Raw genomic sequence first — 144179 nt, forward strand, 5'->3', positions numbered from 1 at the left:
ATTTAGAGTTACATTATAGGATTATTCAACAACAAGTCAAAATGTGCTCGTGAAAGGCAGAAAACAACACTTTGATAGTTTGATATAACTTGAGAACGAATGCAAAAAACAGTCCACTCTAAGAACTGGCCGCTTGGACACTTTCAGAACAGCTCTGTTAATGACTGAAAACAGCTCTCGAAGAGATTGTCAAAAGAGACTCTGAAAACGAAACGTTGATCACTTTTGAGCAAAAGGCTGCACACACGCAATTCAAGTTGCTCTGATTGTCATTTAGAGTTACATTATAGGATTATTCAACAACAAGTCAAAATGTGCTCGTGAAAGGCAGAAAACAACACTTTGATAGTTTGATATAACTTGAGAACGAATGCAAAAAACAGTCCACTCTAAGAACAGGCCGCTAGGACACTTTCAGAACAGCTCTGTTAATGACTGAAAACAGCTCTCGAAGAGATTGTCAAAAGAGACTCCGAAAACGAAACGTTGATCACTTTTCAGCAAAAGGCTGCACACACGCAATTCAAGTTGCTCTGATTGTCATTTAGAGTTACATTATAGGATTATTCAACAACAAGTCAAAATGTGCTCGTGAAAGGCAGAAAACAACACTTTGATAGTTTGATATAACTTGAGAACGAATGCAAAAAACAGTCCACTCTAAGAACAGGCCGCTTGGACACTTTCAGAACAGCTCTGTTAATGACTGAAAACAGCTCTCGAAGAGATTGTCAAAAGAGACTCCGAAAACGAAACGTTGATCACTTTTGAGCAAAAGGCTGCACACACGCAATTCAAGTTGCTCTGATTGTCATTTAGAGTTACATTATAGGATTATTCAACAACAAGTCAAAATGTGCTCGTGAAAGGCAGAAAACAACACTTTGATAGTTTGATATAACTTGAGAACGAATGCAAAAAACAGTCCACTCTAAGAACAGGCCGCTTGGACACTTTCAGAACAGCTCTGTTAATGACTGAAAACAGCTCTCGAAGAGATTGTCAAAAGAGACTCCGAAAGCGAAACGTTGATCACTTTTGAGCAAAAGGCTGCACACACGCAATTCAAGTTGCTCTGATTGTCATTTAGAGTTACATTATAGGATTATTCAACAACAAGTCAAAATGTGCTCGTGAAAGGCAGAAAACAACACTTTGATAGTTTGATATAACTTGAGAACGAATGCAAAAAACAGTCCACTCTAAGAACAGGCCGCTTGGACACTTTCAGAACAGCTCTGTTAATGACTGAAAACAGCTCTCGAAGAGATTGTCAAAAGAGACTCCGAAAGCGAAACGTTGATCACTTTTGAGCAAAAGGCTGCACACACGCAATTCAAGTTGCTCTGATTGTCATTTAGAGTTACATTATAGGATTATTCAACAACAAGTCAAAATGTGCTCGTGAAAGGCAGAAAACAACACTTTGATAGTTTGATATAACTTGAGAACGAATGCAAAAAACAGTCCACTCTAAGAACAGGCCGCTTGGACACTTTCAGAACAGCTCTGTTAATGACTGAAAACAGCTCTCGAAGAGATTGTCAAAAGAGACTCCGAAAACGAAACGTTGATCACTTTTGAGCAAAAGGCTGCACACACGTAATTCAAGTTGCTCTGATTGTCATTTAGAGTTACATTATAGGAGCATTCAGCAACAAGTCAAAATGTGCTCCAGAAAAGCAGAAAACAACACTGATAGAACTTGAGAACGAATGCAAAAACAGTCCACTCTCAGAACAGGCCGCTTGGACACTTTCAGAACAGCTCTGTTAATGACTGAAAACAGCTCTCGAAGAGATTGTCAAAAGAGACTCTGAAAACGAAACGTTGATTACTTTTGAGCAAAAGGCTGCACACACGCAATTCAAGTTGCTCTGATTGTCATTTAGAGTAACATTATAGGATTATTCAACAACAAGTCAAAATGTGCTCGTGAAAGGCAGAAAACAACACTTTGATAGTTTGATATAACTTGAGAACGAATGCAAAAAACAGTCCACTCTAAGAACAGGCCGCTTGGACACTTTCAGAACAGCTCTGTTAATGACTGAAAACAGCTCTCGAAGAGATTGTCAAAAGAGACTCCGAATGCGAAACGTTGATCACTTTTGAGCAAAAGGCTGCACACACGCAATTCAAGTTGCTCTGATTGTCATTTAGAGTTACATTATAGGATTATTCAACAACAAGTCAAAATGTGCTCGTGAAAGGCAGAAAACAACACTTTGATAGTTTGATATAACTTGAGAACGAATGCAAAAAACAGTCCACTCTAAGAACAGGCCGCTTGGACACTTTCAGAACAGCTCTGTTAATGACTGAAAACAGCTCTCGAAGAGATTGTCAAAAGAGACTCCGAAAACGAAACGTTGATCACTTTTGAGCAAAAGGCTGCACACACGTAATTCAAGTTGCTCTGATTGTCATTTAGAGTTACATTATAGGAGCATTCAGCAACAAGTCAAAATGTGCTCCAGAAAAGCAGAAAACAACACTGATAGAACTTGAGAACGAATGCAAAAACAGTCCACTCTCAGAACAGGCCGCTTGGACACTTTCAGAACAGCTCTGTTAATGACTGAAAACAGCTCTCGAAGAGATTGTCAAAAGAGACTCTGAAAACGAAACGTTGATTACTTTTGAGCAAAAGGCTGCACACACGCAATTCAAGTTGCTCTGATTGTCATTTAGAGTAACATTATAGGATTATTCAACAACAAGTCAAAATGTGCTCGTGAAAGGCAGAAAACAACACTTTGATAGTTTGATATAACTTGAGAACGAATGCAAAAAACAGTCCACTCTAAGAACAGGCCGCTTGGACACTTTCAGAACAGCTCTGTTAATGACTGAAAACAGCTCTCGAAGAGATTGTCAAAAGAGACTCTGAAAACGAAACGTTGATTACTTTTGAGCAAAAGGCTGCACACACGCAATTCAAGTTGCTCTGATTGTCATTTAGAGTAACATTATAGGATTATTCAACAACAAGTCAAAATGTGCTCGTGAAAGGCAGAAAACAACACTTTGATAGTTTGATATAACTTGAGAACGAATGCAAAAAACAGTCCACTCTAAGAACAGGCCGCTTGGACACTTTCAGAACAGCTCTGTTAATGACTGAAAACAGCTCTCGAAGAGATTGTCAAAAGAGACTCCGAAAACGAAACGTTGATCACTTTTGAGCAAAAGGCTGCACACACGCAATTCAAGTTGCTCTGATTGTCATTTAGAGTTACATTATAGGAGCATTCAGCAACAAGTCAAAATGTGCTCCAGAAAAGCAGAAAACAACACTGATAGAACTTGAGAACGAATGCAAAAACAGTCCACTCTCAGAACAGGCCGCTTGGACACTTTCAGAACAGCTCTGTTAATGACTGAAAACAGCTCTCGAAGAGATTGTCAAAAGAGACTCTGAAAACGAAACGTTGATTACTTTTGAGCAAAAGGCTGCACACACGCAATTCAAGTTGCTCTGATTGTCATTTAGAGTAACATTATAGGATTATTCAACAACAAGTCAAAATGTGCTCGTGAAAGGCAGAAAACAACACTTTGATAGTTTGATATAACTTGAGAACGAATGCAAAAAACAGTCCACTCTAAGAACAGGCCGCTTGGACACTTTCAGAACAGCTCTGTTAATGACTGAAAACAGCTCTCGAAGAGATTGTCAAAAGAGACTCTGAAAACGAAACGTTGATTACTTTTGAGCAAAAGGCTGCACACACGCAATTCAAGTTGCTCTGATTGTCATTTAGAGTAACATTATAGGATTATTCAACAACAAGTCAAAATGTGCTCGTGAAAGGCAGAAAACAACACTTTGATAGTTTGATATAACTTGAGAACGAATGCAAAAAACAGTCCACTCTAAGAACAGGCCGCTTGGACACTTTCAGAACAGCTCTGTTAATGACTGAAAACAGCTCTCGAAGAGATTGTCAAAAGAGACTCCGAAAACGAAACGTTGATCACTTTTGAGCAAAAGGCTGCACACACGCAATTCAAGTTGCTCTGATTGTCATTTAGAGTTACATTATAGGAGCATTCAGCAACAAGTCAAAATGTGCTCCAGAAAAGCAGAAAACAACACTGATAGAACTTGAGAACGAATGCAAAAACAGTCCACTCTCAGAACAGGCCGCTTGGACACTTTCAGAACAGCTCTGTTAATGACTGAAAACAGCTCTCGAAGAGATTGTCAAAAGAGACTCTGAAAACGAAACGTTGATTACTTTTGAGCAAAAGGCTGCACACACGCAATTCAAGTTGCTCTGATTGTCATTTAGAGTAACATTATAGGATTATTCAACAACAAGTCAAAATGTGCTCGTGAAAGGCAGAAAACAACACTTTGATAGTTTGATATAACTTGAGAACGAATGCAAAAAACAGTCCACTCTAAGAACAGGCCGCTTGGACACTTTCAGAACAGCTCTGTTAATGACTGAAAACAGCTCTCGAAGAGATTGTCAAAAGAGACTCTGAAAACGAAACGTTGATTACTTTTGAGCAAAAGGCTGCACACACGCAATTCAAGTTGCTCTGATTGTCATTTAGAGTAACATTATAGGATTATTCAACAACAAGTCAAAATGTGCTCGTGAAAGGCAGAAAACAACACTTTGATAGTTTGATATAACTTGAGAACGAATGCAAAAAACAGTCCACTCTAAGAACAGGCCGCTTGGACACTTTCAGAACAGCTCTGTTAATGACTGAAAACAGCTCTCGAAGAGATTGTCAAAAGAGACTCCGAAAACGAAACGTTGATCACTTTTGAGCAAAAGGCTGCACACACGCAATTCAAGTTGCTCTGATTGTCATTTAGAGTTACATTATAGGATTATTCAACAACAAGCCAAAATGTGCTCGTGAAAGGCAGAAAACAACACTTTGATAGTTTGATATAACTTGAGAACGAATGCAAAAAACACTCCACTCTAAGAACAGGCCGCTTGGACACTTTCAGAACAGCTCTGTTAATGACTGAAAACAGCTCTCGAAGAGATTGTCAAAAGAGACTCCGAAAACGAAACGTTGATCACTTTTGAGCAAAAGGCTGCACACACGCAATTCAAGTTGCTCTGATTGTCATTTAGAGTTACATTATAGGATTATTCAACAACAAGTCAAAATGTGCTCGTGAACGGCAGAAAACAACACTTTGATAGTTTGATATAACTTGAGAACGAATGCAAAAAACAGTCCACTCTAAGAACAGGCCGCTTGGACACTTTCAGAACAGCTCTGTTAATGACTGAAAACAGCTCTCGAAGAGATTGTCAAAAGAGACTCCGAAAACGAAACGTTGATCACTTTTGAGCAAAAGGCTGCACACACGCAATTCAAGTTGCTCTGATTGTCATTTAGAGTTACATTATAGGAGCATTCAGCAACAAGTCAAAATGTGCTCCAGAAAAGCAGAAAACAACACTGATAGAACTTGAGAACGAATGCAAAAAACAGTCCACTCTCAGAACAGGCCGCTTGGACACTTTCAGAACAGCTCTGTTAATGACTGAAAACAGCTCTCGAAGAGATTGTCAAAAGAGACTCCGAAAACGAAACGTTGATCACTTTTGAGCAAAAGGCTGCACACACGCAATTCAAGTTGCTCTGATTGTCATTTAGAGTTACATTATAGGATTATTCAACAACAAGTCAAAATGTGCTCGTGAACGGCAGAAAACAACACTTTGATAGTTTGATATAACTTGAGAACGAATGCAAAAAACAGTCCACTCTAAGAACAGGCCGCTTGGACACTTTCAGAACAGCTCTGTTAATGACTGAAAACAGCTCTCGAAGAGATTGTCAAAAGAGACTCCGAAAACGAAACGTTGATCACTTTTGAGCAAAAGGCTGCACACACGCAATTCAAGTTGCTCTGATTGTCATTTAGAGTTACATTATAGGAGCATTCAGCAACAAGTCAAAATGTGCTCCAGAAAAGCAGAAAACAACACTGATAGAACTTGAGAACGAATGCAAAAACAGTCCACTCTCAGAACAGGCCGCTTGGACACTTTCAGAACAGCTCTGTTAATGACTGAAAACAGCTCTCGAAGAGATTGTCAAAAGAGACTCTGAAAACGAAACGTTGATTACTTTTGAGCAAAAGGCTGCACACACGCAATTCAAGTTGCTCTGATTGTCATTTAGAGTAACATTATAGGATTATTCAACAACAAGTCAAAATGTGCTCGTGAAAGGCAGAAAACAACACTTTGATAGTTTGATATAACTTGAGAACGAATGCAAAAAACAGTCCACTCTAAGAACAGGCCGCTTGGACACTTTCAGAACAGCTCTGTTAATGACTGAAAACAGCTCTCGAAGAGATTGTCAAAAGAGACTCCGAAAACGAAACGTTGATCACTTTTGAGCAAAAGGCTGCACACACGCAATTCAAGTTGCTCTGATTGTCATTTAGAGTTACATTATAGGATTATTCAACAACAAGTCAAAATGTGCTCGTGAAAGGCAGAAAACAACACTTTGATAGTTTGATATAACTTGAGAACGAATGCAAAAAACAGTCCACTCTAAGAACAGGCCGCTTGGACACTTTCAGAACAGCTCTGTTAATGACTGAAAACAGCTCTCGAAGAGATTGTCAAAAGAGACTCTGAAAACGAAACGTTGATCACTTTTGAGCAAAAGGCTGCACACACGCAATTCAAGTTGCTCTGATTGTCATTTAGAGTTACATTATAGGATTATTCAACAACAAGTCAAAATGTGCTCGTGAATGGCAGAAAACAACACTTTGATAGTTTGATATAACTTGAGAACGAATGCAAAAAACACTCCACTCTAAGAACAGGCCGCTTGGACACTTTCAGAACAGCTCTGTTAATGACTGAAAACAGCTCTCGAAGAGATTGTCAAAAGAGACTCCGAAAACGAAACGTTGATCACTTTTGAGCAAAAGGCTGCACACACGCAATTCAAGTTGCTCTGATTGTCATTTAAAGTTACATTATAGGATTATTCAACAACAAGTTAAAATGTGCTCGTGAAAGGCAGAAAACAACACTTTGATAGTTTGATATAACTTGAGAACGAATGCAAAAAACAGTCCACTCTAAGAACAGGCCGCTTGGACACTTTCAGAACAGCTCTGTTAATGACTGAAAACAGCTCTCGAAGAGATTGTCAAAAGAGACTCCGAAAACGAAACGTTGATCACTTTTGAGCAAAAGGCTGCACACACGCAATTCAAGTTGCTCTGATTGTCATTTAGAGTTACATTATAGGATTATTCAACAACAAGTCAAAATGTGCTCGTGAAAGGCAGAAAACAACACTTTGATAGTTTGATATAACTTGAGAACGAATGCAAAAAACAGTCCACTCTAAGAACAGGCCGCTTGGACACTTTCAGAACAGCTCTGTTAATGACTGAAAACAGCTCTCGAAGAGATTGTCAAAAGAGACTCTGAAAACGAAACGTTGATCACTTTTGAGCAAAAGGCTGCACACACGCAATTCAAGTTGCTCTGATTGTCATTTAGAGTTACATTATAGGATTATTCAACAACAAGTCAAAATGTGCTCGTGAATGGCAGAAAACAACACTTTGATAGTTTGATATAACTTGAGAACGAATGCAAAAAACACTCCACTCTAAGAACAGGCCGCTTGGACACTTTCAGAACAGCTCTGTTAATGACTGAAAACAGCTCTCGAAGAGATTGTCAAAAGAGACTCCGAAAACGAAACGTTGATCACTTTTGAGCAAAAGGCTGCACACACGCAATTCAAGTTGCTCTGATTGTCATTTAAAGTTACATTATAGGATTATTCAACAACAAGTTAAAAAGTGCTCGTGAAAGGCAGAAAACAACACTTTGATAGTTTGATATAACTTGAGAACGAATGCAAAAAACAGTCCACTCTAAGAACAGGCCGCTTGGACACTTTCAGAACAGCTCTGTTAATGACTGAAAACAGCTCTCGAAGAGATTGTCAAAAGAGACTCCGAAAACGAAACGTTGATCACTTTTGAGCAAAATGCTGCACACACGCAATTCAAGTTGCTCTGATTGTCATTTAGAGTTACATTATAGGATTATTCAACAACAAGTCAAAATGTGCTCGTGAAAGGCAGAAAACAACACTTTGATAGTTTGATATAACTTGAGAACGAATGCAAAAAACAGTCCACTCTAAGAATAGGCCGCTTGGACACTTTCAGAACAGCTCTGTTAATGACTGAAAACAGCTCTCGAAGAGATTGTCAAAAGAGACTCCGAAAACGAAACGTTGATCACTTTTGAGCAAAAGGCTGCACACACGCAATTCAAGTTGCTCTGATTGTCATTTAGAGTTACATTATAGGATTATTCAACAACAAGTCAAAATGTGCTCGTGAAAGGCAGAAAACAACACTTTGATAGTTTGATATAACTTGAGAACGAATGCAAAAAACAGTCCACTCTAAGAACAGGCCGCTTGGACACTTTCAGAACAGCTCTGTTAATGACTGAAAACAGCTCTCGAAGAGATTGTCAAAAGAGACTCTGAAAACGAAACGTTGATCACTTTTGAGCAAAAGGCTGCACACACGCAATTCAAGTTGCTCTGATTGTCATTTAGAGTTACATTATAGGATTATTCAACAACAATTCAAAATGTGCTCGTGAAAGGCAGAAAACAACACTTTGATAGTTTGATATAACTTGAGAACGAATGCAAAAAACAGTCCACTCTAAGAACAGGCCGCTTGGACACTTTCAGAACAGCTCTGTTAATGACTGAAAACAGCTCTCGGAGAGATTGTCAAAAGAGACTCCGAAAACGAAACGTTGATCACTTTTGAGCAAAAGGCTGCACACACGCAATTCAAGTTGCTCTGATTGTCATTTAGAGTTACATTATAGGAGCATTCAGCAACAAGTCAAAATGTGCTCCAGAAAAGCAGAAAACAACACTGATAGAACTTGAGAACGAATGCAAAAAACAGTCCACTCTCAGAACAGGCCGCTTGGACACTTTCAGAACAGCTCTGTTAATGACTGAAAACAGCTCTCGAAGAGATTGTCAAAAGAGACTCTGAAAACGAAACGTTGATCACTTTTGAGCAAAAGGCTGCACACACGCAATTCAAGTTGCTCTGATTGTCATTTAGAGTTACATTATAGGATTATTCAACAACAAGTCAAAATGTGCTCGTGAAAGGCAGAAAACAACACTTTGATAGTTTGATATAACTTGAGAACGAATGCAAAAAACACTCCACTCTAAGAACAGGCCGCTTGGACACTTTCAGAACAGCTCTGTTAATGACTGAAAACAGCTCTCGAAGAGATTGTCAAAAGAGACTCCGAAAACGAAACGTTGATCACTTTTGAGCAAAAGGCTGCACACACGCAATTCAAGTTGCTCTGATTGTCATTTAGAGTTACATTATAGGAGCATTCAGCAACAAGTCAAAATGTGCTCCAGAAAAGCAGAAAACAACACTGATAGAACTTGAGAACGAATGCAAAAAACAGTCCACTCTAAGAACAGGCCGCTTGGACACTTTCAGAACAGCTCTGTTAATGACTGAAAACAGCTCTCGAAGAGATTGTCAAAAGAGACTCTGAAAACGAAACGTTGATCACTTTTGAGCAAAAGGCTGCACACACGCAATTCAAGTTGCACTGATTGTCATTTAGAGTTACATTATAGGATTATTCAACAACAAGTCAAAATCTGCTCGTGAAAGGCAGAAAACAACACTTTGATAGTTTGATATAACTTGAGAACGAATGCAAAAAACAGTCCACTCTAAGAACAGGCCGCTTGGACACTTTCAGAACAGCTCTGTTAATGACTGAAAACAGCTCTCGAAGAGATTGTCAAAAGAGACTCCGAAAACGAAACGTTGACCACTTTTGAGCAAAAGGCTGCACACACGCAATTCAAGTTGCTCTGATTGTCATTTAGAGTTACATTATAGGATTATTCAACAACAAGTCAAAATGTGCTCGTGAAAGGCAGAAAACAACACTTTGATAGTTTGATATAACTTGAGAACGAATGCAAAAAACAGTCCACTCTAAGAACAGGCCGCTTGGACACTTTCAGAACAGCTCTGTTAATGACTGAAAACAGCTCTCGAAGAGATTGTCAAAAGAGACTCCGAAAACGAAACGTTGATCACTTTTGAGCAAAAGGCTGCACACACGCAATTCAAGTTGCTCTGATTGTCATTTAGAGTTACATTATAGGATTATTCAACAACAAGTCAAAATGTGCTCGTGAAAGGCAGAAAACAACACTTTGATAGTTTGATATAACTTGAGAACGAATGCAAAAAACAGTCCACTCTAAGAACAGGCCGCTTGGACACTTTCAGAACAGCTCTGTTAATGACTGAAAACAGCTCTCGAAGAGATTGTCAAAAGAGACTCTGAAAACGAAACGTTGATCACTTTTGAGCAAAAGGCTGCACACACGCAATTCAAGTTGCTCTGATTGTCATTTAGAGTTACATTATAGGATTATTCAACAACAAGTCAAAATGTGCTCGTGAAAGGCAGAAAACAACACTTTGATAGTTTGATATAACTTGAGAACGAATGCAAAAAACAGTCCACTCTAAGAACAGGCCGCTTGGACACTTTCAGAACAGCTCTGTTAATGACTGAAAACAGCTCTCGAAGAGATTGTCAAAAGAGACTCCGAAAACGAAGCGTTGATCACTTTTGAGCAAAAGGCTGCACACACGCAATTCAAGTTGCTCTGATTGTCATTTAGAGTTACATTATAGGATTATTCAACAACAAGTCAAAATGTGCTCCAGAAAAGCAGAAAACAACACTGATAGAACTTGAGAACGAATGCAAAAAACAGTCCACTCTCAGAACAGGCCGCTTGGACACTTTCAGAACAGCTCTGTTAATGACTGAAAACAGCTCTCGAAGAGATTGTCAAAAGAGACTCCGAAAACGAAACGTTGATCACTTTTGAGCAAAAGGCTGCACACACGCAATTCAAGTTGCTCTGATTGTCATTTAGAGTTACATTATAGGATTATTCAACAACAAGTCAAAATGTGCTCGTGAAAGGCAGAAAACAACACTTTGATAGTTTGATATAACTTGAGAACGAATGCAAAAAACTGTCCACTCTAAGAACAGGCCGCTTGGACACTTTCAGAACAGCTCTGTTAATGACTGAAAACAGCTCTCGAAGAGATTGTCAAAAGAGACTCTGAAAACGAAACGTTGATTACTTTTGAGCAAAAGGCTGCACACACGCAATTCAAGTTGCTCTGATTGTCATTTAGAGTAACATTATAGGATTATTCAACAACAAGTCAAAATGTGCTCGTGAAAGGCAGAAAACAACACTTTGATAGTTTGATATACCTTGAGAACGAATGCAAAAAACAGTCCACTCTAAGAACAGGCCGCTTGGACACTTTCAGAACAGCTCTGTTAATGACTGAAAACAGCTCTCGAAGAGATTGTCAAAAGAGACTCTGAAAACGAAACGTTGATCACTTTTGAGCAAAAGGCTGCACACACGCAATTCAAGTTGCTCTGATTGTCATTTAGAGTTACATTATAGGATTATTCAACAACAAGTCAAAATGTGCTCGTGAAAGGCAGAAAACAACACTTTGATAGTTTGATATAACTTGAGAACGAATGCAAAAAACAGTCCACTCTAAGAACAGGCCGCTTGGACACTTTCAGAACAGCTCTGTTAATGACTGAAAACAGCTCTCGAAGAGATTGTCAAAAGAGACTCCGAAAACGAAACGTTGATCACTTTTGAGCAAAAGGCTGCACACACGCAATTCAAGTTGCTCTGATTGTCATTTAGAGTTACATTATAGGAGCATTCAGCAACAAGTCAAAATGTGCTCCAGAAAAGCAGAAAACAACACTGATAGAACTTGAGAACGAATGCAAAAAACAGTCCACTCTCAGAATAGGCCGCTTGGACACTTTCAGAACAGCTCTGTTAATGACTGAAAACAGCTCTCGAAGAGATTGTCAAAAGAGACTCTGAAAACGAAACGTTGATCACTTTTGAGCAAAAGGCTGCACACACGCAATTCAAGTTGCTCTGATTGTCATTTAGAGTTACATTATAGGATTATTCAACAACAAGTCAAAATGTGCTCGTGAAAGGCAGAAAACAACACTTTGATAGTTTGATATAACTTGAGAACGAATGCAAAAAACACTCCACTCTAAGAACAGGCCGCTTGGACACTTTCAGAACAGCTCTGTTAATGACTGAAAACAGCTCTCGAAGAGATTGTCAAAAGAGACTCCGAAAACGAAACGTTGATCACTTTTGAGCAAAAGGCTGCACACACGCAATTCAAGTTGCTCTGATTGTCATTTAAAGTTACATTATAGGATTATTCAACAACAAGTTAAAATGTGCTCGTGAAAGGCAGAAAACAACACTTTGATAGTTTGATATAACTTGAGAACGAATGCAAAAAACAGTCCACTCTAAGAACAGGCCGCTTGGACACTTTCAGAACAGCGCTGTTAATGACTGAAAACAGCTCTCGAAGAGATTGTCAAAAGAGACTCCGAAAACGAAACTTTGATCACTTTTGAGCAAAAGGCTGCACACACGCAATTCAAGTTGCTCTGATTGTCATTTAGAGTTACATTATAGGATTATTCAACAACAAGTCAAAATGTGCTCGTGAAAGGCAGAAAACAACACTTTGATAGTTTGATATAACTTGAGAACGAATGCAAAAAACAGTCCACTCTAAGAACAGGCCGCTTGGACACTTTCAGAACAGCTCTGTTAATGACTGAAAACAGCTCTCGAAGAGATTGTCAAAAGAGACTCCGAAAACGAAACGTTGATCACTTTTGAGCAAAAGGCTGCACACACGTAATTCAAGTTGCTCTGATTGTCATTTAGAGTTACATTATAGGAGCATTCAGCAACAAGTCAAAATGTGCTCCAGAAAAGCAGAAAACAACACTGATAGAACTTGAGAACGAATGCAAAAACAGTCCACTCTCAGAACAGGCCGCTTGGACACTTTCAGAACAGCTCTGTTAATGACTGAAAACAGCTCTCGAAGAGATTGTCAAAAGAGACTCTGAAAACGAAACGTTGATTACTTTTGAGCAAAAGGCTGCACACACGCAATTCAAGTTGCTCTGATTGTCATTTAGAGTAACATTATAGGATTATTCAACAACAAGTCAAAATGTGCTCGTGAAAGGCAGAAAACAACACTTTGATAGTTTGATATAACTTGAGAACGAATGCAAAAAACAGTCCACTCTAAGAACAGGCCGCTTGGACACTTTCAGAACAGCTCTGTTAATGACTGAAAACAGCTCTCGAAGAGATTGTCAAAAGAGACTCCGAAAACGAAACGTTGATCACTTTTGAGCAAAAGGCTGCACACACGCAATTCAAGTTGCTCTGATTGTCATTTAGAGTTACATTATAGGATTATTCAACAACAAGTCAAAATGTGCTCGTGAAAGGCAGAAAACAACACTTTGATAGTTTGATATAACTTGAGAACGAATGCAAAAAACAGTCCACTCTAAGAATAGGCCGCTTGGACACTTTCAGAACAGCTCTGTTAATGACTGAAAACAGCTCTCGAAGAGATTGTCAAAAGAGACTCCGAAAACGAAACGTTGATCACTTTTGAGCAAAAGGCTGCACACACGCAATTCAAGTTGCTCTGATTGTCATTTAGAGTTACATTATAGGATTATTCAACAACAAGTCAAAATGTGCTCGTGAAAGGCAGAAAACAACACTTTGATAGTTTGATATAACTTGAGAACGAATGCAAAAAACTGTCCACTCTAAGAACAGGCCGCTTGGACACTTTCAGAACAGCTCTGTTAATGACTGAAAACAGCTCTCGAAGAGATTGTCAAAAGAGACTCTGAAAACGAAACGTTGATTACTTTTGAGCAAAAGGCTGCACACACGCAATTCAAGTTGCTCTGATTGTCATTTAGAGTAACATTATAGGATTATTCAACAACAAGTCAAAATGTGCTCGTGAAAGGCAGAAAACAACACTTTGATAGTTTGATATACCTTGAGAACGAATGCAAAAAACAGTCCACTCTAAGAACAGGCCGCTTGGACACTTTCAGAACAGCTCTGTTAATGACTGAAAACAGCTCTCGAAGAGATTGTCAAAAGAGACTCTGAAAACGAAACGTTGATCACTTTTGAGCAAAAGGCTGCACACACGCAATTCAAGTTGCTCTGATTGTCATTTAGAGTTACATTATAGGATTATTCAACAACAAGTCAAAATGTGCTCGTGAAAGGCAGAAAACAACACTTTGATAGTTTGATATAACTTGAGAACGAATGCAAAAAACTGTCCACTCTAAGAACAGGCCGCTTGGACACTTTCAGAACAGCTCTGTTAATGACTGAAAACAGCTCTCGAAGAGATTGTCAAAAGAGACTCTGAAAACGAAACGTTGATTACTTTTGAGCAAAAGGCTGCACACACGCAATTCAAGTTGCTCTGATTGTCATTTAGAGTAACATTATAGGATTATTCAACAACAAGTCAAAATGTGCTCGTGAAAGGCAGAAAACAACACTTTGATAGTTTGATATACCTTGAGAACGAATGCAAAAAACAGTCCACTCTAAGAACAGGCCGCTTGGACACTTTCAGAACAGCTCTGTTAATGACTGAAAACAGCTCTCGAAGAGATTGTCAAAAGAGACTCTGAAAACGAAACGTTGATCACTTTTGAGCAAAAGGCTGCACACACGCAATTCAAGTTGCTCTGATTGTCATTTAGAGTTACATTATAGGATTATTCAACAACAAGTCAAAATGTGCTCGTGAAAGGCAGAAAACAACACTTTGATAGTTTGATATAACTTGAGAACGAATGCAAAAAACAGTCCACTCTAAGAACAGGCCGCTTGGACACTTTCAGAACAGCTCTGTTAATGACTGAAAACAGCTCTCGAAGAGATTGTCAAAAGAGACTCCGAAAACGAAACGTTGATCACTTTTGAGCAAAAGGCTGCACACACGCAATTCAAGTTGCTCTGATTGTCATTTAGAGTTACATTATAGGAGCATTCAGCAACAAGTCAAAATGTGCTCCAGAAAAGCAGAAAACAACACTGATAGAACTTGAGAACGAATGCAAAAAACAGTCCACTCTCAGAATAGGCCGCTTGGACACTTTCAGAACAGCTCTGTTAATGACTGAAAACAGCTCTCGAAGAGATTGTCAAAAGAGACTCTGAAAACGAAACGTTGATCACTTTTGAGCAAAAGGCTGCACACACGCAATTCAAGTTGCTCTGATTGTCATTTAGAGTTACATTATAGGATTATTCAACAACAAGTCAAAATGTGCTCGTGAAAGGCAGAAAACAACACTTTGATAGTTTGATATAACTTGAGAACGAATGCAAAAAACACTCCACTCTAAGAACAGGCCGCTTGGACACTTTCAGAACAGCTCTGTTAATGACTGAAAACAGCTCTCGAAGAGATTGTCAAAAGAGACTCCGAAAACGAAACGTTGATCACTTTTGAGCAAAAGGCTGCACACACGCAATTCAAGTTGCTCTGATTGTCATTTAAAGTTACATTATAGGATTATTCAACAACAAGTTAAAATGTGCTCGTGAAAGGCAGAAAACAACACTTTGATAGTTTGATATAACTTGAGAACGAATGCAAAAAACAGTCCACTCTAAGAACAGGCCGCTTGGACACTTTCAGAACAGCGCTGTTAATGACTGAAAACAGCTCTCGAAGAGATTGTCAAAAGAGACTCCGAAAACGAAACTTTGATCACTTTTGAGCAAAAGGCTGCACACACGCAATTCAAGTTGCTCTGATTGTCATTTAGAGTTACATTATAGGATTATTCAACAACAAGTCAAAATGTGCTCGTGAAAGGCAGAAAACAACACTTTGATAGTTTGATATAACTTGAGAACGAATGCAAAAAACAGTCCACTCTAAGAACAGGCCGCTTGGACACTTTCAGAACAGCTCTGTTAATGACTGAAAACAGCTCTCGAAGAGATTGTCAAAAGAGACTCCGAAAACGAAACGTTGATCACTTTTGAGCAAAAGGCTGCACACACGTAATTCAAGTTGCTCTGATTGTCATTTAGAGTTACATTATAGGAGCATTCAGCAACAAGTCAAAATGTGCTCCAGAAAAGCAGAAAACAACACTGATAGAACTTGAGAACGAATGCAAAAACAGTCCACTCTCAGAACAGGCCGCTTGGACACTTTCAGAACAGCTCTGTTAATGACTGAAAACAGCTCTCGAAGAGATTGTCAAAAGAGACTCTGAAAACGAAACGTTGATTACTTTTGAGCAAAAGGCTGCACACACGCAATTCAAGTTGCTCTGATTGTCATTTAGAGTAACATTATAGGATTATTCAACAACAAGTCAAAATGTGCTCGTGAAAGGCAGAAAACAACACTTTGATAGTTTGATATAACTTGAGAACGAATGCAAAAAACAGTCCACTCTAAGAACAGGCCGCTTGGACACTTTCAGAACAGCTCTGTTAATGACTGAAAACAGCTCTCGAAGAGATTGTCAAAAGAGACTCCGAAAACGAAACGTTGATCACTTTTGAGCAAAAGGCTGCACACACGCAATTCAAGTTGCTCTGATTGTCATTTAGAGTTACATTATAGGATTATTCAACAACAAGTCAAAATGTGCTCGTGAAAGGCAGAAAACAACACTTTGATAGTTTGATATAACTTTGGAACGAATGCAAAAAACAGTCCACTCTAAGAACAGGCCGCTTGGACACTTTCAGAACAGCGCTGTTAATGACTGAAAACAGCTCTCGAAGAGATTGTCAAAAGAGACTCCGAAAACGAAACTTTGATCACTTTTGAGCAAAAGGCTGCACACACGCAATTCAAGTTGCTCTGATTGTCATTTAGAGTTACATTATAGGATTATTCAACAACAAGTCAAAATGTGCTCGTGAAAGGCAGAAAACAACACTTTGATAGTTTGATATAACTTGAGAACGAATGCAAAAAACAGTCCACTCTAAGAACAGGCCGCTTGGACACTTTCAGAACAGCTCTGTTAATGACTGAAAACAGCTCTCGAAGAGATTGTCAAAAGAGACTCCGAAAACGAAACGTTGATCACTTTTGAGCAAAAGGCTGCACACACGTAATTAAAGTTGCTCTGATTGTCATTTAGAGTTACATTATAGGAGCATTCAGCAACAAGTCAAAATGTGCTCCAGAAAAGCAGAAAACAACACTGATAGAACTTGAGAACGAATGCAAAAACAGTCCACTCTCAGAACAGGCCGCTTGGACACTTTCAGAACAGCTCTGTTAATGACTGAAAACAGCTCTCGAAGAGATTGTCAAAAGAGACTCTGAAAACGAAACGTTGATTACTTTTGAGCAAAAGGCTGCACACACGCAATTCAAGTTGCTCTGATTGTCATTTAGAGTAACATTATAGGATTATTCAACAACAAGTCAAAATGTGCTCGTGAAAGGCAGAAAACAACACTTTGATAGTTTGATATAACTTGAGAACGAATGCAAAAAACAGTCCACTCTAAGAACAGGCCGCTTGGACACTTTCAGAACAGCTCTGTTAATGACTGAAAACAGCTCTCGAAGAGATTGTCAAAAGAGACTCCGAAAACGAAACGTTGATCACTTTTGAGCAAAAGGCTGCACACACGCAATTCAAGTTGCTCTGATTGTCATTTAGAGTTACATTATAGGATTATTCAACAACAAGTCAAAATGTGCTCGTGAAAGGCAGAAAACAACACTTTGATAGTTTGATATAACTTGAGAACGAATGCAAAAAACAGTCCACTCTAAGAACAGGCCGCTTGGACACTTTCAGAACAGCGCTGTTAATGACTGAAAACAGCTCTCGAAGAGATTGTCAAAAGAGACTCCGAAAAAGAAACTTTGATCACTTTTGAGCAAAAGGCTGCACACACGCAATTCAAGTTGCTCTGATTGTCATTTAGAGTTACATTATAGGATTATTCAACAACAAGTCAAAATGTGCTCGTGAAAGGCAGAAAACAACACTTTGATAGTTTGATATAACTTGAGAACGAATGCAAAAAACAGTCCACTCTAAGAACAGGCCGCTTGGACACTTTCAGAACAGCTCTGTTAATGACTGAAAACAGCTCTCGAAGAGATTGTCAAAAGAGACTCCGAAAACGAAACGTTGATCACTTTTGAGCAAAAGGCTGCACACACGTAATTCAAGTTGCTCTGATTGTCATTTAGAGTTACATTATAGGAGCATTCAGCAACAAGTCAAAATGTGCTCCAGAAAAGCAGAAAACAACACTGATAGAACTTGAGAACGAATGCAAAAACAGTCCACTCTCAGAACAGGCCGCTTGGACACTTTCAGAACAGCTCTGTTAATGACTGAAAACAGCTCTCGAAGAGATTGTCAAAAGAGACTCTGAAAACGAAACGTTGATTACTTTTGAGCAAAAGGCTGCACACACGCAATTCAAGTTGCTCTGATTGTCATTTAGAGTAACATTATAGGATTATTCAACAACAAGTCAAAATGTGCTCGTGAAAGGCAGAAAACAACACTTTGATAGTTTGATATAACTTGAGAACGAATGCAAAAAACAGTCCACTCTAAGAACAGGCCGCTTGGACACTTTCAGAACAGCTCTGTTAATGACTGAAAACAGCTCTCGAAGAGATTGTCAAAAGAGACTCCGAAAACGAAACGTTGATCACTTTTGAGCAAAAGGCTGCACACACGTAATTCAAGTTGCTCTGATTGTCATTTAGAGTTACATTATAGGAGCATTCAGCAACAAGTCAAAATGTGCTCCAGAAAAGCAGAAAACAACACTGATAGAACTTGAGAACGAATGCAAAAACAGTCCACTCTCAGAACAGGCCGCTTGGACACTTTCAGAACAGCTCTGTTAATGACTGAAAACAGCTCTCGAAGAGATTGTCAAAAGAGACTCCGAAAACGAAACGTTGATCACTTTTGAGCAAAAGGCTGCACACACGCAATTCAAGTTGCTCTGATTGTCATTTAGAGTTACATTATAGGATTATTCAACAACAAGTCAAAATGTGCTCGTGAAAGGCAGAAAACAACACTTTGATAGTTTGATATAACTTGAGAACGAATGCAAAAAACAGTCCACTCTAAGAACAGGCCGCTTGGACACTTTCAGAACAGCGCTGTTAATGACTGAAAACAGCTCTCGAAGAGATTGTCAAAAGAGACTCCGAAAAAGAAACTTTGATCACTTTTGAGCAAAAGGCTGCACACACGCAATTCAAGTTGCTCTGATTGTCATTTAGAGTTACATTATAGGATTATTCAACAACAAGTCAAAATGTGCTCGTGAAAGGCAGAAAACAACACTTTGATAGTTTGATATAACTTGAGAACGAATGCAAAAGACAGTCCACTCTAAGAACAGGCCGCTTGGACACTTTCGGAACAGCTCTGTTAATGACTGAAAACAGCTCTCGAAGAGATTGTCAAAAGAGACTCCGAAAACGAAACGTTGATCACTTTTGAGCAAAAGGCTGCACACACGTAATTCAAGTTGCTCTGATTGTCATTTAGAGTTACATTATAGGAGCATTCAGCAACAAGTCAAAATGTGCTCCAGAAAAGCAGAAAACAACACTGATAGAACTTGAGAACATATGCAAAAACAGTCCACTCTCAGAACAGGCCGCTTGGACACTTTCAGAACAGCTCTGTTAATGACTGAAAACAGCTCTCGAAGAGATTGTCAAAAGAGACTCTGAAAACGAAACGTTGATTACTTTTGAGCAAAAGGCTGCACACACGCAATTCAAGTTGCTCTGATTGTCATTTAGAGTAACATTATAGGATTATTCAACAACAAGTCAAAATGTGCTCGTGAAAGGCAGAAAACAACACTTTGATAGTTTGATATAACTTGAGAACGAATGCAAAAGACAGTCCACTCTAAGAACAGGCCGCTTGGACACTTTCAGAACAGCGCTGTTAATGACTGAAAACAGCTCTCGAAGAGATTGTCAAAAGAGACTCCGAAAAAGAAACTTTGATCACTTTTGAGCAAAAGGCTGCACACACGCAATTCAAGTTGCTCTGACTGTCATTTAGAGTAACATTATAGGATTATTCAACAACAAGTCAAAATGTGCTCGTGAAAGGCAGAAAACAACACTTTGATAGTTTGATATAACTTGAGAACGAATGCAAAAAACAGTCCACTCTAAGAACAGGCCGCTTGGACACTTTCAGAACAGCTCTGTTAATGACTGAAAACAGCTCTCGAAGAGATTGTCAAAAGAGACTCCGAAAACGAAACGTTGATCACTTTTGAGCAAAAGGCTGCACACACGTAATTCAAGTTGCTCTGATTGTCATTTAGAGTTACATTATAGGAGCATTCAGCAACAAGTCAAAATGTGCTCCAGAAAAGCAGAAAACAACACTGATAGAACTTGAGAACGAATGCAAAAACAGTCCACTCTCAGAACAGGCCGCTTGGACACTTTCAGAACAGCTCTGTTAATGACTGAAAACAGCTCTCGAAGAGATTGTCAAAAGAGACTCTGAAAACGAAACGTTGATTACTTTTGAGCAAAAGGCTGCACACACGCAATTCAAGTTGCTCTGATTGTCATTTAGAGTTACATTATAGGATTATTCAACAACAAGTCAAAATGTGCTTGTGAAAGGCAGAAAACAACACTTTGATAGTTTGATATAACTTGAGAACGAATGCAAAAAACAGTCCACTCTAAGAACAGGCCGCTTGGACACTTTCAGAACAGCTCTGTTAATGACTGAAAACAGCTCTCGAAGAGATTGTCAAAAGAGACTCCGAAAACGAAACGTTGATCACTTTTGAGCAAAAGGCTGCACACACGCAATTCAAGTTGCTCTGATTGTCATTTAGAGTTACATTATAGGATTATTCAACAACAAGTCAAAATGTGCTCGTGAAAGGCAGAAAACAACACTTTGATAGTTTGATATAACTTGAGAACGAATGCAAAAAACAGTCCACTCTAAGAACAGGCCGCTTGGACACTTTCAGAACAGCGCTGTTAATGACTGAAAACAGCTCTCGAAGAGATTGTCAAAAGAGACTCCGAAAAAGAAACTTTGATCACTTTTGAGCAAAAGGCTGCACACACGCAATTCAAGTTGCTCTGATTGTCATTTAGAGTTACATTATAGGATTATTCAACAACAAGTCAAAATGTGCTCGTGAAAGGCAGAAAACAACACTTTGATAGTTTGATATAACTTGAGAACGAATGCAAAAGACAGTCCACTCTAAGAACAGGCCGCTTGGACACTTTCAGAACAGCTCTGTTAATGACTGAAAACAGCTCTCGAAGAGATTGTCAAAAGAGACTCCGAAAACGAAACGTTGATCACTTTTGAGCAAAAGGCTGCACACACGTAATTCAAGTTGCTCTGATTGTCATTTAGAGTTACATTATAGGAGCATTCAACAACAAGTCAAAATGTGCTCCAGAAAAGCAGAAAACAACACTGATAGAACTTGAGAACGAATGCAAAAACAGTCCACTCTCAGAACAGGCCGCTTGGACACTTTCAGAACAGCTCTGTTAATGACTGAAAACAGCTCTCGAAGAGATTGTCAAAAGAGACTCTGAAAAAGAAACGTTGATTACTTTTGAGCAAAAGGCTGCACACACGCAATTCAAGTTGCTCTGACTGTCATTTAGAGTAACATTATAGGATTATTCAACAACAAGTCAAAATGTGCTCGTGAAAGGCAGAAAACAACACTTTGATAGTTTGATATAACTTGAGAACGAATGCAAAAAACAGTCCACTCTAAGAACAGGCCGCTTGGACACTTTCAGAACAGCTCTGTTAATGACTGAAAACAGCTCTCGAAGAGATTGTCAAAAGAGACTCCGAAAACGAAACGTTGATCACTTTTGAGCAAAAGGCTGCACACACGTAATTCAAGTTGCTCTGATTGTCATTTAGAGTTACATTATAGGAGCATTCAGCAACAAGTCAAAATGTGCTCCAGAAAAGCAGAAAACAACACTGATAGAACTTGAGAACGAATGCAAAAACAGTCCACTCTCAGAACAGGCCGCTTGGACACTTTCAGAACAGCTCTGTTAATGACTGAAAACAGCTCTCGAAGAGATTGTCAAAAGAGACTCTGAAAACGAAACGTTGATTACTTTTGAGCAAAAGGCTGCACACACGCAATTCAAGTTGCTCTGATTGTCATTTAGAGTAACATTATAGGATTATTCAACAACAAGTCAAAATGTGCTCGTGAAAGGCAGAAAACAACACTTTGATAGTTTGATATAACTTGAGAACGAATGCAAAAAACAGTCCACTCTAAGAACAGGCCGCTTGGACACTTTCAGAACAGCTCTGTTAATGACTGAAAACAGCTCTCGAAGAGATTGTCAAAAGAGACTCCGAAAAAGAAACGTTGATCACTTTTGAGCAAAAGGCTGCACACACGCAATTCAAGTTGCTCTGATTGTCATTTAGAGTTACATTATAGGATTATTCAACAACAAGTCAAAATGTGCTCGTGAAAGGCAGAAAACAACACTTTGATAGTTTGATATAACTTGAGAACGAATGCAAAAAACAGTCCACTCTAAGAACAGGCCGCTTGGACACTTTCAGAACAGCGCTGTTAATGACTGAAAACAGCTCTCGAAGAGATTGTCAAAAGAGACTCCGAAAAAGAAACTTTGATCACTTTTGAGCAAAAGGCTGCACACACGCAATTCAAGTTGCTCTGATTGTCATTTAGAGTTACATTATAGGATTATTCAACAACAAGTCAAAATGTGCTCGTGAAAGGCAGAAAACAACACTTTGATAGTTTGATATAACTTGAGAACGAATGCAAAAGACAGTCCACTCTAAGAACAGGCCGCTTGGACACTTTCAGAACAGCTCTGTTAATGACTGAAAACAGCTCTCGAAGAGATTGTCAAAAGAGACTCCGAAAACGAAACGTTGATCACTTTTGAGCAAAAGGCTGCACACACGTAATTCAAGTTGCTCTGATTGTCATTTAGAGTTACATTATAGGAGCATTCAGCAACAAGTCAAAATGTGCTCCAGAAAAGCAGAAAACAACACTGATAGAACTTGAGAACGAATGCAAAAACAGTCCACTCTCAGAACAGGCCGCTTGGACACTTTCAGAACAGCTCTGTTAATGACTGAAAACAGCTCTCGAAGAGATTGTCAAAAGAGACTCTGAAAATGAAACGTTGATTACTTTTGAGCAAAAGGCTGCACACACGCAATTCAAGTTGCTCTGACTGTCATTTAGAGTAACATTATAGGATTATTCAACAACAAGTCAAAATGTGCTCGTGAAAGGCAGAAAACAACACTTTGATAGTTTGATATAACTTGAGAACGAATGCAAAAAACAGTCCACTCTAAGAACAGGCCGCTTGGACACTTTCAGAACAGCTCTGTTAATGACTGAAAACAGCTCTCGAAGAGATTGTCAAAAGAGACTCCGAAAACGAAACGTTGATCACTTTTGAGCAAAAGGCTGCACACACGTAATTCAAGTTGCTCTGATTGTCATTTAGAGTTACATTATAGGAGCATTCAGCAACAAGTCAAAATGTGCTCCAGAAAAGCAGAAAACAACACTGATAGAACTTGAGAACGAATGCAAAAACAGTCCACTCTCAGAACAGGCCGCTTGGACACTTTCAGAACAGCTCTGTTAATGACTGAAAACAGCTCTCGAAGAGATTGTCAAAAGAGACTCTGAAAACGAAACGTTGATTACTTTTGAGCAAAAGGCTGCACACACGCAATTCAAGTTGCTCTGATTGTCATTTAGAGTAACATTATAGGATTATTCAACAACAAGTCAAAATGTGCTCGTGAAAGGCAGAAAACAACACTTTGATAGTTTGATATAACTTGAGAACGAATGCAAAAAACAGTCCACTCTAAGAACAGGCCGCTTGGACACTTTCAGAACAGCTCTGTTAATGACTGAAAACAGCTCTCGAAGAGATTGTCAAAAGAGACTCCGAAAACGAAACGTTGATCACTTTTGAGCAAAAGGCTGCACACACGCAATTCAAGTTGCTCTGATTGTCATTTAAAGTTACATTATAGGATTATTCAACAACAAGTTAAAATGTGCTCGTGAAAGGCAGAAAACAACACTTTGATAGTTTGATATAACTTGAGAACGAATGCAAAAAACAGTCCACTCTAAGAACAGGCCGCTTGGACACTTTCAGAACAGCGCTGTTAATGACTGAAAACAGCTCTCGAAGAGATTGTCAAAAGAGACTCCGAAAACGAAACTTTGATCACTTTTGAGCAAAAGGCTGCACACACGCAATTCAAGTTGCTCTGATTGTCATTTAGAGTTACATTATAGGATTATTCAACAACAAGTCAAAATGTGCTCGTGAAAGGCAGAAAACAACACTTTGATAGTTTGATATAACTTGAGAACGAATGCAAAAAACAGTCCACTCTAAGAACAGGCCGCTTGGACACTTTCAGAACAGCTCTGTTAATGACTGAAAACAGCTCTCGAAGAGATTGTCAAAAGAGACTCCGAAAACGAAACGTTGATCACTTTTGAGCAAAAGGCTGCACACACGCAATTCAAGTTGCTCTGATTGTCATTTAGAGTTACATTATAGGAGCATTCAGCAACAAGTCAAAATGTGCTCCAGAAAAGCAGAAAACAACACTGATAGAACTTGAGAACGAATACAAAAACAGTCCACTCTCAGAACAGGCCGCTTGGACACTTTCAGAACAGCTCTGTTAATGACTGAAAACAGCTCTCGAAGAGATTGTCAAAAGAGACTCTGAAAACGAAACGTTGATTACTTTTGAGCAAAAGGCTGCACACACGCAATTCAAGTTGCTCTGATTGTCATTTAGAGTAACATTATAGGATTATTCAACAACAAGTCAAAATGTGCTCGTGAAAGGCAGAAAACAACACTTTGATAGTTTGATATAACTTGAGAACGAATGCAAAAAACAGTCCACTCTAAGAACAGGCCGCTTGGACACTTTCAGAACAGCTCTGTTAATGACTGAAAACAGCTCTCGAAGAGATTGTCAAAAGAGACTCCGAAAACGAAACGTTGATCACTTTTGAGCAAAAGGCTGCACACACGCAATTCAAGTTGCTCTGATTGTCATTTAGAGTTACATTATAGGATTATTCAACAACAAGTCAAAATGTGCTCGTGAAAGGCAGAAAACAACACTTTGATAGTTTGATATAACTTGAGAACGAATGCAAAAAACAGTCCACTCTAAGAATAGGCCGCTTGGACACTTTCAGAACAGCTCTGTTAATGACTGAAAACAGCTCTCGAAGAGATTGTCAAAAGAGACTCCGAAAACGAAACGTTGATCACTTTTGAGCAAAAGGCTGCACACACGCAATTCAAGTTGCTCTGATTGTCATTTAGAGTTACATTATAGGATTATTCAACAACAAGTCAAAATGTGCTCGTGAAAGGCAGAAAACAACACTTTGATAGTTTGATATAACTTGAGAACGAATGCAAAAAACAGTCCACTCTAAGAACAGGCCGCTTGGACACTTTCAGAACAGCTCTGTTAATGACTGAAAACAGCTCTCGAAGAGATTGTCAAAAGAGACTCTGAAAACGAAACGTTGATCACTTTTGAGCAAAAGGCTGCACACACGCAATTCAAGTTGCTCTGATTGTCATTTAGAGTTACATTATAGGATTATTCAACAACAAGTCAAAATGTGCTCGTGAAAGGCAGAAAACAACACTTTGATAGTTTGATATAACTTGAGAACGAATGCAAAAAACAGTCCACTCTAAGAACAGGCCGCTTGGACACTTTCAGAACAGCTCTGTTAATGACTGAAAACAGCTCTCGAAGAGATTGTCAAAAGAGACTCCGAAAACGAAACGTTGATCACTTTTGAGCAAAAGGCTGCACACACGCAATTCAAGTTGCTCTGATTGTCATTTAGAGTTACATTATAGGATTATTCAACAACAAGTCAAAATGTGCTCGTGAAAGGCAGAAAACAACACTTTGATAGTTTGATATAACTTGAGAACGAATGCAAAAAACAGTCCACTCTAAGAACAGGCCGCTTGGACACTTTCAGAACAGCTCTGTTAATGACTGAAAACAGCTCTCGAAGAGATTGTCAAAAGAGACTCCGAAAACGAAACGTTGATCACTTTTGAGCAAAAGGCTGCACACACGCAATTCAAGCTGCTCTGATTGTCATTTAGAGTTACATTATAGGAGCATTCAGCAACAAGTCCAAATGTGCTCCAGAAAAGCAGAAAACAACACTGATAGAACTTGAGAACGAATGCAAAAAACAGTCCACTCTCAGAACAGGCTGCTTGGACACTTTCAGAACAGCTCTGTTAATGACTGAAAACAGCTCTCGAAGAGATTGTCAAAAGAGACTCTGAAAACGAAACGTTGATCACTTTTGAGCAAAAGGCTGCACACACGCAATTCAAGTTGCTCTGATTGTCATTTAGAGTTACCTTATAGGAGCATTCAGCAACAAGTCAAAATGTGCTCCAGAAAAGCAGAAAACAACACTGATAGAACTTGAGAACGAATGCAAAAAACACTCCACTCTAAGAACAGGCCGCTTGGACACTTTCAGAACAGCTCTGTTAATGACTGAAAACAGCTCTCGAAGAGATTGTCAAAAGAGACTGAAAACGAAACGTTGATCACTTTTGAGCAAAAGGCTGCACACACGCAATTCAAGTTGCTCTGATTGTCCATTTAGAGTTACATTATAGGATTATTCAACAACAAGTCAAAATGTGCTCGTGAAAGGCAGAAAACAACACTTTGATAGTTTGATATAACTTGAGAACGAATGCAAAAAACAGTCCACTCTAAGAACAGGCCGCTTGGACACTTTCAGAACAGCTCTGTTAATGACTGAAAACAGCTCTCGAAGAGATTGTCAAAAGAGACTCTGAAAACGAAACGTTGATCACTTTTGAGCAAAAGGCTGCACACACGCAATTCAAGTTGCTCTGATTGTCATTTAGAGTTACATTATAGGATTATTCAACAACAAGTCAAAATGTGCTTGTGAAAGGCAGAAAACAACACTTTGATAGTTTGATATAACTTGAGAACGAATGCAAAAAACACAGTCCACTCTAAGAACAGGCCGCTTGGACACTTTCAGAACAGCTCTGTTAATGACTGAAAACAGCTCTCGAAGAGATTGTCAAAAGAGACTCCGAAAACGAAACGTTGATCACTTTTGAGCAAAAGGCTGCACACACGCAATTCAAGTTGCTCTGATTGTCATTTAGAGTTACATTATAGGATTATTCAACAACAAGTCAAAATGTGCTCGTGAAAGGCAGAAAACAACACTTTGATAGTTTGATATAACTTGAGAACGAATGCAAAAAACAGTCCACTCTAAGAACAGGCCGCTTGGACACTTTCAGAACAGCTCTGTTAATGACTGAAAACAGCTCTCGAAGAGATTGTCAAAAGAGACTCCGAAAACGAAACGTTGATCACTTTTGAGCAAAAGGCTGCACACACGCAATTCAAGTTGCTCTGATTGTCATTTAGAGTTACATTATAGGATTATTCAACAACAAGTCAAAATGTGCTCGTGAAAGGCAGAAAACAACACTTTGATAGTTTGATATAACTTGAGAACGAATGCAAAAAACAGTCCACTCTAAGAACTGGCCGCTTGGACACTTTCAGAACAGCTCTGTTAATGACTGAAAACAGCTCTCGAAGAGATTGTCAAAAGAGACTCTGAAAACGAAACGTTGATCACTTTTGAGCAAAAGGCTGAACACACGCAATTCAAATTGCTCTGATTGTCATTTAGAGTTACATTATAGGATTATTCAACAACAAGTCAAAATGTGCTCGTGAAAGGCAGAAAACAACACTTTGATAGTTTGATATAACTTGAGAACGAATGCAAAAAACAGTCCACTCTAAGAACAGGCCGCTTGGACACTTTCAGAACAGCTCTGTTAATGACTGAAAACAGCTCTCGAAGAGATTGTCAAAAGAGACTCCGAAAACGAAACGTTGATCACTTTTGAGCAAAAGGCTGCACACACGCAATTCAAGTTGCTCTGATTGTCATTTAGAGTTACATTATAGGAGCATTCAACAACAAGTCAAAATGTGCTCGAGAAAGGCAGAAAACAACACTTTGATAGTTTGATATAACTTGAGAACGAATGCAAAAAACACAGTCCACTCTAAGAACAGGCCGCTTGGACACTTTCAGAACAGCTCTGTTAATGACTGAAAACAGCTCTCGAAGAGATTGTCAAAAGAGACTCTGAAAACGAAACGTTGATCACTTTTGAGCAAAAGGCTGCACACACGCAATTCAAGTTGCTCTGATTGTCATTTAGAGTTACATTATAGGATTATTCAACAACAAGTCAAAATGTGCTCGTGAAAGGCAGAAAACAACACTTTGATAGTTTGATATAACTTGAGAACGAATGCAAAAAACAGTCCACTCTAAGAACAGGCCGCTTGGACACTTTCAGAACAGCTCTGTTAATGACTGAAAACAGCTCTCGAAGAGATTGTCAAAAGAGACTCCGAAAACGAAACGTTGATCACTTTTGAGCAAAAGGCTGCACACACGCAATTCAAGTTGCTCTGATTGTCATTTAGAGTTACCTTATAGGAGCATTCAGCAACAAGTCAAAATGTGCTCCAGAAAAGCAGAAAACAACACTGATAGAACTTGAGAACGAATGCAAAAAACAGTCCACTCTCAGAACAGGCCGCTTGGACACTTTCAGAACAGCTCTGTTAATGACTGAAAACAGCTCTCGAAGAGATTGTCAAAAGAGACTCTGAAAACGAAACGTTGATTACTTTTGAGCAAAAGGCTGCACACACGCAATTCAAGTTGCTCTGATTGTCATTTAGAGTTACATTATAGGATTATTCAACAACAAGTCAAAATGTGCTCGTGAAAGGCAGAAAACAACACTTTGATAGTTTGATATAACTTGAGAACGAATGCAAAAAACACTCCACTCTAAGAACAGGCCGCTTGGACACTTTCAGAACAGCTCTGTTAATGACTGAAAACAGCTCTCGAAGAGATTGTCAAAAGAGACTGAAAACGAAACGTTGATCACTTTTGAGCAAAAGGCTGCACACACGCAATTCAAGTTGCTCTGATTGTCCATTTAGAGTTACATTATAGGATTATTCAACAACAAGTCAAAATGTGCTTGTGAAAGGCAGAAAACAACACTTTGATAGTTTGATATAACTTGAGAACGAATGCAAAAAACACAGTCCACTCTAAGAACAGGCCGCTTGGACACTTTCAGAACAGCTCTGTTAATGACTGAAAACAGCTCTCGAAGAGATTGTCAAAAGAGACTCCGAAAACGAAACGTTGATCACTTTTGAGCAAAAGGCTGCACACACGCAATTCAAGTTGCTCTGATTGTCATTTAGAGTTACATTATAGGATTATTCAACAACAAGTCAAAATGTGCTCGTGAAAGGCAGAAAACAACACTTTGATAGTTTGATATAACTTGAGAACGAATGCAAAAAACAGTCCACTCTAAGAACAGGCCGCTTGGACACTTTCAGAACAGCTCTGTTAATGACTGAAAACAGCTCTCGAAGAGATTGTCAAAAGAGACTCTGAAAACGAAACGTTGATCACTTTTGAGCAAAAGGCTGACACACGCAATTCAAGTTGCTCTGATTGTCATTTAGAGTTACATTATAGGATTATTCAACAACAAGTCAAAATGTGCTCGTGAAAGGCAGAAAACAACACTTTGATAGTTTGATATAACTTGAGAACGAATGCAAAAAACAGTCCACTCTAAGAACAGGCCGCTTGGACACTTTCAGAACAGCTCTGTTAATGACTGAAAACAGCTCTCGAAGAGATTGTCAAAAGAGACTCCGAAAACGAAACGTTGATCACTTTTGAGCAAAAGGCTGCACACACGCAATTCAAGTTGCTCTGATTGTCATTTAGAGTTACATTATAGGATTATTCAACAACAAGTCAAAATGTGCTCGTGAAAGGCAGAAAACAACACTTTGATAGTTTGATATAACTTGAGAACGAATGCAAAAAACAGTCCACTCTAAGAACTGGCCGCTTGGACACTTTCAGAACAGCTCTGTTAATGACTGAAAACAGCTCTCGAAGAGATTGTCAAAAGAGACTCTGAAAACGAAACGTTGATCACTTTTGAGCAAAAGGCTGAACACACGCAATTCAAATTGCTCTGATTGTCATTTAGAGTTACATTATAGGATTATTCAACAACAAGTCAAAATGTGCTCGTGAAAGGCAGAAAACAACACTTTGATAGTTTGATATAACTTGAGAACGAATGCAAAAAACAGTCCACTCTAAGAACAGGCCGCTTGGACACTTTCAGAACAGCTCTGTTAATGACTGAAAACAGCTCTCGAAGAGATTGTCAAAAGAGACTCCGAAAACGAAACGTTGATCACTTTTGAGCAAAAGGCTGCACACACGCAATTCAAGTTGCTCTGATTGTCATTTAGAGTTACATTATAGGAGCATTCAACAACAAGTCAACATGTGCTCGAGAAAGGCAGAAAACAACACTTTGATAGTTTGATATAACTTGAGAACGAATGCAAAAAACACAGTCCACTCTAAGAACAGGCCGCTTGGACACTTTCAGAACAGCTCTGTTAATGACTGAAAACAGCTCTCGAAGAGATTGTCAAAAGAGACTCTGAAAACGAAACGTTGATCACTTTTGAGCAAAAGGCTGCACACACGCAATTCAAGTTGCTCTGATTGTCATTTAGAGTTACATTATAGGATTATTCAACAACAAGTCAAAATGTGCTCGTGAAAGGCAGAAAACAACACTTTGATAGTTTGATATAACTTGAGAACGAATGCAAAAAACAGTCCACTCTAAGAACAGGCCGCTTGGACACTTTCAGAACAGCTCTGTTAATGACTGAAAACAGCTCTCGAAGAGATTGTCAAAAGAGACTCCGAAAACGAAACGTTGATCACTTTTGAGCAAAAGGCTGCACACACGCAATTCAAGTTGCTCTGATTGTCATTTAGAGTTACATTATAGGATTATTCAACAACAAGTCAAAATGTGCTCGTGAAAGGCAGAAAACAACACTTTGATAGTTTGATATAACTTGAGAACGAATGCAAAAAACAGTCCACTCTAAGAACAGGCCGCTTGGACACTTTCAGAACAGCTCTGTTAATGACTGAAAACAGCTCTCGAAGAGATTGTCAAAAGAGACTCTGAAAACGAAACGTTGATCACTTTTGAGCAAAAGGCTGCACACACGCAATTCAAGTTGCTCTGATTGTCATTTAGAGTTACATTATAGGATTATTCAACAACAAGTCAAAATGTGCTTGTGAAAGGCAGAAAACAACACTTTGATAGTTTGATATAACTTGAGAACGAATGCAAAAAACAGTCCACTCTAAGAACTGGCCGCTTGGACACTTTCAGAACAGCTCTGTTAATGACTGAAAACAGCTCTCGAAGAGATTGTCAAAAGAGACTCTGAAAACGAAACGTTGATCACTTTTGAGCAAAAGGCTGCACACACGCAATTCAAGTTGCTCTGATTGTCCATTTAGAGTTACATTATAGGATTATTCAACAACAAGTCAAAATGTGCTCGTGAAAGGCAGAAAACAACACTTTGATAGTTTGATATAACTTGAGAACGAATGCAAAAAACAGTCCACTCTAAGAACAGGCCGCTTGGACACTTTCAGAACAGCTCTGTTAATGACTGAAAACAGCTCTCGAAGAGATTGTCAAAAGAGACTCTGAAAACGAAACGTTGATCACTTTTGAGCAAAAGGCTGCACACACGCAATTCAAGTTGCTCTGATTGTCCATTAAGAGTTACATTATAGGATTATTCAACAAGTCAAAATGTGCTCGTGAAAGGCAGAAAACAACACTTTGATAGTTTGATATAACTTGAGAACGAATGCAAAAAACAGTCCACTCTAAGAACAGGCCGCTTGGACACTTTCAGAACAGCTCTGTTAATGACTGAAAACAGCTCTCGAAGAGATTGTCAAAAGAGACTCTGAAAACGAAACGTTGATCACTTTTGAGCAAAAGGCTGCACACACGCAATTCAAGTTGCTCTGATTGTCATTTAGAGTTACATTATAGGATTATTCAACAACAAGTCAAAATGTGCTCGTGAAAGGCAGAAAACAACACTTTGATAGTTTGATATAACTTGAGAACGAATGCAAAAAACACTCCACTCTAAGAACAGGCCGCTTGGACACTTTCAGAACAGCTCTGTTAATGACTGAAAACAGCTCTCGAAGAGATTGTCAAAAGAGACTGAAAACGAAACGTTGATCACTTTTGAGCAAAAGGCTGCACACACGCAATTCAAGTTGCTCTGATTGTCCATTTAGAGTTACATTATAGGATTATTCAACAACAAGTCAAAATGTGCTCGTGAAAGGCAGAAAACAACACTTTGATAGTTTGATATAACTTGAGAACGAATGCAAAAAACAGTCCACTCTAAGAACAGGCCGCTTGGACACTTTCAGAACAGCTCTGTTAATGACTGAAAACAGCTCTCGAAGAGATTGTCAAAAGAGACTCTGAAAACGAAACGTTGATCACTTTTGAGCAAAAGGCTGCACACACGCAATTCAAGTTGCTCTGATTGTCATTTAGAGTTACATTATAGGATTATTCAACAACAAGTCAAAATGTGCTTGTGAAAGGCAGAAAACAACACTTTGATAGTTTGATATAACTTGAGAACGAATGCAAAAAACACAGTCCACTCTAAGAACAGGCCGCTTGGACACTTTCAGAACAGCTCTGTTAATGACTGAAAACAGCTCTCGAAGAGATTGTCAAAAGAGACTCCGAAAACGAAACGTTGATCACTTTTGAGCAAAAGGCTGCACACACGCAATTCAAGTTGCTCTGATTGTCATTTAGAGTTACATTATAGGATTATTCAACAACAAGTCAAAATGTGCTCGTGAAAGGCAGAAAACAACACTTTGATAGTTTGATATAACTTGAGAACGAATGCAAAAAACAGTCCACTCTAAGAACAGGCCGCTTGGACACTTTCAGAACAGCTCTGTTAATGACTGAAAACAGCTCTCGAAGAGATTGTCAAAAGAGACTCTGAAAACGAAACGTTGATCACTTTTGAGCAAAAGGCTGACACACGCAATTCAAGTTGCTCTGATTGTCATTTAGAGTTACATTATAGGATTATTCAACAACAAGTCAAAATGTGCTCGTGAAAGGCAGAAAACAACACTTTGATAGTTTGATATAACTTGAGAACGAATGCAAAAAACAGTCCACTCTAAGAACAGGCCGCTTGGACACTTTCAGAACAGCTCTGTTAATGACTGAAAACAGCTCTCGAAGAGATTGTCAAAAGAGACTCCGAAAACGAAACGTTGATCACTTTTGAGCAAAAGGCTGCACACACGCAATTCAAGTTGCTCTGATTGTCATTTAGAGTTACATTATAGGATTATTCAACAACAAGTCAAAATGTGCTCGTGAAAGGCAGAAAACAACACTTTGATAGTTTGATATAACTTGAGAACGAATGCAAAAAACAGTCCACTCTAAGAACTGGCCGCTTGGACACTTTCAGAACAGCTCTGTTAATGACTGAAAACAGCTCTCGAAGAGATTGTCAAAAGAGACTCTGAAAACGAAACGTTGATCACTTTTGAGCAAAAGGCTGAACACACGCAATTCAAATTGCTCTGATTGTCATTTAGAGTTACATTATAGGATTATTCAACAACAAGTCAAAATGTGCTCGTGAAAGGCAGAAAACAACACTTTGATAGTTTGATATAACTTGAGAACGAATGCAAAAAACAGTCCACTCTAAGAACAGGCCGCTTGGACACTTTCAGAACAGCTCTGTTAATGACTGAAAACAGCTCTCGAAGAGATTGTCAAAAGAGACTCCGAAAACGAAACGTTGATCACTTTTGAGCAAAAGGCTGCACACACGCAATTCAAGTTGCTCTGATTGTCATTTAGAGTTACATTATAGGAGCATTCAACAACAAGTCAAAATGTGCTCGAGAAAGGCAGAAAACAACACTTTGATAGTTTGATATAACTTGAGAACGAATGCAAAAAACACAGTCCACTCTAAGAACAGGCCGCTTGGACACTTTCAGAACAGCTCTGTTAATGACTGAAAACAGCTCTCGAAGAGATTGTCAAAAGAGACTCTGAAAACGAAACGTTGATCACTTTTGAGCAAAAGGCTGCACACACGCAATTCAAGTTGCTCTGATTGTCATTTAGAGTTACATTATAGGATTATTCAACAACAAGTCAAAATGTGCTCGTGAAAGGCAGAAAACAACACTTTGATAGTTTGATATAACTTGAGAACGAATGCAAAAAACAGTCCACTCTAAGAACAGGCCGCTTGGACACTTTCAGAACAGCTCTGTTAATGACTGAAAACAGCTCTCGAAGAGATTGTCAAAAGAGACTCCGAAAACGAAACGTTGATCACTTTTGAGCAAAAGGCTGCACACACGCAATTCAAGTTGCTCTGATTGTCATTTAGAGTTACATTATAGGATTATTCAACAACAAGTCAAAATGTGCTCGTGAAAGGCAGAAAACAACACTTTGATAGTTTGATATAACTTGAGAACGAATGCAAAAAACAGTCCACTCTAAGAACAGGCCGCTTGGACACTTTCAGAACAGCTCTGTTAATGACTGAAAACAGCTCTCGAAGAGATTGTCAAAAGAGACTCTGAAAACGAAACGGTGATCACTTTTGAGCAAAAGGCTGCACACACGCAATTCAAGTTGCTCTGATTGTCATTTAGAGTTACATTATAGGATTATTCAACAACAAGTCAAAATGTGCTTGTGAAAGGCAGAAAACAACACTTTGATAGTTTGATATAACTTGAGAACGAATGCAAAAAACAGTCCACTCTAAGAACTGGCCGCTTGGACACTTTCAGAACAGCTCTGTTAATGACTGAAAACAGCTCTCGAAGAGATTGTCAAAAGAGACTCTGAAAACGAAACGTTGATCACTTTTGAGCAAAAGGCTGCACACACGCAATTCAAGTTGCTCTGATTGTCCATTTAGAGTTACATTATAGGATTATTCAACAACAAGTCAAAATGTGCTCGTGAAAGGCAGAAAACAACACTTTGATAGTTTGATATAACTTGAGAACGAATGCAAAAAACAGTCCACTCTAAGAACAGGCCGCTTGGACACTTTCAGAACAGCTCTGTTAATGACTGAAAACAGCTCTCGAAGAGATTGTCAAAAGAGACTCTGAAAACGAAACGTTGATCACTTTTGAGCAAAAGGCTGCACACACGCAATTCAAGTTGCTCTGATTGTCCATTAAGAGTTACATTATAGGATTATTCAACAACAAGTCAAAATGTGCTCGTGAAAGGCAGAAAACAACACTTTGATAGTTTGATATAACTTGAGAACGAATGCAAAAAACAGTCCACTCTAAGAACAGGCCGCTTGGACACTTTCAGAACAGCTCTGTTAATGACTGAAAACAGCTCTCGAAGAGATTGTCAAAAGAGACTCTGAAAACGAAACGTTGATCACTTTTGAGCAAAAGGCTGCACACACGCAATTCAAGTTGCTCTGATTGTCATTTAGAGTTACATTATAGGATTATTCAACAACAAGTCAAAATGTGCTCTTGAAAGGCAGAAAACAACACTTTGATAGTTTGATATAACTTGAGAACGAATGCAAAAAACACAGTCCACTCTAAGAACAGGCCGCTTGGACACTTTCAGAACAGCTCTGTTAATGACTGAAAACAGCTCTCGAAGAGATTGTCAAAAGAGACTCCGAAAACGAAACGTTGATCACTTTTGAGCAAAAGGCTGCACACACGCAATTCAAGTTGCTCTGATTGTCATTTAGAGTTACATTATAGGATTATTCAACAACAAGTCAAAATGTGCTCGTGAAAGGCAGAAAACAACACTTTGATAGTTTGATATAACTTGAGAACGAATGCAAAAAACAGTCCACTCTAAGAACTGGCCGCTTGGACACTTTCAGAACAGCTCTGTTAATGACTGAAAACAGCTCTCGAAGAGATTGTCAAAAGAGACTCTGAAAACGAAACGTTGATCACTTTTGAGCAAAAGGCTGAACACACGCAATTCAAATTGCTCTGATTGTCATTTAGAGTTACATTATAGGATTATTCAACAACAAGTCAAAATGTGCTCGTGAAAGGCAGAAAACAACACTTTGATAGTTTGATATAACTTGAGAACGAATGCAAAAAACAGTCCACTCTAAGAACAGGCCGCTTGGACACTTTCAGAACAGCTCTGTTAATGACTGAAAACAGCTCTCGAAGAGATTGTCAAAAGAGACTCCGAAAACGAAACGTTGATCACTTTTGAGCAAAAGGCTGCACACACGCAATTCAAGTTGCTCTGATTGTCATTTAGAGTTACATTATAGGAGCATTCAACAACAAGTCAAAATGTGCTCGAGAAAGGCAGAAAACAACACTTTGATAGTTTGATATAACTTGAGAACGAATGCAAAAAACACAGTCCACTCTAAGAACAGGCCGCTTGGACACTTTCAGAACAGCTCTGTTAATGACTGAAAACAGCTCTCGAAGAGATTGTCAAAAGAGACTCTGAAAACGAAACGTTGATCACTTTTGAGCAAAAGGCTGCACACACGCAATTCAAGTTGCTCTGATTGTCATTTAGAGTTACATTATAGGATTATTCAACAACAAGTCAAAATGTGCTCGTGAAAGGCAGAAAACAACACTTTGATAGTTTGATATAACTTGAGAACGAATGCAAAAAACAGTCCACTCTAAGAACAGGCCGCTTGGACACTTTCAGAACAGCTCTGTTAATGACTGAAAACAGCTCTCGAAGAGATTGTCAAAAGAGACTCCTAAAACGAAACGTTGATCACTTTTGAGCAAAAGGCTGCACACACGCAATTCAAGTTGCTCTGATTGTCATTTAGAGTTACATTATAGGATTATTCAACAACAAGTCAAAATGTGCTCGTGAAAGGCAGAAAACAACACTTTGATAGTTTGATATAACTTGAGAACGAATGCAAAAAACAGTCCACTCTAAGAACAGGCCGCTTGGACACTTTCAGAACAGCTCTGTTAATGACTGAAAACAGCTCTCGAAGAGATTGTCAAAAGAGACTCTGAAAACGAAACGTTGATCACTTTTGAGCAAAAGGCTGCACACACGCAATTCAAGTTGCTCTGATTGTCCATTTAGAGTTACATTATAGGATTATTCAACAACAAGTCAAAATGTGCTCGTGAAAGGCAGAAAACAACACTTTGATAGTTTGATATAACTTGAGAACGAATGCAAAAAACAGTCCACTCTAAGAACAGGCCGCTTGGACACTTTCAGAACAGCTCTGTTAATGACTGAAAACAGCTCTCGAAGAGATTGTCAAAAGAGACTCTGAAAACGAAACGTTGATCACTTTTGAGCAAAAGGCTGCACACACGCAATTCAAGTTGCTCTGATTGTCCATTTAGAGTTACATTATAGGATTATTCAACAACAAGTCAAAATGTGCTCGTGAAAGGCAGAAAACAACACTTTGATAGTTTGATATAACTTGAGAACGAATGCAAAAAACAGTCCACTCTAAGAACAGGCCGCTTGGACACTTTCAGAACAGCTCTGTTAATGACTGAAAACAGCTCTCGAAGAGATTGTCAAAAGAGACTCTGAAAACGAAACGTTGATCACTTTTGAGCAAAAGGCTGCACACACGCAATTCAAGTTGCTCTGATTGTCATTTAGAGTTACATTATAGGATTATTCAACAACAAGTCAAAATGTGCTCGTGAAAGGCAGAAAACAACACTTTGATAGTTTGATATAACTTGAGAACGAATGCAAAAAACACAGTCCACTCTAAGAACAGGCCGCTTGGACACTTTCAGAACAGCTCTGTTAATGACTGAAAACAGCTCTCGAAGAGATTGTCAAAAGAGACTCCGAAAACGAAACGTTGATCACTTTTGAGCAAAAGGCTGCACACACGCAATTCAAGTTGCTCTGATTGTCATTTAGAGTTACATTATAGGATTATTCAACAACAAGTCAAAATGTGCTCGTGAAAGGCAGAAAACAACACTTTGATAGTTTGATATAACTTGAGAACGAATGCAAAAAACAGTCCACTCTAAGAACAGGCCGCTTGGACACTTTCAGAACAGCTCTGTTAATGACTGAAAACAGCTCTCGAAGAGATTGTCAAAAGAGACTCTGAAAACGAAACGTTGATCACTTTTGAGCAAAAGGCTGCACACACGCAATTCAAGTTGCTCTGATTGTCATTTAGAGTTACATTATAGGATTATTCAACAACAAGTCAAAATGTGCTCGTGAAAGGCAGAAAACAACACTTTGATAGTTTGATATAACTTGAGAACGAATGCAAAAAACAGTCCACTCTAAGAACTGGCCGCTTGGACACTTTCAGAACAGCTCTGTTAATGACTGAAAACAGCTCTCGAAGAGATTGTCAAAAGAGACTCTGAAAACGAAAAGTTGATCACTTTTGAGCAAAAGGCTGAACACACGCAATTCAAATTGCTCTGATTGTCATTTAGAGTTACATTATAGGATTATTCAACAACAAGTCAAAATGTGCTCGTGAAAGGCAGAAAACAACACTTTGATAGTTTGATATAACTTGAGAACGAATGCAAAAAACAGTCCACTCTAAGAACAGGCCGCTTGGACACTTTCAGAACAGCTCTGTTAATGACTGAAAACAGCTCTCGAAGAGATTGTCAAAAGAGACTCCGAAAACGAAACGTTGATCACTTTTGAGCAAAAGGCTGCACACACGCAATTCAAGTTGCTCTGATTGTCATTTAGAGTTACATTATAGGAGCATTCAACAACAAGTCAAAATGTGCTCGAGAAAGGCAGAAAACAACACTTTGATAGTTTGATATAACTTGAGAACGAATGCAAAAAACACAGTCCACTCTAAGAACAGGCCGCTTGGACACTTTCAGAACAGCTCTGTTAATGACTGAAAACAGCTCTCGAAGAGATTGTCAAAAGAGACTCTGAAAACGAAACGTTGATCACTTTTGAGCAAAAGGCTGCACACACGCAATTCAAGTTGCTCTGATTGTCATTTAGAGTTACATTATAGGATTATTCAACAACAAGTCAAAATGTGCTCGTGAAAGGCAGAAAACAACACTTTGATAGTTTGATATAACTTGAGAACGAATGCAAAAAACAGTCCACTCTAAGAACAGGCCGCTTGGACACTTTCAGAACAGCTCTGTTAATGACTGAAAACAGCTCTCGAAGAGATTGTCAAAAGAGACTCCGAAAACGAAACGTTGATCACTTTTGAGCAAAAGGCTGCACACACGCAATTCAAGTTGCTCTGATTGTCATTTAGAGTTACATTATAGGATTATTCAACAACAAGTCAAAATGTGCTCGTGAAAGGCAGAAAACAACACTTTGATAGTTTGATATAACTTGAGAACGAATGCAAAAAACAGTCCACTCTAAGAACAGGCCGCTTGGACACTTTCAGAACAGCTCTGTTAATGACTGAAAACAGCTCTCGAAGAGATTGTCAAAAGAGACTCTGAAAACGAAACGTTGATCACTTTTGAGCAAAAGGCTGCACACACGCAATTCAAGTTGCTCTGATTGTCCATTTAGAGTTACATTATAGGATTATTCAACAACAAGTCAAAATGTGCTCGTGAAAGGCAGAAAACAACACTTTGATAGTTTGATATAACTTGAGAACGAATGCAAAAAACAGTCCACTCTAAGAACAGGCCGCTTGGACACTTTCAGAACAGCTCTGTTAATGACTGAAAACAGCTCTCGAAGAGATTGTCAAAAGAGACTCTGAAAACGAAACGTTGATCACTTTTGAGCAAAAGGCTGCACACACGCAATTCAAGTTGCTCTGATTGTCATTTAGAGTTACATTATAGGATTATTCAACAACAAGTCAAAATGTGCTCGTGAAAGGCAGAAAACAACACTTTGATAGTTTGATATAACTTGAGAACGAATGCAAAAAACACAGTCCACTCTAAGAACAGGCCGCTTGGACACTTTCAGAACAGCTCTGTTAATGACTGAAAACAGCTCTCGAAGAGATTGTCAAAAGAGACTCCGAAAACGAAACGTTGATCACTTTTGAGCAAAAGGCTGCACACACGCAATTCAAGTTGCTCTGATTGTCATTTAGAGTTACATTATAGGATTATTCAACAACAAGTCAAAATGTGCTCGTGAAAGGCAGAAAACAACACTTTGATAGTTTGATATAACTTGAGAACGAATGCAAAAAACAGTCCACTCTAAGAACAGGCCGCTTGGACACTTTCAGAACAGCTCTGTTAATGACTGAAAACAGCTCTCGAAGAGATTGTCAAAAGAGACTCTGAAAACGAAACGTTGATCACTTTTGAGCAAAAGGCTGCACACACGCAATTCAAGTTGCTCTGATTGTCATTTAGAGTTACATTATAGGATTATTCAACAACAAGTCAAAATGTGCTCGTGAAAGGCAGAAAACAACACTTTGATAGTTTGATATAACTTGAGAACGAATGCAAAAAACAGTCCACTCTAAGAACAGGCCGCTTGGACACTTTCAGAACAGCTCTGTTAATGACTGAAAACAGCTCTCGAAGAGATTGTCAAAAGAGACTCCGAAAATGAAACGTTGATCACTTTTGAGCAAAAGGCTGCACACACGCAATTCAAGTTGCTCTGATTGTCATTTAGAGTTACATTATAGGAGCATTCAACAACAAGTCAAAATGTGCTCGAGAAAGGCAGAAAACAACACTTTGATAGTTTGATATAACTTGAGAACGAATGCAAAAAACACAGTCCACTCTAAGAACAGGCCGCTTGGACACTTTCAGAACAGCTCTGTTAATGACTGAAAACAGCTCTCGAAGAGATTGTCAAAAGAGACTCTGAAAACGAAACGTTGATCACTTTTGAGCAAAAGGCTGCACACACGCAATTCAAGTTGCTCTGATTGTCATTTAGAGTTACATTATAGGATTATTCAACAACAAGTCAAAATGTGCTCGTGAAAGGCAGAAAACAACACTTTGATAGTTTGATATAACTTGAGAACGAATGCAAAAAACAGTCCACTCTAAGAACAGGCCGCTTGGACACTTTCAGAACAGCTCTGTTAATGACTGAAAACAGCTCTCGAAGAGATTGTCAAAAGAGACTCCGAAAACGAAACGTTGATCACTTTTGAGCAAAAGGCTGCACACACGCAATTCAAGTTGCTCTGATTGTCATTTAGAGTTACATTATAGGATTATTCAACAACAAGTCAAAATGTGCTCGTGAAAGGCAGAAAACAACACTTTGATAGTTTGATATAACTTGAGAACGAATGCAAAAAACAGTCCACTCTAAGAACAGGCCGCTTGGACACTTTCAGAACAGCTCTGTTAATGACTGAAAACAGCTCTCGAAGAGATTGTCAAAAGAGACTCTGAAAACGAAACGTTGATCACTTTTGAGCAAAAGGCTGCACACACGCAATTCAAGTTGCTCTGATTGTCCATTTAGAGTTACATTATAGGATTATTCAACAACAAGTCAAAATGTGCTCGTGAAAGGCAGAAAACAACACTTTGATAGTTTGATATAACTTGAGAACGAATGCAAAAAACAGTCCACTCTAAGAACAGGCCGCTTGGACACTTTCAGAACAGCTCTGTTAATGACTGAAAACAGCTCTCGAAGAGATTGTCAAAAGAGACTCTGAAAACGAAACGTTGATCACTTTTGAGCAAAAGGCTGCACACACGCAATTCAAGTTGCTCTGATTGTCATTTAGAGTTACATTATAGGATTATTCAACAACAAGTCAAAATGTGCTCGTGAAAGGCAGAAAACAACACTTTGATAGTTTGATATAACTTGAGAACGAATGCAAAAAACACAGTCCACTCTAAGAACAGGCCGCTTGGACACTTTCAGAACAGCTCTGTTAATGACTGAAAACAGCTCTCGAAGAGATTGTCAAAAGAGACTCCGAAAACGAAACGTTGATCACTTTTGAGCAAAAGGCTGCACACACGCAATTCAAGTTGCTCTGATTGTCATTTAGAGTTACATTATAGGATTATTCAACAACAAGTCAAAATGTGCTCGTGAAAGGCAGAAAACAACACTTTGATAGTTTGATATAACTTGAGAACGAATGCAAAAAACAGTCCACTCTAAGAACAGGCCGCTTGGACACTTTCAGAACAGCTCTGTTAATGACTGAAAACAGCTCTCGAAGAGATTGTCAAAAGAGACTCTGAAAACGAAACGTTGATCACTTTTGAGCAAAAGGCTGCACACACGCAATTCAAGTTGCTCTGATTGTCATTTAGAGTTACATTATAGGATTATTCAACAACAAGTCAAAATGTGCTCGTGAAAGGCAGAAAACAACACTTTGATAGTTTGATATAACTTGAGAACGAATGCAAAAAACAGTCCACTCTAAGAACTGGCCGCTTGGACACTTTCAGAACAGCTCTGTTAATGACTGAAAACAGCTCTCGAAGAGATTGTCAAAAGAGACTCTGAAAACGAAAAGTTGATCACTTTTGAGCAAAAGGCTGAACACACGCAATTCAAATTGCTCTGATTGTCATTTAGAGTTACATTATAGGATTATTCAACAACAAGTCAAAATGTGCTCGTGAAAGGCAGAAAACAACACTTTGATAGTTTGATATAACTTGAGAACGAATGCAAAAAACAGTCCACTCTAAGAACAGGCCGCTTGGACACTTTCAGAACAGCTCTGTTAATGACTGAAAACAGCTCTCGAAGAGATTGTCAAAAGAGACTCCGAAAACGAAACGTTGATCACTTTTGAGCAAAAGGCTGCACACACGCAATTCAAGTTGCTCTGATTGTCATTTAGAGTTACATTATAGGAGCATTCAACAACAAGTCAAAATGTGCTCGAGAAAGGCAGAAAACAACACTTTGATAGTTTGATATAACTTGAGAACGAATGCAAAAAACACAGTCCACTCTAAGAACAGGCCGCTTGGACACTTTCAGAACAGCTCTGTTAATGACTGAAAACAGCTCTCGAAGAGATTGTCAAAAGAGACTCTGAAAACGAAACGTTGATCACTTTTGAGCAAAAGGCTGCACACACGCAATTCAAGTTGCTCTGATTGTCATTTAGAGTTACATTATAGGATTATTCAACAACAAGTCAAAATGTGCTCGTGAAAGGCAGAAAACAACACTTTGATAGTTTGATATAACTTGAGAACGAATGCAAAAAACAGTCCACTCTAAGAACAGGCCGCTTGGACACTTTCAGAACAGCTCTGTTAATGACTGAAAACAGCTCTCGAAGAGATTGTCAAAAGAGACTCCGAAAACGAAACGTTGATCACTTTTGAGCAAAAGGCTGCACATACGCAATTCAAGTTGCTCTGATTGTCATTTAGAGTTACATTATAGGATTATTCAACAACAAGTCAAAATGTGCTCGTGAAAGGCAGAAAACAACACTTTGATAGTTTGATATAACTTGAGAACGAATGCCAAAAAACAGTCCACTCTAAGAACTGGCCGCTTGGACACTTTCAGAACAGCTCTGTTAATGACTGAAAACAGCTCTCGAAGAGATTGTCAAAAGAGACTCTGAAAACGAAACGTTGATCACTTTTGAGCAAAAGGCTGCACACACGCAATTCAAATTGCTCTGATTGTCATTTAGAGTTACATTATAGGATTATTCAACAACAAGTCAAAATGTGCTCGTGAAAGGCAGAAAACAACACTTTGATAGTTTGATATAACTTGAGAACGAATGCAAAAAACAGTCCACTCTAAGAACAGGCCGCTTGGACACTTTCAGAACAGCTCTGTTAATGACTGAAAACAGCTCTCGAAGAGATTGTCAAAAGAGACTCCGAAAACGAAACGTTGATCACTTTTGAGCAAAAGGATGCACACACGCAATTCAAGTTGCTCTGATTGTCATTTAGAGTTACATTATAGGAGCATTCAACAACAAGTCAAAATGTGCTCGAGAAAGGCAGAAAACAACACTTTGATAGTTTGATATAACTTGAGAACGAATGCAAAAAACACAGTCCACTCTAAGAACAGGCCGCTTGCACACTTTCAGAACAGCTCTGTTAATGACTGAAAACAGCTCTCGAAGAGATTGTCAAAAGAGACTCTGAAAACGAAACGTTGATCACTTTTGAGCAAAAGGCTGCACACACGCAATTCAAGTTGCTCTGATTGTCATTTAGAGTTACATTATAGGATTATTCAACAACAAGTCAAAATGTGCTCGTGAAAGGCAGAAAACAACACTTTGATAGTTTGATATAACTTGAGAACGAATGCAAAAAACAGTCCACTCTAAGAACAGGCCGCTTGGACACTTTCAGAACAGCTCTGTTAATGACTGAAAACAGCTCTCGAAGAGATTGTCAAAAGAGACTCCGAAAACGAAACGTTGATCACTTTTGAGCAAAAGGCTGCACACACGCAATTCAAGTTGCTCTGATTGTCATTTAGAGTTACATTATAGGATTATTCAACAACAAGTCAAAATGTGCTCGTGAAAGGCAGAAAACAACACTTTGATAGTTTGATATAACTTGAGAACGAATGCAAAAAACATTCCACTCTAAGAACAGGCCGCTTGGACACTTTCAGAACAGCTCTGTTAATGACTGAAAACAGCTCTCGAAGAGATTGTCAAAAGAGACTCTGAAAACGAAACGTTGATCACTTTTGAGCAAAAGGCTGCACACACGCAATTCAAGTTGCTCTGATTGTCCATTTAGAGTTACATTATAGGATTATTCAACAACAAGTCAAAATGTGCTCGTGAAAGGCAGAAAACAACACTTTGATAGTTTGATATAACTTGAGAACGAATGCAAAAAACAGTCCACTCTAAGAACAGGCCGCTTGGACACTTTCAGAACAGCTCTGTTAATGACTGAAAACAGCTCTCGAAGAGATTGTCAAAAGAGACTCTGAAAACGAAACGTTGATCACTTTTGAGCAAAAGGCTGCACACACGCAATTCAAGTTGCTCTGATTGTCCATTTAGAGTTACATTATAGGATTATTCAACAACAAGTCAAAATGTGCTCGTGAAAGGCAGAAAACAACACTTTGATAGTTTGATATAACTTGAGAACGAATGCAAAAAACAGTCCACTCTAAGAACAGGCCGCTTGGACACTTTCAGAACAGCTCTGTTAATGACTGAAAACAGCTCTCGAAGAGATTGTCAAAAGAGACTCTGAAAACGAAACGTTGATCACTTTTGAGCAAAAGGCTGCACACACGCAATTCAAGTTGCTCTGATTGTCATTTAGAGTTACATTATAGGATCATTCAACAACAAGTCAAAATGTGCTCGTGAAAGGCAGAAAACAACACTTTGATAGTTTGATATAACTTGAGAACGAATGCAAAAAACAGTCCACTCTAAGAACAGGCCGCTTGGACACTTTCAGAACAGCTCTGTTAATGACTGAAAACAGCTCTCGAAGAGATTGTCAAAAGAGACTCCGAAAACGAAACGTTGATCACTTTTGAGCAAAAGGATGCACACACGCAATTCAAGTTGCTCTGATTGTCATTTAGAGTTACATTATAGGAGCATTCAACAACAAGTCAAAATGTGCTCGAGAAAGGCAGAAAACAACACTTTGATAGTTTGATATAACTTGAGAACGAATGCAAAAAACACAGTCCGCTCTAAGAACAGGCCGCTTGGACACTTTCAGAACAGCTCTGTTAATGACTGAAAACAGCTCTCGAAGAGATTGTCAAAAGAGACTCTGAAAACGAAACGTTGATCACTTTTGAGCAAAAGGCTGCACACACGCAATTCAAGTTGCTCTGATTGTCATTTAGAGTTACATTATAGGATTATTCAACAACAAGTCAAAATGTGCTCGTGAAAGGCAGAAAACAACACTTTGATAGTTTGATATAACTTGAGAACGAATGCAAAAAACAGTCCACTCTAAGAACAGGCCGCTTGGACACTTTCAGAACAGCTCTGTTAATGACTGAAAACAGCTCTCGAAGAGATTGTCAAAAGAGACTCCGAAAACGAAACGTTGATCACTTTTGAGCAAAAGGCTGCACACACGCAATTCAAGTTGCTCTGATTGTCATTTAGAGTTACATTATAGGATTATTCAACAACAAGTCAAAATGTGCTCGTGAAAGGCAGAAAACAACACTTTGATAGTTTGATATAACTTGAGAACGAATGCAAAAAACAGTCCACTCTAAGAACAGGCCGCTTGGACACTTTCAGAACAGCTCTGTTAATGACTGAAAACAGCTCTCGAAGAGATTGTCAAAAGAGACTCTGAAAACGAAACGTTGATCACTTTTGAGCAAAAGGCTGCACACACGCAATTCAAGTTGCTCTGATTGTCCATTTAGAGTTACATTATAGGATTATTCAACAACAAGTCAAAATGTGCTCGTGAAAGGCAGAAAACAACACTTTGATAGTTTGATATAACTTGAGAACGAATGCAAAAAACAGTCCACTCTAAGAACAGGCCGCTTGGACACTTTCAGAACAGCTCTGTTAATGACTGAAAACAGCTCTCGAAGAGATTGTCAAAAGAGACTCTGAAAACGAAACGTTGATCACTTTTGAGCAAAAGGCTGCACACACGCAATTCAAGTTGCTCTGATTGTCCATTTAGAGTTACATTATAGGATTATTCAACAACAAGTCAAAATGTGCTCGTGAAAGGCAGAAAACAACACTTTGATAGTTTGATATAACTTGAGAACGAATGCAAAAAACAGTCCACTCTAAGAACAGGCCGCTTGGACACTTTCAGAACAGCTCTGTTAATGACTGAAAACAGCTCTCGAAGAGATTGTCAAAAGAGACTCTGAAAACGAAACGTTGATCACTTTTGAGCAAAAGGCTGCACACACGCAATTCAAGTTGCTCTGATTGTCATTTAGAGTTACATTATAGGATCATTCAACAACAAGTCAAAATGTGCTCGTGAAAGGCAGAAAACAACACTTTGATAGTTTGATATAACTTGAGAACGAATGCAAAAAACACAGTCCACTCTAAGAACAGGCCGCTTGGACACTTTCAGAACAGCTCTGTTAATGACTGAAAACAGCTCTCGAAGAGATTGTCAAAAGAGACTCCGAAAACGAAACGTTGATCACTTTTGAGCAAAAGGCTGCACACACGCAATTCAAGTTGCTCTGATTGTCATTTAGAGTTACATTATAGGATTATTCAACAACAAGTCAAAATGTGCTCGTGAAAGGCAGAAAACAACACTTTGATAGTTTGATATAACTTGAGAACGAATGCAAAAAACAGTCCACTCTAAGAACAGGCCGCTTGGACACTTTCAGAACAGCTCTGTTAATGACTGAAAACAGCTCTCGAAGAGATTGTCAAAAGAGACTCTGAAAACGAAACGTTGATCACTTTTGAGCAAAAGGCTGCACACACGCAATTCAAGTTGCTCTGATTGTCATTTAGAGTTACATTATAGGATTATTCAACAACAAGTCAAAATGTGCTCGTGAAAGGCAGAAAACAACACTTTGATAGTTTGATATAACTTGAGAACGAATGCAAAAAACAGTCCACTCTAAGAACTGGCCGCTTGGACACTTTCAGAACAGCTCTGTTAATGACTGAAAACAGCTCTCGAAGAGATTGTCAAAAGAGACTCTGAAAACGAAAAGTTGATCACTTTTGAGCAAAAGGCTGAACACACGCAATTCAAATTGCTCTGATTGTCATTTAGAGTTACATTATAGGATTATTCAACAACAAGTCAAAATGTGCTCGTGAAAGGCAGAAAACAACACTTTGATAGTTTGATATAACTTGAGAACGAATGCAAAAAACAGTCCACTCTAAGAACAGGCCGCTTGGACACTTTCAGAACAGCTCTGTTAATGACTGAAAACAGCTCTCGAAGAGATTGTCAAAAGAGACTCCGAAAACGAAACGTTGATCACTTTTGAGCAAAAGGCTGCACACACGCAATTCAAGTTGCTCTGATTGTCATTTAGAGTTACATTATAGGAGCATTCAACAACAAGTCAAAATGTGCTCGAGAAAGGCAGAAAACAACACTTTGATAGTTTGATATAACTTGAGAACGAATGCAAAAAACACAGTCCACTCTAAGAACAGGCCGCTTGGACACTTTCAGAACAGCTCTGTTAATGACTGAAAACAGCTCTCGAAGAGATTGTCAAAAGAGACTCTGAAAACGAAACGTTGATCACTTTTGAGCAAAAGGCTGCACACACGCAATTCAAGTTGCTCTGATTGTCATTTAGAGTTACATTATAGGATTATTCAACAACAAGTCAAAATGTGCTCGTGAAAGGCAGAAAACAACACTTTGATAGTTTGATATAACTTGAGAACGAATGCAAAAAACAGTCCACTCTAAGAACAGGCCGCTTGGACACTTTCAGAACAGCTCTGTTAATGACTGAAAACAGCTCTCGAAGAGATTGTCAAAAGAGACTCCGAAAACGAAACGTTGATCACTTTTGAGCAAAAGGCTGCACACACGCAATTCAAGTTGCTCTGATTGTCATTTAGAGTTACATTATAGGAGCATTCAACAACAAGTCAAAATGTGCTCGAGAAAGGCAGAAAACAACACTTTGATAGTTTGATATAACTTGAGAACGAATGCCAAAAAACAGTCCACTCTAAGAAAAGGCCGCTTGGACACTTTCAGAACAGCTCTGTTAATGACTGAAAACAGCTCTCGAAGAGATTGTCAAAAGAGACTCCGAAAACGAAACGTTGATCACTTTTGAGCAAAAGGATGCACACACGCAATTCAAGTTGCTCTGATTGTCATTTAGAGTTACATTATAGGAGCATTCAACAACAAGTCAAAATGTGCTCGAGAAAGGCAGAAAACAACACTTTGATAGTTTGATATAACTTGAGAACGAATGCAAAAAACACAGTCCACTCTAAGAACAGGCCGCTTGGACACTTTCAGAACAGCTCTGTTAATGACTGAAAACAGCTCTCGAAGAGATTGTCAAAAGAGACTCTGAAAACGAAACGTTGATCACTTTTGAGCAAAAGGCTGCACACACGCAATTCAAGTTGCTCTGATTGTCATTTAGAGTTACATTATAGGATTATTCAACAACAAGTCAAAATGTGCTCGTGAAAGGCAGAAAACAACACTTTGATAGTTTGATATAACTTGAGAACGAATGCAAAAAACAGTCCACTCTAAGAACAGGCCGCTTGGACACTTTCAGAACAGCTCTGTTAATGACTGAAAACAGCTCTCGAAGAGATTGTCAAAAGAGACTCCGAAAACGAAACGTTGATCACTTTTGAGCAAAAGGCTGCACACACGCAATTCAAGTTGCTCTGATTGTCATTTAGAGTTACATTATAGGATTATTCAACAACAAGTCAAAATGTGCTCGTGAAAGGCAGAAAACAACACTTTGATAGTTTGATATAACTTGAGAACGAATGCAAAAAACAGTCCACTCTAAGAACAGGCCGCTTGGACACTTTCAGAACAGCTCTGTTAATGACTGAAAACAGCTCTCGAAGAGATTGTCAAAAGAGACTCTGAAAACGAAACGTTGATCACTTTTGAGCAAAAGGCTGCACACACGCAATTCAAGTTGCTCTGATTGTCATTTAGAGTTACATTATAGGATTATTCAACAACAAGTCAAAATGTGCTCGTGAAAGGCAGAAAACAACACTTTGATAGTTTGATATAACTTGAGAACGAATGCAAAAAACAGTCCACTCTAAGAACAGGCCGCTTGGACACTTTCAGAACAGCTCTGTTAATGACTGAAAACAGCTCTCGAAGAGATTGTCAAAAGAGACTCCGAAAACGAAACGTTGATCACTTTTGAGCAAAAGGCTGCACACACGCAATTCAAGTTGCTCTGATTGTCATTTAGAGTTACATTATAGGATTATTCAACAACAAGTCAAAATGTGCTTGTGAAAGGCAGAAAACAACACTTTGATAGTTTGATATAACTTGAGAACGAATGCAAAAAACAGTCCACTCTAAGAACAGGCCGCTTGGACACTTTCAGAACAGCTCTGTTAATGACTGAAAACAGCTCTCGAAGAGATTGTCAAAAGAGACTCTGAAAACGAAACGTTGATCACTTTTGAGCAAAAGGCTGCACACACGCAATTCAAGTTGCTCTGATTGTCCATTTAGAGTTACATTATAGGATTATTCAACAACAAGTCAAAATGTGCTCGTGAAAGGCAGAAAACAACACTTTGATAGTTTGATATAACTTGAGAACGAATGCAAAAAACAGTCCACTCTAAGAACAGGCCGCTTGGACACTTTCAGAACAGCTCTGTTAATGACTGAAAACAGCTCTCGAAGAGATTGTCAAAAGAGACTCTGAAAACGAAACGTTGATCACTTTTGAGCAAAAGGCTGCACACACGCAATTCAAGTTGCTCTGATTGTCCATTTAGAGTTACATTATAGGATTATTCAACAACAAGTCAAAATGTGCTCGTGAAAGGCAGAAAACAACACTTTGATAGTTTGATATAACTTGAGAACGAATGCAAAAAACAGTCCACTCTAAGAACAGGCCGCTTGGACACTTTCAGAACAGCTCTGTTAATGACTGAAAACAGCTCTCGAAGAGATTGTCAAAAGAGACTCTGAAAACGAAACGTTGATCACTTTTGAGCAAAAGGCTGCACACACGCAATTCAAGTTGCTCTGATTGTCATTTAGAGTTACATTATAGGATCATTCAACAACAAGTCAAAATGTGCTCGTGAAAGGCAGAAAACAACACTTTGATAGTTTGATATAACTTGAGAACGAATGCAAAAAACACAGTCCACTCTAAGAACAGGCCGCTTGGACACTTTCAGAACAGCTCTGTTAATGACTGAAAACAGCTCTCGAAGAGATTGTCAAAAGAGACTCCGAAAACGAAACGTTGATCACTTTTGAGCAAAAGGCTGCACACACGCAATTCAAGTTGCTCTGATTGTCATTTAGAGTTACATTATAGGATTATTCAACAACAAGTCAAAATGTGCTCGTGAAAGGCAGAAAACAACACTTTGATAGTTTGATATAACTTGAGAACGAATGCAAAAAACAGTCCACTCTAAGAACAGGCCGCTTGGACACTTTCAGAACAGCTCTGTTAATGACTGAAAACAGCTCTCGAAGAGATTGTCAAAAGAGACTCTGAAAACGAAACGTTGATCACTTTTGAGCAAAAGGCTGCACACACGCAATTCAAGTTGCTCTGATTGTCATTTAGAGTTACATTATAGGATTATTCAACAACAAGTCAAAATGTGCTCGTGAAAGGCAGAAAACAACACTTTGATAGTTTGATATAACTTGAGAACGAATGCAAAAAACAGTCCACTCTAAGAACTGGCCGCTTGGACACTTTCAGAACAGCTCTGTTAATGACTGAAAACAGCTCTCGAAGAGATTGTCAAAAGAGACTCTGAAAACGAAAAGTTGATCACTTTTGAGCAAAAGGCTGAACACACGCAATTCAAATTGCTCTGATTGTCATTTAGAGTTACATTATAGGATTATTCAACAACAAGTCAAAATGTGCTCGTGAAAGGCAGAAAACAACACTTTGATAGTTTGATATAACTTGAGAACGAATGCAAAAAACAGTCCACTCTAAGAACAGGCCGCTTGGACACTTTCAGAACAGCTCTGTTAATGACTGAAAACAGCTCTCGAAGAGATTGTCAAAAGAGACTCCGAAAACGAAACGTTGATCACTTTTGAGCAAAAGGCTGCACACACGCAATTCAAGTTGCTCTGATTGTCATTTAGAGTTACATTATAGGAGCATTCAACAACAAGTCAAAATGTGCTCGAGAAAGGCAGAAAACAACACTTTGATAGTTTGATATAACTTGAGAACGAATGCAAAAAACACAGTCCACTCTAAGAACAGGCCGCTTGGACACTTTCAGAACAGCTCTGTTAATGACTGAAAACAGCTCTCGAAGAGATTGTCAAAAGAGACTCTGAAAACGAAACGTTGATCACTTTTGAGCAAAAGGCTGCACACACGCAATTCAAGTTGCTCTGATTGTCATTTAGAGTTACATTATAGGATTATTCAACAACAAGTCAAAATGTGCTCGTGAAAGGCAGAAAACAACACTTTGATAGTTTGATATAACTTGAGAACGAATGCAAAAAACAGTCCACTCTAAGAACAGGCCGCTTGGACACTTTCAGAACAGCTCTGTTAATGACTGAAAACAGCTCTCGAAGAGATTGTCAAAAGAGACTCCGAAAACGAAACGTTGATCACTTTTGAGCAAAAGGCTGCACACACGCAATTCAAGTTGCTCTGATTGTCATTTAGAGTTACATTATAGGAGCATTCAACAACAAGTCAAAATGTGCTCGAGAAAGGCAGAAAACAACACTTTGATAGTTTGATATAACTTGAGAACGAATGCCAAAAAACAGTCCACTCTAAGAAAAGGCCGCTTGGACACTTTCAGAACAGCTCTGTTAATGACTGAAAACAGCTCTCGAAGAGATTGTCAAAAGAGACTCCGAAAACGAAACGTTGATCACTTTTGAGCAAAAGGATGCACACACGCAATTCAAGTTGCTCTGATTGTCATTTAGAGTTACATTATAGGAGCATTCAACAACAAGTCAAAATGTGCTCGAGAAAGGCAGAAAACAACACTTTGATAGTTTGATATAACTTGAGAACGAATGCAAAAAACACAGTCCACTCTAAGAACAGGCCGCTTGGACACTTTCAGAACAGCTCTGTTAATGACTGAAAACAGCTCTCGAAGAGATTGTCAAAAGAGACTCTGAAAACGAAACGTTGATCACTTTTGAGCAAAAGGCTGCACACACGCAATTCAAGTTGCTCTGATTGTCATTTAGAGTTACATTATAGGATTATTCAACAACAAGTCAAAATGTGCTCGTGAAAGGCAGAAAACAACACTTTGATAGTTTGATATAACTTGAGAACGAATGCAAAAAACAGTCCACTCTAAGAACAGGCCGCTTGGACACTTTCAGAACAGCTCTGTTAATGACTGAAAACAGCTCTCGAAGAGATTGTCAAAAGAGACTCTGAAAACGAAAAGTTGATCACTTTTGAGCAAAAGGCTGAACACACGCAATTCAAATTGCTCTGATTGTCATTTAGAGTTACATTATAGGATTATTCAACAACAAGTCAAAATGTGCTCGTGAAAGGCAGAAAACAACACTTTGATAGTTTGATATAACTTGAGAACGAATGCAAAAAACAGTCCACTCTAAGAACAGGCCGCTTGGACACTTTCAGAACAGCTCTGTTAATGACTGAAAACAGCTCTCGAAGAGATTGTCAAAAGAGACTCCGAAAACGAAACGTTGATCACTTTTGAGCAAAAGGCTGCACACACGCAATTCAAGTTGCTCTGATTGTCATTTAGAGTTACATTATAGGAGCATTCAACAACAAGTCAAAATGTGCTCGAGAAAGGCAGAAAACAACACTTTGATAGTTTGATATAACTTGAGAACGAATGCAAAAAACACAGTCCACTCTAAGAACAGGCCGCTTGGACACTTTCAGAACAGCTCTGTTAATGACTGAAAACAGCTCTCGAAGAGATTGTCAAAAGAGACTCTGAAAACGAAACGTTGATCACTTTTGAGCAAAAGGCTGCACACACGCAATTCAAGTTGCTCTGATTGTCATTTAGAGTTACATTATAGGATTATTCAACAACAAGTCAAAATGTGCTCGTGAAAGGCAGAAAACAACACTTTGATAGTTTGATATAACTTGAGAACGAATGCAAAAAACAGTCCACTCTAAGAACAGGCCGCTTGGACACTTTCAGAACAGCTCTGTTAATGACTGAAAACAGCTCTCGAAGAGATTGTCAAAAGAGACTCCGAAAACGAAACGTTGATCACTTTTGAGCAAAAGGCTGCACACACGCAATTCAAGTTGCTCTGATTGTCATTTAGAGTTACATTATAGGAGCATTCAACAACAAGTCAAAATGTGCTCGAGAAAGGCAGAAAACAACACTTTGATAGTTTGATATAACTTGAGAACGAATGCCAAAAAACAGTCCACTCTAAGAAAAGGCCGCTTGGACACTTTCAGAACAGCTCTGTTAATGACTGAAAACAGCTCTCGAAGAGATTGTCAAAAGAGACTCCGAAAACGAAACGTTGATCACTTTTGAGCAAAAGGATGCACACACGCAATTCAAGTTGCTCTGATTGTCATTTAGAGTTACATTATAGGAGCATTCAACAACAAGTCAAAATGTGCTCGAGAAAGGCAGAAAACAACACTTTGATAGTTTGATATAACTTGAGAACGAATGCAAAAAACACAGTCCACTCTAAGAACAGGCCGCTTGGACACTTTCAGAACAGCTCTGTTAATGACTGAAAACAGCTCTCGAAGAGATTGTCAAAAGAGACTCTGAAAACGAAACGTTGATCACTTTTGAGCAAAAGGCTGCACACACGCAATTCAAGTTGCTCTGATTGTCATTTAGAGTTACATTATAGGATTATTCAACAACAAGTCAAAATGTGCTCGTGAAAGGCAGAAAACAACACTTTGATAGTTTGATATAACTTGAGAACGAATGCAAAAAACAGTCCACTCTAAGAACAGGCCGCTTGGACACTTTCAGAACAGCTCTGTTAATGACTGAAAACAGCTCTCGAAGAGATTGTCAAAAGAGACTCCGAAAACGAAACGTTGATCACTTTTGAGCAAAAGGCTGCACACACGCAATTCAAGTTGCTCTGATTGTCATTTAGAGTTACATTATAGGATTATTCAACAACAAGTCAAAATGTGCTCGTGAAAGGCAGAAAACAACACTTTGATAGTTTGATATAACTTGAGAACGAATGCAAAAAACAGTCCACTCTAAGAACAGGCCGCTTGGACACTTTCAGAACAGCTCTGTTAATGACTGAAAACAGCTCTCGAAGAGATTGTCAAAAGAGACTCCGAAAACGAAACGTTGATCACTTTTGAGCAAAAGGCTGCACACACGCAATTCAAGTTGCTCTGATTGTCATTTAGAGTTACATTATAGGAGCATTCAGCAACAAGTCAAAATGTGCTCCAGAAAAGCAGAAAACAACACTGATAGAACTTGAGAACGAATGCAAAAAACAGTCCACTCTAAGAACAGGCCGCTTGGACACTTTCAGAACAGCTCTGTTAATGACTGAAAACAGCTCTCGAAGAGATTGTCAAAAGAGACTCTGAAAACGAAACGTTGATCACTTTTGAGCAAAAGGCTGCACACACGCAATTCAAGTTGCTCTGATTGTCATTTAGAGTTACATTATAGGATTATTCAACAACAAGTCAAAATGTGCTCGTGAAAGGCAGAAAACAACACTTTGATAGTTTGATATAACTTGAGAACGAATGCAAAAAACAGTCCACTCTAAGAACAGGCCGCTTGGACACTTTCAGAACAGCTCTGTTAATGACTGAAAACAGCTCTCGAAGAGATTGTCAAAAGAGACTCCGAAAACGAAACGTTGATCACTTTTGAGCAAAAGGCTGCACACACGCAATTCAAGTTGCTCTGATTGTCATTTAGAGTTACATTATAGGAGCATTCAGCAACAAGTCAAAATGTGCTCCAGAAAAGCAGAAAACAACACTGATAGAACTTGAGAACGAATGCAAAAAACAGTCCACTCTAAGAACAGGCCGCTTGGACACTTTCAGAACAGCTCTGTTAATGACTGAAAACAGCTCTCGAAGAGATTGTCAAAAGAGACTCTGAAAACGAAACGTTGATCACTTTTGAGCAAAAGGCTGCACACACGCAATTCAAGTTGCTCTGATTGTCATTTAGAGTTACATTATAGGATTATTCAACAACAAGTCAAAATGTGCTCGTGAAAGGCAGAAAACAACACTTTGATAGTTTGATATAACTTGAGAACGAATGCAAAAAACAGTCCACTCTAAGAACAGGCCGCTTGGACACTTTCAGAACAGCTCTGTTAATGACTGAAAACAGCTCTCGAAGAGATTGTCAAAAGAGACTCCGAAAACGAAACGTTGATCACTTTTGAGCAAAAGGCTGCACACACGCAATTCAAGTTGCTCTGATTGTCATTTAGAGTTACATTATAGGAGCATTCAGCAACAAGTCAAAATGTGCTCCAGAAAAGCAGAAAACAACACTGATAGAACTTGAGAACGAATGCAAAAAACAGTCCACTCTCAGAACAGGCCGCTTGGACACTTTCAGAACAGCTCTGTTAATGACTGAAAACAGCTCTCGAAGAGATTGTCAAAAGAGACTCTGAAAACGAAACGTTGATCACTTTTGAGCAAAAGGCTGCACACACGCAATTCAAGTTGCTCTGATTGTCATTTAGAGTTACATTATAGGATTATTCAACAACAAGTCAAAATGTGCTCGTGAAAGGCAGAAAACAACACTTTGATAGTTTGATATAACTTGAGAACGAATGCAAAAAACACTCCACTCTAAGAACAGGCCGCTTGGACACTTTCAGAACAGCTCTGTTAATGACTGAAAACAGCTCTCGAAGAGATTGTCAAAAGAGACTCTGAAAACGAAACGTTGATCACTTTTGAGCAAAAGGCTGCACACACGCAATTCAAGTTGCTCTGATTGTCCATTTAGAGTTACATTATAGGATTATTCAACAACAAGTCAAAATGTGCTCGTGAAAGGCAGAAAACAACACTTTGATAGTTTGATATAACTTGAGAACGAATGCAAAAAACAGTCCACTCTAAGAACAGGCCGCTTGGACACTTTCAGAACAGCTCTGTTAATGACTGAAAACAGCTCTCGAAGAGATTGTCAAAAGAGACTCCGAAAACGAAACGTTGATCACTTTTGAGCAAAAGGCTGCTCACACGCAATTCAAGTTGCTCTGATTGTCATTTAGAGTTACATTATAGGAGCATTCAACAACAAGTCAAAATGTGCTCGAGAAAGGCAGAAAACAACACTTTGATAGTTTGATATAACTTGAGAACGAATGCAAAAAACACAGTCCACTCTAAGAACAGGCCGCTTGGACACTTTCAGAACAGCTCTGTTAATGACTGAAAACAGCTCTCGAAGAGATTGTCAAAAGAGACTCTGAAAACGAAACGTTGATCACTTTTGAGCAAAAGGCTGCACACACGCAATTCAAGTTGCTCTGATTGTCATTTAGAGTTACATTATAGGATTATTCAACAACAAGTCAAAATGTGCTCGTGAAAGGCAGAAAACAACACTTTGATAGTTTGATATAACTTGAGAACGAATGCAAAAAACAGTCCACTCTAAGAACAGGCCGCTTGGACACTTTCAGAACAGCTCTGTTAATGACTGAAAACAGCTCTCGAAGAGATTGTCAAAAGAGACTCCGAAAACGAAACGTTGATCACTTTTGAGCAAAAGGCTGCACACACGCAATTCAAGTTGCTCTGATTGTCATTTAGAGTTACATTATAGGATTATTCAACAACAAGTCAAAATGTGCTCGTGAAAGGCAGAAAACAACACTTTGATAGTTTGATATAACTTGAGAACGAATGCAAAAAACAGTCCACTCTAAGAACTGGCCGCTTGGACACTTTCAGAACAGCTCTGTTAATGACTGAAAACAGCTCTCGAAGAGATTGTCAAAAGAGACTCTGAAAACGAAACGTTGATCACTTTTGAGCAAAAGGCTGCACACACGCAATTCAAATTGCTCTGATTGTCATTTAGAGTTACATTATAGGATTATTCAACAACAAGTCAAAATGTGCTCGTGAAAGGCAGAAAACAACACTTTGATAGTTTGATATAACTTGAGAACGAATGCAAAAAACAGTCCACTCTAAGAACAGGCCGCTTGGACACTTTCAGAACAGCTCTGTTAATGACTGAAAACAGCTCTCGAAGAGATTGTCAAAAGAGACTCCGAAAACGAAACGTTGATCACTTTTGAGCAAAAGGATGCACACACGCAATTCAAGTTGCTCTGATTGTCATTTAGAGTTACATTATAGGAGCATTCAACAACAAGTCAAAATGTGCTCGAGAAAGGCAGAAAACAACACTTTGATAGTTTGATATAACTTGAGAACGAATGCAAAAAACACAGTCCACTCTAAGAACAGGCCGCTTGGACACTTTCAGAACAGCTCTGTTAATGACTGAAAACAGCTCTCGAAGAGATTGTCAAAAGAGACTCTGAAAACGAAACGTTGATCACTTTTGAGCAAAAGGCTGCACACACGCAATTCAAGTTGCTCTGATTGTCATTTAGAGTTACATTATAGGATTATTCAACAACAAGTCAAAATGTGCTCGTGAAAGGCAGAAAACAACACTTTGATAGTTTGATATAACTTGAGAACGAATGCAAAAAACAGTCCACTCTAAGAACAGGCCGCTTGGACACTTTCAGAACAGCTCTGTTAATGACTGAAAACAGCTCTCGAAGAGATTGTCAAAAGAGACTCCGAAAACGAAACGTTGATCACTTTTGAGCAAAAGGCTGCACACACGCAATTCAAGTTGCTCTGATTGTCATTTAGAGTTACATTATAGGATTATTCAACAACAAGTCAAAATGTGCTCGTGAAAGGCAGAAAACAACACTTTGATAGTTTGATATAACTTGAGAACGAATGCAAAAAACAGTCCACTCTAAGAACAGGCCGCTTGGACACTTTCAGAACAGCTCTGTTAATGACTGAAAACAGCTCTCGAAGAGATTGTCAAAAGAGACTCCGAAAACGAAACGTTGATCACTTTTGAGCAAAAGGCTGCACACACGCAATTCAAGTTGCTCTGATTGTCATTTAGAGTTACATTATAGGAGCATTCAGCAACAAGTCAAAATGTGCTCCAGAAAAGCAGAAAACAACACTGATAGAACTTGAGAACGAATGCAAAAAACAGTCCACTCTAAGAACAGGCCGCTTGGACACTTTCAGAACAGCTCTGTTAATGACTGAAAACAGCTCTCGAAGAGATTGTCAAAAGAGACTCTGAAAACGAAACGTTGATCACTTTTGAGCAAAAGGCTGCACACACGCAATTCAAGTTGCTCTGATTGTCATTTAGAGTTACATTATAGGATTATTCAACAACAAGTCAAAATGTGCTCGTGAAAGGCAGAAAACAACACTTTGATAGTTTGATATAACTTGAGAACGAATGCAAAAAACAGTCCACTCTAAGAACAGGCCGCTTGGACACTTTCAGAACAGCTCTGTTAATGACTGAAAACAGCTCTCGAAGAGATTGTCAAAAGAGACTCCGAAAACGAAACGTTGATCACTTTTGAGCAAAAGGCTGCACACACGCAATTCAAGTTGCTCTGATTGTCATTTAGAGTTACATTATAGGAGCATTCAGCAACAAGTCAAAATGTGCTCCAGAAAAGCAGAAAACAACACTGATAGAACTTGAGAACGAATGCAAAAAACAGTCCACTCTAAGAACAGGCCGCTTGGACACTTTCAGAACAGCTCTGTTAATGACTGAAAACAGCTCTCGAAGAGATTGTCAAAAGAGACTCTGAAAACGAAACGTTGATCACTTTTGAGCAAAAGGCTGCACACACGCAATTCAAGTTGCTCTGATTGTCATTTAGAGTTACATTATAGGATTATTCAACAACAAGTCAAAATGTGCTCGTGAAAGGCAGAAAACAACACTTTGATAGTTTGATATAACTTGAGAACGAATGCAAAAAACAGTCCACTCTAAGAACAGGCCGCTTGGACACTTTCAGAACAGCTCTGTTAATGACTGAAAACAGCTCTCGAAGAGATTGTCAAAAGAGACTCCGAAAACGAAACGTTGATCACTTTTGAGCAAAAGGCTGCACACACGCAATTCAAGCTGCTCTGATTGTCATTTAGAGTTACATTATAGGAGCATTCAGCAACAAGTCCAAATGTGCTCCAGAAAAGCAGAAAACAACACTGATAGAACTTGAGAACGAATGCAAAAAACAGTCCACTCTCAGAACAGGCTGCTTGGACACTTTCAGAACAGCTCTGTTAATGACTGAAAACAGCTCTCGAAGAGATTGTCAAAAGAGACTCTGAAAACGAAACGTTGATCACTTTTGAGCAAAAGGCTGCACACACGCAATTCAAGTTGCTCTGATTGTCATTTAGAGTTACATTATAGGATTATTCAACAACAAGTCAAAATGTGCTCGTGAAAGGCAGAAAACAACACTTTCATAGTTTGATATAACTTGAGAACGAATGCAAAAAACAGTCCACTCTAAGAACAGGCCGCTTGGACACTTTCAGAACAGCTCTGTTAATGACTGAAAACAGCTCTCGAAGAGATTGTCAAAAGAGACTCTGAAAACGAAACGTTGATTACTTTTGAGCAAAAGGCTGCACACACGCAATTCAAGTTGCTCTGATTGTCATTTAGAGTAACATTATAGGATTATTCAACAACAAGTCAAAATGTGCTCGTGAAAGGCAGAAAACAACACTTTGATAGTTTGATATAACTTGAGAACGAATGCAAAAAACAGTCCACTCTAAGAACAGGCCGCTTGGACACTTTCAGAACAGCTCTGTTAATGACTGAAAACAGCTCTCGAAGAGATTGTCAAAAGAGACTCTGAAAACGAAACGTTGATCACTTTTGAGCAAAAGGCTGCACACACGCAATTCAAGTTGCTCTGATTGTCATTTAGAGTTACATTATAGGATTATTCAACAACAAGTCAAAATGTGCTCGTGAAAGGCAGAAAACAACACTTTGATAGTTTGATATAACTTGAGAACGAATGCAAAAAACAGTCCACTCTAAGAACAGGCCGCTTGGACACTTTCAGAACAGCTCTGTTAATGACTGAAAACAGCTCTCGAAGAGATTGTCAAAAGAGACTCCGAAAACGAAACGTTGATCACTTTTGAGCAAAAGGCTGCACACACGCAATTCAAGTTGCTCTGATTGTCATTTAGAGTTACATTATAGGAGCATTCAGCAACAAGTCAAAATGTGCTCCAGAAAAGCAGAAAACAACACTGATAGAACTTGAGAACGAATGCAAAAAACAGTCCACTCTCAGAACAGGCCGCTTGGACACTTTCAGAACAGCTCTGTTAATGACTGAAAACAGCTCTCGAAGAGATTGTCAAAAGAGACTCTGAAAACGAAACGTTGATCACTTTTGAGCAAAAGGCTGCACACACGCAATTCAAGTTGCTCTGATTGTCATTTAGAGTTACATTATAGGATTATTCAACAACAAGTCAAAATGTGCTCGTGAAAGGCAGAAAACAACACTTTGATAGTTTGATATAACTTGAGAACGAATGCAAAAAACACTCCACTCTAAGAACAGGCCGCTTGGACACTTTCAGAACAGCTCTGTTAATGACTGAAAACAGCTCTCGAAGAGATTGTCAAAAGAGACTCTGAAAACGAAACGTTGATCACTTTTGAGCAAAAGGCTGCACACACGCAATTCAAGTTGCTCTGATTGTCCATTTAGAGTTACATTATAGGATTATTCAACAACAAGTCAAAATGTGCTCGTGAAAGGCAGAAAACAACACTTTGATAGTTTGATATAACTTGAGAACGAATGCAAAAAACAGTCCACTCTAAGAACAGGCCGCTTGGACACTTTCAGAACAGCTCTGTTAATGACTGAAAACAGCTCTCGAAGAGATTGTCAAAAGAGACTCTGAAAACGAAACGTTGATCACTTTTGAGCAAAAGGCTGCACACACGCAATTCAAGTTGCTCTGATTTTCATTTAGAGTTACATTATAGGATTATTCAACAACAAGTCAAAATGTGCTCGTGAAAGGCAGAAAACAACACTTTGATAGTTTGATATAACTTGAGAACGAATGCAAAAAACAGTCCACTCTAAGAACAGGCCGCTTGGACACTTTCAGAACAGCTCTGTTAATGACTGAAAACAGCTCTCGAAGAGATTGTCAAAAGAGACTCTGAAAACGAAACGTTGATCACTTTTGAGCAAAAGGCTGCACACACGCAATTCAAGTTGCTCTGATTGTCATTTAGAGTTACATTATAGGATTATTCAACAACAAGTCAAAATGTGCTCGTGAAAGGCAGAAAACAACACTTTGATAGTTTGATATAACTTGAGAACGAATGCAAAAAACAGTCCACTCTAAGAACTGGCCGCTTGGACACTTTCAGAACAGCTCTGTTAATGACTGAAAACAGCTCTCGAAGAGATTGTCAAAAGAGACTCTGAAAACGAAACGTTGATCACTTTTGAGCAAAAGGCTGCACACACGCAATTCAAGTTGCTCTGATTGTCATTTAGAGTTACATTATAGGATTATTCAACAACAAGTCAAAATGTGCTCGTGAAAGGCAGAAAACAACACTTTGATAGTTTGATATAACTTGAGAACGAATGCAAAAAACAGTCCACTCTAAGAACAGGCCGCTTGGACACTTTCAGAACAGCTCTGTTAATGACTGAAAACAGCTCTCGAAGAGATTGTCAAAAGAGACTCTGAAAACGAAACGTTGATCACTTTTGAGCAAAAGGCTGCACACACGCAATTCAAGTTGCTCTGATTGTCATTTAGAGTTACATTATAGGATTATTCAACAACAAGTCAAAATGTGCTCGTGAAAGGCAGAAAACAACACTTTGATAGTTTGATATAACTTGAGAACGAATGCAAAAAACACTCCACTCTAAGAACAGGCCGCTTGGACACTTTCAGAACAGCTCTGTTAATGACTGAAAACAGCTCTCGAAGAGATTGTCAAAAGAGACTCTGAAAACGAAACGTTGATCACTTTTGAGCAAAAGGCTGCACACACGCAATTCAAGTTGCTCTGATTGTCCATTTAGAGTTACATTATAGGATTATTCAACAACAAGTCAAAATGTGCTCGTGAAAGGCAGAAAACAACACTTTGATAGTTTGATATAACTTGAGAACGAATGCAAAAAACAGTCCACTCTAAGAACAGGCCGCTTGGACACTTTCAGAACAGCTCTGTTAATGACTGAAAACAGCTCTCGAAGAGATTGTCAAAAGAGACTCTGAAAACGAAACGTTGATCACTTTTGAGCAAAAGGCTGCACACACGCAATTCAAGTTGCTCTGATTGTCATTTAGAGTTACATTATAGGATTATTCAACAACAAGTCAAAATGTGCTCGTGAAAGGCAGAAAACAACACTTTGATAGTTTGATATAACTTGAGAACGAATGCAAAAAACAGTCCACTCTAAGAACAGGCCGCTTGGACACTTTCAGAATAGCTCTGTTAATGACTGAAAACAGCTCTCGAAGAGATTGTCAAAAGAGACTCTGAAAACGAAACGTTGATCACTTTTGAGCAAAAGGCTGCACACACGCAATTCAAGTTGCTCTGATTGTCATTTAGAGTTACATTATAGGATTATTCAACAACAAGTCAAAATGTGCTCGTGAAAGGCAGAAAACAACACTTTGATAGTTTGATATAACTTGAGAACGAATGCAAAAAACAGTCCACTCTAAGAACTGGCCGCTTGGACACTTTCAGAACAGCTCTGTTAATGACTGAAAACAGCTCTCGAAGAGATTGTCAAAAGAGACTCTGAAAACGAAACGTTGATCACTTTTGAGCAAAAGGCTGCACACACGCAATTCAAGTTGCTCTGATTGTCATTTAGAGTTACATTATAGGATTATTCAACAACAAGTCAAAATGTGCTCGTGAAAGGCAGAAAACAACACTTTGATAGTTTGATATAACTTGAGAACGAATGCAAAAAACAGTCCACTCTAAGAACAGGCCGCTTGGACACTTTCAGAACAGCTCTGTTAAATGACTGAAAACAGCTCTCGAAGAGATTGTCAAAAGAGACTCCGAAAACGAAACGTTGATCACTTTTGAGCAAAAGGCTGCACACACGCATTCAAGTTGCTCTGATTGTCATTTAGAGTTACATTATAGGATTATTCAACAACAAGTCAAAATGTGCTCGTGAAAGGCAGAAAACAACACTTTGATAGTTTGATATAACTTGAGAACGAATGCAAAAAACAGTCCACTCTAAGAACAGGCCGCTTGGACACTTTCAGAACAGCTCTGTTAATGACTGAAAACAGCTCTCGAAGAGATTGTCAAAAGAGACTCCGAAAACGAAACGTTGATCACTTTTGAGCAAAAGGCTGCACACACGCAATTCAAGTTGCTCTGATTGTCATTTAGAGTTACATTATAGGATTATTCAACAACAAGTCAAAATGTGCTCGTGAAAGGCAGAAAACAACACTTTGATAGTTTGATATAACTTGAGAACGAATGCAAAAAACAGTCCACTCTAAGAACAGGCCGCTTGGACACTTTCAGAACAGCTCTGTTAATGACTGAAAACAGCTCTCGAAGAGATTGTCAAAAGAGACTCCGAAAGCGAAACGTTGATCACTTTTGAGCAAAAGGCTGCACACACGCAATTCAAGTTGCTCTGATTGTCATTTAGAGTTACATTATAGGATTATTCAACAACAAGTCAAAATGTGCTCGTGAAAGGCAGAAAACAACACTTTGATAGTTTGATATAACTTGAGAACGAATGCAAAAAACAGTCCACTCTAAGAACAGGCCGCTTGGACACTTTCAGAACAGCTCTGTTAATGACTGAAAACAGCTCTCGAAGAGATTGTCAAAAGAGACTCCGAAAGCGAAACGTTGATCACTTTTGAGCAAAAGGCTGCACACACGCAATTCAAGTTGCTCTGATTGTCATTTAGAGTTACATTATAGGATTATTCAACAACAAGTCAAAATGTGCTCGTGAAAGGCAGAAAACAACACTTTGATAGTTTGATATAACTTGAGAACGAATGCAAAAAACAGTCCACTCTAAGAACAGGCCGCTTGGACACTTTCAGAACAGCTCTGTTAATGACTGAAAACAGCTCTCGAAGAGATTGTCAAAAGAGACTCCGAAAACGAAACGTTGATCACTTTTGAGCAAAAGGCTGCACACACGTAATTCAAGTTGCTCTGATTGTCATTTAGAGTTACATTATAGGAGCATTCAGCAACAAGTCAAAATGTGCTCCAGAAAAGCAGAAAACAACACTGATAGAACTTGAGAACGAATGCAAAAACAGTCCACTCTCAGAACAGGCCGCTTGGACACTTTCAGAACAGCTCTGTTAATGACTGAAAACAGCTCTCGAAGAGATTGTCAAAAGAGACTCTGAAAACGAAACGTTGATTACTTTTGAGCAAAAGGCTGCACACACGCAATTCAAGTTGCTCTGATTGTCATTTAGAGTAACATTATAGGATTATTCAACAACAAGTCAAAATGTGCTCGTGAAAGGCAGAAAACAACACTTTGATAGTTTGATATAACTTGAGAACGAATGCAAAAAACAGTCCACTCTAAGAACAGGCCGCTTGGACACTTTCAGAACAGCTCTGTTAATGACTGAAAACAGCTCTCGAAGAGATTGTCAAAAGAGACTCTGAAAACGAAACGTTGATTACTTTTGAGCAAAAGGCTGCACACACGCAATTCAAGTTGCTCTGATTGTCATTTAGAGTAACATTATAGGATTATTCAACAACAAGTCAAAATGTGCTCGTGAAAGGCAGAAAACAACACTTTGATAGTTTGATATAACTTGAGAACGAATGCAAAAAACAGTCCACTCTAAGAACAGGCCGCTTGGACACTTTCAGAACAGCTCTGTTAATGACTGAAAACAGCTCTCGAAGAGATTGTCAAAAGAGACTCCGAAAACGAAACGTTGATCACTTTTGAGCAAAAGGCTGCACACACGCAATTCAAGTTGCTCTGATTGTCATTTAGAGTTACATTATAGGAGCATTCAGCAACAAGTCAAAATGTGCTCCAGAAAAGCAGAAAACAACACTGATAGAACTTGAGAACGAATGCAAAAACAGTCCACTCTCAGAACAGGCCGCTTGGACACTTTCAGAACAGCTCTGTTAATGACTGAAAACAGCTCTCGAAGAGATTGTCAAAAGAGACTCTGAAAACGAAACGTTGATTACTTTTGAGCAAAAGGCTGCACACACGCAATTCAAGTTGCTCTGATTGTCATTTAGAGTAACATTATAGGATTATTCAACAACAAGTCAAAATGTGCTCGTGAAAGGCAGAAAACAACACTTTGATAGTTTGATATAACTTGAGAACGAATGCAAAAAACAGTCCACTCTAAGAACAGGCCGCTTGGACACTTTCAGAACAGCTCTGTTAATGACTGAAAACAGCTCTCGAAGAGATTGTCAAAAGAGACTCCGAAAACGAAACGTTGATCACTTTTGAGCAAAAGGCTGCACACACGCAATTCAAGTTGCTCTGATTGTCATTTAGAGTTACATTATAGGATTATTCAACAACAAGTCAAAATGTGCTCGTGAAAGGCAGAAAACAACACTTTGATAGTTTGATATAACTTGAGAACGAATGCAAAAAACAGTCCACTCTAAGAATAGGCCGCTTGGACACTTTCAGAACAGCTCTGTTAATGACTGAAAACAGCTCTCGAAGAGATTGTCAAAAGAGACTCCGAAAACGAAACGTTGATCACTTTTGAGCAAAAGGCTGCACACACACAATTCAAGTTGCTCTGATTGTCATTTAGAGTTACATTATAGGATTATTCAACAACAAGTCAAAATGTGCTCGTGAAAGGCAGAAAACAACACTTTGATAGTTTGATATAACTTGAGAACGAATGCAAAAAACTGTCCACTCTAAGAACAGGCCGCTTGGACACTTTCAGAACAGCTCTGTTAATGACTGAAAACAGCTCTCGAAGAGATTGTCAAAAGAGACTCTGAAAACGAAACGTTGATTACTTTTGAGCAAAAGGCTGCACACACGCAATTCAAGTTGCTCTGATTGTCATTTAGAGTAACATTATAGGATTATTCAACAACAAGTCAAAATGTGCTCGTGAAAGGCAGAAAACAACACTTTGATAGTTTGATATACCTTGAGAACGAATGCAAAAAACAGTCCACTCTAAGAACAGGCCGCTTGGACACTTTCAGAACAGCTCTGTTAATGACTGAAAACAGCTCTCGAAGAGATTGTCAAAAGAGACTCCGAAAACGAAACTTTGATCACTTTTGAGCAAAAGGCTGCACACACGCAATTCAAGTTGCTCTGATTGTCATTTAGAGTTACATTATAGGATTATTCAACAACAAGTCAAAATGTGCTCGTGAAAGGCAGAAAACAACACTTTGATAGTTTGATATAACTTGAGAACGAATGCAAAAAACAGTCCACTCTAAGAACAGGCCGCTTGGACACTTTCAGAACAGCTCTGTTAATGACTGAAAACAGCTCTCGAAGAGATTGTCAAAAGAGACTCCGAAAACGAAACGTTGATCACTTTTGAGCAAAAGGCTGCACACACGTAATTCAAGTTGCTCTGATTGTCATTTAGAGTTACATTATAGGAGCATTCAGCAACAAGTCAAAATGTGCTCCAGAAAAGCAGAAAACAACACTGATAGAACTTGAGAACGAATGCAAAAACAGTCCACTCTCAGAACAGGCCGCTTGGACACTTTCAGAACAGCTCTGTTAATGACTGAAAACAGCTCTCGAAGAGATTGTCAAAAGAGACTCTGAAAACGAAACGTTGATTACTTTTGAGCAAAAGGCTGCACACACGCAATTCAAGTTGCTCTGATTGTCATTTAGAGTAACATTATAGGATTATTCAACAACAAGTCAAAATGTGCTCGTGAAAGGCAGAAAACAACACTTTGATAGTTTGATATAACTTGAGAACGAATGCAAAAAACAGTCCACTCTAAGAACAGGCCGCTTGGACACTTTCAGAACAGCTCTGTTAATGACTGAAAACAGCTCTCGAAGAGATTGTCAAAAGAGACTCCGAAAACGAAACGTTGATCACTTTTGAGCAAAAGGCTGCACACACGCAATTCAAGTTGCTCTGATTGTCATTTAGAGTTACATTATAGGATTATTCAACAACAAGTCAAAATGTGCTCGTGAAAGGCAGAAAACAACACTTTGATAGTTTGATATAACTTGAGAACGAATGCAAAAAACAGTCCACTCTAAGAACAGGCCGCTTGGACACTTTCAGAACAGCGCTGTTAATGACTGAAAACAGCTCTCGAAGAGATTGTCAAAAGAGACTCCGAAAACGAAACTTTGATCACTTTTGAGCAAAAGGCTGCACACACGCAATTCAAGTTGCTCTGATTGTCATTTAGAGTTACATTATAGGATTATTCAACAACAAGTCAAAATGTGCTCGTGAAAGGCAGAAAACAACACTTTGATAGTTTGATATAACTTGAGAACGAATGCAAAAAACAGTCCACTCTAAGAACAGGCCGCTTGGACACTTTCAGAACAGCTCTGTTAATGACTGAAAACAGCTCTCGAAGAGATTGTCAAAAGAGACTCCGAAAACGAAACGTTGATCACTTTTGAGCAAAAGGCTGCACACACGTAATTAAAGTTGCTCTGATTGTCATTTAGAGTTACATTATAGGAGCATTCAGCAACAAGTCAAAATGTGCTCCAGAAAAGCAGAAAACAACACTGATAGAACTTGAGAACGAATGCAAAAACAGTCCACTCTCAGAACAGGCCGCTTGGACACTTTCAGAACAGCTCTGTTAATGACTGAAAACAGCTCTCGAAGAGATTGTCAAAAGAGACTCCGAAAACGAAACGTTGATCACTTTTGAGCAAAAGGCTGCACACACGCAATTCAAGTTGCTCTGATTGTCATTTAGAGTTACATTATAGGATTATTCAACAACAAGTCAAAATGTGCTCGTGAAAGGCAGAAAACAACACTTTGATAGTTTGATATAACTTGAGAACGAATGCAAAAAACAGTCCACTCTAAGAACAGGCCGCTTGGACACTTTCAGAACAGCTCTGTTAATGACTGAAAACAGCTCTCGAAGAGATTGTCAAAAGAGACTCCGAAAACGAAACGTTGATCACTTTTGAGCAAAAGGCTGCACACACGTAATTAAAGTTGCTCTGATTGTCATTTAGAGTTACATTATAGGAGCATTCAGCAACAAGTCAAAATGTGCTCCAGAAAAGCAGAAAACAACACTGATAGAACTTGAGAACGAATGCAAAAACAGTCCACTCTCAGAACAGGCCGCTTGGACACTTTCAGAACAGCTCTGTTAATGACTGAAAACAGCTCTCGAAGAGATTGTCAAAAGAGACTCCGAAAACGAAACGTTGATCACTTTTGAGCAAAAGGCTGCACACACGCAATTCAAGTTGCTCTGTCATTTAGAGTTACATTATAGGATTATTCAACAACAAGTCAAAATGTGCTCGTGAAAGGCAGAAAACAACACTTTGATAGTTTGATATAACTTGAGAACGAATGCAAAAAACAGTCCACTCTAAGAACAGGCCGCTTGGACACTTTCAGAACAGCTCTGTTAATGACTGAAAACAGCTCTCGAAGAGATTGTCAAAAGAGACTCCGAAAACGAAACGTTGATCACTTTTGAGCAAAAGGCTGCACACACGTAATTAAAGTTGCTCTGATTGTCATTTAGAGTTACATTATAGGAGCATTCAGCAACAAGTCAAAATGTGCTCCAGAAAAGCAGAAAACAACACTGATAGAACTTGAGAACGAATGCAAAAACAGTCCACTCTCAGAACAGGCCGCTTGGACACTTTCAGAACAGCTCTGTTAATGACTGAAAACAGCTCTCGAAGAGATTGTCAAAAGAGACTCCGAAAACGAAACGTTGATCACTTTTGAGCAAAAGGCTGCACACACGCAATTCAAGTTGCTCTGATTGTCATTTAGAGTTACATTATAGGATTATTCAACAACAAGTCAAAATGTGCTCGTGAAAGGCAGAAAACAACACTTTGATAGTTTGATATAACTTGAGAACGAATGCAAAAAACTGTCCACTCTAAGAACAGGCCGCTTGGACACTTTCAGAACAGCTCTGTTAATGACTGAAAACAGCTCTCGAAGAGATTGTCAAAAGAGACTCTGAAAACGAAACGTTGATTACTTTTGAGCAAAAGGCTGCACACACGCAATTCAAGTTGCTCTGATTGTCATTTAGAGTAACATTATAGGATTATTCAACAACAAGTCAAAATGTGCTCGTGAAAGGCAGAAAACAACACTTTGATAGTTTGATATACCTTGAGAACGAATGCAAAAAACAGTCCACTCTAAGAACAGGCCGCTTGGACACTTTCAGAACAGCTCTGTTAATGACTGAAAACAGCTCTCGAAGAGATTGTCAAAAGAGACTCCGAAAACGAAACTTTGATCACTTTTGAGCAAAAGGCTGCACACACGCAATTCAAGTTGCTCTGATTGTCATTTAGAGTTACATTATAGGATTATTCAACAACAAGTCAAAATGTGCTCGTGAAAGGCAGAAAACAACACTTTGATAGTTTGATATAACTTGAGAACGAATGCAAAAAACAGTCCACTCTAAGAACAGGCCGCTTGGACACTTTCAGAACAGCTCTGTTAATGACTGAAAACAGCTCTCGAAGAGATTGTCAAAAGAGACTCCGAAAACGAAACGTTGATCACTTTTGAGCAAAAGGCTGCACACACGTAATTCAAGTTGCTCTGATTGTCATTTAGAGTTACATTATAGGAGCATTCAGCAACAAGTCAAAATGTGCTCCAGAAAAGCAGAAAACAACACTGATAGAACTTGAGAACGAATGCAAAAACAGTCCACTCTCAGAACAGGCCGCTTGGACACTTTCAGAACAGCTCTGTTAATGACTGAAAACAGCTCTCGAAGAGATTGTCAAAAGAGACTCTGAAAACGAAACGTTGATTACTTTTGAGCAAAAGGCTGCACACACGCAATTCAAGTTGCTCTGATTGTCATTTAGAGTAACATTATAGGATTATTCAACAACAAGTCAAAATGTGCTCGTGAAAGGCAGAAAACAACACTTTGATAGTTTGATATAACTTGAGAACGAATGCAAAAAACAGTCCACTCTAAGAACAGGCCGCTTGGACACTTTCAGAACAGCTCTGTTAATGACTGAAAACAGCTCTCGAAGAGATTGTCAAAAGAGACTCCGAAAACGAAACGTTGATCACTTTTGAGCAAAAGGCTGCACACACGCAATTCAAGTTGCTCTGATTGTCATTTAGAGTTACATTATAGGATTATTCAACAACAAGTCAAAATGTGCTCGTGAAAGGCAGAAAACAACACTTTGATAGTTTGATATAACTTGAGAACGAATGCAAAAAACAGTCCACTCTAAGAACAGGCCGCTTGGACACTTTCAGAACAGCGCTGTTAATGACTGAAAACAGCTCTCGAAGAGATTGTCAAAAGAGACTCCGAAAACGAAACTTTGATCACTTTTGAGCAAAAGGCTGCACACACGCAATTCAAGTTGCTCTGATTGTCATTTAGAGTTACATTATAGGATTATTCAACAACAAGTCAAAATGTGCTCGTGAAAGGCAGAAAACAACACTTTGATAGTTTGATATAACTTGAGAACGAATGCAAAAAACAGTCCACTCTAAGAACAGGCCGCTTGGACACTTTCAGAACAGCTCTGTTAATGACTGAAAACAGCTCTCGAAGAGATTGTCAAAAGAGACTCCGAAAACGAAACGTTGATCACTTTTGAGCAAAAGGCTGCACACACGTAATTAAAGTTGCTCTGATTGTCATTTAGAGTTACATTATAGGAGCATTCAGCAACAAGTCAAAATGTGCTCCAGAAAAGCAGAAAACAACACTGATAGAACTTGAGAACGAATGCAAAAACAGTCCACTCTCAGAACAGGCCGCTTGGACACTTTCAGAACAGCTCTGTTAATGACTGAAAACAGCTCTCGAAGAGATTGTCAAAAGAGACTCTGAAAACGAAACGTTGATTACTTTTGAGCAAAAGGATGCACACACGCAATTCAAGTTGCTCTGATTGTCATTTAGAGTAACATTATAGGATTATTCAACAACAAGTCAAAATGTGCTCGTGAAAGGCAGAAAACAACACTTTGATAGTTTGATATAACTTGAGAACGAATGCAAAAAACAGTCCACTCTAAGAACAGGCCGCTTGGACACTTTCAGAACAGCTCTGTTAATGACTGAAAACAGCTCTCGAAGAGATTGTCAAAAGAGACTCCGAAAACGAAACGTTGATCACTTTTGAGCAAAAGGCTGCACACACGCAATTCAAGTTGCTCTGATTGTCATTTAGAGTTACATTATAGGATTATTCAACAACAAGTCAAAATGTGCTCGTGAAAGGCAGAAAACAACACTTTGATAGTTTGATATAACTTGAGAACGAATGCAAAAAACAGTCCACTCTAAGAACAGGCCGCTTGGACACTTTCAGAACAGCGCTGTTAATGACTGAAAACAGCTCTCGAAGAGATTGTCAAAAGAGACTCCGAAAAAGAAACTTTGATCACTTTTGAGCAAAAAGCTGCACACACGCAATTCAAGTTGCTCTGATTGTCATTTAGAGTTACATTATAGGATTATTCAACAACAAGTCAAAATGTGCTCGTGAAAGGCAGAAAACAACACTTTGATAGTTTGATATAACTTGAGAACGAATGCAAAAAACAGTCCACTCTAAGAACAGGCCGCTTGGACACTTTCAGAACAGCTCTGTTAATGACTGAAAACAGCTCTCGAAGAGATTGTCAAAAGAGACTCCGAAAACGAAACGTTGATCACTTTTGAGCAAAAGGCTGCACACACGTAATTCAAGTTGCTCTGATTGTCATTTAGAGTTACATTATAGGAGCATTCAGCAACAAGTCAAAATGTGCTCCAGAAAAGCAGAAAACAACACTGATAGAACTTGAGAACGAATGCAAAAACAGTCCACTCTCAGAACAGGCCGCTTGGACACTTTCAGAACAGCTCTGTTAATGACTGAAAACAGCTCTCGAAGAGATTGTCAAAAGAGACTCTGAAAACGAAACGTTGATTACTTTTGAGCAAAAGGCTGCACACACGCAATTCAAGTTGCTCTGATTGTCATTTAGAGTAACATTATAGGATTATTCAACAACAAGTCAAAATGTGCTCGTGAAAGGCAGAAAACAACACTTTGATAGTTTGATATAACTTGAGAACGAATGCAAAAAACAGTCCACTCTAAGAACAGGCCGCTTGGACACTTTCAGAACAGCTCTGTTAATGACTGAAAACAGCTCTCGAAGAGATTGTCAAAAGAGACTCCGAAAACGAAACGTTGATCACTTTTGAGCAAAAGGCTGCACACACGTAATTCAAGTTGCTCTGATTGTCATTTAGAGTTACATTATAGGAGCATTCAGCAACAAGTCAAAATGTGCTCCAGAAAAGCAGAAAACAACACTGATAGAACTTGAGAACGAATGCAAAAACAGTCCACTCTCAGAACAGGCCGCTTGGACACTTTCAGAACAGCTCTGTTAATGACTGAAAACAGCTCTCGAAGAGATTGTCAAAAGAGACTCTGAAAACGAAACGTTGATTACTTTTGAGCAAAAGGCTGCACACACGCAATTCAAGTTGCTCTGATTGTCATTTAGAGTAACATTATAGGATTATTCAACAACAAGTCAAAATGTGCTCGTGAAAGGCAGAAAACAACACTTTGATAGTTTGATATAACTTGAGAACGAATGCAAAAAACAGTCCACTCTAAGAACAGGCCGCTTGGACACTTTCAGAACAGCTCTGTTAATGACTGAAAACAGCTCTCGAAGAGATTGTCAAAAGAGACTCCGAAAACGAAACGTTGATCACTTTTGAGCAAAAGGCTGCACACACGCAATTCAAGTTGCTCTGATTGTCATTTAGAGTTACATTATAGGATTATTCAACAACAAGTCAAAATGTGCTCGTGAAAGGCAGAAAACAACACTTTGATAGTTTGATATAACTTGAGAACGAATGCAAAAAACAGTCCACTCTAAGAACAGGCCGCTTGGACACTTTCAGAACAGCGCTGTTAATGACTGAAAACAGCTCTCGAAGAGATTGTCAAAAGAGACTCCGAAAAAGAAACTTTGATCACTTTTGAGCAAAAGGCTGCACACACGCAATTCAAGTTGCTCTGATTGTCATTTAGAGTTACATTATAGGATTATTCAACAACAAGTCAAAATGTGCTCGTGAAAGGCAGAAAACAACACTTTGATAGTTTGATATAACTTGAGAACGAATGCAAAAGACAGTCCACTCTAAGAACAGGCCGCTTGGACACTTTCAGAACAGCTCTGTTAATGACTGAAAACAGCTCTCGAAGAGATTGTCAAAAGAGACTCCGAAAACGAAACGTTGATCACTTTTGAGCAAAAGGCTGCACACACGTAATTCAAGTTGCTCTGATTGTCATTTAGAGTTACATTATAGGAGCATTCAGCAACAAGTCAAAATGTGCTCCAGAAAAGCAGAAAACAACACTGATAGAACTTGAGAACGAATGCAAAAACAGTCCACTCTCAGAACAGGCCGCTTGGACACTTTCAGAACAGCTCTGTTAATGACTGAAAACAGCTCTCGAAGAGATTGTCAAAAGAGACTCTGAAAACGAAACGTTGATTACTTTTGAGCAAAAGGCTGCACACACGCAATTCAAGTTGCTCTGATTGTCATTTAGAGTAACATTATAGGATTATTCAACAACAAGTCAAAATGTGCTCGTGAAAGGCAGAAAACAACACTTTGATAGTTTGATATAACTTGAGAACGAATGCAAAAAACAGTCCACTCTAAGAACAGGCCGCTTGGACACTTTCAGAACAGCTCTGTTAATGACTGAAAACAGCTCTCGAAGAGATTGTCAAAAGAGACTCCGAAAACGAAACGTTGATCACTTTTGAGCAAAAGGCTGCACACACGTAATTCAAGTTGCTCTGATTGTCATTTAGAGTTACATTATAGGAGCATTCAGCAACAAGTCAAAATGTGCTCCAGAAAAGCAGAAAACAACACTGATAGAACTTGAGAACGAATGCAAAAACAGTCCACTCTCAGAACAGGCCGCTTGGACACTTTCAGAACAGCTCTGTTAATGACTGAAAACAGCTCTCGAAGAGATTGTCAAAAGAGACTCTGAAAACGAAACGTTGATTACTTTTGAGCAAAAGGCTGCACACACGCAATTCAAGTTGCTCTGATTGTCATTTAGAGTAACATTATAGGATTATTCAACAACAAGTCAAAATGTGCTCGTGAAAGGCAGAAAACAACACTTTGATAGTTTGATATAACTTGAGAACGAATGCAAAAAACAGTCCACTCTAAGAACAGGCCGCTTGGACACTTTCAGAACAGCTCTGTTAATGACTGAAAACAGCTCTCGAAGAGATTGTCAAAAGAGACTCCGAAAACGAAACGTTGATCACTTTTGAGCAAAAGGCTGCACACACGCAATTCAAGTTGCTCTGATTGTCATTTAGAGTTACATTATAGGATTATTCAACAACAAGTCAAAATGTGCTCGTGAAAGGCAGAAAACAACACTTTGATAGTTTGATATAACTTGAGAACGAATGCAAAAAACAGTCCACTCTAAGAACAGGCCGCTTGGACACTTTCAGAACAGCGCTGTTAATGACTGAAAACAGCTCTCGAAGAGATTGTCAAAAGAGACTCCGAAAAAGAAACTTTGATCACTTTTGAGCAAAAGGCTGCACACACGCAATTCAAGTTGCTCTGATTGTCATTTAGAGTTACATTATAGGATTATTCAACAACAAGTCAAAATGTGCTCGTGAAAGGCAGAAAACAACACTTTGATAGTTTGATATAACTTGAGAACGAATGCAAAAAACAGTCCACTCTAAGAACAGGCCGCTTGGACACTTTCAGAACAGCTCTGTTAATGACTGAAAACAGCTCTCGAAGAGATTGTCAAAAGAGACTCCGAAAACGAAACGTTGATCACTTTTGAGCAAAAGGCTGCACACACGTAATTCAAGTTGCTCTGATTGTCATTTAGAGTTACATTATAGGAGCATTCAGCAACAAGTCAAAATGTGCTCCAGAAAAGCAGAAAACAACACTGATAGAACTTGAGAACGAATGCAAAAACAGTCCACTCTCAGAACAGGCCGCTTGGACACTTTCAGAACAGCTCTGTTAATGACTGAAAACAGCTCTCGAAGAGATTGTCAAAAGAGACTCTGAAAACGAAACGTTGATTACTTTTGAGCAAAAGGCTGCACACACGCAATTCAAGTTGCTCTGATTGTCATTTAGAGTAACATTATAGGATTATTCAACAACAAGTCAAAATGTGCTCGTGAAAGGCAGAAAACAACACTTTGATAGTTTGATATAACTTGAGAACGAATGCAAAAAACAGTCCACTCTAAGAATAGGCCGCTTGGACACTTTCAGAACAGCTCTGTTAATGACTGAAAACAGCTCTCGAAGAGATTGTCAAAAGAGACTCCGAAAACGAAACGTTGATCACTTTTGAGCAAAAGGCTGCACACACGCAATTCAAGTTGCTCTGATTGTCATTTAGAGTTACATTATAGGATTATTCAACAACAAGTCAAAATGTGCTCGTGAAAGGCAGAAAACAACACTTTGATAGTTTGATATAACTTGAGAACGAATGCAAAAAACTGTCCACTCTAAGAACAGGCCGCTTGGACACTTTCAGAACAGCTCTGTTAATGACTGAAAACAGCTCTCGAAGAGATTGTCAAAAGAGACTCTGAAAACGAAACGTTGATCACTTTTGAGCAAAAGGCTGCACACACGCAATTCAAGTTGCTCTGATTGTCATTTAGAGTAACATTATAGGATTATTCAACAACAAGTCAAAATGTGCTCGTGAAAGGCAGAAAACAACACTTTGATAGTTTGATATAACTTGAGAACGAATGCAAAAAACAGTCCACTCTAAGAACAGGCCGCTTGGACACTTTCAGAACAGCTCTGTTAATGACTGAAAACAGCTCTCGAAGAGATTGTCAAAAGAGACTCCGAAAACGAAACGTTGATCACTTTTGAGCAAAAGGCTGCACACACGTAATTCAAGTTGCTCTGATTGTCATTTAGAGTTACAATATAGGAGCATTCAGCAACAAGTCAAAATGTGCTCCAGAAAAGCAGAAAACAACACTGATAGAACTTGAGAACGAATGCAAAAACAGTCCACTCTCAGAACAGGCCGCTTGGACACTTTCAGAACAGCTCTGTTAATGACTGAAAACAGCTCTCGAAGAGATTGTCAAAAGAGACTCTGAAAACGAAACGTTGATTACTTTTGAGCAAAAGGCTGCACACACGCAATTCAAGTTGCTCTGATTGTCATTTAGAGTAACATTATAGGATTATTCAACAACAAGTCAAAATGTGCTCGTGAAAGGCAGAAAACAACACTTTGATAGTTTGATATAACTTGAGAACGAATGCAAAAAACAGTCCACTCTAAGAACAGGCCGCTTGGACACTTTCAGAACAGCTCTGTTAATGACTGAAAACAGCTCTCGAAGAGATTGTCAAAAGAGACTCCGAAAACGAAACGTTGATCACTTTTGAGCAAAAGGCTGCACACACGCAATTCAAGTTGCTCTGATTGTCATTTAGAGTTACATTATAGGATTATTCAACAACAAGTCAAAATGTGCTCGTGAAAGGCAGAAAACAACACTTTGATAGTTTGATATAACTTGAGAACGAATGCAAAAAACAGTCCACTCTAAGAACAGGCCGCTTGGACACTTTCAGAACAGCGCTGTTAATGACTGAAAACAGCTCTCGAAGAGATTGTCAAAAGAGACTCCGAAAAAGAAACTTTGATCACTTTTGAGCAAAAGGCTGCACACACGCAATTCAAGTTGCTCTGATTGTCATTTAGAGTTACATTATAGGATTATTCAACAACAAGTCAAAATGTGCTCGTGAAAGGCAGAAAACAACACTTTGATAGTTTGATATAACTTGAGAACGAATGCAAAAGACAGTCCACTCTAAGAACAGGCCGCTTGGACACTTTCAGAACAGCTCTGTTAATGACTGAAAACAGCTCTCGAAGAGATTGTCAAAAGAGACTCCGAAAACGAAACGTTGATCACTTTTGAGCAAAAGGCTGCACACACGTAATTCAAGTTGCTCTGATTGTCATTTAGAGTTACATTATAGGAGCATTCAGCAACAAGTCAAAATGTGCTCCAGAAAAGCAGAAAACAACACTGATAGAACTTGAGAACGAATGCAAAAACAGTCCACTCTCAGAACAGGCCGCTTGGACACTTTCAGAACAGCTCTGTTAATGACTGAAAACAGCTCTCGAAGAGATTGTCAAAAGAGACTCTGAAAACGAAACGTTGATTACTTTTGAGCAAAAGGCTGCACACACGCAATTCAAGTTGCTCTGACTGTCATTTAGAGTAACATTATAGGATTATTCAACAACAAGTCAAAATGTGCTCGTGAAAGGCAGAAAACAACACTTTGATAGTTTGATATAACTTGAGAACGAATGCAAAAAACAGTCCACTCTAAGAACAGGCCGCTTGGACACTTTCAGAACAGCTCTGTTAATGACTGAAAACAGCTCTCGAAGAGATTGTCAAAAGAGACTCCGAAAACGAAACGTTGATCACTTTTGAGCAAAAGGCTGCACACACGTAATTCAAGTTGCTCTGATTGTCATTTAGAGTTACATTATAGGAGCATTCAGCAACAAGTCAAAATGTGCTCCAGAAAAGCAGAAAACAACACTGATAGAACTTGAGAACGAATGCAAAAACAGTCCACTCTCAGAACAGGCCGCTTGGACACTTTCAGAACAGCTCTGTTAATGACTGAAAACAGCTCTCGAAGAGATTGTCAAAAGAGACTCTGAAAACGAAACGTTGATTACTTTTGAGCAAAAGGCTGCACACACGCAATTCAAGTTGCTCTGATTGTCATTTAGAGTAACATTATAGGATTATTCAACAACAAGTCAAAATGTGCTCGTGAAAGGCAGAAAACAACACTTTGATAGTTTGATATAACTTGAGAACGAATGCAAAAAACAGTCCACTCTAAGAACAGGCCGCTTGGACACTTTCAGAACAGCTCTGTTAATGACTGAAAACAGCTCTCGAAGAGATTGTCAAAAGAGACTCCGAAAACGAAACGTTGATCACTTTTGAGCAAAAGGCTGCACACACGCAATTCAAGTTGCTCTGATTGTCATTTAGAGTTACATTATAGGATTATTCAACAACAAGTCAAAATGTGCTCGTGAAAGGCAGAAAACAACACTTTGATAGTTTGATATAACTTGAGAACGAATGCAAAAAACAGTCCACTCTAAGAACAGGCCGCTTGGACACTTTCAGAACAGCTCTGTTAATGACTGAAAACAGCTCTCGAAGAGATTGTCAAAAGAGACTCTGAAAACGAAACGTTGATCACTTTTGAGCAAAAGGCTGCACACACGCAATTCAAGTTGCTCTGATTGTCATTTAGAGTTACATTATAGGATTATTCAACAAGTCAAAATGTGCTCGTGAAAGGCAGAAAACAACACTTTGATAGTTTGATATAACTTGAGAACGAATGCAAAAAACAGTCCACTCTAAGAACAGGCCGCTTGGACACTTTCAGAACAGCGCTGTTAATGACTGAAAACAGCTCTCGAAGAGATTGTCAAAAGAGACTCCGAAAAAGAAACTTTGATCACTTTTGAGCAAAAGGCTGCACACACGCAATTCAAGTTGCTCTGATTGTCATTTAGAGTTACATTATAGGATTATTCAACAACAAGTCAAAATGTGCTCGTGAAAGGCAGAAAACAACACTTTGATAGTTTGATATAACTTGAGAACGAATGCAAAAGACAGTCCACTCTAAGAACAGGCCGCTTGGACACTTTCAGAACAGCTCTGTTAATGACTGAAAACAGCTCTCGAAGAGATTGTCAAAAGAGACTCCGAAAACGAAACGTTGATCACTTTTGAGCAAAAGGCTGCACACACGTAATTCAAGTTGCTCTGATTGTCATTTAGAGTTACATTATAGGAGCATTCAGCAACAAGTCAAAATGTGCTCCAGAAAAGCAGAAAACAACACTGATAGAACTTGAGAACGAATGCAAAAACAGTCCACTCTCAGAACAGGCCGCTTGGACACTTTCAGAACAGCTCTGTTAATGACTGAAAACAGCTCTCGAAGAGATTGTCAAAAGAGACTCTGAAAACGAAACGTTGATTACTTTTGAGCAAAAGGCTGCACACACGCAATTCAAGTTGCTCTGACTGTCATTTAGAGTAACATTATAGGATTATTCAACAACAAGTCAAAATGTGCTCGTGAAAGGCAGAAAACAACACTTTGATAGTTTGATATAACTTGAGAACGAATGCAAAAAACAGTCCACTCTAAGAACAGGCCGCTTGGACACTTTCAGAACAGCTCTGTTAATGACTGAAAACAGCTCTCGAAGAGATTGTCAAAAGAGACTCCGAAAACGAAACGTTGATCACTTTTGAGCAAAAGGCTGCACACACGTAATTCAAGTTGCTCTGATTGTCATTTAGAGTTACAATATAGGAGCATTCAGCAACAAGTCAAAATGTGCTCCAGAAAAGCAGAAAACAACACTGATAGAACTTGAGAACGAATGCAAAAACAGTCCACTCTCAGAACAGGCCGCTTGGACACTTTCAGAACAGCTCTGTTAATGACTGAAAACAGCTCTCGAAGAGATTGTCAAAAGAGACTCTGAAAACGAAACGTTGATTACTTTTGAGCAAAAGGCTGCACACACGCAATTCAAGTTGCTCTGATTGTCATTTAGAGTAACATTATAGGATTATTCAACAACAAGTCAAAATGTGCTCGTGAAAGGCAGAAAACAACACTTTGATAGTTTGATATAACTTGAGAACGAATGCAAAAAACAGTCCACTCTAAGAACAGGCCGCTTGGACACTTTCAGAACAGCTCTGTTAATGACTGAAAACAGCTCTCGAAGAGATTGTCAAAAGAGACTCCGAAAACGAAACGTTGATCACTTTTGAGCAAAAGGCTGCACACACGCAATTCAAGTTGCTCTGATTGTCATTTAGAGTTACATTATAGGATTATTCAACAACAAGTCAAAATGTGCTCGTGAAAGGCAGAAAACAACACTTTGATAGTTTGATATAACTTGAGAACGAATGCAAAAAACAGTCCACTCTAAGAACAGGCCGCTTGGACACTTTCAGAACAGCGCTGTTAATGACTGAAAACAGCTCTCGAAGAGATTGTCAAAAGAGACTCCGAAAAAGAAACTTTGATCACTTTTGAGCAAAAGGCTGCACACACGCAATTCAAGTTGCTCTGATTGTCATTTAGAGCTACATTATAGGATTATTCAACAACAAGTCAAAATGTGCTCGTGAAAGGCAGAAAACAACACTTTGATAGTTTGATATAACTTGAGAACGAATGCAAAAGACAGTCCACTCTAAGAACAGGCCGCTTGGACACTTTCAGAACAGCTCTGTTAATGACTGAAAACAGCTCTCGAAGAGATTGTCAAAAGAGACTCCGAAAACGAAACGTTGATCACTTTTGAGCAAAAGGCTGCACACACGTAATTCAAGTTGCTCTGATTGTCATTTAGAGTTACATTATAGGAGCATTCAGCAACAAGTCAAAATGTGCTCCAGAAAAGCAGAAAACAACACTGATAGAACTTGAGAACGAATGCAAAAACAGTCCACTCTCAGAACAGGCCGCTTGGACACTTTCAGAACAGCTCTGTTAATGACTGAAAACAGCTCTCGAAGAGATTGTCAAAAGAGACTCTGAAAACGAAACGTTGATTACTTTTGAGCAAAAGGCTGCACACGCAATTCAAGTTGCTCTGACTGTCATTTAGAGTAACATTATAGGATTATTCAACAACAAGTCAAAATGTGCTCGTGAAAGGCAGAAAACAACACTTTGATAGTTTGATATAACTTGAGAACGAATGCAAAAAACAGTCCACTCTAAGAACAGGCCGCTTGGACACTTTCAGAACAGCTCTGTTAATGACTGAAAACAGCTCTCGAAGAGATTGTCAAAAGAGACTCCGAAAACGAAACGTTGATCACTTTTGAGCAAAAGGCTGCACACACGTAATTCAAGTTGCTCTGATTGTCATTTAGAGTTACATTATAGGAGCATTCAGCAACAAGTCAAAATGTGCTCCAGAAAAGCAGAAAACAACACTGATAGAACTTGAGAACGAATGCAAAAACAGTCCACTCTCAGAACAGGCCGCTTGGACACTTTCAGAACAGCTCTGTTAATGACTGAAAACAGCTCTCGAAGAGATTGTCAAAAGAGACTCTGAAAACGAAACGTTGATTACTTTTGAGCAAAAGGCTGCACACACGCAATTCAAGTTGCTCTGATTGTCATTTAGAGTTACATTATAGGATTATTCAACAACAAGTCAAAATGTGCTTGTGAAAGGCAGAAAACAACACTTTGATAGTTTGATATAACTTGAGAACGAATGCAAAAAACAGTCCACTCTAAGAAAAGGCCGCTTGGACACTTTCAGAACAGCTCTGTTAATGACTGAAAACAGCTCTCGAAGAGATTGTCAAAAGAGACTCCGAAAACGAAACGTTGATCACTTTTGAGCAAAAGGCTGCACACACGCAATTCAAGTTGCTCTGATTGTCATTTAGAGTTACATTATAGGATTATTCAACAACAAGTCAAAATGTGCTCGTGAAAGGCAGAAAACAACACTTTGATAGTTTGATATAACTTGAGAACGAATGCAAAAAACAGTCCACTCTAAGAACAGGCCGCTTGGACACTTTCAGAACAGCTCTGTTAATGACTGAAAACAGCTCTCGAAGAGATTGTCAAAAGAGACTCTGAAAACGAAACGTTGATCACTTTTGAGCAAAAGGCTGCACACACGCAATTCAAGTTGCTCTGATTGTCATTTAGAGTTACATTATAGGATTATTCAACAAGTCAAAATGTGCTCGTGAAAGGCAGAAAACAACACTTTGATAGTTTGATATAACTTGAGAACGAATGCAAAAAACAGTCCACTCTAAGAACAGGCCGCTTGGACACTTTCAGAACAGCGCTGTTAATGACTGAAAACAGCTCTCGAAGAGATTGTCAAAAGAGACTCCGAAAAAGAAACTTTGATCACTTTTGAGCAAAAGGCTGCACACACGCAATTCAAGTTGCTCTGATTGTCATTTAGAGTTACATTATAGGATTATTCAACAACAAGTCAAAATGTGCTCGTGAAAGGCAGAAAACAACACTTTGATAGTTTGATATAACTTGAGAACGAATGCAAAAGACAGTCCACTCTAAGAACAGGCCGCTTGGACACTTTCAGAACAGCTCTGTTAATGACTGAAAACAGCTCTCGAAGAGATTGTCAAAAGAGACTCCGAAAACGAAACGTTGATCACTTTTGAGCAAAAGGCTGCACACACGTAATTCAAGTTGCTCTGATTGTCATTTAGAGTTACATTATAGGAGCATTCAGCAACAAGTCAAAATGTGCTCCAGAAAAGCAGAAAACAACACTGATAGAACTTGAGAACGAATGCAAAAACAGTCCACTCTCAGAACAGGCCGCTTGGACACTTTCAGAACAGCTCTGTTAATGACTGAAAACAGCTCTCGAAGAGATTGTCAAAAGAGACTCTGAAAACGAAACGTTGATTACTTTTGAGCAAAAGGCTGCACACACGCAATTCAAGTTGCTCTGACTGTCATTTAGAGTAACATTATAGGATTATTCAACAACAAGTCAAAATGTGCTCGTGAAAGGCAGAAAACAACACTTTGATAGTTTGATATAACTTGAGAACGAATGCAAAAAACAGTCCACTCTAAGAACAGGCCGCTTGGACACTTTCAGAACAGCTCTGTTAATGACTGAAAACAGCTCTCGAAGAGATTGTCAAAAGAGACTCCGAAAACGAAACGTTGATCACTTTTGAGCAAAAGGCTGCACACACGTAATTCAAGTTGCTCTGATTGTCATTTAGAGTTACAATATAGGAGCATTCAGCAACAAGTCAAAATGTGCTCCAGAAAAGCAGAAAACAACACTGATAGAACTTGAGAACGAATGCAAAAACAGTCCACTCTCAGAACAGGCCGCTTGGACACTTTCAGAACAGCTCTGTTAATGACTGAAAACAGCTCTCGAAGAGATTGTCAAAAGAGACTCTGAAAACGAAACGTTGATTACTTTTGAGCAAAAGGCTGCACACACGCAATTCAAGTTGCTCTGATTGTCATTTAGAGTAACATTATAGGATTATTCAACAACAAGTCAAAATGTGCTCGTGAAAGGCAGAAAACAACACTTTGATAGTTTGATATAACTTGAGAACGAATGCAAAAAACAGTCCACTCTAAGAACAGGCCGCTTGGACACTTTCAGAACAGCTCTGTTAATGACTGAAAACAGCTCTCGAAGAGATTGTCAAAAGAGACTCCGAAAACGAAACGTTGATCACTTTTGAGCAAAAGGCTGCACACACGCAATTCAAGTTGCTCTGATTGTCATTTAGAGTTACATTATAGGATTATTCAACAACAAGTCAAAATGTGCTCGTGAAAGGCAGAAAACAACACTTTGATAGTTTGATATAACTTGAGAACGAATGCAAAAAACAGTCCACTCTAAGAACAGGCCGCTTGGACACTTTCAGAACAGCGCTGTTAATGACTGAAAACAGCTCTCGAAGAGATTGTCAAAAGAGACTCCGAAAAAGAAACTTTGATCACTTTTGAGCAAAAGGCTGCACACACGCAATTCAAGTTGCTCTGATTGTCATTTAGAGCTACATTATAGGATTATTCAACAACAAGTCAAAATGTGCTCGTGAAAGGCAGAAAACAACACTTTGATAGTTTGATATAACTTGAGAACGAATGCAAAAGACAGTCCACTCTAAGAACAGGCCGCTTGGACACTTTCAGAACAGCTCTGTTAATGACTGAAAACAGCTCTCGAAGAGATTGTCAAAAGAGACTCCGAAAACGAAACGTTGATCACTTTTGAGCAAAAGGCTGCACACACGTAATTCAAGTTGCTCTGATTGTCATTTAGAGTTACATTATAGGAGCATTCAGCAACAAGTCAAAATGTGCTCCAGAAAAGCAGAAAACAACACTGATAGAACTTGAGAACGAATGCAAAAACAGTCCACTCTCAGAACAGGCCGCTTGGACACTTTCAGAACAGCTCTGTTAATGGCTGAAAACAGCTCTCGAAGAGATTGTCAAAAGAGACTCTGAAAACGAAACGTTGATTACTTTTGAGCAAAAGGCTGCACACGCAATTCAAGTTGCTCTGACTGTCATTTAGAGTAACATTATAGGATTATTCAACAACAAGTCAAAATGTGCTCGTGAAAGGCAGAAAACAACACTTTGATAGTTTGATATAACTTGAGAACGAATGCAAAAAACAGTCCACTCTAAGAACAGGCCGCTTGGACACTTTCAGAACAGCTCTGTTAATGACTGAAAACAGCTCTCGAAGAGATTGTCAAAAGAGACTCCGAAAACGAAACGTTGATCACTTTTGAGCAAAAGGCTGCACACACGTAATTCAAGTTGCTCTGATTGTCATTTAGAGTTACATTATAGGAGCATTCAGCAACAAGTCAAAATGTGCTCCAGAAAAGCAGAAAACAACACTGATAGAACTTGAGAACGAATGCAAAAACAGTCCACTCTCAGAACAGGCCGCTTGGACACTTTCAGAACAGCTCTGTTAATGACTGAAAACAGCTCTCGAAGAGATTGTCAAAAGAGACTCTGAAAACGAAACGTTGATTACTTTTGAGCAAAAGGCTGCACACACGCAATTCAAGTTGCTCTGATTGTCATTTAGAGTTACATTATAGGATTATTCAACAACAAGTCAAAATGTGCTTGTGAAAGGCAGAAAACAACACTTTGATAGTTTGATATAACTTGAGAACGAATGCAAAAAACAGTCCACTCTAAGAAAAGGCCGCTTGGACACTTTCAGAACAGCTCTGTTAATGACTGAAAACAGCTCTCGAAGAGATTGTCAAAAGAGACTCCGAAAACGAAACGTTGATCACTTTTGAGCAAAAGGCTGCACACACGCAATTCAAGTTGCTCTGATTGTCATTTAGAGTTACATTATAGGATTATTCAACAACAAGTCAAAATGTGCTCGTGAAAGGCAGAAAACAACACTTTGATAGTTTGATATAACTTGAGAACGAATGCAAAAAACAGTCCACTCTAAGAACAGGCCGCTTGGACACTTTCAGAACAGCTCTGTTAATGACTGAAAACAGCTCTCGAAGAGATTGTCAAAAGAGACTCTGAAAACGAAACGTTGATCACTTTTGAGCAAAAGGCTGCACACACGCAATTCAAGTTGCTCTGATTGTCATTTAGAGTTACATTATAGGATTATTCAACAAGTCAAAATGTGCTCGTGAAAGGCAGAAAACAACACTTTGATAGTTTGATATAACTTGAGAACGAATGCAAAAAACAGTCCACTCTAAGAACAGGCCGCTTGGACACTTTCAGAACAGCGCTGTTAATGACTGAAAACAGCTCTCGAAGAGATTGTCAAAAGAGACTCCGAAAAAGAAACTTTGATCACTTTTGAGCAAAAGGCTGCACACACGCAATTCAAGTTGCTCTGATTGTCATTTAGAGTTACATTATAGGATTATTCAACAACAAGTCAAAATGTGCTCGTGAAAGGCAGAAAACAACACTTTGATAGTTTGATATAACTTGAGAACGAATGCAAAAGACAGTCCACTCTAAGAACAGGCCGCTTGGACACTTTCAGAACAGCTCTGTTAATGACTGAAAACAGCTCTCGAAGAGATTGTCAAAAGAGACTCCGAAAACGAAACGTTGATCACTTTTGAGCAAAAGGCTGCACACACGTAATTCAAGTTGCTCTGATTGTCATTTAGAGTTACATTATAGGAGCATTCAGCAACAAGTCAAAATGTGCTCCAGAAAAGCAGAAAACAACACTGATAGAACTTGAGAACGAATGCAAAAACAGTCCACTCTCAGAACAGGCCGCTTGGACACTTTCAGAACAGCTCTGTTAATGACTGAAAACAGCTCTCGAAGAGATTGTCAAAAGAGACTCTGAAAACGAAACGTTGATTACTTTTGAGCAAAAGGCTGCACACACGCAATTCAAGTTGCTCTGACTGTCATTTAGAGTAACATTATAGGATTATTCAACAACAAGTCAAAATGTGCTCGTGAAAGGCAGAAAACAACACTTTGATAGTTTGATATAACTTGAGAACGAATGCAAAAAACAGTCCACTCTAAGAACAGGCCGCTTGGACACTTTCAGAACAGCTCTGTTAATGACTGAAAACAGCTCTCGAAGAGATTGTCAAAAGAGACTCCGAAAACGAAACGTTGATCACTTTTGAGCAAAAGGCTGCACACACGTAATTCAAGTTGCTCTGATTGTCATTTAGAGTTACATTATAGGAGCATTCAGCAACAAGTCAAAATGTGCTCCAGAAAAGCAGAAAACAACACTGATAGAACTTGAGAACGAATGCAAAAACAGTCCACTCTCAGAACAGGCCGCTTGGACACTTTCAGAACAGCTCTGTTAATGACTGAAAACAGCTCTCGAAGAGATTGTCAAAAGAGACTCTGAAAACGAAACGTTGATTACTTTTGAGCAAAAGGCTGCACACACGCAATTCAAGTTGCTCTGATTGTCATTTAGAGTAACATTATAGGATTATTCAACAACAAGTCAAAATGTGCTCGTGAAAGGCAGAAAACAACACTTTGATAGTTTGATATAACTTGAGAACGAATGCAAAAAACAGTCCACTCTAAGAACAGGCCGCTTGGACACTTTCAGAACAGCTCTGTTAATGACTGAAAACAGCTCTCGAAGAGATTGTCAAAAGAGACTCCGAAAACGAAACGTTGATCACTTTTGAGCAAAAGGCTGCACACACGCAATTCAAGTTGCTCTGAATGTCATTTAGAGTAACATTATAGGATTATTCAACAACAAGTCAAAATGTGCTCGTGAAAGGCAGAAAACAACACTTTGATAGTTTGATATAACTTGAGAACGAATGCAAAAAACAGTCCACTCTAAGAACAGGCCGCTTGGACACTTTCAGAACAGCGCTGTTAATGACTGAAAACAGCTCTCGAAGAGATTGTCAAAAGAGACTCCGAAAAAGAAACTTTGATCACTTTTGAGCAAAAGGCTGCACACACGCAATTCAAGTTGCTCTGATTGTCATTTAGAGTTACATTATAGGATTATTCAACAACAAGTCAAAATGTGCTCGTGAAAGGCAGAAAACAACACTTTGATAGTTTGATATAACTTGAGAACGAATGCAAAAAACAGTCCACTCTAAGAACAGGCCGCTTGGACACTTTCAGAACAGCTCTGTTAATGACTGAAAACAGCTCTCGAAGAGATTGTCAAAAGAGACTCCGAAAACGAAACGTTGATCACTTTTGAGCAAAAGGCTGCACACACGTAATTCAAGTTGCTCTGATTGTCATTTAGAGTTACATTATAGGAGCATTCAGCAACAAGTCAAAATGTGCTCCAGAAAAGCAGAAAACAACACTGATAGAACTTGAGAACGAATGCAAAAACAGTCCACTCTCAGAACAGGCCGCTTGGACACTTTCAGAACAGCTCTGTTAATGACTGAAAACAGCTCTCGAAGAGATTGTCAAAAGAGACTCTGAAAACGAAACGTTGATTACTTTTGAGCAAAAGGCTGCACACACGCAATTCAAGTTGCTCTGATTGTCATTTAGAGTAACATTATAGGATTATTCAACAACAAGTCAAAATGTGCTCGTGAAAGGCAGAAAACAACACTTTGATAGTTTGATATAACTTGAGAACGAATGCAAAAAACAGTCCACTCTAAGAACAGGCCGCTTGGACACTTTCAGAACAGCTCTGTTAATGACTGAAAACAGCTCTCGAAGAGATTGTCAAAAGAGACTCCGAAAACGAAACGTTGATCACTTTTGAGCAAAAGGCTGCACACACGCAATTCAAGTTGCTCTGATTGTCATTTAGAGTTACATTATAGGAGCATTCAGCAACAAGTCAAAATGTGCTCCAGAAAAGCAGAAAACAACACTGATAGAACTTGAGAACGAATGCAAAAAACAGTCCACTCTCAGAACAGGCCGCTTGGACACTTTCAGAACAGCTCTGTTAATGACTGAAAACAGCTCTCGAAGAGATTGTGAAAAGAGACTCTGAAAACGAAACGTTGATCACTTTTGAGCAAAAGGCTGCACACACGCAATTCAAGTTGCTCTGATTGTCATTTAGAGTTACATTATAGGATTATTCAACAACAAGTCAAAATGTGCTCGTGAAAGGCAGAAAACAACACTTTGATAGTTTGATATAACTTGAGAACGAATGCAAAAAACACTCCACTCTAAGAACAGGCCGCTTGGACACTTTCAGAACAGCTCTGTTAATGACTGAAAACAGCTCTCGAAGAGATTGTCAAAAGAGACTCCGAAAACGAAACGTTGATCACTTTTGAGCAAAAGGCTGCACACACGCAATTCAAGTTGCTCTGATTGTCATTTAGAGTTACATTATAGGATTATTCAACAACAAGTCAAAATGTGCTCGTGAAAGGCAGAAAACAACACTTTGATAGTTTGATATAACTTGAGAACGAATGCAAAAAACAGTCCACTCTAAGAACAGGCCGCTTGGACACTTTCAGAACAGCTCTGTTAATGACTGAAAACAGCTCTCGAAGAGATTGTCAAAAGAGACTCTGAAAAAGAAACTTTGATCACTTTTGAGCAAAAGGCTGCACACACGCAATTCAAGTTGCTCTGATTGTCATTTAGAGTTACATTATAGGATTATTCAACAACAAGTCAAAATGTGCTCGTGAAAGGCAGAAAACAACACTTTGATAGTTTGATATAACTTGAGAACGAATGCAAAAAACAGTCCACTCTAAGAACAGGCCGCTTGGACACTTTCAGAACAGCTCTGTTAATGACTGAAAACAGCTCTCGAAGAGATTGTCAAAAGAGACTCCGAAAACGAAACGTTGATCACTTTTGAGCAAAAGGCTGCACACACGTAATTCAAGTTGCTCTGATTGTCATTTAGAGTTACATTATAGGAGCATTCAGCAACAAGTCAAAATGTGCTCCAGAAAAGCAGAAAACAACACTGATAGAACTTGAGAACGAATGCAAAAACAGTCCACTCTCAGAACAGGCCGCTTGGACACTTTCAGAACAGCTCTGTTAATGACTGAAAACAGCTCTCGAAGAGATTGTCAAAAGAGACTCTGAAAACGAAACGTTGATCACTTTTGAGCAAAAGGCTGCACACACGCAATTCAAGTTGCTCTGATTGTCATTTAGAGTTACATTATAGGATTATTCAACAACAAGTCAAAATGTGCTCGTGAAAGGCAGAAAACAACACTTTGATAGTTTGATATAACTTGAGAACGAATGCAAAAAACAGTCCACTCTAAGAACAGGCCGCTTGGACACTTTCAGAACAGCTCTGTTAATGACTGAAAACAGCTCTCGAAGAGATTGTCAAAAGAGACTCCGAAAACGAAACGTTGATCACTTTTGAGCAAAAGGCTGCACACACGCAATTCAAGTTGCTCTGATTGTCATTTAGAGTTACATTATAGGAGCATTCAGCAACAAGTCAAAATGTGCTCCAGAAAAGCAGAAAACAACACTGATAGAACTTGAGAACGAATGCAAAAAACAGTCCACTCTCAGAACAGGCCGCTTGGACACTTTCAGAACAGCTCTGTTAATGACTGAAAACAGCTCTCGAAGAGATTGTGAAAAGAGACTCTGAAAACGAAACGTTGATCACTTTTGAGCAAAAGGCTGCACACACGCAATTCAAGTTGCTCTGATTGTCATTTAGAGTTACATTATAGGATTATTCAACAACAAGTCAAAATGTGCTCGTGAAAGGCAGAAAACAACACTTTGATAGTTTGATATAACTTGAGAACGAATGCAAAAAACACTCCACTCTAAGAACAGGCCGCTTGGACACTTTCAGAACAGCTCTGTTAATGACTGAAAACAGCTCTCGAAGAGATTGTCAAAAGAGACTCCGAAAACGAAACGTTGATCACTTTTGAGCAAAAGGCTGCACACACGCAATTCAAGTTGCTCTGATTGTCATTTAAAGTTACATTATAGGATTATTCAACAACAAGTTAAAATGTGCTCGTGAAAGGCAGAAAACAACACTTTGATAGTTTGATATAACTTGAGAACGAATGCAAAAAACAGTCCACTCTAAGAACAGGCCGCTTGGACACTTTCAGAACAGCGCTGTTAATGACTGAAAACAGCTCTCGAAGAGATTGTCAAAAGAGACTCCGAAAACGAAACTTTGATCACTTTTGAGCAAAAGGCTGCACACACGCAATTCAAGTTGCTCTGATTGTCATTTAGAGTTACATTATAGGATTATTCAACAACAAGTCAAAATGTGCTCGTGAAAGGCAGAAAACAACACTTTGATAGTTTGATATAACTTGAGAACGAATGCAAAAAACAGTCCACTCTAAGAACAGGCCGCTTGGACACTTTCAGAACAGCTCTGTTAATGACTGAAAACAGCTCTCGAAGAGATTGTCAAAAGAGACTCCGAAAACGAAACGTTGATCACTTTTGAGCAAAAGGCTGCACACACGCAATTCAAGTTGCTCTGATTGTCATTTAGAGTTACATTATAGGAGCATTCAGCAACAAGTCAAAATGTGCTCCAGAAAAGCAGAAAACAACACTGATAGAACTTGAGAACGAATACAAAAACAGTCCACTCTCAGAACAGGCCGCTTGGACACTTTCAGAACAGCTCTGTTAATGACTGAAAACAGCTCTCGAAGAGATTGTCAAAAGAGACTCTGAAAACGAAACGTTGATTACTTTTGAGCAAAAGGCTGCACACACGCAATTCAAGTTGCTCTGATTGTCATTTAGAGTAACATTATAGGATTATTCAACAACAAGTCAAAATGTGCTCGTGAAAGGCAGAAAACAACACTTTGATAGTTTGATATAACTTGAGAACGAATGCAAAAAACAGTCCACTCTAAGAACAGGCCGCTTGGACACTTTCAGAACAGCTCTGTTAATGACTGAAAACAGCTCTCGAAGAGATTGTCAAAAGAGACTCCGAAAACGAAACGTTGATCACTTTTGAGCAAAAGGCTGCACACACGCAATTCAAGTTGCTCTGATTGTCATTTAGAGTTACATTATAGGATTATTCAACAACAAGTCAAAATGTGCTCGTGAAAGGCAGAAAACAACACGTTGATAGTTTGATATAACTTGAGAACGAATGCAAAAAACAGTCCACTCTAAGAATAGGCCGCTTGGACACTTTCAGAACAGCTCTGTTAATGACTGAAAACAGCTCTCGAAGAGATTGTCAAAAGAGACTCCGAAAACGAAACGTTGATCACTTTTGAGCAAAAGGCTGCACACACGCAATTCAAGTTGCTCTGATTGTCATTTAGAGTTACATTATAGGATTATTCAACAACAAGTCAAAATGTGCTCGTGAAAGGCAGAAAACAACACTTTGATAGTTTGATATAACTTGAGAACGAATGCAAAAAACAGTCCACTCTAAGAACAGGCCGCTTGGACACTTTCAGAACAGCTCTGTTAATGACTGAAAACAGCTCTCGAAGAGATTGTCAAAAGAGACTCTGAAAACGAAACGTTGATCACTTTTGAGCAAAAGGCTGCACACACGCAATTCAAGTTGCTCTGATTGTCATTTAGAGTTACATTATAGGATTATTCAACAACAAGTCAAAATGTGCTCGTGAAAGGCAGAAAACAACACTTTGATAGTTTGATATAACTTGAGAACGAATGCAAAAAACAGTCCACTCTAAGAACAGGCCGCTTGGACACTTTCAGAACAGCTCTGTTAATGACTGAAAACAGCTCTCGAAGAGATTGTCAAAAGAGACTCCGAAAACGAAACGTTGATCACTTTTGAGCAAAAGGCTGCACACACGCAATTCAAGTTGCTCTGATTGTCATTTAGAGTTACATTATAGGATTATTCAACAACAAGTCAAAATGTGCTCGTGAAAGGCAGAAAACAACACTTTGATAGTTTGATATAACTTGAGAACGAATGCAAAAAACAGTCCACTCTAAGAACAGGCCGCTTGGACACTTTCAGAACAGCTCTGTTAATGACTGAAAACAGCTCTCGAAGAGATTGTCAAAAGAGACTCCGAAAACGAAACGTTGATCACTTTTGAGCAAAAGGCTGCACACACGCAATTCAAGTTGCTCTGATTGTCATTTAGAGTTACATTATAGGATTATTCAACAACAAGTCAAAATGTGCTCGTGAAAGGCAGAAAACAACACTTTGATAGTTTGATATAACTTGAGAACGAATGCAAAAAACAGTCCACTCTAAGAACAGGCCGCTTGGACACTTTCAGAACAGCTCTGTTAATGACTGAAAACAGCTCTCGAAGAGATTGTCAAAAGAGACTCTGAAAACGAAACGTTGATCACTTTTGAGCAAAAGGCTGCACACACGCAATTCAAGTTGTCTGATTGTCCATTTAGAGTTACATTATAGGATTATTCAACAACAAGTCAAAATGTGCTCGTGAAAGGCAGAAAACAACACTTTGATAGTTTGATATAACTTGAGAACGAATGCAAAAAACAGTCCACTCTAAGAACAGGCCGCTTGGACACTTTCAGAACAGCTCTGTTAATGACTGAAAACAGCTCTCGAAGAGATTGTCAAAAGAGACTCTGAAAACGAAACGTTGATCACTTTTGAGCAAAAGGCTGCACACACGCAATTCAAGTTGCTCTGATTGTCCATTTAGAGTTACATTATAGGATTATTCAACAACAAGTCAAAATGTGCTCGTGAAAGGCAGAAAACAACACTTTGATAGTTTGATATAACTTGAGAACGAATGCAAAAAACAGTCCACTCTAAGAACAGGCCGCTTGGACACTTTCAGAACAGCTCTGTTAATGACTGAAAACAGCTCTCGAAGAGATTGTCAAAAGAGACTCTGAAAACGAAACGTTGATCACTTTTGAGCAAAAGGCTGCACACACGCAATTCAAGTTGCTCTGATTGTCATTTAGAGTTACATTATAGGATTATTCAACAACAAGTCAAAATGTGCTCGTGAAAGGCAGAAAACAACACTTTGATAGTTTGATATAACTTGAGAACGAATGCAAAAAACACAGTCCACTCTAAGAACAGGCCGCTTGGACACTTTCAGAACAGCTCTGTTAATGACTGAAAACAGCTCTCGAAGAGATTGTCAAAAGAGACTCCGAAAACGAAACGTTGATCACTTTTGAGCAAAAGGCTGCACACACGCAATTCAAGTTGCTCTGATTGTCATTTAGAGTTACATTATAGGATTATTCAACAACAAGTCAAAATGTGCTCGTGAAAGGCAGAAAACAACACTTTGATAGTTTGATATAACTTGAGAACGAATGCAAAAAACAGTCCACTCTAAGAACAGGCCGCTTGGACACTTTCAGAACAGCTCTGTTAATGACTGAAAACAGCTCTCGAAGAGATTGTCAAAAGAGACTCTGAAAACGAAACGTTGATCACTTTTGAGCAAAAGGCTGCACACACGCAATTCAAGTTGCTCTGATTGTCATTTAGAGTTACATTATAGGATTATTCAACAACAAGTCAAAATGTGCTCGTGAAAGGCAGAAAACAACACTTTGATAGTTTGATATAACTTGAGAACGAATGCAAAAAACAGTCCACTCTAAGAACTGGCCGCTTGGACACTTTCAGAACAGCTCTGTTAATGACTGAAAACAGCTCTCGAAGAGATTGTCAAAAGAGACTCTGAAAACGAAAAGTTGATCACTTTTGAGCAAAAGGCTGAACACACGCAATTCAAATTGCTCTGATTGTCATTTAGAGTTACATTATAGGATTATTCAACAACAAGTCAAAATGTGCTCGTGAAAGGCAGAAAACAACACTTTGATAGTTTGATATAACTTGAGAACGAATGCAAAAAACAGTCCACTCTAAGAACAGGCCGCTTGGACACTTTCAGAACAGCTCTGTTAATGACTGAAAACAGCTCTCGAAGAGATTGTCAAAAGAGACTCCGAAAACGAAACGTTGATCACTTTTGAGCAAAAGGCTGCACACACGCAATTCAAGTTGCTCTGATTGTCATTTAGAGTTACATTATAGGAGCATTCAACAACAAGTCAAAATGTGCTCGAGAAAGGCAGAAAACAACACTTTGATAGTTTGATATAACTTGAGAACGAATGCAAAAAACACAGTCCACTCTAAGAACAGGCCGCTTGGACACTTTCAGAACAGCTCTGTTAATGACTGAAAACAGCTCTCGAAGAGATTGTCAAAAGAGACTCTGAAAACGAAACGTTGATCACTTTTGAGCAAAAGGCTGCACACACGCAATTCAAGTTGCTCTGATTGTCATTTAGAGTTACATTATAGGATTATTCAACAACAAGTCAAAATGTGCTCGTGAAAGGCAGAAAACAACACTTTGATAGTTTGATATAACTTGAGAACGAATGCCAAAAAACAGTCCACTCTAAGAACTGGCCGCTTGGACACTTTCAGAACAGCTCTGTTAATGACTGAAAACAGCTCTCGAAGAGATTGTCAAAAGAGACTCTGAAAACGAAACGTTGATCACTTTTGAGCAAAAGGCTGCACACACGCAATTCAAATTGCTCTGATTGTCATTTAGAGTTACATTATAGGATTATTCAACAACAAGTCAAAATGTGCTCGTGAAAGGCAGAAAACAACACTTTGATAGTTTGATATAACTTGAGAACGAATGCAAAAAACAGTCCACTCTAAGAACAGGCCGCTTGGACACTTTCAGAACAGCTCTGTTAATGACTGAAAACAGCTCTCGAAGAGATTGTCAAAAGAGACTCCGAAAACGAAACGTTGATCACTTTTGAGCAAAAGGATGCACACACGCAATTCAAGTTGCTCTGATTGTCATTTAGAGTTACATTATAGGAGCATTCAACAACAAGTCAAAATGTGCTCGAGAAAGGCAGAAAACAACACTTTGATAGTTTGATATAACTTGAGAACGAATGCAAAAAACACAGTCCACTCTAAGAACAGGCCGCTTGGACACTTTCAGAACAGCTCTGTTAATGACTGAAAACAGCTCTCGAAGAGATTGTCAAAAGAGACTCTGAAAACGAAACGTTGATCACTTTTGAGCAAAAGGCTGCACACACGCAATTCAAGTTGCTCTGATTGTCATTTAGAGTTACATTATAGGATTATTCAACAACAAGTCAAAATGTGCTCGTGAAAGGCAGAAAACAACACTTTGATAGTTTGATATAACTTGAGAACGAATGCAAAAAACAGTCCACTCTAAGAACAGGCCGCTTGGACACTTTCAGAACAGCTCTGTTAATGACTGAAAACAGCTCTCGAAGAGATTGTCAAAAGAGACTCCGAAAACGAAACGTTGATCACTTTTGAGCAAAAGGCTGCACACACGCAATTCAAGTTGCTCTGATTGTCATTTAGAGTTACATTATAGGATTATTCAACAACAAGTCAAAATGTGCTCGTGAAAGGCAGAAAACAACACTTTGATAGTTTGATATAACTTGAGAACGAATGCAAAAAACAGTCCACTCTAAGAACAGGCCGCTTGGACACTTTCAGAACAGCTCTGTTAATGACTGAAAACAGCTCTCGAAGAGATTGTCAAAAGAGACTCTGAAAACGAAACGTTGATCACTTTTGAGCAAAAGGCTGCACACACGCAATTCAAGTTGCTCTGATTGTCCATTTAGAGTTACATTATAGGATTATTCAACAACAAGTCAAAATGTGCTCGTGAAAGGCAGAAAACAACACTTTGATAGTTTGATATAACTTGAGAACGAATGCAAAAAACAGTCCACTCTAAGAACAGGCCGCTTGGACACTTTCAGAACAGCTCTGTTAATGACTGAAAACAGCTCTCGAAGAGATTGTCAAAAGAGACTCTGAAAACGAAACGTTGATCACTTTTGAGCAAAAGGCTGCACACACGCAATTCAAGTTGCTCTGATTGTCCATTTAGAGTTACATTACAGGATTATTCAACAACAAGTCAAAATGTGCTCGTGAAAGGCAGAAAACAACACTTTGATAGTTTGATATAACTTGAGAACGAATGCAAAAAACAGTCCACTCTAAGAACAGGCCGCTTGGACACTTTCAGAACAGCTCTGTTAATGACTGAAAACAGCTCTCGAAGAGATTGTCAAAAGAGACTCTGAAAACGAAACGTTGATCACTTTTGAGCAAAAGGCTGCACACACGCAATTCAAGTTGCTCTGATTGTCCATTTAGAGTTACATTATAGGATTATTCAACAACAAGTCAAAATGTGCTCGTGAAAGGCAGAAAACAACACTTTGATAGTTTGATATAACTTGAGAACGAATGCAAAAAACAGTCCACTCTAAGAACAGGCCGCTTGGACACTTTCAGAACAGCTCTGTTAATGACTGAAAACAGCTCTCGAAGAGATTGTCAAAAGAGACTCTGAAAACGAAACGTTGATCACTTTTGAGCAAAAGGCTGCACACACGCAATTCAAGTTGCTCTGATTGTCATTTAGAGTTACATTATAGGATTATTCAACAACAAGTCAAAATGTGCTCGTGAAAGGCAGAAAACAACACTTTGATAGTTTGATATAACTTGAGAACGAATGCAAAAAACAGTCCACTCTAAGAACAGGCCGCTTGGACACTTTCAGAACAGCTCTGTTAATGACTGAAAACAGCTCTCGAAGAGATTGTCAAAAGAGACTCCGAAAACGAAACGTTGATCACTTTTGAGCAAAAGGCTGCACACACGCAATTCAAGTTGCTCTGATTGTCATTTAGAGTTACATTATAGGAGCATTCAGCAACAAGTCAAAATGTGCTCCAGAAAAGCAGAAAACAACACTGATAGAACTTGAGAACGAATGCAAAAAACAGTCCACTCTCAGAACAGGCCGCTTGGACACTTTCAGAACAGCTCTGTTAATGACTGAAAACAGCTCTCGAAGAGATTGTGAAAAGAGACTCTGAAAACGAAACGTTGATCACTTTTGAGCAAAAGGCTGCACACACGCAATTCAAGTTGCTCTGATTGTCATTTAGAGTTACATTATAGGATTATTCAACAACAAGTCAAAATGTGCTCGTGAAAGGCAGAAAACAACACTTTGATAGTTTGATATAACTTGAGAACGAATGCAAAAAACACTCCACTCTAAGAACAGGCCGCTTGGACACTTTCAGAACAGCTCTGTTAATGACTGAAAACAGCTCTCGAAGAGATTGTCAAAAGAGACTCCGAAAACGAAACGTTGATCACTTTTGAGCAAAAGGCTGCACACACGCAATTCAAGTTGCTCTGATTGTCATTTAAAGTTACATTATAGGATTATTCAACAACAAGTTAAAATGTGCTCGTGAAAGGCAGAAAACAACACTTTGATAGTTTGATATAACTTGAGAACGAATGCAAAAAACAGTCCACTCTAAGAACAGGCCGCTTGGACACTTTCAGAACAGCGCTGTTAATGACTGAAAACAGCTCTCGAAGAGATTGTCAAAAGAGACTCCGAAAACGAAACTTTGATCACTTTTGAGCAAAAGGCTGCACACACGCAATTCAAGTTGCTCTGATTGTCATTTAGAGTTACATTATAGGATTATTCAACAACAAGTCAAAATGTGCTCGTGAAAGGCAGAAAACAACACTTTGATAGTTTGATATAACTTGAGAACGAATGCAAAAAACAGTCCACTCTAAGAACAGGCCGCTTGGACACTTTCAGAACAGCTCTGTTAATGACTGAAAACAGCTCTCGAAGAGATTGTCAAAAGAGACTCCGAAAACGAAACGTTGATCACTTTTGAGCAAAAGGCTGCACACACGCAATTCAAGTTGCTCTGATTGTCATTTAGAGTTACATTATAGGAGCATTCAGCAACAAGTCAAAATGTGCTCAAGAAAAGCAGAAAACAACACTGATAGAACTTGAGAACGAATACAAAAACAGTCCACTCTCAGAACAGGCCGCTTGGACACTTTCAGAACAGCTCTGTTAATGACTGAAAACAGCTCTCGAAGAGATTGTCAAAAGAGACTCTGAAAACGAAACGTTGATTACTTTTGAGCAAAAGGCTGCACACACGCAATTCAAGTTGCTCTGATTGTCATTTAGAGTAACATTATAGGATTATTCAACAACAAGTCAAAATGTGCTCGTGAAAGGCAGAAAACAACACTTTGATAGTTTGATATAACTTGAGAACGAATGCAAAAAACAGTCCACTCTAAGAACAGGCCGCTTGGACACTTTCAGAACAGCTCTGTTAATGACTGAAAACAGCTCTCGAAGAGATTGTCAAAAGAGACTCCGAAAACGAAACGTTGATCACTTTTGAGCAAAAGGCTGCACACACGCAATTCAAGTTGCTCTGATTGTCATTTAGAGTTACATTATAGGATTATTCAACAACAAGTCAAAATGTGCTCGTGAAAGGCAGAAAACAACACTTTGATAGTTTGATATAACTTGAGAACGAATGCAAAAAACAGTCCACTCTAAGAATAGGCCGCTTGGACACTTTCAGAACAGCTCTGTTAATGACTGAAAACAGCTCTCGAAGAGATTGTCAAAAGAGACTCCGAAAACGAAACGTTGATCACTTTTGAGCAAAAGGCTGCACACACGCAATTCAAGTTGCTCTGATTGTCATTTAGAGTTACATTATAGGATTATTCAACAACAAGTCAAAATGTGCTCGTGAAAGGCAGAAAACAACACTTTGATAGTTTGATATAACTTGAGAACGAATGCAAAAAACAGTCCACTCTAAGAACAGGCCGCTTGGACACTTTCAGAACAGCTCTGTTAATGACTGAAAACAGCTCTCGAAGAGATTGTCAAAAGAGACTCTGAAAACGAAACGTTGATCACTTTTGAGCAAAAGGCTGCACACACGCAATTCAAGTTGCTCTGATTGTCATTTAGAGTTACATTATAGGATTATTCAACAACAAGTCAAAATGTGCTCGTGAAAGGCAGAAAACAACACTTTGATAGTTTGATATAACTTGAGAACGAATGCAAAAAACAGTCCACTCTAAGAACAGGCCGCTTGGACACTTTCAGAACAGCTCTGTTAATGACTGAAAACAGCTCTCGAAGAGATTGTCAAAAGAGACTCCGAAAACGAAACGTTCATCACTTTTGAGCAAAAGGCTGCACACACGCAATTCAAGTTGCTCTGATTGTCATTTAGAGTTACATTATAGGATTATTCAACAACAAGTCAAAATGTGCTCGTGAAAGGCAGAAAACAACACTTTGATAGTTTGATATAACTTGAGAACGAATGCAAAAAACAGTCCACTCTAAGAACAGGCCGCTTGGACACTTTCAGAACAGCTCTGTTAATGACTGAAAACAGCTCTCGAAGAGATTGTCAAAAGAGACTCCGAATACGAAACGTTGATCACTTTTGAGCAAAAGGCTGCACACACGCAATTCAAGTTGCTCTGATTGTCATTTAGAGTTACATTATAGGATTATTCAACAACAAGTCAAAATGTGCTCGTGAAAGGCAGAAAACAACACTTTGATAGTTTGATATAACTTGAGAACGAATGCAAAAAACAGTCCACTCTAAGAACAGGCCGCTTGGACACTTTCAGAACAGCTCTGTTAATGACTGAAAACAGCTCTCGAAGAGATTGTCAAAAGAGACTCTGAAAACGAAACGTTGATCACTTTTGAGCAAAAGGCTGCACACACGCAATTCAAGTTGCTCTGATTGTCCATTTAGAGTTACATTATAGGATTATTCAACAACAAGTCAAAATGTGCTCGTGAAAGGCAGAAAACAACACTTTGATAGTTTGATATAACTTGAGAACGAATGCAAAAAACAGTCCACTCTAAGAACAGGCCGCTTGGACACTTTCAGAACAGCTCTGTTAATGACTGAAAACAGCTCTCGAAGAGATTGTCAAAAGAGACTCTGAAAACGAAACGTTGATCACTTTTGAGCAAAAGGCTGCACACACGCAATTCAAGTTGCTCTGATTGTCCATTTAGAGTTACATTATAGGATTATTCAACAACAAGTCAAAATGTGCTTGTGAAAGGCAGAAAACAACACTTTGATAGTTTGATATAACTTGAGAACGAATGCAAAAAACAGTCCACTCTAAGAACAGGCCGCTTGGACACTTTCAGAACAGCTCTGTTAATGACTGAAAACAGCTCTCGAAGAGATTGTCAAAAGAGACTCTGAAAACGAAACGTTGATCACTTTTGAGCAAAAGGCTGCACACACGCAATTCAAGTTGCTCTGATTGTCATTTAGAGTTACATTATAGGATTATTCAACAACAAGTCAAAATGTGCTCGTGAAAGGCAGAAAACAACACTTTGATAGTTTGATATAACTTGAGAACGAATGCAAAAAACACAGTCCACTCTAAGAACAGGCCGCTTGGACACTTTCAGAACAGCTCTGTTAATGACTGAAAACAGCTCTCGAAGAGATTGTCAAAAGAGACTCCGAAAACGAAACGTTGATCACTTTTGAGCAAAAGGCTGCACACACGCAATTCAAGTTGCTCTGATTGTCATTTAGAGTTACATTATAGGATTATTCAACAACAAGTCAAAATGTGCTCGTGAAAGGCAGAAAACAACACTTTGATAGTTTGATATAACTTGAGAACGAATGCAAAAAACAGTCCACTCTAAGAACAGGCCGCTTGGACACTTTCAGAACAGCTCTGTTAATGACTGAAAACAGCTCTCGAAGAGATTGTCAAAAGAGACTCTGAAAACGAAACGTTGATCACTTTTGAGCAAAAGGCTGCACACACGCAATTCAAGTTGCTCTGATTGTCATTTAGAGTTACATTATAGGATTATTCAACAACAAGTCAAAATGTGCTCGTGAAAGGCAGAAAACAACACTTTGATAGTTTGATATAACTTGAGAACGAATGCAAAAAACAGTCCACTCTAAGAACTGGCCGCTTGGACACTTTCAGAACAGCTCTGTTAATGACTGAAAACAGCTCTCGAAGAGATTGTCAAAAGAGACTCTGAAAACGAAAAGTTGATCACTTTTGAGCAAAAGGCTGAACACACGCAATTCAAATTGCTCTGATTGTCATTTAGAGTTACATTATAGGATTATTCAACAACAAGTCAAAATGTGCTCGTGAAAGGCAGAAAACAACACTTTGATAGTTTGATATAACTTGAGAACGAATGCAAAAAACAGTCCACTCTAAGAACAGGCCGCTTGGACACTTTCAGAACAGCTCTGTTAATGACTGAAAACAGCTCTCGAAGAGATTGTCAAAAGAGACTCCGAAAACGAAACGTTGATCACTTTTGAGCAAAAGGCTGCACACACGCAATTCAAGTTGCTCTGATTGTCATTTAGAGTTACATTATAGGAGCATTCAACAACAAGTCAAAATGTGCTCGAGAAAGGCAGAAAACAACACTTTGATAGTTTGATATAACTTGAGAACGAATGCAAAAAACACAGTCCACTCTAAGAACAGGCCGCTTGGACACTTTCAGAACAGCTCTGTTAATGACTGAAAACAGCTCTCGAAGAGATTGTCAAAAGAGACTCTGAAAACGAAACGTTGATCACTTTTGAGCAAAAGGCTGCACACACGCAATTCAAGTTGCTCTGATTGTCATTTAGAGTTACATTATAGGATTATTCAACAACAAGTCAAAATGTGCTCGTGAAAGGCAGAAAACAACACTTTGATAGTTTGATATAACTTGAGAACGAATGCCAAAAAACAGTCCACTCTAAGAACTGGCCGCTTGGACACTTTCAGAACAGCTCTGTTAATGACTGAAAACAGCTCTCGAAGAGATTGTCAAAAGAGACTCTGAAAACGAAACGTTGATCACTTTTGAGCAAAAGGCTGCACACACGCAATTCAAATTGCTCTGATTATCATTTAGAGTTACATTATAGGATTATTCAACAACAAGTCAAAATGTGCTCGTGAAAGGCAGAAAACAACACTTTGATAGTTTGATATAACTTGAGAACGAATGCAAAAAACAGTCCACTCTAAGAACAGGCCGCTAGGACACTTTCAGAACAGCTCTGTTAATGACTGAAAACAGCTCTCGAAGAGATTGTCAAAAGAGACTCCGAAAACGAAACGTTGATCACTTTTGAGCAAAAGGATGCACACACGCAATTCAAGTTGCTCTGATTGTCATTTAGAGTTACATTATAGGAGCATTCAACAACAAGTCAAAATGTGCTCGAGAAAGGCAGAAAACAACACTTTGATAGTTTGATATAACTTGAGAACGAATGCAAAAAACACAGTCCACTCTAAGAACAGGCCGCTTGGACACTTTCAGAACAGCTCTGTTAATGACTGAAAACAGCTCTCGAAGAGATTGTCAAAAGAGACTCTGAAAACGAAACGTTGATCACTTTTGAGCAAAAGGCTGCACACACGCAATTCAAGTTGCTCTGATTGTCATTTAGAGTTACATTATAGGATTATTCAACAACAAGTCAAAATGTGCTCGTGAAAGGCAGAAAACAACACTTTGATAGTTTGATATAACTTGAGAACGAATGCAAAAAACAGTCCACTCTAAGAACAGGCCGCTTGGACACTTTCAGAACAGCTCTGTTAATGACTGAAAACAGCTCTCGAAGAGATTGTCAAAAGAGACTCCGAAAACGAAACGTTGATCACTTTTGAGCAAAAGGCTGCACACACGCAATTCAAGTTGCTCTGATTGTCATTTAGAGTTACATTATAGGATCATTCAACAACAAGTCAAAATGTGCTCGTGAAAGGCAGAAAACAACACTTTGATAGTTTGATATAACTTGAGAACGAATGCAAAAAACACAGTCCACTCTAAGAACAGGCCGCTTGGACACTTTCAGAACAGCTCTGTTAATGACTGAAAACAGCTCTCGAAGAGATTGTCAAAAGAGACTCCGAAAACGAAACGTTGATCACTTTTGAGCAAAAGGCTGCACACACGCAATTCAAGTTGCTCTGATTGTCATTTAGAGTTACATTATAGGATTATTCAACAACAAGTCAAAATGTGCTCGTGAAAGGCAGAAAACAACACTTTGATAGTTTGATATAACTTGAGAACGAATGCAAAAAACAGTCCACTCTAAGAACAGGCCGCTTGGACACTTTCAGAACAGCTCTGTTAATGACTGAAAACAGCTCTCGAAGAGATTGTCAAAAGAGACTCTGAAAACGAAACGTTGATCACTTTTGAGCAAAAGGCTGCACACACGCAATTCAAGTTGCTCTGATTGTCATTTAGAGTTACATTATAGGATTATTCAACAACAAGTCAAAATGTGCTCGTGAAAGGCAGAAAACAACACTTTGATAGTTTGATATAACTTGAGAACGAATGCAAAAAACAGTCCACTCTAAGAACAGGCCGCTTGGACACTTTCAGAACAGCTCTGTTAATGACTGAAAACAGCTCTCGAAGAGATTGTCAAAAGAGACTCCGAAAACGAAACGTTGATCACTTTTGAGCAAAAGGATGCACACACGCAATTCAAGTTGCTCTGATTGTCATTTAGAGTTACATTATAGGAGCATTCAACAACAAGTCAAAATGTGCTCGAGAAAGGCAGAAAACAACACTTTGATAGTTTGATATAACTTGAGAACGAATGCAAAAAACACAGTCCACTCTAAGAACAGGCCGCTTGGACACTTTCAGAACAGCTCTGTTAATGACTGAAAACAGCTCTCGAAGAGATTGTCAAAAGAGACTCTGAAAACGAAACGTTGATCACTTTTGAGCAAAAGGCTGCACACACGCAATTCAAGTTGCTCTGATTGTCATTTAGAGTTACATTATAGGATTATTCAACAACAAGTCAAAATGTGCTCGTGAAAGGCAGAAAACAACACTTTGATAGTTTGATATAACTTGAGAACGAATGCAAAAAACAGTCCACTCTAAGAACAGGCCGCTTGGACACTTTCAGAACAGCTCTGTTAATGACTGAAAACAGCTCTCGAAGAGATTGTCAAAAGAGACTCCGAAAACGAAACGTTGATCACTTTTGAGCAAAAGGCTGCACACACGCAATTCAAGTTGCTCTGATTGTCATTTAGAGTTACATTATAGGATTATTCAACAACAAGTCAAAATGTGCTCGTGAAAGGCAGAAAACAACACTTTGATAGTTTGATATAACTTGAGAACGAATGCAAAAAACAGTCCACTCTAAGAACAGGCCGCTTGGACACTTTCAGAACAGCTCTGTTAATGACTGAAAACAGCTCTCGAAGAGATTGTCAAAAGAGACTCTGAAAACGAAACGTTGATCACTTTTGAGCAAAAGGCTGCACACACGCAATTCAAGTTGCTCTGATTGTCCATTTAGAGTTACATTATAGGATTATTCAACAACAAGTCAAAATGTGCTCGTGAAAGGCAGAAAACAACACTTTGATAGTTTGATATAACTTGAGAACGAATGCAAAAAACAGTCCACTCTAAGAACAGGCCGCTTGGACACTTTCAGAACAGCTCTGTTAATGACTGAAAACAGCTCTCGAAGAGATTGTCAAAAGAGACTCCGAAAACGAAACGTTGATCACTTTTGAGCAAAAGGCTGCACACACGCAATTCAAGTTGCTCTGATTGTCATTTAGAGTTACATTATAGGATTATTCAACAACAAGTCAAAATGTGCTCGTGAAAGGCAGAAAACAACACTTTGATAGTTTGATATAACTTGAGAACGAATGCCAAAAAACAGTCCACTCTAAGAACTGGCCGCTTGGACACTTTCAGAACAGCTCTGTTAATGACTGAAAACAGCTCTCGAAGAGATTGTCAAAAGAGACTCTGAAAACGAAACGTTGATCACTTTTGAGCAAAAGGCTGCACACACGCAATTCAAATTGCTCTGATTGTCATTTAGAGTTACATTATAGGATTATTCAACAACAAGTCAAAATGTGCTCGTGAAAGGCAGAAAACAACACTTTGATAGTTTGATATAACTTGAGAACGAATGCAAAAAACAGTCCACTCTAAGAACAGGCCGCTTGGACACTTTCAGAACAGCTCTGTTAATGACTGAAAACAGCTCTCGAAGAGATTGTCAAAAGAGACTCCGAAAACGAAACGTTGATCACTTTTGAGCAAAAGGATGCACACACGCAATTCAAGTTGCTCTGATTGTCATTTAGAGTTACATTATAGGAGCATTCAACAACAAGTCAAAATGTGCTCGAGAAAGGCAGAAAACAACACTTTGATAGTTTGATATAACTTGAGAACGAATGCAAAAAACACAGTCCACTCTAAGAACAGGCCGCTTGGACACTTTCAGAACAGCTCTGTTAATGACTGAAAACAGCTCTCGAAGAGATTGTCAAAAGAGACTCTGAAAACGAAACGTTGATCACTTTTGAGCAAAAGGCTGCACACACGCAATTCAAGTTGCTCTGATTGTCATTTAGAGTTACATTATAGGATTATTCAACAACAAGTCAAAATGTGCTCGTGAAAGGCAGAAAACAACACTTTGATAGTTTGATATAACTTGAGAACGAATGCAAAAAACAGTCCACTCTAAGAACAGGCCGCTTGGACACTTTCAGAACAGCTCTGTTAATGACTGAAAACAGCTCTCGAAGAGATTGTCAAAAGAGACTCCGAAAACGAAACGTTGATCACTTTTGAGCAAAAGGCTGCACACACGCAATTCAAGTTGCTCTGATTGTCATTTAGAGTTACATTATAGGATTATTCAACAACAAGTCAAAATGTGCTCGTGAAAGGCAGAAAACAACACTTTGATAGTTTGATATAACTTGAGAACGAATGCAAAAAACAGTCCACTCTAAGAACAGGCCGCTTGGACACTTTCAGAACAGCTCTGTTAATGACTGAAAACAGCTCTCGAAGAGATTGTCAAAAGAGACTCCGAAAACGAAACGTTGATCACTTTTGAGCAAAAGGCTGCACACACGCAATTCAAGTTGCTCTGATTGTCATTTAGAGTTACATTATAGGATTATTCAACAACAAGTCAAAATGTGCTCGTGAAAGGCAGAAAACAACACTTTGATAGTTTGATATAACTTGAGAACGAATGCAAAAAACAGTCCACTCTAAGAACAGGCCGCTTGGACACTTTCAGAACAGCTCTGTTAATGACTGAAAACAGCTCTCGAAGAGATTGTCAAAAGAGACTCTGAAAACGAAACGTTGATCACTTTTGAGCAAAAGGCTGCACACACGCAATTCAAGTTGCTCTGATTGTCCATTTAGAGTTACATTATAGGATTATTCAACAACAAGTCAAAATGTGCTCGTGAAAGGCAGAAAACAACACTTTGATAGTTTGATATAACTTGAGAACGAATGCAAAAAACAGTCCACTCTAAGAACAGGCCGCTTGGACACTTTCAGAACAGCTCTGTTAATGACTGAAAACAGCTCTCGAAGAGATTGTCAAAAGAGACTCCGAAAACGAAACGTTGATCACTTTTGAGCAAAAGGCTGCACACACGCAATTCAAGTTGCTCTGATTGTCATTTAGAGTTACATTATAGGATTATTCAACAACAAGTCAAAATGTGCTCGTGAAAGGCAGAAAACAACACTTTGATAGTTTGATATAACTTGAGAACGAATGCCAAAAAACTGTCCACTCTAAGAACTGGCCGCTTGGACACTTTCAGAACAGCTCTGTTAATGACTGAAAACAGCTCTCGAAGAGATTGTCAAAAGAGACTCTGAAAACGAAACGTTGATCACTTTTGAGCAAAAGGCTGCACACACGCAATTCAAATTGCTCTGATTGTCATTTAGAGTTACATTATAGGATTATTCAACAACAAGTCAAAATGTGCTCGTGAAAGGCAGAAAACAACACTTTGATAGTTTGATATAACTTGAGAACGAATGCAAAAAACAGTCCACTCTAAGAACAGGCCGCTTGGACACTTTCAGAACAGCTCTGTTAATGACTGAAAACAGCTCTCGAAGAGATTGTCAAAAGAGACTCCGAAAACGAAACGTTGATCACTTTTGAGCAAAAGGATGCACACACGCAATTCAAGTTGCTCTGATTGTCATTTAGAGTTACATTATAGGAGCATTCAACAACAAGTCAAAATGTGCTCGAGAAAGGCAGAAAACAACACTTTGATAGTTTGATATAACTTGAGAACGAATGCAAAAAACACAGTCCACTCTAAGAACAGGCCGCTTGGACACTTTCAGAACAGCTCTGTTAATGACTGAAAACAGCTCTCGAAGAGATTGTCAAAAGAGACTCTGAAAACGAAACGTTGATCACTTTTGAGCAAAAGGCTGCACACACGCAATTCAAGTTGCTCTGATTGTCATTTAGAGTTACATTATAGGATTATTCAACAACAAGTCAAAATGTGCTCGTGAAAGGCAGAAAACAACACTTTGATAGTTTGATATAACTTGAGAACGAATGCAAAAAACAGTCCACTCTAAGAACAGGCCGCTTGGACACTTTCAGAACAGCTCTGTTAATGACTGAAAACAGCTCTCGAAGAGATTGTCAAAAGAGACTCCGAAAACGAAACGTTGATCACTTTTGAGCAAAAGGCTGCACACACGCAATTCAAGTTGCTCTGATTGTCATTTAGAGTTACATTATAGGATTATTCAACAACAAGTCAAAATGTGCTCGTGAAAGGCAGAAAACAACACTTTGATAGTTTGATATAACTTGAGAACGAATGCAAAAAACAGTCCACTCTAAGAACAGGCCGCTTGGACACTTTCAGAACAGCTCTGTTAATGACTGAAAACAGCTCTCGAAGAGATTGTCAAAAGAGACTCCAAAAACGAAACGTTGATCACTTTTGAGCAAAAGGCTGCACACACGCAATTCAAGTTGCTCTGATTGTCATTTAGAGTTACATTATAGGAGCATTCAGCAACAAGTCAAAATGTGCTCCAGAAAAGCAGAAAACAACACTGATAGAACTTGAGAACGAATGCAAAAAACAGTCCACTCTAAGAACAGGCCGCTTGGACACTTTCAGAACAGCTCTGTTAATGACTGAAAACAGCTCTCGAAGAGATTGTCAAAAGAGACTCCGAAAACGAAACGTTGATCACTTTTGAGCAAAAGGATGCACACACGCAATTCAAGTTGCTCTGATTGTCATTTAGAGTTACATTATAGGAGCATTCAACAACAAGTCAAAATGTGCTCGAGAAAGGCAGAAAACAACACTTTGATAGTTTGATATAACTTGAGAACGAATGCAAAAAACACAGTCCACTCTAAGAACAGGCCGCTTGGACACTTTCAGAACAGCTCTGTTAATGACTGAAAACAGCTCTCGAAGAGATTGTCAAAAGAGACTCCGAAAACGAAACGTTGATCACTTTTGAGCAAAAGGCTGCACACACGCAATTCAAGTTGCTCTGATTGTCATTTAGAGTTACATTATAGGATTATTCAACAACAAGTCAAAATGTGCTCGTGAAAGGCAGAAAACAACACTTTGATAGTTTGATATAACTTGAGAACGAATGCAAAAAACAGTCCACTCTAAGAACAGGCCGCTTGGACACTTTCAGAACAGCTCTGTTAATGACTGAAAACAGCTCTCGAAGAGATTGTCAAAAGAGACTCCGAAAACGAAACGTTGATCACTTTTGAGCAAAAGGCTGCACACACGCAATTCAAGTTGCTCTGATTGTCATTTAGAGTTACATTATAGGAGCATTCAGCAACAAGTCAAAATGTGCTCCAGAAAAGCAGAAAACAACACTGATAGAACTTGAGAACGAATGCAAAAAACAGTCCACTCTAAGAACAGGCCGCTTGGACACTTTCAGAACAGCTCTGTTAATGACTGAAAACAGCTCTCGAAGAGATTGTCAAAAGAGACTCTGAAAACGAAACGTTGATCACTTTTGAGCAAAAGGCTGCACACACGCAATTCAAGTTGCTCTGATTGTCATTTAGAGTTACATTATAGGATTATTCAACAACAAGTCAAAATGTGCTCGTGAAAGGCAGAAAACAACACTTTGATAGTTTGATATAACTTGAGAACGAATGCAAAAAACAGTCCACTCTAAGAACAGGCCGCTTGGACACTTTCAGAACAGCTCTGTTAATGACTGAAAACAGCTCTCGAAGAGATTGTCAAAAGAGACTCCGAAAACGAAACGTTGATCACTTTTGAGCAAAAGGCTGCACACACGCAATTCAAGTTGCTCTGATTGTCATTTAGAGTTACATTATAGGAGCATTCAGCAACAAGTCAAAATGTGCTCCAGAAAAGCAGAAAACAACACTGATAGAACTTGAGAACGAATGCAAAAAACAGTCCACTCTAAGAACAGGCCGCTTGGACACTTTCAGAACAGCTCTGTTAATGACTGAAAACAGCTCTCGAAGAGATTGTCAAAAGAGACTCTGAAAACGAAACGTTGATCACTTTTGAGCAAAAGGCTGCACACACGCAATTCAAGTTGCTCTGATTGTCATTTAGAGTTACATTATAGGATTATTCAACAACAAGTCAAAATGTGCTCGTGAAAGGCAGAAAACAACACTTTGATAGTTTGATATAACTTGAGAACGAATGCAAAAAACAGTCCACTCTAAGAACAGGCCGCTTGGACACTTTCAGAACAGCTCTGTTAATGACTGAAAACAGCTCTCGAAGAGATTGTCAAAAGAGACTCCGAAAACGAAACGTTGATCACTTTTGAGCAAAAGGCTGCACACACGCAATTCAAGTTGCTCTGATTGTCATTTAGAGTTACATTATAGGAGCATTCAGCAAAAAGTCAAAATGTGCTCCAGAAAAGCAGAAAACAACACTGATAGAACTTGAGAACGAATGCAAAAAACAGTCCACTCTCAGAACAGGCCGCTTGGACACTTTCAGAACAGCTCTGTTAATGACTGAAAACAGCTCTCGAAGAGATTGTCAAAAGAGACTCTGAAAACGAAACGTTGATCACTTTTGAGCAAAAGGCTGCACACACGCAATTCAAGTTGCTCTGATTGTCATTTAGAGTTACATTATAGGATTATTCAACAACAAGTCAAAATGTGCTCGTGAAAGGCAGAAAACAACACTTTGATAGTTTGATATAACTTGAGAACGAATGCAAAAAACACTCCACTCTAAGAACAGGCCGCTTGGACACTTTCAGAACAGCTCTGTTAATGACTGAAAACAGCTCTCGAAGAGATTGTCAAAAGAGACTCTGAAAACGAAACGTTGATCACTTTTGAGCAAAAGGCTGCACACACGCAATTCAAGTTGCTCTGATTGTCCATTTAGAGTTACATTATAGGATTATTCAACAACAAGTCAAAATGTGCTCGTGAAAGGCAGAAAACAACACTTTGATAGTTTGATATAACTTGAGAACGAATGCAAAAAACAGTCCACTCTAAGAACAGGCCGCTTGGACACTTTCAGAACAGCTCTGTTAATGACTGAAAACAGCTCTCGAAGAGATTGTCAAAAGAGACTCCGAAAACGAAACGTTGATCACTTTTGAGCAAAAGGCTGCACACACGCAATTCAAGTTGCTCTGATTGTCATTTAGAGTTACATTATAGGAGCATTCAACAACAAGTCAAAATGTGCTCGAGAAAGGCAGAAAACAACACTTTGATAGTTTGATATAACTTGAGAACGAATGCAAAAAACACAGTCCACTCTAAGAACAGGCCGCTTGGACACTTTCAGAACAGCTCTGTTAATGACTGAAAACAGCTCTCGAAGAGATTGTCAAAAGAGACTCTGAAAACGAAACGTTGATCACTTTTGAGCAAAAGGCTGCACACACGCAATTCAAGTTGCTCTGATTGTCATTTAGAGTTACATTATAGGATTATTCAACAACAAGTCAAAATGTGCTCGTGAAAGGCAGAAAACAACACTTTGATAGTTTGATATAACTTGAGAACGAATGCAAAAAACAGTCCACTCTAAGAACAGGCCGCTTGGACACTTTCAGAACAGCTCTGTTAATGACTGAAAACAGCTCTCGAAGAGATTGTCAAAAGAGACTCCGAAAACGAAACGTTGATCACTTTTGAGCAAAAGGCTGCACACACGCAATTCAAGTTGCTCTGATTGTCATTTAGAGTTACATTATAGGATTATTCAACAACAAGTCAAAATGTGCTCGTGAAAGGCAGAAAACAACACTTTGATAGTTTGATATAACTTGAGAACGAATGCAAAAAACAGTCCACTCTAAGAACAGGCCGCTTGGACACTTTCAGAACAGCTCTGTTAATGACTGAAAACAGCTCTCGAAGAGATTGTCAAAAGAGACTCCGAAAACGAAACGTTGATCACTTTTGAGCAAAAGGCTGCACACACGCAATTCAAGTTGCTCTGATTGTCATTTAGAGTTACATTATAGGAGCATTCAGCAACAAGTCAAAATGTGCTCCAGAAAAGCAGAAAACAACACTGATAGAACTTGAGAACGAATGCAAAAAACAGTCCACTCTAAGAACAGGCCGCTTGGACACTTTCAGAACAGCTCTGTTAATGACTGAAAACAGCTCTCGAAGAGATTGTCAAAAGAGACTCTGAAAACGAAACGTTGATCACTTTTGAGCAAAAGGCTGCACACACGCAATTCAAGTTGCTCTGATTGTCATTTAGAGTTACATTATAGGATTATTCAACAACAAGTCAAAATGTGCTCGTGAAAGGCAGAAAACAACACTTTGATAGTTTGATATAACTTGAGAACGAATGCAAAAAACAGTCCACTCTAAGAACAGGCCGCTTGGACACTTTCAGAACAGCTCTGTTAATGACTGAAAACAGCTCTCGAAGAGATTGTCAAAAGAGACTCCGAAAACGAAACGTTGATCACTTTTGAGCAAAAGGCTGCACACACGCAATTCAAGTTGCTCTGATTGTCATTTAGAGTTACATTATAGGAGCATTCAGCAACAAGTCAAAATGTGCTCCAGAAAAGCAGAAAACAACACTGATAGAACTTGAGAACGAATGCAAAAAACAGTCCACTCTAAGAACAGGCCGCTTGGACACTTTCAGAACAGCTCTGTTAATGACTGAAAACAGCTCTCGAAGAGATTGTCAAAAGAGACTCTGAAAACGAAACGTTGATCACTTTTGAGCAAAAGGCTGCACACACGCAATTCAAGTTGCTCTGATTGTCATTTAGAGTTACATTATAGGATTATTCAACAACAAGTCAAAATGTGCTCGTGAAAGGCAGAAAACAACACTTTGATAGTTTGATATAACTTGAGAACGAATGCAAAAAACAGTCCACTCTAAGAACAGGCCGCTTGGACACTTTCAGAACAGCTCTGTTAATGACTGAAAACAGCTCTCGAAGAGATTGTCAAAAGAGACTCCGAAAACGAAACGTTGATCACTTTTGAGCAAAAGGCTGCACACACGCAATTCAAGCTGCTCTGATTGTCATTTAGAGTTACATTATAGGAGCATTCAGCAACAAGTCCAAATGTGCTCCAGAAAAGCAGAAAACAACACTGATAGAACTTGAGAACGAATGCAAAAAACAGTCCACTCTCAGAACAGGCTGCTTGGACACTTTCAGAACAGCTCTGTTAATGACTGAAAACAGCTCTCGAAGAGATTGTCAAAAGAGACTCTGAAAACGAAACGTTGATTACTTTTGAGCAAAAGGCTGCACACACGCAATTCAAGTTGCTCTGATTGTCATTTAGAGTTACATTATAGGATTATTCAACAACAAGTCAAAATGTGCTCGTGAAAGGCAGAAAACAACACTTTGATAGTTTGATATAACTTGAGAACGAATGCAAAAAACAGTCCACTCTAAGAACAGGCCGCTTGGACACTTTCAGAACAGCTCTGTTAATGACTGAAAACAGCTCTCGAAGAGATTGTCAAAAGAGACTCCGAAAACGAAACGTTGATCACTTTTGAGCAAAAGGCTGCACACACGCAATTCAAGTTGCTCTGATTGTCATTTAGAGTTACATTATAGGAGCATTCAGCAACAAGTCAAAATGTGCTCCAGAAAAGCAGAAAACAACACTGATAGAACTTGAGAACGAATGCAAAAAACAGTCCACTCTCAGAACAGGCCGCTTGGACACTTTCAGAACAGCTCTGTTAATGACTGAAAACAGCTCTCGAAGAGATTGTCAAAAGAGACTCTGAAAACGAAACGTTGATCACTTTTGAGCAAAAGGCTGCACACACGCAATTCAAGTTGCTCTGATTGTCATTTAGAGTTACATTATAGGATTATTCAACAACAAGTCAAAATGTGCTCGTGAAAGGCAGAAAACAACACTTTGATAGTTTGATATAACTTGAGAACGAATGCAAAAAACACTCCACTCTAAGAACAGGCCGCTTGGACACTTTCAGAACAGCTCTGTTAATGACTGAAAACAGCTCTCGAAGAGATTGTCAAAAGAGACTCTGAAAACGAAACGTTGATCACTTTTGAGCAAAAGGCTGCACACACGCAATTCAAGTTGCTCTGATTGTCCATTTAGAGTTACATTATAGGATTATTCAACAACAAGTCAAAATGTGCTCGTGAAAGGCAGAAAACAACACTTTGATAGTTTGATATAACTTGAGAACGAATGCAAAAAACAGTCCACTCTAAGAACAGGCCGCTTGGACACTTTCAGAACAGCTCTGTTAATGACTGAAAACAGCTCTCGAAGAGATTGTCAAAAGAGACTCTGAAAACGAAACGTTGATCACTTTTGAGCAAAAGGCTGCACACACGCAATTCAAGTTGCTCTGATTGTCATTTAGAGTTACATTATAGGATTATTCAACAACAAGTCAAAATGTGCTCGTGAAAGGCAGAAAACAACACTTTGATAGTTTGATATAACTTGAGAACGAATGCAAAAAACAGTCCACTCTAAGAACTGGCCGCTTGGACACTTTCAGAACAGCTCTGTTAATGACTGAAAACAGCTCTCGAAGAGATTGTCAAAAGAGACTCTGAAAACGAAACGTTGATCACTTTTGAGCAAAAGGCTGCACACACGCAATTCAAGTTGCTCTGATTGTCATTTAGAGTTACATTATAGGATTATTCAACAACAAGTCAAAATGTGCTCGTGAAAGGCAGAAAACAACACTTTGATAGTTTGATATAACTTGAGAACGAATGCAAAAAACAGTCCACTCTAAGAACAGGCCGCTTGGACACTTTCAGAACAGCTCTGTTAATGACTGAAAACAGCTCTCGAAGAGATTGTCAAAAGAGACTCTGAAAACGAAACGTTGATCACTTTTGAGCAAAAGGCTGCACACACGCAATTCAAGTTGCTCTGATTGTCATTTAGAGTTACATTATAGGATTATTCAACAACAAGTCAAAATGTGCTCGTGAAAGGCAGAAAACAACACTTTGATAGTTTGATATAACTTGAGAACGAATGCAAAAAACACTCCACTCTAAGAACAGGCCGCTTGGACACTTTCAGAACAGCTCTGTTAATGACTGAAAACAGCTCTCGAAGAGATTGTCAAAAGAGACTCTGAAAACGAAACGTTGATCACTTTTGAGCAAAAGGCTGCACACACGCAATTCAAGTTGCTCTGATTGCCCATTTAGAGTTACATTATAGGATTATTCAACAACAAGTCAAAATGTGCTCGTGAAAGGCAGAAAACAACACTTTGATAGTTTGATATAACTTGAGAACGAATGCAAAAAACAGTCCACTCTAAGAACAGGCCGCTTGGACACTTTCAGAACAGCTCTGTTAATGACTGAAAACAGCTCTCGAAGAGATTGTCAAAAGAGACTCTGAAAACGAAACGTTGATCACTTTTGAGCAAAAGGCTGCACACATGCAATTCAAGTTGCTCTGATTGTCATTTAGAGTTACATTATAGGATTATTCAACAACAAGTCAAAATGTGCTCGTGAAAGGCAGAAAACAACACTTTGATAGTTTGATATAACTTGAGAACGAATGCAAAAAACAGTCCACTCTAAGAACAGGCCGCTTGGACACTTTCAGAATAGCTCTGTTAATGACTGAAAACAGCTCTCGAAGAGATTGTCAAAAGAGACTCTGAAAACGAAACGTTGATCACTTTTGAGCAAAAGGCTGCACACACGCAATTCAAGTTGCTCTGATTGTCATTTAGAGTTACATTATAGGATTATTCAACAACAAGTCAAAATGTGCTCGTGAAAGGCAGAAAACAACACTTTGATAGTTTGATATAACTTGAGAACGAATGCAAAAAACAGTCCACTCTAAGAACTGGCCGCTTGGACACTTTCAGAACAGCTCTGTTAATGACTGAAAACAGCTCTCGAAGAGATTGTCAAAAGAGACTCTGAAAACGAAACGTTGATCACTTTTGAGCAAAAGGCTGCACACACGCAATTCAAGTTGCTCTGATTGTCATTTAGAGTTACATTATAGGATTATTCAACAACAAGTCAAAATGTGCTCGTGAAAGGCAGAAAACAACACTTTGATAGTTTGATATAACTTGAGAACGAATGCAAAAAACAGTCCACTCTAAGAACAGGCCGCTTGGACACTTTCAGAACAGCTCTGTTAATGACTGAAAACAGCTCTCGAAGAGATTGTCAAAAGAGACTCCGAAAACGAAACGTTGATCACTTTTGAGCAAAAGGCTGCACACACGCAATTCAAGTTGCTCTGATTGTCATTTAGAGTTACATTATAGGATTATTCAACAACAAGTCAAAATGTGCTCGTGAAAGGCAGAAAACAACACTTTGATAGTTTGATATAACTTGAGAACGAATGCAAAAAACAGTCCACTCTAAGAACAGGCCGCTTGGACACTTTCAGAACAGCTCTGTTAATGACTGAAAACAGCTCTCGAAGAGATTGTCAAAAGAGACTCCGAAAACGAAACGTTGATCACTTTTGAGCAAAAGGCTGCACACACGCAATTCAAGTTGCTCTGATTGTCATTTAGAGTTACATTATAGGATTATTCAACAACAAGTCAAAATGTGCTCGTGAAAGGCAGAAAACAACACTTTGATAGTTTGATATAACTTGAGAACGAATGCAAAAAACAGTCCACTCTAAGAACAGGCCGCTTGGACACTTTCAGAACAGCTCTGTTAATGACTGAAAACAGCTCTCGAAGAGATTGTCAAAAGAGACTCCGAAAGCGAAACGTTGATCACTTTTGAGCAAAAGGCTGCACACACGCAATTCAAGTTGCTCTGATTGTCATTTAGAGTTACATTATAGGATTATTCAACAACAAGTCAAAATGTGCTCGTGAAAGGCAGAAAACAACACTTTGATAGTTTGATATAACTTGAGAACGAATGCAAAAAACAGTCCACTCTAAGAACAGGCCGCTTGGACACTTTCAGAACAGCTCTGTTAATGACTGAAAACAGCTCTCGAAGAGATTGTCAAAAGAGACTCCGAAAGCGAAACGTTGATCACTTTTGAGCAAAAGGCTGCACACACGCAATTCAAGTTGCTCTGATTGTCATTTAGAGTTACATTATAGGATTATTCAACAACAAGTCAAAATGTGCTCGTGAAAGGCAGAAAACAACACTTTGATAGTTTGATATAACTTGAGAACGAATGCAAAAAACAGTCCACTCTAAGAACAGGCCGCTTGGACACTTTCAGAACAGCTCTGTTAATGACTGAAAACAGCTCTCGAAGAGATTGTCAAAAGAGACTCCGAAAACGAAACGTTGATCACTTTTGAGCAAAAGGCTGCACACACGTAATTCAAGTTGCTCTGATTGTCATTTAGAGTTACATTATAGGAGCATTCAGCAACAAGTCAAAATGTGCTCCAGAAAAGCAGAAAACAACACTGATAGAACTTGAGAACGAATGCAAAAACAGTCCACTCTCAGAACAGGCCGCTTGGACACTTTCAGAACAGCTCTGTTAATGACTGAAAACAGCTCTCGAAGAGATTGTCAAAAGAGACTCTGAAAACGAAACGTTGATTACTTTTGAGCAAAAGGCTGCACACACGCAATTCAAGTTGCTCTGATTGTCATTTAGAGTAACATTATAGGATTATTCAACAACAAGTCAAAATGTGCTCGTGAAAGGCAGAAAACAACACTTTGATAGTTTGATATAACTTGAGAACGAATGCAAAAAACAGTCCACTCTAAGAACAGGCCGCTTGGACACTTTCAGAACAGCTCTGTTAATGACTGAAAACAGCTCTCGAAGAGATTGTCAAAAGAGACTCTGAAAACGAAACGTTGATTACTTTTGAGCAAAAGGCTGCACACACGCAATTCAAGTTGCTCTGATTGTCATTTAGAGTAACATTATAGGATTATTCAACAACAAGTCAAAATGTGCTCGTGAAAGGCAGAAAACAACACTTTGATAGTTTGATATAACTTGAGAACGAATGCAAAAAACAGTCCACTCTAAGAACAGGCCGCTTGGACACTTTCAGAACAGCTCTGTTAATGACTGAAAACAGCTCTCGAAGAGATTGTCAAAAGAGACTCCGAAAACGAAACGTTGATCACTTTTGAGCAAAAGGCTGCACACACGCAATTCAAGTTGCTCTGATTGTCATTTAGAGTTACATTATAGGAGCATTCAGCAACAAGTCAAAATGTGCTCCAGAAAAGCAGAAAACAACACTGATAGAACTTGAGAACGAATGCAAAAACAGTCCACTCTCAGAACAGGCCGCTTGGACACTTTCAGAACAGCTCTGTTAATGACTGAAAACAGCTCTCGAAGAGATTGTCAAAAGAGACTCTGAAAACGAAACGTTGATTACTTTTGAGCAAAAGGCTGCACACACGCAATTCAAGTTGCTCTGATTGTCATTTAGAGTAACATTATAGGATTATTCAACAACAAGTCAAAATGTGCTCGTGAAAGGCAGAAAACAACACTTTGATAGTTTGATATAACTTGAGAACGAATGCAAAAAACAGTCCACTCTAAGAACAGGCCGCTTGGACACTTTCAGAACAGCTCTGTTAATGACTGAAAACAGCTCTCGAAGAGATTGTCAAAAGAGACTCCGAAAACGAAACGTTGATCACTTTTGAGCAAAAGGCTGCACACACGCAATTCAAGTTGCTCTGATTGTCATTTAGAGTTACATTATAGGATTATTCAACAACAAGTCAAAATGTGCTCGTGAAAGGCAGAAAACAACACTTTGATAGTTTGATATAACTTGAGAACGAATGCAAAAAACAGTCCACTCTAAGAATAGGCCGCTTGGACACTTTCAGAACAGCTCTGTTAATGACTGAAAACAGCTCTCGAAGAGATTGTCAAAAGAGACTCCGAAAACGAAACGTTGATCACTTTTGAGCAAAAGGCTGCACACACGCAATTCAAGTTGCTCTGATTGTCATTTAGAGTTACATTATAGGATTATTCAACAACAAGTCAAAATGTGCTCGTGAAAGGCAGAAAACAACACTTTGATAGTTTGATATAACTTGAGAACGAATGCAAAAAACTGTCCACTCTAAGAACAGGCCGCTTGGACACTTTCAGAACAGCTCTGTTAATGACTGAAAACAGCTCTCGAAGAGATTGTCAAAAGAGACTCCGAAAACGAAACGTTGATCACTTTTGAGCAAAAGGCTGCACACACGCAATTCAAGTTGCTCTGATTGTCATTTAGAGTTACATTCTAGGAGCATTCAGCAACAAGTCAAAATGTGCTGCAGAAAAGCAGAAAACAACACTGATAGAACTTGAGAACGAATGCAAAAAACAGTCCACTCTCAGAATAGGCCGCTTGGACACTTTCAGAACAGCTCTGTTAATGACTGAAAACAGCTCTCGAAGAGATTGTCAAAAGAGACTCTGAAAACGAAACGTTGATCACTTTTGAGCAAAAGGCTGCACACACGCAATTCAAGTTGCTCTGATTGTCATTTAGAGTTACATTATAGGATTATTCAACAACAAGTCAAAATGTGCTCGTGAAAGGCAGAAAACAACACTTTGATAGTTTGATATAACTTGAGAACGAATGCAAAAAACACTCCACTCTAAGAACAGGCCGCTTGGACACTTTCAGAACAGCTCTGTTAATGACTGAAAACAGCTCTCGAAGAGATTGTCAAAAGAGACTCCGAAAACGAAACGTTGATCACTTTTGAGCAAAAGGCTGCACACACGCAATTCAAGTTGCTCTGATTGTCATTTAAAGTTACATTATAGGATTATTCAACAACAAGTTAAAATGTGCTCGTGAAAGGCAGAAAACAACACTTTGATAGTTTGATATAACTTGAGAACGAATGCAAAAAACAGTCCACTCTAAGAACAGGCCGCTTGGACACTTTCAGAACAGCGCTGTTAATGACTGAAAACAGCTCTCGAAGAGATTGTCAAAAGAGACTCCGAAAACGAAACTTTGATCACTTTTGAGCAAAAGGCTGCACACACGCAATTCAAGTTGCTCTGATTGTCATTTAGAGTTACATTATAGGATTATTCAACAACAAGTCAAAATGTGCTCGTGAAAGGCAGAAAACAACACTTTGATAGTTTGATATAACTTGAGAACGAATGCAAAAAACAGTCCACTCTAAGAACAGGCCGCTTGGACACTTTCAGAACAGCTCTGTTAATGACTGAAAACAGCTCTCGAAGAGATTGTCAAAAGAGACTCCGAAAACGAAACGTTGATCACTTTTGAGCAAAAGGCTGCACACACGTAATTCAAGTTGCTCTGATTGTCATTTAGAGTTACATTATAGGAGCATTCAGCAACAAGTCAAAATGTGCTCCAGAAAAGCAGAAAACAACACTGATAGAACTTGAGAACGAATGCAAAAACAGTCCACTCTCAGAACAGGCCGCTTGGACACTTTCAGAACAGCTCTGTTAATGACTGAAAACAGCTCTCGAAGAGATTGTCAAAAGAGACTCTGAAAACGAAACGTTGATTACTTTTGAGCAAAAGGCTGCACACACGCAATTCAAGTTGCTCTGATTGTCATTTAGAGTAACATTATAGGATTATTCAACAACAAGTCAAAATGTGCTCGTGAAAGGCAGAAAACAACACTTTGATAGTTTGATATAACTTGAGAACGAATGCAAAAAACAGTCCACTCTAAGAACAGGCCGCTTGGACACTTTCAGAACAGCTCTGTTAATGACTGAAAACAGCTCTCGAAGAGATTGTCAAAAGAGACTCCGAAAACGAAACGTTGATCACTTTTGAGCAAAAGGCTGCACACACGCAATTCAAGTTGCTCTGATTGTCATTTAGAGTTACATTATAGGATTATTCAACAACAAGTCAAAATGTGCTCGTGAAAGGCAGAAAACAACACTTTGATAGTTTGATATAACTTGAGAACGAATGCAAAAAACAGTCCACTCTAAGAACAGGCCGCTTGGACACTTTCAGAACAGCGCTGTTAATGACTGAAAACAGCTCTCGAAGAGATTGTCAAAAGAGACTCCGAAAACGAAACTTTGATCACTTTTGAGCAAAAGGCTGCACACACGCAATTCAAGTTGCTCTGATTGTCATTTAGAGTTACATTATAGGATTATTCAACAACAAGTCAAAATGTGCTCGTGAAAGGCAGAAAACAACACTTTGATAGTTTGATATAACTTGAGAACGAATGCAAAAAACAGTCCACTCTAAGAACAGGCCGCTTGGACACTTTCAGAACAGCTCTGTTAATGACTGAAAACAGCTCTCGAAGAGATTGTCAAAAGAGACTCCGAAAACGAAACGTTGATCACTTTTGAGCAAAAGGCTGCACACACGTAATTAAAGTTGCTCTGATTGACATTTAGAGTTACATTATAGGAGCATTCAGCAACAAGTCAAAATGTGCTCCAGAAAAGCAGAAAACAACACTGATAGAACTTGAGAACGAATGCAAAAACAGTCCACTCTCAGAACAGGCCGCTTGGACACTTTCAGAACAGCTCTGTTAATGACTGAAAACAGCTCTCGAAGAGATTGTCAAAAGAGACTCTGAAAACGAAACGTTGATTACTTTTGAGCAAAAGGCTGCACACACGCAATTCAAGTTGCTCTGATTGTCATTTAGAGTAACATTATAGGATTATTCAACAACAAGTCAAAATGTGCTCGTGAAAGGCAGAAAACAACACTTTGATAGTTTGATATAACTTGAGAACGAATGCAAAAAACAGTCCACTCTAAGAACAGGCCGCTTGGACACTTTCAGAACAGCTCTGTTAATGACTGAAAACAGCTCTCGAAGAGATTGTCAAAAGAGACTCTGAAAACGAAACGTTGATTACTTTTGAGCAAAAGGCTGCACACACGCAATTCAAGTTGCTCTGATTGTCATTTAGAGTAACATTATAGGATTATTCAACAACAAGTCAAAATGTGCTCGTGAAAGGCAGAAAACAACACTTTGATAGTTTGATATAACTTGAGAACGAATGCAAAAAACAGTCCACTCTAAGAACAGGCCGCTTGGACACTTTCAGAACAGCTCTGTTAATGACTGAAAACAGCTCTCGAAGAGATTGTCAAAAGAGACTCCGAAAACGAAACGTTGATCACTTTTGAGCAAAAGGCTGCACACACGCAATTCAAGTTGCTCTGATTGTCATTTAGAGTTACATTATAGGAGCATTCAGCAACAAGTCAAAATGTGCTCCAGAAAAGCAGAAAACAACACTGATAGAACTTGAGAACGAATGCAAAAACAGTCCACTCTCAGAACAGGCCGCTTGGACACTTTCAGAACAGCTCTGTTAATGACTGAAAACAGCTCTCGAAGAGATTGTCAAAAGAGACTCTGAAAACGAAACGTTGATTACTTTTGAGCAAAAGGCTGCACACACGCAATTCAAGTTGCTCTGATTGTCATTTAGAGTAACATTATAGGATTATTCAACAACAAGTCAAAATGTGCTCGTGAAAGGCAGAAAACAACACTTTGATAGTTTGATATAACTTGAGAACGAATGCAAAAAACAGTCCACTCTAAGAACAGGCCGCTTGGACACTTTCAGAACAGCTCTGTTAATGACTGAAAACAGCTCTCGAAGAGATTGTCAAAAGAGACTCCGAAAACGAAACGTTGATCACTTTTGAGCAAAAGGCTGCACACACGCAATTCAAGTTGCTCTGATTGTCATTTAGAGTTACATTATAGGATTATTCAACAACAAGTCAAAATGTGCTCGTGAAAGGCAGAAAACAACACTTTGATAGTTTGATATAACTTGAGAACGAATGCAAAAAACAGTCCACTCTAAGAATAGGCCGCTTGGACACTTTCAGAACAGCTCTGTTAATGACTGAAAACAGCTCTCGAAGAGATTGTCAAAAGAGACTCCGAAAACGAAACGTTGATCACTTTTGAGCAAAAGGCTGCACACACGCAATTCAAGTTGCTCTGATTGTCATTTAGAGTTACATTATAGGATTATTCAACAACAAGTCAAAATGTGCTCGTGAAAGGCAGAAAACAACACTTTGATAGTTTGATATAACTTGAGAACGAATGCAAAAAACTGTCCACTCTAAGAACAGGCCGCTTGGACACTTTCAGAACAGCTCTGTTAATGACTGAAAACAGCTCTCGAAGAGATTGTCAAAAGAGACTCCGAAAACGAAACGTTGATCACTTTTGAGCAAAAGGCTGCACACACGCAATTCAAGTTGCTCTGATTGTCATTTAGAGTTACATTCTAGGAGCATTCAGCAACAAGTCAAAATGTGCTGCAGAAAAGCAGAAAACAACACTGATAGAACTTGAGAACGAATGCAAAAAACAGTCCACTCTCAGAATAGGCCGCTTGGACACTTTCAGAACAGCTCTGTTAATGACTGAAAACAGCTCTCGAAGAGATTGTCAAAAGAGACTCTGAAAACGAAACGTTGATCACTTTTGAGCAAAAGGCTGCACACACGCAATTCAAGTTGCTCTGATTGTCATTTAGAGTTACATTATAGGATTATTCAACAACAAGTCAAAATGTGCTCGTGAAAGGCAGAAAACAACACTTTGATAGTTTGATATAACTTGAGAACGAATGCAAAAAACACTCCACTCTAAGAACAGGCCGCTTGGACACTTTCAGAACAGCTCTGTTAATGACTGAAAACAGCTCTCGAAGAGATTGTCAAAAGAGACTCCGAAAACGAAACGTTGATCACTTTTGAGCAAAAGGCTGCACACACGCAATTCAAGTTGCTCTGATTGTCATTTAAAGTTACATTATAGGATTATTCAACAACAAGTTAAAATGTGCTCGTGAAAGGCAGAAAACAACACTTTGATAGTTTGATATAACTTGAGAACGAATGCAAAAAACAGTCCACTCTAAGAACAGGCCGCTTGGACACTTTCAGAACAGCGCTGTTAATGACTGAAAACAGCTCTCGAAGAGATTGTCAAAAGAGACTCCGAAAACGAAACTTTGATCACTTTTGAGCAAAAGGCTGCACACACGCAATTCAAGTTGCTCTGATTGTCATTTAGAGTTACATTATAGGATTATTCAACAACAAGTCAAAATGTGCTCGTGAAAGGCAGAAAACAACACTTTGATAGTTTGATATAACTTGAGAACGAATGCAAAAAACAGTCCACTCTAAGAACAGGCCGCTTGGACACTTTCAGAACAGCTCTGTTAATGACTGAAAACAGCTCTCGAAGAGATTGTCAAAAGAGACTCCGAAAACGAAACGTTGATCACTTTTGAGCAAAAGGCTGCACACACGTAATTCAAGTTGCTCTGATTGTCATTTAGAGTTACATTATAGGAGCATTCAGCAACAAGTCAAAATGTGCTCCAGAAAAGCAGAAAACAACACTGATAGAACTTGAGAACGAATGCAAAAACAGTCCACTCTCAGAACAGGCCGCTTGGACACTTTCAGAACAGCTCTGTTAATGACTGAAAACAGCTCTCGAAGAGATTGTCAAAAGAGACTCTGAAAACGAAACGTTGATTACTTTTGAGCAAAAGGCTGCACACACGCAATTCAAGTTGCTCTGATTGTCATTTAGAGTAACATTATAGGATTATTCAACAACAAGTCAAAATGTGCTCGTGAAAGGCAGAAAACAACACTTTGATAGTTTGATATAACTTGAGAACGAATGCAAAAAACAGTCCACTCTAAGAACAGGCCGCTTGGACACTTTCAGAACAGCTCTGTTAATGACTGAAAACAGCTCTCGAAGAGATTGTCAAAAGAGACTCCGAAAACGAAACGTTGATCACTTTTGAGCAAAAGGCTGCACACACGCAATTCAAGTTGCTCTGATTGTCATTTAGAGTTACATTATAGGATTATTCAACAACAAGTCAAAATGTGCTCGTGAAAGGCAGAAAACAACACTTTGATAGTTTGATATAACTTGAGAACGAATGCAAAAAACAGTCCACTCTAAGAACAGGCCGCTTGGACACTTTCAGAACAGCGCTGTTAATGACTGAAAACAGCTCTCGAAGAGATTGTCAAAAGAGACTCCGAAAACGAAACTTTGATCACTTTTGAGCAAAAGGCTGCACACACGCAATTCAAGTTGCTCTGATTGTCATTTAGAGTTACATTATAGGATTATTCAACAACAAGTCAAAATGTGCTCGTGAAAGGCAGAAAACAACACTTTGATAGTTTGATATAACTTGAGAACGAATGCAAAAAACAGTCCACTCTAAGAACAGGCCGCTTGGACACTTTCAGAACAGCTCTGTTAATGACTGAAAACAGCTCTCGAAGAGATTGTCAAAAGAGACTCCGAAAACGAAACGTTGATCACTTTTGAGCAAAAGGCTGCACACACGTAATTAAAGTTGCTCTGATTGACATTTAGAGTTACATTATAGGAGCATTCAGCAACAAGTCAAAATGTGCTCCAGAAAAGCAGAAAACAACACTGATAGAACTTGAGAACGAATGCAAAAACAGTCCACTCTCAGAACAGGCCGCTTGGACACTTTCAGAACAGCTCTGTTAATGACTGAAAACAGCTCTCGAAGAGATTGTCAAAAGAGACTCTGAAAACGAAACGTTGATTACTTTTGAGCAAAAGGCTGCACACACGCAATTCAAGTTGCTCTGATTGTCATTTAGAGTAACATTATAGGATTATTCAACAACAAGTCAAAATGTGCTCGTGAAAGGCAGAAAACAACACTTTGATAGTTTGATATAACTTGAGAACGAATGCAAAAAACAGTCCACTCTAAGAACAGGCCGCTTGGACACTTTCAGAACAGCTCTGTTAATGACTGAAAACAGCTCTCGAAGAGATTGTCAAAAGAGACTCCGAAAACGAAACGTTGATCACTTTTGAGCAAAAGGCTGCACACACGCAATTCAAGTTGCTCTGATTGTCATTTAGAGTAACATTATAGGATTATTCAACAACAAGTCAAAATGTGCTCGTGAAAGGCAGAAAACAACACTTTGATAGTTTGATATAACTTGAGAACGAATGCAAAAAACAGTCCACTCTAAGAACAGGCCGCTTGGACACTTTCAGAACAGCTCTGTTAATGACTGAAAACAGCTCTCGAAGAGATTGTCAAAAGAGACTCCGAAAACGAAACGTTGATCACTTTTGAGCAAAAGGCTGCACACACGCAATTCAAGTTGCTCTGATTGTCATTTAGAGTTACATTATAGGATTATTCAACAACAAGTCAAAATGTGCTCGTGAAAGGCAGAAAACAACACTTTGATAGTTTGATATAACTTGAGAACGAATGCAAAAAACAGTCCACTCTAAGAATAGGCCGCTTGGACACTTTCAGAACAGCTCTGTTAATGACTGAAAACAGCTCTCGAAGAGATTGTCAAAAGAGACTCCGAAAACGAAACGTTGATCACTTTTGAGCAAAAGGCTGCACACACGCAATTCAAGTTGCTCTGATTGTCATTTAGAGTTACATTATAGGATTATTCAACAACAAGTCAAAATGTGCTCGTGAAAGGCAGAAAACAACACTTTGATAGTTTGATATAACTTGAGAACGAATGCAAAAAACTGTCCACTCTAAGAACAGGCCGCTTGGACACTTTCAGAACAGCTCTGTTAATGACTGAAAACAGCTCTCGAAGAGATTGTCAAAAGAGACTCCGAAAACGAAACGTTGATCACTTTTGAGCAAAAGGCTGCACACACGCAATTCAAGTTGCTCTGATTGTCATTTAGAGTTACATTCTAGGAGCATTCAGCAACAAGTCAAAATGTGCTGCAGAAAAGCAGAAAACAACACTGATAGAACTTGAGAACGAATGCAAAAAACAGTCCACTCTCAGAATAGGCCGCTTGGACACTTTCAGAACAGCTCTGTTAATGACTGAAAACAGCTCTCGAAGAGATTGTCAAAAGAGACTCTGAAAACGAAACGTTGATCACTTTTGAGCAAAAGGCTGCACACACGCAATTCAAGTTGCTCTGATTGTCATTTAGAGTTACATTATAGGATTATTCAACAACAAGTCAAAATGTGCTCGTGAAAGGCAGAAAACAACACTTTGATAGTTTGATATAACTTGAGAACGAATGCAAAAAACACTCCACTCTAAGAACAGGCCGCTTGGACACTTTCAGAACAGCTCTGTTAATGACTGAAAACAGCTCTCGAAGAGATTGTCAAAAGAGACTCCGAAAACGAAACGTTGATCACTTTTGAGCAAAAGGCTGCACACACGCAATTCAAGTTGCTCTGATTGTCATTTAAAGTTACATTATAGGATTATTCAACAACAAGTTAAAATGTGCTCGTGAAAGGCAGAAAACAACACTTTGATAGTTTGATATAACTTGAGAACGAATGCAAAAAACAGTCCACTCTAAGAACAGGCCGCTTGGACACTTTCAGAACAGCGCTGTTAATGACTGAAAACAGCTCTCGAAGAGATTGTCAAAAGAGACTCCGAAAACGAAACTTTGATCACTTTTGAGCAAAAGGCTGCACACACGCAATTCAAGTTGCTCTGATTGTCATTTAGAGTTACATTATAGGATTATTCAACAACAAGTCAAAATGTGCTCGTGAAAGGCAGAAAACAACACTTTGATAGTTTGATATAACTTGAGAACGAATGCAAAAAACAGTCCACTCTAAGAACAGGCCGCTTGGACACTTTCAGAACAGCTCTGTTAATGACTGAAAACAGCTCTCGAAGAGATTGTCAAAAGAGACTCCGAAAACGAAACGTTGATCACTTTTGAGCAAAAGGCTGCACACACGTAATTCAAGTTGCTCTGATTGTCATTTAGAGTTACATTATAGGAGCATTCAGCAACAAGTCAAAATGTGCTCCAGAAAAGCAGAAAACAACACTGATAGAACTTGAGAACGAATGCAAAAACAGTCCACTCTCAGAACAGGCCGCTTGGACACTTTCAGAACAGCTCTGTTAATGACTGAAAACAGCTCTCGAAGAGATTGTCAAAAGAGACTCTGAAAACGAAACGTTGATTACTTTTGAGCAAAAGGCTGCACACACGCAATTCAAGTTGCTCTGATTGTCATTTAGAGTAACATTATAGGATTATTCAACAACAAGTCAAAATGTGCTCGTGAAAGGCAGAAAACAACACTTTGATAGTTTGATATAACTTGAGAACGAATGCAAAAAACAGTCCACTCTAAGAACAGGCCGCTTGGACACTTTCAGAACAGCTCTGTTAATGACTGAAAACAGCTCTCGAAGAGATTGTCAAAAGAGACTCCGAAAACGAAACGTTGATCACTTTTGAGCAAAAGGCTGCACACACGCAATTCAAGTTGCTCTGATTGTCATTTAGAGTTACATTATAGGATTATTCAACAACAAGTCAAAATGTGCTCGTGAAAGGCAGAAAACAACACTTTGATAGTTTGATATAACTTGAGAACGAATGCAAAAAACAGTCCACTCTAAGAACAGGCCGCTTGGACACTTTCAGAACAGCGCTGTTAATGACTGAAAACAGCTCTCGAAGAGATTGTCAAAAGAGACTCCGAAAACGAAACTTTGATCACTTTTGAGCAAAAGGCTGCACACACGCAATTCAAGTTGCTCTGATTGTCATTTAGAGTTACATTATAGGATTATTCAACAACAAGTCAAAATGTGCTCGTGAAAGGCAGAAAACAACACTTTGATAGTTTGATATAACTTGAGAACGAATGCAAAAAACAGTCCACTCTAAGAACAGGCCGCTTGGACACTTTCAGAACAGCTCTGTTAATGACTGAAAACAGCTCTCGAAGAGATTGTCAAAAGTGACTCCGAAAACGAAACGTTGATCACTTTTGAGCAAAAGGCTGCACACACGTAATTAAAGTTGCTCTGATTGACATTTAGAGTTACATTATAGGAGCATTCAGCAACAAGTCAAAATGTGCTCCAGAAAAGCAGAAAACAACACTGATAGAACTTGAGAACGAATGCAAAAACAGTCCACTCTCAGAACAGGCCGCTTGGACACTTTCAGAACAGCTCTGTTAATGACTGAAAACAGCTCTCGAAGAGATTGTCAAAAGAGACTCTGAAAACGAAACGTTGATTACTTTTGAGCAAAAGGCTGCACACACGCAATTCAAGTTGCTCTGATTGTCATTTAGAGTAACATTATAGGATTATTCAACAACAAGTCAAAATGTGCTCGTGAAAGGCAGAAAACAACACTTTGATAGTTTGATATAACTTGAGAACGAATGCAAAAAACAGTCCACTGTAAGAACAGGCCGCTTGGACACTTTCAGAACAGCTCTGTTAATGACTGAAAACAGCTCTCGAAGAGATTGTCAAAAGAGACTCCGAAAACGAAACGTTGATCACTTTTGAGCAAAAGGCTGCACACACGCAATTCAAGTTGCTCTGATTGTCATTTAGAGTTACATTATAGGAGCATTCAGCAACAAGTCAAAATGTGCTCCAGAAAAGCAGAAAACAACACTGATAGAACTTGAGAACGAATGCAAAAACAGTCCACTCTCAGAACAGGCCGCTTGGACACTTTCAGAACAGCTCTGTTAATGACTGAAAACAGCTCTCGAAGAGATTGTCAAAAGAGACTCTGAAAACGAAACGTTGATTACTTTTGAGCAAAAGGCTGCACACACGCAATTCAAGTTGCTCTGATTGTCATTTAGAGTAACATTATAGGATTATTCAACAACAAGTCAAAATGTGCTCGTGAAAGGCAGAAAACAACACTTTGATAGTTTGATATAACTTGAGAACGAATGCAAAAAACAGTCCACTCTAAGAACAGGCCGCTTGGACACTTTCAGAACAGCTCTGTTAATGACTGAAAACAGCTCTCGAAGAGATTGTCAAAAGAGACTCCGAAAACGAAACGTTGATCACTTTTGAGCAAAAGGCTGCACACACGCAATTCAAGTTGCTCTGATTGTCATTTAGAGTTACATTATAGGATTATTCAACAACAAGTCAAAATGTGCTCGTGAAAGGCAGAAAACAACACTTTGATAGTTTGATATAACTTGAGAACGAATGCAAAAAACAGTCCACTCTAAGAATAGGCCGCTTGGACACTTTCAGAACAGCTCTGTTAATGACTGAAAACAGCTCTCGAAGAGATTGTCAAAAGAGACTCCGAAAACGAAACGTTGATCACTTTTGAGCAAAAGGCTGCACACACGCAATTCAAGTTGCTCTGATTGTCATTTAGAGTTACATTATAGGATTATTCAACAACAAGTCAAAATGTGCTCGTGAAAGGCAGAAAACAACACTTTGATAGTTTGATATAACTTGAGAACGAATGCAAAAAACTGTCCACTCTAAGAACAGGCCGCTTGGACACTTTCAGAACAGCTCTGTTAATGACTGAAAACAGCTCTCGAAGAGATTGTCAAAAGAGACTCTGAAAACGAAACGTTGATTAATTTTGAGCAAAAGGCTGCACACACGCAATTCAAGTTGCTCTGATTGTCATTTAGAGTAACATTATAGGATTATTCAACAACAAGTCAAAATGTGCTCGTGAAAGGCAGAAAACAACACTTTGATAGTTTGATATACCTTGAGAACGAATGCAAAAAACAGTCCACTCTAAGAACAGGCCGCTTGGACACTTTCAGAACAGCTCTGTTAATGACTGAAAACAGCTCTCGAAGAGATTGTCAAAAGAGACTCTGAAAACGAAACGTTGATCACTTTTGAGCAAAAGGCTGCACACACGCAATTCAAGTTGCTCTGATTGTCATTTAGAGTTACATTATAGGATTATTCAACAACAAGTCAAAATGTGCTCGTGAAAGGCAGAAAACAACACTTTGATAGTTTGATATAACTTGAGAACGAATGCAAAAAACAGTCCACTCTAAGAACAGGCCGCTTGGACACTTTCAGAACAGCTCTGTTAATGACTGAAAACAGCTCTCGAAGAGATTGTCAAAAGAGACTCCGAAAACGAAACGTTGATCACTTTTGAGCAAAAGGCTGCACACACGCAATTCAAGTTGCTCTGATTGTCATTTAGAGTTACATTATAGGAGCATTCAGCAACAAGTCAAAATGTGCTCCAGAAAAGCAGAAAACAACACTGATAGAACTTGAGAACGAATGCAAAAAACAGTCCACTCTCAGAATAGGCCGCTTGGACACTTTCAGAACAGCTCTGTTAATGACTGAAAACAGCTCTCGAAGAGATTGTCAAAAGAGACTCTGAAAACGAAACGTTGATCACTTTTGAGCAAAAGGCTGCACACACGCAATTCAAGTTGCTCTGATTGTCATTTAGAGTTACATTATAGGATTATTCAACAACAAGTCAAAATGTGCTCGTGAAAGGCAGAAAACAACACTTTGATAGTTTGATATAACTTGAGAACGAATGCAAAAAACACTCCACTCTAAGAACAGGCCGCTTGGACACTTTCAGAACAGCTCTGTTAATGACTGAAAACAGCTCTCGAAGAGATTGTCAAAAGAGACTCCGAAAACGAAACGTTGATCACTTTTGAGCAAAAGGCTGCACACACGCAATTCAAGTTGCTCTGATTGTCATTTAAAGTTACATTATAGGATTATTCAACAACAAGTTAAAATGTGCTCGTGAAAGGCAGAAAACAACACTTTGATAGTTTGATATAACTTGAGAACGAATGCAAAAAACAGTCCACTCTAAGAACAGGCCGCTTGGACACTTTCAGAACAGCGCTGTTAATGACTGAAAACAGCTCTCGAAGAGATTGTCAAAAGAGACTCCGAAAACGAAACTTTGATCACTTTTGAGCAAAAGGCTGCACACACGCAATTCAAGTTGCTCTGATTGTCATTTAGAGTTACATTATAGGATTATTCAACAACAAGTCAAAATGTGCTCGTGAAAGGCAGAAAACAACACTTTGATAGTTTGATATAACTTGAGAACGAATGCAAAAAACAGTCCACTCTAAGAACAGGCCGCTTGGACACTTTCAGAACAGCTCTGTTAATGACTGAAAACAGCTCTCGAAGAGATTGTCAAAAGAGACTCCGAAAACGAAACGTTGATCACTTTTGAGCAAAAGGCTGCACACACGTAATTCAAGTTGCTCTGATTGTCATTTAGAGTTACATTATAGGAGCATTCAGCAACAAGTCAAAATGTGCTCCAGAAAAGCAGAAAACAACACTGATAGAACTTGAGAACGAATGCAAAAACAGTCCACTCTCAGAACAGGCCGCTTGGACACTTTCAGAACAGCTCTGTTAATGACTGAAAACAGCTCTCGAAGAGATTGTCAAAAGAGACTCTGAAAACGAAACGTTGATTACTTTTGAGCAAAAGGCTGCACACACGCAATTCAAGTTGCTCTGATTGTCATTTAGAGTAACATTATAGGATTATTCAACAACAAGTCAAAATGTGCTCGTGAAAGGCAGAAAACAACACTTTGATAGTTTGATATAACTTGAGAACGAATGCAAAAAACAGTCCACTCTAAGAACAGGCCGCTTGGACACTTTCAGAACAGCTCTGTTAATGACTGAAAACAGCTCTCGAAGAGATTGTCAAAAGAGACTCCGAAAACGAAACGTTGATCACTTTTGAGCAAAAGGCTGCACACACGCAATTCAAGTTGCTCTGATTGTCATTTAGAGTTACATTATAGGATTATTCAACAACAAGTCAAAATGTGCTCGTGAAAGGCAGAAAACAACACTTTGATAGTTTGATATAACTTGAGAACGAATGCAAAAAACAGTCCACTCTAAGAACAGGCCGCTTGGACACTTTCAGAACAGCGCTGTTAATGACTGAAAACAGCTCTCGAAGAGATTGTCAAAAGAGACTCCGAAAACGAAACTTTGATCACTTTTGAGCAAAAGGCTGCACACACGCAATTCAAGTTGCTCTGATTGTCATTTAGAGTTACATTATAGGATTATTCAACAACAAGTCAAAATGTGCTCGTGAAAGGCAGAAAACAACACTTTGATAGTTTGATATAACTTGAGAACGAATGCAAAAAACAGTCCACTCTAAGAACAGGCCGCTTGGACACTTTCAGAACAGCTCTGTTAATGACTGAAAACAGCTCTCGAAGAGATTGTCAAAAGAGACTCCGAAAACGAAACGTTGATCACTTTTGAGCAAAAGGCTGCACACACGTAATTAAAGTTGCTCTGATTGACATTTAGAGTTACATTATAGGAGCATTCAGCAACAAGTCAAAATGTGCTCCAGAAAAGCAGAAAACAACACTGATAGAACTTGAGAACGAATGCAAAAACAGTCCACTCTCAGAACAGGCCGCTTGGACACTTTCAGAACAGCTCTGTTAATGACTGAAAACAGCTCTCGAAGAGATTGTCAAAAGAGACTCTGAAAACGAAACGTTGATTACTTTTGAGCAAAAGGCTGCACACACGCAATTCAAGTTGCTCTGATTGTCATTTAGAGTAACATTATAGGATTATTCAACAACAAGTCAAAATGTGCTCGTGAAAGGCAGAAAACAACACTTTGATAGTTTGATATAACTTGAGAACGAATGCAAAAAACAGTCCACTCTAAGAACAGGCCGCTTGGACACTTTCAGAACAGCTCTGTTAATGACTGAAAACAGCTCTCGAAGAGATTGTCAAAAGAGACTCCGAAAACGAAACGTTGATCACTTTTGAGCAAAAGGCTGCACACACGCAATTCAAGTTGCTCTGATTGTCATTTAGAGTTACATTATAGGATTATTCAACAACAAGTCAAAATGTGCTCGTGAAAGGCAGAAAACAACACTTTGATAGTTTGATATAACTTGAGAACGAATGCAAAAAACAGTCCACTCTAAGAACAGGCCGCTTGGACACTTTCAGAACAGCGCTGTTAATGACTGAAAACAGCTCTCGAAGAGATTGTCAAAAGAGACTCCGAAAAAGAAACTTTGATCACTTTTGAGCAAAAGGCTGCACACACGCAATTCAAGTTGCTCTGATTGTCATTTAGAGTTACATTATAGGATTATTCAACAACAAGTCAAAATGTGCTCGTGAAAGGCAGAAAACAACACTTTGATAGTTTGATATAACTTGAGAACGAATGCAAAAAACAGTCCACTCTAAGAACAGGCCGCTTGGACACTTTCAGAACAGCTCTGTTAATGACTGAAAACAGCTCTCGAAGAGATTGTCAAAAGAGACTCCGAAAACGAAACGTTGATCACTTTTGAGCAAAAGGCTGCACACACGTAATTCAAGTTGCTCTGATTGTCATTTAGAGTTACATTATAGGAGCATTCAGCAACAAGTCAAAATGTGCTCCAGAAAAGCAGAAAACAACACTGATAGAACTTGAGAACGAATGCAAAAACAGTCCACTCTCAGAACAGGCCGCTTGGACACTTTCAGAACAGCTCTGTTAATGACTGAAAACAGCTCTCGAAGAGATTGTCAAAAGAGACTCTGAAAACGAAACGTTGATTACTTTTGAGCAAAAGGCTGCACACACGCAATTCAAGTTGCTCTGATTGTCATTTAGAGTAACATTATAGGATTATTCAACAACAAGTCAAAATGTGCTCGTGAAAGGCAGAAAACAACACTTTGATAGTTTGATATAACTTGAGAACGAATGCAAAAAACAGTCCACTCTAAGAACAGGCCGCTTGGACACTTTCAGAACAGCTCTGTTAATGACTGAAAACAGCTCTCGAAGAGATTGTCAAAAGAGACTCCGAAAACGAAACGTTGATCACTTTTGAGCAAAAGGCTGCACACACGTAATTCAAGTTGCTCTGATTGTCATTTAGAGTTACATTATAGGAGCATTCAGCAACAAGTCAAAATGTGCTCCAGAAAAGCAGAAAACAACACTGATAGAACTTGAGAACGAATGCAAAAACAGTCCACTCTCAGAACAGGCCGCTTGGACACTTTCAGAACAGCTCTGTTAATGACTGAAAACAGCTCTCGAAGAGATTGTCAAAAGAGACTCTGAAAACGAAACGTTGATTACTTTTGAGCAAAAGGCTGCACACACGCAATTCAAGTTGCTCTGATTGTCATTTAGAGTAACATTATAGGATTATTCAACAACAAGTCAAAATGTGCTCGTGAAAGGCAGAAAACAACACTTTGATAGTTTGATATAACTTGAGAACGAATGCAAAAAACAGTCCACTCTAAGAACAGGCCGCTTGGACACTTTCAGAACAGCTCTGTTAATGACTGAAAACAGCTCTCGAAGAGATTGTCAAAAGAGACTCCGAAAACGAAACGTTGATCACTTTTGAGCAAAAGGCTGCACACACGCAATTCAAGTTGCTCTGATTGTCATTTAGAGTTACATTATAGGATTATTCAACAACAAGTCAAAATGTGCTCGTGAAAGGCAGAAAACAACACTTTGATAGTTTGATATAACTTGAGAACGAATGCAAAAAACAGTCCACTCTAAGAACAGGCCGCTTGGACACTTTCAGAACAGCGCTGTTAATGACTGAAAACAGCTCTCGAAGAGATTGTCAAAAGAGACTCCGAAAAAGAAACTTTGATCACTTTTGAGCAAAAGGCTGCACACACGCAATTCAAGTTGCTCTGATTGTCATTTAGAGTTACATTATAGGATTATTCAACAACAAGTCAAAATGTGCTCGTGAAAGGCAGAAAACAACACTTTGATAGTTTGATATAACTTGAGAACGAATGCAAAAGACAGTCCACTCTAAGAACAGGCCGCTTGGACACTTTCAGAACAGCTCTGTTAATGACTGAAAACAGCTCTCGAAGAGATTGTCAAAAGAGACTCCGAAAACGAAACGTTGATCACTTTTGAGCAAAAGGCTGCACACACGTAATTCAAGTTGCTCTGATTGTCATTTAGAGTTACATTATAGGAGCATTCAGCAACAAGTCAAAATGTGCTCCAGAAAAGCAGAAAACAACACTGATAGAACTTGAGAACGAATGCAAAAACAGTCCACTCTCAGAACAGGCCGCTTGGACACTTTCAGAACAGCTCTGTTAATGACTGAAAACAGCTCTCGAAGAGATTGTCAAAAGAGACTCTGAAAACGAAACGTTGATTACTTTTGAGCAAAAGGCTGCACACACGCAATTCAAGTTGCTCTGATTGTCATTTAGAGTAACATTATAGGATTATTCAACAACAAGTCAAAATGTGCTCGTGAAAGGCAGAAAACAACACTTTGATAGTTTGATATAACTTGAGAACGAATGCAAAAAACAGTCCACTCTAAGAACAGGCCGCTTGGACACTTTCAGAACAGCTCTGTTAATGACTGAAAACAGCTCTCGAAGAGATTGTCAAAAGAGACTCCGAAAACGAAACGTTGATCACTTTTGAGCAAAAGGCTGCACACACGTAATTCAAGTTGCTCTGATTGTCATTTAGAGTTACATTATAGGAGCATTCAGCAACAAGTCAAAATGTGCTCCAGAAAAGCAGAAAACAACACTGATAGAACTTGAGAACGAATGCAAAAACAGTCCACTCTCAGAACAGGCCGCTTGGACACTTTCAGAACAGCTCTGTTAATGACTGAAAACAGCTCTCGAAGAGATTGTCAAAAGAGACTCTGAAAACGAAACGTTGATTACTTTTGAGCAAAAGGCTGCACACACGCAATTCAAGTTGCTCTGATTGTCATTTAGAGTAACATTATAGGATTATTCAACAACAAGTCAAAATGTGCTCGTGAAAGGCAGAAAACAACACTTTGATAGTTTGATATAACTTGAGAACGAATGCAAAAAACAGTCCACTCTAAGAACAGGCCGCTTGGACACTTTCAGAACAGCTCTGTTAATGACTGAAAACAGCTCTCGAAGAGATTGTCAAAAGAGACTCCGAAAACGAAACGTTGATCACTTTTGAGCAAAAGGCTGCACACACGCAATTCAAGTTGCTCTGATTGTCATTTAGAGTTACATTATAGGATTATTCAACAACAAGTCAAAATGTGCTCGTGAAAGGCAGAAAACAACACTTTGATAGTTTGATATAACTTGAGAACGAATGCAAAAAACAGTCCACTCTAAGAACAGGCCGCTTGGACACTTTCAGAACAGCGCTGTTAATGACTGAAAACAGCTCTCGAAGAGATTGTCAAAAGAGACTCCGAAAAAGAAACTTTGATCACTTTTGAGCAAAAGGCTGCACACACGCAATTCAAGTTGCTCTGATTGTCATTTAGAGTTACATTATAGGATTATTCAACAACAAGTCAAAATGTGCTCGTGAAAGGCAGAAAACAACACTTTGATAGTTTGATATAACTTGAGAACGAATGCAAAAAACAGTCCACTCTAAGAACAGGCCGCTTGGACACTTTCAGAACAGCTCTGTTAATGACTGAAAACAGCTCTCGAAGAGATTGTCAAAAGAGACTCCGAAAACGAAACGTTGATCACTTTTGAGCAAAAGGCTGCACACACGTAATTCAAGTTGCTCTGATTGTCATTTAGAGTTACATTATAGGAGCATTCAGCAACAAGTCAAAATGTGCTCCAGAAAAGCAGAAAACAACACTGATAGAACTTGAGAACGAATGCAAAAACAGTCCACTCTCAGAACAGGCCGCTTGGACACTTTCAGAACAGCTCTGTTAATGACTGAAAACAGCTCTCGAAGAGATTGTCAAAAGAGACTCTGAAAACGAAACGTTGATTACTTTTGAGCAAAAGGCTGCACACACGCAATTCAAGTTGCTCTGATTGTCATTTAGAGTAACATTATAGGATTATTCAACAACAAGTCAAAATGTGCTCGTGAAAGGCAGAAAACAACACTTTGATAGTTTGATATAACTTGAGAACGAATGCAAAAAACAGTCCACTCTAAGAACAGGCCGCTTGGACACTTTCAGAACAGCTCTGTTAATGACTGAAAACAGCTCTCGAAGAGATTGTCAAAAGAGACTCCGAAAACGAAACGTTGATCACTTTTGAGCAAAAGGCTGCACACACGCAATTCAAGTTGCTCTGATTGTCATTTAGAGTTACATTATAGGATTATTCAACAACAAGTCAAAATGTGCTCGTGAAAGGCAGAAAACAACACTTTGATAGTTTGATATAACTTGAGAACGAATGCAAAAAACAGTCCACTCTAAGAACAGGCCGCTTGGACACTTTCAGAACAGCTCTGTTAATGACTGAAAACAGCTCTCGAAGAGATTGTCAAAAGAGACTCCGAAAACGAAACGTTGATCACTTTTGAGCAAAAGGCTGCACACACGTAATTCAAGTTGCTCTGATTGTCATTTAGAGTTACATTATAGGAGCATTCAGCAACAAGTCAAAATGTGCTCCAGAAAAGCAGAAAACAACACTGATAGAACTTGAGAACGAATGCAAAAACAGTCCACTCTCAGAACAGGCCGCTTGGACACTTTCAGAACAGCTCTGTTAATGACTGAAAACAGCTCTCGAAGAGATTGTCAAAAGAGACTCTGAAAACGAAACGTTGATTACTTTTGAGCAAAAGGCTGCACACACGCAATTCAAGTTGCTCTGATTGTCATTTAGAGTAACATTATAGGATTATTCAACAACAAGTCAAAATGTGCTCGTGAAAGGCAGAAAACAACACTTTGATAGTTTGATATAACTTGAGAACGAATGCAAAAAACAGTCCACTCTAAGAACAGGCCGCTTGGACACTTTCAGAACAGCTCTGTTAATGACTGAAAACAGCTCTCGAAGAGATTGTCAAAAGAGACTCCGAAAACGAAACGTTGATCACTTTTGAGCAAAAGGCTGCACACACGCAATTCAAGTTGCTCTGATTGTCATTTAGAGTTACATTATAGGATTATTCAACAACAAGTCAAAATGTGCTCGTGAAAGGCAGAAAACAACACTTTGATAGTTTGATATAACTTGAGAACGAATGCAAAAAACAGTCCACTCTAAGAACAGGCCGCTTGGACACTTTCAGAACAGCGCTGTTAATGACTGAAAACAGCTCTCGAAGAGATTGTCAAAAGAGACTCCGAAAACGAAACTTTGATCACTTTTGAGCAAAAGGCTGCACACACGCAATTCAAGTTGCTCTGATTGTCATTTAGAGTTACATTATAGGATTATTCAACAACAAGTCAAAATGTGCTCGTGAAAGGCAGAAAACAACACTTTGATAGTTTGATATAACTTGAGAACGAATGCAAAAAACAGTCCACTCTAAGAACAGGCCGCTTGGACACTTTCAGAACAGCTCTGTTAATGACTGAAAACAGCTCTCGAAGAGATTGTCAAAAGAGACTCCGAAAACGAAACGTTGATCACTTTTGAGCAAAAGGCTGCACACACGTAATTAAAGTTGCTCTGATTGACATTTAGAGTTACATTATAGGAGCATTCAGCAACAAGTCAAAATGTGCTCCAGAAAAGCAGAAAACAACACTGATAGAACTTGAGAACGAATGCAAAAACAGTCCACTCTCAGAACAGGCCGCTTGGACACTTTCAGAACAGCTCTGTTAATGACTGAAAACAGCTCTCGAAGAGATTGTCAAAAGAGACTCTGAAAACGAAACGTTGATTACTTTTGAGCAAAAGGCTGCACACACGCAATTCAAGTTGCTCTGATTGTCATTTAGAGTAACATTATAGGATTATTCAACAACAAGTCAAAATGTGCTCGTGAAAGGCAGAAAACAACACTTTGATAGTTTGATATAACTTGAGAACGAATGCAAAAAACAGTCCACTCTAAGAACAGGCCGCTTGGACACTTTCAGAACAGCTCTGTTAATGACTGAAAACAGCTCTCGAAGAGATTGTCAAAAGAGACTCCGAAAACGAAACGTTGATCACTTTTGAGCAAAAGGCTGCACACACGCAATTCAAGTTGCTCTGATTGTCATTTAGAGTTACATTATAGGAGCATTCAGCAACAAGTCAAAATGTGCTCCAGAAAAGCAGAAAACAACACTGATAGAACTTGAGAACGAATGCAAAAACAGTCCACTCTCAGAACAGGCCGCTTGGACACTTTCAGAACAGCTCTGTTAATGACTGAAAACAGCTCTCGAAGAGATTGTCAAAAGAGACTCTGAAAACGAAACGTTGATTACTTTTGAGCAAAAGGCTGCACACACGCAATTCAAGTTGCTCTGATTGTCATTTAGAGTAACATTATAGGATTATTCAACAACAAGTCAAAATGTGCTCGTGAAAGGCAGAAAACAACACTTTGATAGTTTGATATAACTTGAGAACGAATGCAAAAAACAGTCCACTCTAAGAACAGGCCGCTTGGACACTTTCAGAACAGCTCTGTTAATGACTGAAAACAGCTCTCGAAGAGATTGTCAAAAGAGACTCCGAAAACGAAACGTTGATCACTTTTGAGCAAAAGGCTGCACACACGCAATTCAAGTTGCTCTGATTGTCATTTAGAGTTACATTATAGGATTATTCAACAACAAGTCAAAATGTGCTCGTGAAAGGCAGAAAACAACACTTCGATAGTTTGATATAACTTGAGAACGAATGCAAAAAACAGTCCACTCTAAGAATAGGCCGCTTGGACACTTTCAGAACAGCTCTGTTAATGACTGAAAACAGCTCTCGAAGAGATTGTCAAAAGAGACTCCGAAAACGAAACGTTGATCACTTTTGAGCAAAAGGCTGCACACACGCAATTCAAGTTGCTCTGATTGTCATTTAGAGTTACATTATAGGATTATTCAACAACAAGTCAAAATGTGCTCGTGAAAGGCAGAAAACAACACTTTGATAGTTTGATATAACTTGAGAACGAATGCAAAAAACTGTCCACTCTAAGAACAGGCCGCTTGGACACTTTCAGAACAGCTCTGTTAATGACTGAAAACAGCTCTCGAAGAGATTGTCAAAAGAGACTCTGAAAACGAAACGTTGATTAATTTTGAGCAAAAGGCTGCACACACGCAATTCAAGTTGCTCTGATTGTCATTTAGAGTAACATTATAGGATTATTCAACAACAAGTCAAAATGTGCTCGTGAAAGGCAGAAAACAACACTTTGATAGTTTGATATACCTTGAGAACGAATGCAAAAAACAGTCCACTCTAAGAACAGGCCGCTTGGACACTTTCAGAACAGCTCTGTTAATGACTGAAAACAGCTCTCGAAGAGATTGTCAAAAGAGACTCTGAAAACGAAACGTTGATCACTTTTGAGCAAAAGGCTGCACACACGCAATTCAAGTTGCTCTGATTGTCATTTAGAGTTACATTATAGGATTATTCAACAACAAGTCAAAATGTGCTCGTGAAAGGCAGAAAACAACACTTTGATAGTTTGATATAACTTGAGAACGAATGCAAAAAACAGTCCACTCTAAGAACAGGCCGCTTGGACACTTTCAGAACAGCTCTGTTAATGACTGAAAACAGCTCTCGAAGAGATTGTCAAAAGAGACTCCGAAAACGAAACGTTGATCACTTTTGAGCAAAAGGCTGCACACACGCAATTCAAGTTGCTCTGATTGTCATTTAGAGTTACATTATAGGAGCATTCAGCAACAAGTCAAAATGTGCTCCAGAAAAGCAGAAAACAACACTGATAGAACTTGAGAACGAATGCAAAAAACAGTCCACTCTCAGAATAGGCCGCTTGGACACTTTCAGAACAGCTCTGTTAATGACTGAAAACAGCTCTCGAAGAGATTGTCAAAAGAGACTCTGAAAACGAAACGTTGATCACTTTTGAGCAAAAGGCTGCACACACGCAATTCAAGTTGCTCTGATTGTCATTTAGAGTTACATTATAGGATTATTCAACAACAAGTCAAAATGTGCTCGTGAAAGGCAGAAAACAACACTTTGATAGTTTGATATAACTTGAGAACGAATGCAAAAAACACTCCACTCTAAGAACAGGCCGCTTGGACACTTTCAGAACAGCTCTGTTAATGACTGAAAACAGCTCTCGAAGAGATTGTCAAAAGAGACTCCGAAAACGAAACGTTGATCACTTTTGAGCAAAAGGCTGCACACACGCAATTCAAGTTGCTCTGATTGTCATTTAAAGTTACATTATAGGATTATTCAACAACAAGTTAAAATGTGCTCGTGAAAGGCAGAAAACAACACTTTGATAGTTTGATATAACTTGAGAACGAATGCAAAAAACAGTCCACTCTAAGAACAGGCCGCTTGGACACTTTCAGAACAGCGCTGTTAATGACTGAAAACAGCTCTCGAAGAGATTGTCAAAAGAGACTCCGAAAACGAAACTTTGATCACTTTTGAGCAAAAGGCTGCACACACGCAATTCAAGTTGCTCTGATTGTCATTTAGAGTTACATTATAGGATTATTCAACAACAAGTCAAAATGTGCTCGTGAAAGGCAGAAAACAACACTTTGATAGTTTGATATAACTTGAGAACGAATGCAAAAAACAGTCCACTCTAAGAACAGGCCGCTTGGACACTTTCAGAACAGCTCTGTTAATGACTGAAAACAGCTCTCGAAGAGATTGTCAAAAGAGACTCCGAAAACGAAACGTTGATCACTTTTGAGCAAAAGGCTGCACACACGTAATTCAAGTTGCTCTGATTGTCATTTAGAGTTACATTATAGGAGCATTCAGCAACAAGTCAAAATGTGCTCCAGAAAAGCAGAAAACAACACTGATAGAACTTGAGAACGAATGCAAAAACAGTCCACTCTCAGAACAGGCCGCTTGGACACTTTCAGAACAGCTCTGTTAATGACTGAAAACAGCTCTCGAAGAGATTGTCAAAAGAGACTCTGAAAACGAAACGTTGATTACTTTTGAGCAAAAGGCTGCACACACGCAATTCAAGTTGCTCTGATTGTCATTTAGAGTAACATTATAGGATTATTCAACAACAAGTCAAAATGTGCTCGTGAAAGGCAGAAAACAACACTTTGATAGTTTGATATAACTTGAGAACGAATGCAAAAAACAGTCCACTCTAAGAACAGGCCGCTTGGACACTTTCAGAACAGCTCTGTTAATGACTGAAAACAGCTCTCGAAGAGATTGTCAAAAGAGACTCCGAAAACGAAACGTTGATCACTTTTGAGCAAAAGGCTGCACACACGCAATTCAAGTTGCTCTGATTGTCATTTAGAGTTACATTATAGGATTATTCAACAACAAGTCAAAATGTGCTCGTGAAAGGCAGAAAACAACACTTTGATAGTTTGATATAACTTGAGAACGAATGCAAAAAACAGTCCACTCTAAGAACAGGCCGCTTGGACACTTTCAGAACAGCGCTGTTAATGACTGAAAACAGC

Source organism: Nansenia antarctica (assembly GCF_963989245.1).
Source record: "Nansenia antarctica genome assembly, chromosome: 7".
NCBI lineage: Eukaryota > Metazoa > Chordata > Actinopteri > Argentiniformes > Microstomatidae > Nansenia > Nansenia antarctica.